Source organism: Balaenoptera borealis (assembly GCF_965194805.1).
Source record: "Balaenoptera borealis genome assembly, chromosome: 7".
Taxonomy (NCBI): domain Eukaryota; kingdom Metazoa; phylum Chordata; class Mammalia; order Artiodactyla; family Balaenopteridae; genus Balaenoptera; species Balaenoptera borealis.
The window spans coordinates 118589676-118733854 of NC_138864.1; the positions used below are offsets into that span (position 1 = coordinate 118589676).

A 144179-nucleotide genomic window follows, 5' to 3' on the forward strand; every position below is an offset into this window, starting at 1 on the left:
AAAAAATCAACATGGAAGTTGATCCAGGCAGTTCAAACTCGGGTTATTCATGGGTCAACTGTATAATCATTGATAGAGGCATATTTTTGACTTTAAAAAATTATTTATTTATTTATTTTTGGCTGCCTTGGGTCTTCGTTGCTGTGCACGGGCTTTCTCTAGTTGCGGCGAGCAGGGGCTACTCTTTGTTGTGGTGCGTGGGCTTCTCATTGCGGTGGCTTCTCTTGTCGCTGAGCACGGGCTGTAGGTGTGCGGGCTTCAGTAGTTGCAGCACACGGGCTCAGTAGTTGTGGCGCACGGGCGTAGCTGCTTTGCAGCATGTGGGATCTTCCCGGACCAGGGCTCAAACCCATGTCCCCTGCATTGGCAGGCAGATTCTTAACCACTGCGCCACCAAGGAAGTCCCATATTTTTGATTTTTAAAAGACATATCTCATTGTGGAAGTAGGTGTTCTGGAATGAATGTCTGCTCTTCTCCTCCCCCTCCCCCTGGGTTAAATGCTTTAGAGATAATTGTGATGAATCAATGTGCTATTGTAATTTAATAAATATACATTTGGTCTTTGTCCCTGTTTCTGACCAGCACCTAAAACTCTTGGAATTTCTTCTGATGAGAGTGATAAAAAGTGTCTTTTGTTATGTTAATGAGGCAACTTGTGGAAAGCCCCTCGGTAGCCTAAGGATAGGGGGCCTGGTTGCCAGAAGAACCTATCATGTGATTAGAGGGTTGGAACTTTCAGTCCCACCCCAATCTCTTGGGAGAAGAGAGGGGCTCCGTCAATCACTAATGGCCCGCAATTTAACCAATCATGACTCATAATGAAGTCTCCGTAAAAACCCAAAAGGACAGCATCTGGAGCGCTTATGGGTTGGTGAACACATGAAGATTCTGGGAGACTGGTGCCTGGAGAGGAAACTTCATCCTCTACCCCCTGCCTTACCTCGTGCATCTCTTCCATCTGGCAGTTCCTGAATTATATCCTTTTATAATAGAACAGTAATCTAATAAGTAAACTGTTTTCCTGAGTTCTGTGAGCCGCTCTAGCAAATTAATCCAACCCGAGGAGGGGGTCATGGGAGCCTCTGATCTATAGATTTGCTATTGGTGTTGGAAGTGGGGGCAGTCTGGTGGGAATGAGCCCTTAACCTGGGGTAGATAACGTCAGATTTCTGTTGAATTGTAGGACACTCAGCCAGTGTTGAGGAATTGTTTGGTGCTGTGGGAAAAAACGCATAGGAATTGGGAACAGGACCGTAGTTGGAATCAGAATCGTTAACGGGGATTTTGTTTGGTTGAGTGGGGCGTGCGTGCTGGGGAAACTGAGAAACGGGATTGGCGGTGGCGAGGGAGAGGCAGAGAACCAGAGAGGCCGTGGAAGAAGGTGGCTCGAGAGAGAACAAGAGAGTAGGCAGACATGCGGCAGGTGCCTTCTGTTACTGACCCTTTCGAGTCAGGCCCCAGCACGGGTCCTCCTGCCTGGTGTCGCTCGAGCCCATAGAATGAGACCAAGTTTGGTTCAGAAGCAATGGAAAGCTTTATTATCTGGTCAAAAACTGGAGAGATGCAAGCTCTGCTTTAGAGCACAGTGCTCGCCCCTAGGCCGTGGGTGGGGCTGCTTTATAGGGATCTCCTCAGCGGGGAGGGGAGGGGATGGGACAGACTTCTCCCCCTTCCAGCGCAGCAGTGCTGCTCGCGGCTCCAGATGTCAGCTCCAGTCGCAGCCTCTCTACACACTGCCCGTGATCGCCATCTTGGATGGCACCGTCACGTGCAGCCTCTCTGCACACGGCCCCGGTCGCCATCTTGGATTGCACCGGCACGTGCAGCCTCTCTGCACACGGCCCCCGACCGCCATCTTGGATGGCACCGTCACGTGCAGCCTCTCTGCACACGGCCCCCGGTCGCCATCTTGGGGGCACCGTCACGTGCAGCCTCTGCACACGGCCCCCGGTCGCCATCTTGGATGCACTGTCGTTCGCCTCACTTCTGCACACGCCCGCCTGAGGCGAGGTGCTGGCGGCAGCCATTCCGCACTAGGAACTCTGGTCGGAAGAGCCGGGTGCGAGGCCTCTGCATGGTGACCCCCTGTGAGCAAGTGAAACTGGACTAAGCACAAGGAAAAAAAAAAGGTTAGGCTTTATTTTATTACCCAGATTGTATTTTTATTGTTAGGAAATAGTTAATGGGCTTCCCTGGTGACACTTCTGGGGCAGAACATTGGTTGAAAACTGCCCGGATACTTCAAGGGGACATTTGTGAAGCTGTGCAGTGAGGTGTGATGGGGGATGTAGCCGCCTCGCTTCCTCTGTCTCCCCGGAGAGGCTCCGTCCCAACGAAGTCATGGTGTGGGGCTCTGCGTTCAGACCTCGGTTTTCTTGGGAGGAGCGGGTGCCGGGGACAATTACCCGTGAGCAGGCCAGTCTTTTGTTTGCCGTGTTGCTGGGCGCCTGGTAGAATGAAGCGAATGGAAATTCCAGCCACACAATGATATTTTCTCTAATGTGTCCTGTTCCTGCTTCTGCTCTGCGACGGAGGCTTTGCTTCTGTCTCCCCGCAGTCCAGCTGGATTGAACATGAAGGTCACTCTCTCCCGCCCCTTTGGTCTCCAGCTCGCTCCCTCGGGCCGGGTCTTCGGCTCCTCCCCGTGGGCCTGGCCTTCTGCCCAAAGCGGGGATTTGTCCCGAGAGGCACCGGAGCTTACTTTGTCCTTTACTTGTCTTTTTAAAAAATATGTTTTTATTTTTGGCTGTTTTGGGTCTTCATTGCTGTGCGTGGGCTTTCTCTAGCTGCAGCGAGCGGGGGCTACTCTTCGTTGCAGTGCGTGGGCTCCTCATTGTCGTGGCTTATCTTGTTGCGGAGCACAGGTTCTAGGCACGCAGGCTTCAGTAGTTGTGGCGCATGGGCCCAGTAGTTGTGGCTCGCGGGCTCTAGAGCGCAGGCTCAGTAGTTATGGCGCACGGGCTTAGTTGCTCCGCGGCATATGGGATCTTCCTGGACCAGGGCTTGAACCCGTGTCCCCTGCACTGGCAGGCAGATTCTTAACCACTGTGCCACCAGGGAAGCCCCTTTACTTGTCTTTTATTTCCTGGTGAGGATTTGTTTCTGTTCCCTCTTCCTTTGTCACTTGTCCAGCTTGAAATACATCCCTCGCTGTCATTTTGCAATTCTCAGAACTAGAAAGAAAACCAGTAGGAAAATAGAAAAATGGCATTAACCTGTTATTATCATAATTATTGTTCCTTTTATAGCTAAGTCTTGAGGAAGCATCTAATTGTAAGTGGCCTTTGGGGACAGCAGTGAACAAGCATAGTTTTTGTACAGAAATGCCCTTGGTTCTTAGGAAGTTGAGGGTTTGACACCAAGAGCCATGGACACTCACATACAATGGAAGTGACCAAATGTCCTAATTTTATTGGATTAATCCTAACTTCTTTCTGCCTTTGATCCCTCATCCTTTACTATGAGACCCTAGCCAGGTCTCTTGAGCTCTCTTGACTTCCACTGGGGCTAATAAGATCTTACCTGAAGTCAGGGGCAGGACCACACCATCTCTGAAGGCCCCTGGGTCCTAAGAGCTATAATCCTATGAATACTCTTTACTCAGAAGTCCCCCAAACAAAGTCACAATCCAGCATAATTTTAGAATTCCCATTCTCCACGGAAGCATTATGAGATAAGAAAACAGTGCTAAAGAAAGGAGACAGTATATACATCAGAATACAGGTCTCTAAAATGCGCACCTCTGCCTCGGGAAGTTGTGGTGGGGGTTTCCTCTGCACTCTTTCCAGGTGGCCCTGGGACAGAACACTGATGCTCTTCTGGAGTCTTGCGTGAACCAGGACCGTGCTGAGCACTGCACGCATGTTGCCATTTAACGTTTAGAGGAAACTTGTGTGGTGTGCTCGTTTATAGATGAGGAAGCTGAAAGCCAGGAAATTTAACTAGCTCAGGCTAAGTGATGGTCAAGGTGACCTTCAAACCCCGTGGGCCTGACACCAGAACTCACACTCTAAATCACATTTAATGCTTGTCTGTGTAGACACCAGGAATCTTATGTCTGTGAAGAGTTTGTTAGTGACGGCTAGGTTCTGGGGACTCGGGGGTAAAAAATAAAGAAGCAGTAAAGAATGTCACCTAACTGGACGCCTGGAAGGCAGGGAACTCCCGTCGGGGTTTGGAGAGAGTGAAGGTGTGTGACCTCTCACAGCACTGTGGTCTTGCCGTCCGGGAAGTGTTCTCAGGTGTTCTGGTCCTGACCTGTCTGTCTAAGGTGTGTCTAAGGTTGAAGGTTGAAGGGAAGAGCATGCTCCTCTGAGGCAGGAACATTCCTCTGGGAACCGCAGGGCGTGGTGGTGACGTGAGGACCTGGGCAGGCAGAGCAGCGGCCGGATGGGCAGCCACAGTGGGGAGCCTGACAGCTGTGGGAGCAGAGCCCTGCACAGCTGTGTGGGGACGTGGAGGCCCGGGGGGCTGGGCGTGGGGATCCACAGAGCAGGCTGGGGCACACACAGCCTAGTGCCATTGTGATGCGTCACCTGTCCTCCAGGCTGCTGGGACTTGGGGAAATGACTGTTCCATGCATGCAGATGGATCTGTTATGTTTAGAACATCTTCCTCCAAACTGGGTTGTCTAAATGTACTCTTCTACTGCTATAGCTGCCTTTCCAAAAGGTGATTCCAAGTTTTCTGTTGTATTTAATATGGACAGTAAGCCCAGCGAACTTCAGAGAGGGGGCCCTTTGTGCTGACCATAACCACAAATCATTATGACTTAGTCACATGGCACTGTGGGATCAGGTACCCACTTTCTTTCTCAGAGTACATTGAGCCCTTGATCCTATGGTGATAGCAGAAGGCCCAGGGGTTCCCTGTAACCCTTCTGTCATGCTCCTATCTCCTTCCTGTCATGGGGCTGGGGTCTCCTAATGCTTCACTGAGTCTTGGTCTGGAACAGAGGGAGGGAGCCCAGTTTGGCTCAGTCCCGTCTTGACGGCTGCATGAAATTGGCCCTACTCTCCTGTGTGTAAAGCCCAAAAGCAAGGAGGCTTACGTAAGGGCCGCCTTTATGGCTGATGGTGAAAATGCAGCGCTGTTCCCTGGAGTGGCAGACCTTTGAATTGGAAAGCCCATTTCCCACTGGTGTCACGCTCAGTGGAGGGCTCCACCTGGGCTAGGTGGGGACCCGGGTCAAAGTGTTTTCTATTCCAGTCTCCTGTGCAGGATGCAGGAATCCAGACGTGGCCGACTGTTGCGGAGGGACTGCAGGTGGGGCTCAGAGAGCCTTCAGATTGCCTGGCACGGGTGAAGTTCCTCCAGCAGGAGAGCTGGCTCCAGGGGCAGTGGCCTAGCTATGCTCGGGCTGCTCTTGCAGACGGCCTCCCTGAAGTTCAAGCCAAGAGCAAGGGAGTGACAACTGTGAGAACCCAAGCATAGCTTTTTTTTCCAGCAGTTATTTTCAAAATTTTAATTTTAGCAGTTTTTAATTATGTAATGAATACCTGCATATATTCTCTACACATTTAAGCATTACAAATAAAGTGGAAATCCACTTTGGCTACCATTCCTGATTCCATCCCCTTGCTATAAGTTTTACAGACTTTCAGATGTTTCCTCCATGCAGTTTTTCCTCTATATATATGTATATCATCATACATAGTGTGGTTTTGTATGCATGTATTTTTATTTAATTGGTATTAGCTGTACATACCATATAAATTTCTCTGAAACAGCTTTCTTCACCCAACTATCTGTCTTAACGATTTTTCCATATGAGTATATGCAGATTTAGCTAATTCTTCTAAGTGTTGCAGAGTTTTCCATAATATAATGTATCATATTTTATTATAGATACTCTGTCTGGACCAATGACTCCTTTTTATAAAAACATCGGAGAATACCCCCATACTGTCCTGAAATGAAATTCATAAATAATACAAGTTACTTAAAATATGATTAAAAATCAATATAATGTTCTAATTGTAATATAAGGATATAAAGAAAAAACATTTATAATAAATTAACATGTGCTTTGATATATAAATGACTTGTGCACACTGCAGCAGATGACATCATCAAGTAGACAGATGCTTGTACCAATATAGACTCAAGTGAGTGCTACATTCCCAAATGCAGACAGATCTGGGTGTGATTTGTTGCTGAATTAAATACCCTGGATGACATTGCCATGGACTTCATGATTTTTCTGAGATGATGAACAATTCGTGGTAAAGATTCAAACTAAACAAAGTTCCAATGTGCCTCAGTTTATTTGGTGGTTCCATTCTTAGAAATCAACATATATTAAAACTGTGCAAAATTTGCTTTGTGTTTATATATAGTGGAGTTAAGTTCTTGGCTTAGATGTTTTTCACCGACAGTACTGTGGCAGGACACCCAGAGTCCTTGCTGAATGGGGAAAATTCTTCCTTGTGTGAGATACATCATGGCCCCCAACCAGTAACCAGTGGTAACCCCAAAGATCATGACAATCAACACCTGCATAAATTTCCTAGATATCTCTTGGGGGGTGGCACTGAGAACTAATGATTTAATGAGGACATTTATGCTTTTATTTTTTTCTCTAGATTTTTTGCTATTATAAACAAAGTAGCAAAGAGTATCTTTATATTTGCCTTTTTACATACATGTCAGAACAGGTCTTGGGGGCAAGATAGATCCCCAAACGATTTCAACTGAGTTGTCCTCGCAGGTTGGCTGGGGTGTGAAGTATGACTTCTCTAGAGGATGGCTCTTTCTGTTCCACTTTTTTCTCCTTCCCAGTTAGCTCCCAGACCTGGATCAGAGCTGGTTCTGGTTCACTGGGAAAATTCAGAGCCATGGTCTCCCATCCATCTCCAGGCAGGCAGCTGTCCTCTGGGTCAGCTGCTCTTAACCTGTCCTTCTAATGGAGCTGGCACATTCATGATTTCCAAGAGCTCACCCCACTCTTCCCACATATCAGGTTCAGAATAGGGCAAAATAATTAGAATTGTTATTATTAGACTGATTTTTGGATTAATGAGGTATCTTAATTGTGCATAGTGAAAATTATGAGTAGCTTTAAGGCATTGGAGAGATGGTGAAGTTGGACTTTTTCCCAGAGAGACTGATGAAAAAGAAGGAGGTAAAAAGTTTTCCCACAGCGACTGGGAAAGAGAGAAGAGTCAGAAACAGGCACTCTCAGGCTGGCAGAGAACTTTGAGGACATTTAGTCTGAGTCTTTGATGCCCATTCTACAAGAGAGACCCCTTTAGAAAGCATCGGATGAAGCAGGTGCTGCTGAATGTTCTGAGAGAAAGAAGCAGAATTTCAGAACTTTACAAAGAAGCTGTTACAAGATTTGAGATTTATTCATTAGTAAGAAACATAAAAGGCATTTTGTTTTTTAAATGAGGAAAGGTATTGGAGCAGGAATGTTGTGGGAATAAGTTTCCCTTCAGAAAAGGAAAACAATAGACAGAAAACTTGAGCTTGCATTTTGTTTCTTTTGCTTTGTCGGTACCATCTTTTGTGGGTTGTGCCTGTTTTACTCTGTAACTGATATACAGGCCTCAGCAATGGACAAAATATTTATATATATATATTGCTTGGTGACAGTTCACAAACTTGCCAAGTTTTTATTGTTAAGTTGTACACACCGAGGTTGAAAAAGAGGAGATTTAATCCTAGGTTACATGTTGAGAAAATGACAAATAAAACCAAGTCCAAGTCTTCTGAAACTTAATTACGTACTCTTTACAACAAACTGGCTCTAAGTTAATTTAAACTTGTAGAATGTTAAGATGAGCATTTATTTTTGTAAATTTCTTTGGAATGTCATATTTTCTTAGATTCTCCCTAATGTTTGCCTGCTTGGGCATATTTATTCATTGCCACCTGGTGGTAAATAAGAAATATTATGGGGAAGAGGAGAAACAGGGAGATGGCAAAAACATTTGTTAGTTCTTCCAAACAGCAATCTTGGTTCAGAAATTTGAGATTCAGACACTGAAAAAATGCAGGTAGGTAGAGCTGGTTTCTTCTGGCCCCACCGGGCAATGGAAAACCCTGTCAAGCCACGTGGCTTCCTGATTTTCCATCAAGGGTAAAGGCAGAGTTGCAGGAGCTTCTTGATATTTTCCTGCAGAAAAAAAACAAAGGCATAGACAGTGTATCTAATAATAAAGAGCAAAATCTGGAGCACATATGGCATCCTTAAATAAGATTAAATGAGAAAATGCTATATGCAGACGTGCTTAGCCTAATGCCAGCCACAAATTAGATTTTCAATGAATGATGGTTCAATTTGAGATTATATTTATTTCCTAGAACTTTCTACTTAATAACTTGTGATTTTAAAAATTATTTCTTGCCTCTTATTTTTATTTTTTGCCCGCGTGGCTTGCAGGATCTTAGCTCCCAGACCAGGGATTGAACCCATGCCCTCGGCAATGAAAGCGCAGAGTCCTAATCACTGGACTGCCAGGGGATTCCTTTTCCTCTTACTTATATTGCCATGGTCTGATGGGCAAAAACTAACTACTCCGCCAGCCTACCTGCCTGGGAGGCCAGTGCTCATTCCCTACTGGTTCCACACTCACCCAGTGTTCCTGCCACCATTCTGCCATCCTTCCCTATGTTTACCCAGTTGGAAACTACCACTGCAGCCCACTGAAATCCCTCTATTTCCTTCATTTCTGGAGATGCAGACAAAATGATGGGAATTTTCTATGGGGATTGTCAGGAGGAGCTGGAAAGTTGGGAATGCTTTTTTTTTTTTTCTTCCAGGTTTATTGAGATACAATTGATGCACAGCACTATATAAGTTTAGGGTATATAGCATAACGATTAGACATACTTATGTCATGAAATGGTTATCACAGTAAGTTTAGTAAACATCCATCATTTCATATAGATACAAAATTAAAGAAATAGAAAAAATTTTTTTCCTTGTGATGAGAACTCTTAGGATTTGCTCTCAACTTTCCTATATAACATACCACAGTGTTAATTGTATTTATTATGTTGTACTTTATATCCCTAGCACTTGTTTATCTTATAAGCGGAACTTTGTACCTTTTGACTGCTTCTGGTAACTACAAATCCTATCTCTTTTTCTATGAGTTTGTTTTTGAAGTATAATTGACTTATAACACTGTGTTAGTTCCTGGTACACAACATAGTGATTCATTATTTCTATACATTTCACAATGATCACCATGATAAGTCTAGTTACCATGTGTCACCACACAAAGATAATATATAATTATTGACTATATTCCCCACACTGTACATTTCATACCTGTGACTCATTTATTTTGTAATCGGAAGTTTGTACCTCTTAATCTCCCTCACCTGTCCTCCCCACCCAGCCCCGCTTCCCCTGGCAACCACCTGTTTGTTCTCTGTATCTGTGACTTTGTTTCTGTTTTGTTATGTTTGTTCATTTGTTTTATTTTTTAGATTTTATATACAAGTGAAATCATACAATATTTATCTTTCTCTGACTGAGTTATTTCACTTAGCATAATGCCCTCTAGGCCCATCCATGTTGTTGCAAACGGCAACATTCTTTTTAATGGCGGAGTAATATCCCATTATATATATCACATCTTCTTTATCTATTCATCCTTTGATGGGCACCTTGGTTGCTCCCATATCTTGGCTATGTTCTTTTTTAACTCCTTCTCTTCTCCACTGAGTTTAAGAGGAAATCTGTGAACTTCCACATCATTGTGGCAGCACATTGGATGCTATGTTCTTCGTTTGCCTCTTTATTTTATCACCCAGTTCCCGCTAATAGTGGTATATAGGTCAGCACATTTTGGCCTCATCCCAAGAAGTGTTTCATAATCGGCTACCACCAACACTTCCTTCACCCCTTATGCCTCCAGGAAGCTGTATGATGCTGAGTGGCGGGGGTGACGGTGTTCAAGCGTCTGAGGAGGCACAAGATGGAGGGGTTGGAAGGAAAAAATAAGGAGAAAAATCACCATTTGAAAAATGGAAATCTTAGATTATGATTTTTTGAAGCAAAATGATTAAGCCATTTTAGAAACATGACTCATATTGACTTCTGCCCTTTCTTCCTCCAAATGATTATGAAAAACACATACTTGGAAGATTTTAATAAAATTATGAATAATATTAGATCATTATAATTCCTGTTTATGGAGGACAGCAGTCCAATACTTAATTGCAAGAGGAAAATGAATCTGTGCTTCTACGAGGCACTGCCACTTACAAAAACCAAGGAAGAATAACTTGGATATCTTAGTTTATAGCCCTCTACTTGTTGCCTTTTCTCATTTTTCCTTAAAATTTAATCAAAATTATATATGCATCTAGTTTAAAGAGCCAGATATTTCTACCAGTTTGTTTTGAAAAACAGTGGTTCTTGTTCCCATCTTCTTCCATTCCCCCTTTCCTAAGGCAACTACTTTCACTTCCTTTGATGTGTGTACGTGTTGTGTGTGTGTGTGTGTGTGTGTGTGTGTGTTTCTGTCTTTGTCTCTAAATTATATGCTTGTATTGCTACTTTTGATTTTTCAGTCTCAGGCATTCATTCCACTATGGAATGTGAAAACTTAGTTCTTCCTCACTTCATTTCCATGGCAGACACTTTCATCCCACTTTTCAATATAGTTTAATTGTGATGTTGGCTAGATCAATATTCAGTATTTGAAATATTAGGACTGTGATATGATAAGAAATATACATTTGGTCCCTGCCTTCAGTTCCTGACACGGAACTCCTAAACCCTTGTAATTTCCTGAGTGTTAGGGGTAACAGGAGCATCTTTTGTTCTACTATATGGTCTTTGATCCCAATTCCTGACAAAAGAGCTTCTAAGACTCTTGGCTTCTCTGGAGTGGTAGGAGTGCCTTTTTGTATGCTAATGAGATGATTGGGGGGCCCCAGCTTCAGGATGGGGCCAGGTCACCAGAAAGACCCAGGCTTGATTAGAAGGCTGGAACTTTCACCTCCACCACCAGCCTTGGGGAGATGAGGGGTCTGAAGATTGAGTTAATCACCAGTGGTCGATGATTTAATTAATCATACCTACATAATAGAGCCTCCATAAAAACCCTAAACAAGGGGATTCAGAGGCCATTGGTGAACACATCCACATGCTGTAAGGGTGGGGAACTGCACTCAGAAGCCTTCTGCACCTTGTCTTGTTAAGAAGAAACAGGCCCCAAGTGGAGTCACTTGTGTTAAGGCCCCATATCAGCAAACCAAGACTTAAATACCTAACCTAATTGCAGTTATAACCTCTCCCAGAAACGTAAACTTTTCCAGTCAACCTTGAATTACCTGATCAGCAATAATGAGATAGTCCACTGGATGGGCCCCTTCTGTTCCCCTTAGGAGGGCAACTTTGCCTAAAAGAATGCATTTTTTTGCTAATACAGTAATTTCCTTTTTCCTCCTCCTCTCCACCTTTAAAAACTTTTCCATTTCTGTAGCTGAGTGGAGCTCCTTTCTATTGCTGGGATAGATGGCATGCTGCCTGATTCCTTCATTGTTCAATAAAGTCAATTAGATGTTAAATTTTACTACGATGAATTTTGTTTTTTAACAGCCCTATGTAGTTTTCCATCTAGCTGTTCATCTGAATCCTTTATAATAAACCCAAAAACGTAAGTTAATTGTTCCCCTGAGTTCTGTGAGTTGTTATAGCAAATTATTAAACCTAAGGTGGTGGTGTGGGAACCCCCAATTTATAGCTGATTGGTCAGAAGTACAGGTGACAAGTGGAAAGCAGTCTTGTGGGACTGAGCCCTTAACCTGTGAGTCTGTACTAGCTTCAAGTAGTCAGTGCCAGAATTCAACTGTAGGCCATCCGGTTGATAACTGGAGACTGGAGAATTTGTTGGTGTGAGACCCTCTCGCCATTTGGTGTCAGAAGTGTTGTGAGTGGACAAACAAGTTTTCTTTTATTGAAAATGTAAATGTTATTCATGATGGAACCATTTATTAAACAATATTTTTTCCTTTCCTGTACGGATTTTTGCTTTCTGTTCAGTTAGTAATTGTTATGTTTGCTTTTGCTCTCAAACTTTTTTTTTTTTTTAATAAAACACTTCATTTCTTTTTTTTAATAACTTTTAAAAAATATTTATTTTATTTCTTTATTTGGCTCTGTCGGGTGTTACTTGTGGCACACAGGATCTTTGTTGGGGCATGCAGGATCTTTCATTGTGGTGCACAGGGTTATCTCTAGTTGTGGCGTGCGGGCTCTAGGGTGTGCAGGCTCAGTGCCGCATGTGGGATCCGCATTGACCAGGGATCGAACCCGCAACCTGCATCCCCTGCATTGGAAGGCGGATTCTTAACCATTGGACCACCAGGGAGGTCCCTCAAGCTCTTTATCAGTGGTTTAAATCTTTCTCAACAATTTTGGTCTCATCAGGTATTCAAAGATTTTGTCTGAGAAAGTCTCTCCTGGAGCCTCTTGTCCTGCTTCTAAATGGACGTGTCCCCATGCTTGGTGCACCTCCCTTCATTTAGAGATCTGCCTTTTCAATCATCCTAGTGATTTGTTTGCGTCTCTCTTATCTTGGATCTTGTATTGTCTGTACCCTATGTCTTCCTTTATCATGGTGTACTCTCTAGCTTTGGAGGAGTAGTTCCCAGAGAAAGTAGATAGAAAGTAAAGTATATAGAAGTATATAGAAAGTAAAGTATATAGAAAGTAAAGTATATAGAACGTCTTTTATTGAGACTTGGCTTGGCTTGTCTGAATATTCTTTATTTCCACCTTGCACTTGAGTATCCAGATAGAGGACCTAGGTTAGAAATAATTGTTAACATTGCCTTTTAGCTTCCAAAATTACTTTCAAGAAGACTAAAACCACTCAATTTCTAATATTTTGCATTTGGTATCCTCTCTCTTTTCCCTCTGTAGAAGCATTGTAGGATCTTCTCTTTATGCTCAGTATTCTGAAATTTTATGATGATGTGCCAGATACTTGGTGGATCCTTTTAATATGAAAATCCATATCCTTTAGTTCTGGGAATTTTTCTTCATTTATTTTGTTGATGCTTTTCTGCCCTCTATTTATTATATTTCTCTTTTTAGAATTTCTATTACTTGGGTATTGGATATTGTGGACTGGTGTTCTCTGTTTTTTCACTACATTTTTTTTGTTTTTGGCTGTATTTTCTGAGATACTTCATAAATTTTATCTTCCAACTTTTCTACTGAGTTTTAAATTTCAGATATGCTTTTATTTACAAAGAGCTCCCCTTTTGAAAATTTTGAGTGTTGCTTTTAAGCAACATTCTCTTATTTTATATAGTTTTGTCATTTTTTCTTAATTCTCTGGGAATATTGATATTGGAGGGTGGGGGGAAGATTTCTTTATCTTGCTTTGTTTTTTCCTCCAAGTAGCTGTTTTATTTCTTTGTTTTGGTCTTTTCTCAGATGTCCCAAACTCCTTGTTGTCTGCTGAGTGAGGGATGGAAAGGCTGGTTGGAAACCAAGCTCATGAATGGGACTTGTTGACCATAGGCTTCACTGTAGAGTGATTGACTGGGCCAATTATTTGAGGACTCTGATATCAGTGTCTTTAGAGGACTCTCTGATGTCTTCCTCTGGGAAAGTTCAAATTCTTGGGAAAAGGCTATTCTTACCTCCTGCCTGGAGGATGAAGGCCTGGGTGCCAATGTTCTGGACTCGAAGTGAGGGGAAAGCATTTGACCACCTAATTTCACAGTTTTCAATATACCTTTGCCTCAAATGTATTTAATATGCACCCAGCTCAAAGATCCTGTTTAAACCCTCTCCAGAGGATACACCTCCAGTCTTTTCCTGGGGTAGGCAGGAGTGGTTGCTCAGTTATGCAAAAGGGGAGAAGTGATCTGGGAATCTGAACCTTAAACTGACTTTTTGCTAATTTTTACCATTTTTTCTTTGATAGTACCTGGTACCACAAATCCTGAGTAAAAGTCAGGTTATTTTTTGATTTTTCCTTCTGCCTGCACAGAGTTCAGTTTCCTCACCTCTGCTCTGTTTTTACCACTCTTCCATCTACATACTTTCCAGCCTCCCAAATGTTTGTGCTGTCATTGTGAATTGGTGCCTTGAAGATAATTTTTTAAAAATTCCTTTACAGTCAATTTAGAAGAGGTTTGGAAGGGAGTGAAAGAAGATGCATTGACTCAATCTGTCTTTTTCCCTCTTGATAACTTTTGATCTAGGACAGTAGTTTCAAATTTGTTTTTTCAGTGGAGTTCTGTCTTTAACTTAGATCTTATGCAGAAGCTCAGTCTAGAAAGTAGATATAAACAGAGCTGCTTTGTGTGAAGAGAAGATGAGAAGCTGTGGTTCTACTTTGTCAGCTTTCCTTTGCCCCTTCACTACTAGCAGGAGCCCATGGAAGGCATGGCTTCTTAACCACAGATTTAGAAGTTGTTGAACATGATTTCTCTCTCCATTAGACATTAGAGTGAACTTTATGGCAGTATGGAAGGAACATTGATTTATTCTTTAAGAGATTAATTGTATTGCTTCCAATTTGTTTAAATGGTGCAAGACAGAGAAAGAACTATTCAAAAAATTTTTGATTTGAAATAAAATTGGACTCTGGACCTCCTTGCAGGCTAACCTTATCATCATAAAAATGCTATTTTTATTTGAAAGGAAACTGTATAAATTTACCTGAATATTAAAAAATGTTTAACTTGCTTATACAGTTTGATAATTGAGGATGTTGGAAATTCCCAATTTAATTTTAGAGAGCTAAAATGCTGTTTTATATTGGATTGCTGTCAGATCCAATGTTTTATCCAAAATTATTTACTTAAATAGAAGAGTGAGAGGAAGTCTGTAGGGCCAAAATATTATTTAGAACTCATTCTGTATGAGCATCATTGAAACTGTGCATGATTTAGCTTCATATTTATGTGCAGTCTCTCCATTAAAAACATTGTTATTTCCTTCCTTCTCCACCTTTCTATGGCACAGACCATCAGTTACCTGATGAAACCATGGAAGAATATGGAAGTATTTGCACACTGCAGGTCACTCAAAGGTCCAGTGGGGAATGGACACCAAGATTTACAAACCTTGCCAAATAAAATGTGTATTTTCACATGTCTTTAAGATGACTCAGTGAATTTTTGAACGTAATAAGAAAAAATAAAACAAAACGAAGAAGCAAACTAATGAACGGAAACCAAAAAACTCCTTTACAAGTGTCGAGCACCAAAATGAAGGAAGTACAAATAGATCTTTTTGGAATCATACACTTGGAGTCTGGCTTTCTGCTGTTATGTGTTTGACACTAGCATCATTTCATAGAAGACTCAGGCATCATCTTAAAAAAATATTGCCAGTTGTGCTACAGAAAAGGATTTATATGTTTCATTTGCAAGCATGAGACACCTTTAGAAAGGAGAAACACGACCCAAACTCTTGTGAGAATCACCTGGTATTTTTGATTGCTTTTGTGTATTGAAAGGGCTCTTAACAACAACTCAGAGTTGCTCTGCCTGTGGCCTCTTTTGGAGGCAGATGATGAATGGGATGTTGACTAAAAACTATTCACAACCTAAAGGTTGAGGGTTATGTTTTATTTGGAGGGAATTTTTAGGTCTTCAAGCCCAGGAAGCAGCATCTCAAGGAACCCTGAGAAGACTGCTCCAAGGAGGCAAGGGGGGAGCTAGGGGGAGCAAGCAAGGATATATAGGAGCTTTGCAACAAAGGGCAGGTAGTCTGAACGTCAAAAATTATTGTTAATGAAAGAAAACCAGATATCCCAAGTTAAGGAATTTAGCACTTTTCTATGTATGGGAAGATGCAGGTGTCTGGGCTCACTGAAATCATTCCTTTGAGATGCACTTCAGCTGTCTGGGGCCAGTATCCTGTGTTTTCATATCCTGAGTTTCCTCAGGGCTCACCATGGGGAATGGCTGCAGTCTGATGGCTGCTGGATGGCAGGTATGCTTTTCCTTCCTGAGTTTCCTTAGTCGGCTTGTGGCTGCAATCGCTGTTGACAGTGACATCCTTTGTTTACGGTTATGGCAGGCAATATTCCATTTATTAGGGACATGGGACCTCTCTAAGACATGTCTAGTGGAGCACTGAGAGATGGATGAACAGGTGCCTGAGGAACGGTACTCTTTCAACCTTCTTATAGAAGAGTATCAAAATGGGAGAAAACATTCACTTTGTAGAGCCGTTAACTGTAGAAAAGGAAAAGTCTTGGGAAAGACTGTTTCTGGCAAAGCATATGTTTTGACGACTGTGCAAGTCACATGAAAGTTGCCTGTGAACACACAGGGAACACTTGGTTACATGTGACTACAACAGGGCGTGTGTACCATGGCCTCAACTTACTTCTTGAGGACATCATGAAGCTGGCCTTTCACCAAAGGATTCTGAGAAGAGCCAAAATGTTGTGAAACCTGCAGAAACCACGCATTGCTGCTGTCTTTGAGAAGCCAGAGAAAACAGGCAAAGAACTAAATCATGTCACTGAAGCTGTGTTGCAGAACCATTGGTCAGATTGGATTATCTGCTCTTTGATAACCTTTTGAGAAAAATAAAGCAGCTCTTCAAGCTAGTGACATAACCTCTTTCTCCTGAGGTCTCCACTGTAAATAGTTAACCTTGGTTTTATTTATTTTAAATCTTTTACACATAGACTTCTCACCTTTGGAATCTTGAGTGAGACCATGTGAAGTGGGAAGCAAGGCTATTATCTGTGAATGGTCATGGGGGAGGACCCTGACTCCGGGATCTTCCTTGCTTCACCACCTTTACTTCTGTTTTCTTATACCCTCCTCTTTCTTTTCGTTTTCCCCCTTTTTGGTCTGTTTTCACGTTCACAGGCATTCCTGCCTTTTGCAACCCACTTTGGTTGGATCTTTCTTAATGGCTACCTGAGCCTGGGTTGGCTGATCTGAACCAGTGTCCCTTTGCATGGTCGGCAGTGGAGGCAAAATGTAACGTGTGAAATCACTTTATAAATGGCAAGGTGATGTTTTAACAGGTGGGTTGTTATTATCTTAAGCATTATTATAGGAAGTGGTTCATCCCACAGAAAATAGTCCCTCCCTGGGGGCTTGTTCTGAGCTTTATTCTTAGCTCTTCTTATTGTCCCACCAACTCTTGCTTCCCCTGGGTCTTATTGTGATGTCCACTCTGGATCTGATCTCCCTATTTCCATTCTCTGTCTTTCCCTTCTTCTCATTATGATGTATCTATTCTCTCTCATTTCCTCAGAGGCTTCTTGGGAAATGATTAATTTTGGTTTTCTAAGCACATTGAAGCTAAAGTGTTAATGGCTAACAGATTTGATGTTAACACATTAGGGAAACTCACTTTTTAAGTAGAGACTCCTTGAACTCCAATATGGAGCCTGCCAGTGACATTTTAGGCAGCATGAGCAGTCACTGGAAGGGAAAGGGAGCCTTTTCTTAGTGCTTCCAAGACTCGTGCATATGTATGACTTCTTATTCCACTCATATGTAATACATGCAGGATATGGAATAAAATATTAACTTGGGACATGAAGGGTCAGGGAAGGTTTGTGGTTATGGGAGGCAAACAGGGATAAGGACTTTTTCTAACTTTTAAGGAAAAGTTAGAAATAGTATAGTGAGAAATGTAGTGCGAAATATGAGTATTTTCAATCACCCTTGGAACCTCTATTCTGTTACCATTTTCCTACATCTGGCCCTAATGAAGAACAGGCAGATACAGGTTTGGCAAACAGAGGCAGGGTGTCATTGAGCTGGGAGGGATTTGCATGCCCGGGGAAATCACGGGGATCCTCTTTTCAAATCCTGGAGGACCGGCAGGGGTGGGGGTGGGGGTGGGGAGGTGGTGGTGTTTGCTTGTTGCTACGCTTTTGCCTGAATCCAAGGAAAGCCTCTGAATCTATAGTCTCAAGAGAGTGTGGCTTGTCTAGAGAGGCTGTGGATGTCCCCCAGCGCCCCGGAGGAGAAGCCGAGTCTGAGCAGAGCCTCCCTGGAGAAGATGCCCTCCTCACACATGTTGAACTCCATGGTCATCTTTTTCCTGGAGTTGTTGGCTGCCATGCTGCAGAATGGCTTCATAGTTACTGTGTTGATCAGGGAGTGGGTACGATGCCAGACACTGCTTGCAGGCGACATGATTGCAGCGTCCTCCTTGGCCGCCTCCTGGTTCTGTCTGCATGGGATGGCCCTCCAGAACAACCTCGTGGCCTTCTTTGATTTGGGTTCCAAAATTTACTATTTCAGCATCCCCTAGGACTTCATCAACTCTCTCACTTTCTGGCTTACTGCTTGGCTTGCTACATTCTACTGTGTGAAGATCTCATTCTTCTCTCACCCCATCTTCTTTGGGCTGAAGTGGAGGATTTCTCGGTCAGTGCCCAGGCTGCTGCTGGGCTCCCTGATCTTATCTGGTCTGGTAGTCATCCTATTAGACACTGGGAATACAATTCTTGTGCAGATGGTTGCTGCCCAGAGTTCCCATGGAAACAACACCCTGGCTGGTAGAATACAGACTGTCTCTTTGCACTTTTTTCTACCTCATGTAATTATTATGTGGTCAATTCCATTTCTCCCGTTCCTGGTGTCCACCCTCTCACTCGTGTTCTCGCTGTGCCAGCACTTGGGGCAGATGAGGGACCATAGACCTGGCCCCGAGTGATCCCAGCACCCTGGCTCACACCATGGCCCTGAAGTCACTTGCCTTCTCCCTCGTCTTCTACACGTCGTATTACCTGTGCCTGATTATTGTTGTTATAAACATCCTAACCCTCCGGAATCACTGGCGCTGGGCCTGGGAAGTGGTGACCTATGCAGGCACCTGTCTGCACTCCAGCATCTTGGTGCAAAGCAGCCCCGATCTGAGAAAGGCCCTGAAGAAGAGGCTTTGGAGAGGGGCAAGAGGGACAAGGAGCAGTTTTTCTCACCAGTGTCAGTAACAGCCATCACCGGACAAGCCCGTGAGTGGCAAGGACACACAAGGATTGGGTGCTGTCCTTCTCTCCTTTCATTTCCTCCTTTCTTCCGCACTCTTTCTGCACCCCATTAATTCTTTTTCCATCCCTCTCTGTTTCTACCCTCCCTTCCACTGCTCCTCGTCTCTCGTCTGGGTCCCAAACCACCTTGGACTAGAATGGTGGCCTCATTTCCTCACAGGCCTCTTTCACTCTCTACACAAGCAGCCCTAATAGTATATTCTCCAAGCATCATTTTGGTCTGTATTCCCTTTACAGAGACCTGTAATGGTTGTCAGTTGTTCTGTGGTCAACCTAAAGTTTTTTTTGAATGGTGACATACGTTGTCTCATACCATCCCACACCATCCCACACACGTCAATTGCCCTCCTCAACCTTGCTGTGCTCTCAGAGCTCAGCCTCTCTACTTCAGCCCAGGAAAGCTGCTTTCTGTCTCCCCGCATGCTCTTCCCTGCAGCCTGTGGTCTTTTGGCCCATCTGGAACTTCCTTCTTTCCTTGCTCTGCTGTTTTTTGCCATTCCCTTCTTTTGTGCCCTGCTTAAGACCAGTTCCACCCATGGAGCTTTTTCTTTTGAACAATTGATGTCTGAGGGCATGTATGAGTTTTGTGCCACTATAGGACCTGCCCATGGTTTTGTGTGTTTGGTATATGTTGAATTAAAAGGAATTTTCTGATGTGGAAATGCTTTGGCCAACAGAGGATAGAAAAGGAAAGCAAAGGAAATTTGCTATAGTTTTTAATTTTGAGAATCTTACTCTTCCTGTCCGCTCATCCAGGAGGTGGACCCTGGATGCCGATGTCTAGGATGGTAGTCTCTAAATTAGGGTGTTTGCATCCCGGAGTGTGTGCAAAATGATCCATTGGATGTAGAAAGGAGAGCGTGACAATTTCCATTGCCATTTATTTTTATCTCATCCTTTTAATCCCTATTTCTGATATGTGTTTTATGATGTACATAATGTGTTAGTAGAGTATTACAAGCATATAATTAAAGTAAATAAACATGCATATGGTGGAATTCATGTTCATAATTTTTTTTTAACTGATGGAGTTTACTATAAAAAAGTGTGGAGACCAAGAGACCAGAAGAGATTAGGAAAAACACCATACATGGTTAACAGATTTATATGTCTGAGCTAATCAAGATAGGAGTAATAAACAACAGAACAGAATCGAGTTTACAAAGGATTTTCAAATAAATAACTGCATTTATGATAAGTTGTCCAACAGTCTTGGGAGCTGAGACCCCAAAACATTATGTCATAATGCTAGCTGGAGGCTGAGCTACGGCAAGAAGAGCAAGAAAGAGGAACAGAGATGAGGTAACAGGGTGAGGAGTTTTCACTTGGAAGAAGAAGATTAGGGCTTTAAAAGAGGAGATTCCCAAATTGTAGGAGAGGAGCACAAGGGATTTCCCAAAGAGTAGAGAGAGGGTGAAGCTGGATAGAGGAAACTGTGGAAAGCTGGGACTATCATAAAGAAATTTTTTCTTTTTTCCTTTCTTTTTTTTTGTGGCAGCAATATGAGTGAGCTGGGAGGGCAATAATAAATTGTGGGGACTGAATTTTGGGGCTTAAGCCACAAGAGGGATGGGTGGAGGCAGCAAAGGCAGGAGCATCAGGGATGTCATCTGGAAGACTGGCTTTCCCTTGGACAGAGCTCCAGAACTTTACTGAATGTCTTGGGTGGGAGGGGAATGGTAGTGCGACTCTCATGTCCTGCAACATTTTCATAGCCTTTTGATTTATGCCAGGTCTAGTGGGCTTATCTCAGGAGTTTTTAATTGGTTGATGTTCTCAACCTCCCTTTCCTAGGCTCTAGCTCATAAGAGCCCATAAACATTTGGTGGCTCCATCTTCACCAAAGACACAGCCTAATATCTCATCCTGACTTTCAAAGCCTTCTGGGATCTCTTGCCAGCCTGCCTTTTCAGCCTGATATGCCACCATTCCCTTATGGAAATCCTCTGCTGTAGTCAAACTTATCTATTTCCTGGACATAATCACACTTCCATCTCCTTTACTGGTGTCATCTCTCTGTCCTTTCAACATACAAGACAGCACCTTTGCTGTCCCCCAATGAAGGGGCTGCTGATGTTACTGAATGCTTCTCAGAATTCTTGGGATGGAAGTAGGATGACACATACATTTAGAACCACAGCCTGGGAGTGCTCCGTTTTTATCCTCTGAGAGCGAGAACTGAGCTAAGTGTTTCCCACACAGATAACGTACTCAGGATTCCTACCTCTACCACCCTCATGATCATACATACAAAGACTACCTGTGAAAATTTCAAAATTCTCGGACTTGGCTTCCACCAAATAAGAAACTCTGAGAAAGCAAAACGTAACAAACAAAAAGCACAAACAACAAAAGAATCACCATAAAACATATTCCATATTAAAATACAAATGATTGTTCACACTTTTGGATTAACTTAATCTGCACATAGTGTATGTCCAGTAAATGTTTGTGGTTTATGATTAGTGCATGAAAGCACTTTGAGGGCAGACACCTAGTTCATTGTTACAGCCCCAGCGCCTTTCACAGGGTCATTATGATATACAGGAGATGCTTATTAATTGTTGTTGGTCAAATTGAGGGTTAACAGCATATTTTTCCCATTATATGAGCCATCAAATATGTAGGAAGTAGATGGGAAAAGATATGAATTTTCCATATTGAGAACTTTGTGGCTGGCCAGACGCCAGAGCTACGAGCTCAAAGTTTGCTTTGTTGCTCCATGTTCCAGGAGCAAACAGCCAAATGTCAGCCAGAGGAACAAGGGCAGGGTAGAGAGCAGCTGGGAACTCTATCCCCTGGAGATTTGCATCTTCTGAGAAAGGCAGAGTGAATTAGTTTCCTTAGTTCACCTCTCCTTTCCCCAAGATCACCATGTTCACTACAGCAAGGCTTCTGTGTTGGAAGGACAGTTCTACCTGGACCTTTGTCTCAGGTGAACTGGGAACTAGAAAGAGATGCTGAGAGTTCTGGATTCTATTCTGTCTTTGTGGGGTTCTATACATGGAAATAGTAGGCTATGGTGCTGGTCAGAAGATGAGTGTTCTATAAAATACTCCCTTGCTCTCATGTTACTTGATCCTGAGCCTTCACTATTGCCCTAGCTGACCCAGAACCATTTCTGCTTGCCTTACTCTCTGTGACACATTAACCTGCTCACACGCACCTGAGTAAGTAAGCACTCACCTGATTGCTTTTTTTTTTTGATTCTTTGAGCCTCATTCCTATTGAAAATGTGGCCTTTGCTTACTCCACCTTCCTCTAATTAAAGTAGATATCCAATATTTGGTGCCTTGGACCTCTGTTGCATCCCTGATGCTCTCCTGAATGTTCCTTGGACTACTTGTCCCTCCACAGGGTGGATATCATTATAATAACAATTGTCATCACCACCTTACTTATTTCTTATAGAGGTGTAGAGATTTCTAGTTTCCACATATACATCCATATATGTGTGTATATATACATTCACATATATTTGTGATCCATATTTTATAGATGAAGAAAGTGGGGTTCAGAGAGGTTAAACGACTAGTCCAAAGATCCATAGATAGTGACTGTGACAAAACTCAAAACCTGGTCTTCTGACTTCAGCTGGGGATGAAGAAGATAGGAGTACAAGATGTGCTGCTAACCATGCAAAGATTTCTGGTCTTGGAGTCAGTTTGGGTCTTGGTCTTTTCTCCATATAACTGTGACTTTAGGTGGGAGTCTTAATCTATAACTTGAGGCTTCATTTATTCATCTATAAAATTAGTTAATGCCTTTTTTTGATGTTTCTAATGTTTAAAAAAATTTTTTTTTATTGGGGTATAGTTGTTTTACAATGTTGTATTAGTTTCTACTGTACAGCAAAGTGGACTTCCATATGCTATACAGCAGGTTCTTATTGGTTATCTATTTTATACATACTAGTGTATATATGGTAATCCATTTAATGTCTTCTTTCACTCTGAAAACTGAGATTCTAGTCCTAGAATCTAGTCTTATCCTGTGAATTAGAACAGATGATACTTTTCACATCTTACAGATGGAGAAACTGAGGCACAGAGGGGCCTACTGACATACCCAGTAACTCACAGTGATGGTGGAACTAGGACTAACACTTGCCTTGATTCCTAGCCCAGAGTTCTTCCTGCCATAACCCATTAGTGCTATAGCTATCATAGTAGGGTTTCCTATATGAAATGCCCTTTAAAGCTCACTAATAAAATATGGTTAAAAAATTCACTTGCTTGATTATGTATAATTGTCTGCTATGTTCTATTTGATGATAACAGTCACCACGAGTAATAGTATTTGAATTAACCTCTCTCAGTAGAGGTTTTGTTCAGTTTTCTGCCTGTCAAAGGGGTTTTCTAAGGCACTTGCTTCATAGGGTCATTGTGAGAACTAAAGACAATGAAGATCACTTAGAACAATGCCCAGAATATACCAACCAACCAAGGATGTGAGCTCTGACTGTTAGTAGCAGGTGTGCTCACTGGATTTCCTCACAGAGCAGCCAGTAGGTGTGTGGTCATATCTTAGGTGTCAGTTTAGAGAGGTATAAGCTCCCATGTAAGGGATGCCAAATGCAAGGGCTTGATATAGTATCCACACCAGTGTTGATATGGGCAGACAGTAGGCAGAGGAAGGACAGGCAAATTCATGGGCAGGCAGGGGGACTTTTGAAACTGAGCCTTAATGATATTTGCATCTATTCTGAGAAGAAGAAACCTCTTCACCCTCCTCAGATAGCCCACATCCTCTACTTTATCCTCTGTATGTAGGGAAGCTGGAGAGACCAGCATCATACAGGACCTTCCAGAGCCACCCTACAGGAATAGACTTTGAAGTCTTGGGACCCATCTTGTCTGCAGGAGAGATGAGTGGAGAGGACATGGTTCCAGGACCTCAGTTGGCTGATAAGAGAGCCTTTACCTTTGCTATCATTTTATTCCTTTTGTGCTTGGTGGCAGTGGTGGGTAATGGCTTAATCACCGTGGCACTGGGCATGGAGTGGTTGCTGCAGAGAACTTTGTCACCCTGCAATAAGTTATTGGTCAGCCTGGGAGCCTCTAGCTTCTGTCTGTGATGGGTGGTGATGAGTAAGAACGTTTATATTTTCCTGAATCCAATAGCCTTCCCATACAACCCTGTATTCCAGTTCCTAGCCTTTCAGTGGGACTTCTTGAATGCTGTCACGTTATGGTTCTCCACCTGGCTCAGTGTCTTCTACTGTGTGAAAATCGCAACCTTCACCCCCCCGTCTTCCTCTGGCTAAAGCAGATGGTGTCCGCATTGGTTCCATGGATGCTGCTCAGCTCTGTGGGGCTCTCCAGCTTCAGCGCCGTTCTGTTTTTCATAGGCAACCAGAGAGTATAGCAGAACTATTTAAAGAGGGCTCTGCAATCATGGAATGCCACTGGGAATGCTATGAGAACATATGAGAGACTCTGCTTCTTCCCTTTGAAAATTGTTACCTGGACAGTCCCTACTGTTGTCTTCATCGCTGGCACGGCTTTGCTCATTACATCTCTGGGAAGACACACCATGAAGGTCTCCCTGTCCATCTCAGGCTCTCATGATCCCAGCACCCAGGCACACATCAAGGCTCTCCTGGCTCTCATCTCCTTTGCTGTCCTCTTCGTTTCCTGTTTTCTGTCACTGGTGCTCAGTGCCTCAGGTGTGTTTCCATCCCTGGAATTCAGGTACTGGGTGTGGCAGGCTGTGATTTATCTGTGCACAGTAGTCCGCCCCATTGTTCTTTTCTTGAGTGACCGCAGGCTGAGAGCTGTGCTAGAGAGGGGCTGCTCCTCAGGGCTTGGGGCATCTTGAGTTGGAATTGATGAAAAGCCTCAGAGACTCTACTGCAGAAGGCCTGGGTAGAACGGGACGTTGCTTCTTTAAATCTCTTTGCCACATTTAATGCTCTTTTCCTCTTTGATGCATTTCATGATTTCAGTGAAATAGGATTTCAAGGTGAGATGGAATGTACTGAACTAGTGGTCTAGTGTCACTGATTTGCACTCAGCAAGTGCACTGATTTGCACTCAGCACTCAGCTGATATAGTAAATGTTCCCTGTGGGACTTGATGTGGCCAAAGAAGCAGGAAACTTTTATTTCCCTGTGACTAAACTCTTGGTGTTTAAAATTATCCTTCTGGAAACTGGATGCAAGGATCCTGACACATGATTCACTTTTTTTAAAATAATTAATTTATTTTATTTTTATTTATTTTTGCCTGTGTTGGGTCTTTGTTGCTGCACGCAGGCTTTCTCTAGTTGCGGCGAGTGGGGGCTACTCTTCATTGCAGCACACGGGCTTCTCATTGCGGTGGTTTCTTTTGTTTTGGAGCACGGGCTCTAGAGCGCAGGCTCAGTAGTTGTGGCGCATGGGCTTAGTTGCTCCGCGGCCTGTGGGATTTTCCCGGACCAGGGCTCGAACCCATGTCCCCTGCACTGGCAGGCAGATTCTTAACCACTGCACCACAGGGAAGCCCACGATTCACTTTTTATCTGTTGAATCAGACTGGAGAAGATTTTTGGAAACTCAGTTTTCCTGTGGCTTCATCCTGTAAAACCATATTTCCTTTTTCATCCTTAACTCATTTCTAGCCATCTAGTGCAGTGAAGCTCTCTTTCCTTTCATGCAAGAGTTCCTGGTGTCTGAACTCTCTTTACAGAGCATGGTGTGATTTGTGCATGTGTGCAGCTGTGTGTGTTACCTGGGATTTGTATATTCGCAGATTACCTTTTGAGATCCCCCTGAATTCTAGGGGTTTATGATTTATATATGGTTTATGTCCTCTACAATAGCCCAGTCAGTTAGTCTGTTCTATAAATGTTAAGGTCCAGGAACCCAGATGTGACTTCTTTTATGTTGCTATTGGGACCTACTAAAATTTTTGACATGGAGAGGTTCATCTGTTTCTGATGCATAAGATTTAAGAAGAAGACTCCCGGCTTGGTTTGATGAAGCACGTAGACTGCTTTTCTGCCTTTCACAGATTTTCTCAAACTTTCCTTAAGCTCAGTGACCTCTTGAACCATTCAGACTGAGATCCCTCAATGTCCCTGTATTTGCTTTAAAATCTCTCAGCCTCATTTCCTGTTTTTCCTCCCCCTTCCCTCTGTATTAGAAGACAGGTCCCTGCTTTTGGTTTTTCAAGGCTAACATTCATGCTATCCTAGCGCCATGCTCTCCTGCCTCTTTTCTATCCCTTGCTGAGTTAAGAATTCCCACTTCTACACCAGTCTTCAACCTTTTCCTCTTTACTGTCCTTCCCTTCTTCAATGTGCCTCTTACCTTCTCTCCCCCCAAAAAAATCCCCTCCACTCTTTCACTCCCTCAAGTTATCATCCTACTAATTAGTCACTTGCTGAGAGTCTCCCCATGGGCACTTAAAATCTCCTGCTGCCCTTTCTGTTGAAATGTGTTTCTAAAGGACGCACATGAGTTCCTGATCCCTAAACGTGGTATTATCCTCAGCCCCCATTTTCATGTGTCTCTGTAATAGTTGCCTCTCTTAATAAAAAATGATTTCTTAAAAAAACGGATTAAAATATTTTACAAAAAGTAATACCTGATTTTGGTAGAAGATTTTAAAGCAGGAAAATAAACATCACCAGTAATTGCTTACCCACATGTCTTCCGAAAAGTCCTTCTCTTGGCCTCTCAGATGCTGCAGTAAGTTCTGTTCCCTGCTCTGCGGCTCCTTTCGTGTCTTCCTCACTATCTGTTCATCATCTTGACTCGGTTTTTTCCTTCACCAGCCCTCTTCCTTCCTTGACATGAATCTTCTCCTTTTTCCTTCATGTTTACATCTACTCACATAGTTTCAATTATGACCTTCATGTGAATAATCACCAACGCCTTGACCTTCCTCAAAACTCTAAGCCTATATTTTTTTCTGCTTGCTGAGCATTTCTATCTGATAGTACCATGAGCACTTCAAACTTAGCAAGTTTGTAACAGCTGTCCTTTTTTTCTTCCTCCTCTTTCTTTCCCTCCACCGCCCAATTGAATCTATTTTTTTCTATTATTGATATCTAATAAATCAGACTGACCAACTCTGAGTTAGTTTTCACTCCTCACTCTCCACTGAACCCTTCTATCTAATCAGCAACTTGTCTTCAATTGGTATCCTTGTAGTATCTCTATTATCTGTTCCTTTCTTCCTGTTCCTGTAGATCCTACCTTAGATTAGACTGTCCTCTTCTCCCACCTAGACTGCTTATATTTCTTTTTCACCACTTGCTTCATTGCAGTGCCTTCTCTCCCACACTCCCCCGACCCCCAGTCAAAAGTACCATTACCAGATTGATCTCTTGACAATTTCACCCACACCCTTATCACTGTTCAGTGCCTATCAATTAAAGCACGTGTCCCTAAATTGGCATTCATGGACCTACACAATGTGGAAATAGTTTTATCTTTCACTGCTTCCATTCTAGTAGAACCAACCCTATTTTGCAGCAAAATTTGGGTTATCATTGTTCTGGACATGCCTGGAACTTCCTCCATGACGTGCTGAAATGTGTTCTCTTATCCCACATCTACCTGTCAAAATCCTATTTAATTTTTTTTCCTGTTTAATTTTAAAGGTTAATTCAAATGGCTTCTCTTCAGGGAAGCTTTTCTGGGCGCCCCCACACCTCAAGCTTTGATCTCTCACTTCAGAGGACATACAAGTGGGGTGTTGCTCAGTTGTGACATGAATTCTGCCTTGTGGTGGTGTGATCTGTATACTCATTTTATTCTCCTTAGTAGATTTTAAAGTTCTGGAAAGTGTGGGCTGCCTCATAGTCTTCCATGTGTCTCCTGAAGCACTTATAAATACTTGAACAGAATGGTTCTCGCATCTGGAATCCAGCTGTAAGCACATGTACTTTTGTCTGTATATACATAATCTGGGCTACCCACTACTACCAATTATATTTTTATGGTTATATTTGAGCTGTATGCCATTCACTGTCTGGCCAGCTTATTTTTGGAGGTCAAACATATATTCTGTTTCTCTTGAGTTATGCACAATGTAGGAATAATAAATGGATGAGAGAGTAAAATTTGCCTAATTTTGTGATACCTTTACCTTCCTTCTTTCTTATGCATTTACATGTTGCTAAGCAACTGTGAAGCTCCTTCCTCTGGAAATATAAGGGAAGTGCCATTTCTCCCCTTGGTTACTGACCCAGTGGACCTTTCCTAAGCAAACTATCAACTACTCTTTGTTCCTTCCACTCTATATTATTAGGCTAGGAGATGGAACATCTACCAGAATCTGAATGATCTCCCCACACGGAGAAATTCCCTTGGAACTTGAACACACAGGGAAATATAAAAGAGAAGTAGGGTTTGTTGTATTTTTAAAATACCTAGTAATTATAAAGCAGAAACTAACACACCATTGTAAAGCAATTATACTCCAATAAAGATGTTAAAAAAAATCTAGTAATATTATTATCATTAATTTTTGCCTATAGTCTAATTTCATCATGCTTTATGATGGTATTAATAACAATCATTTGTGAATGCTTATTTTGTGTGAGGCATGGGGCCAGAAAATTTATTTACTTATATCCTTTATATACTTAATTCTCAAACAAACACTGCAAAGTAGAAACTGAGGTTTAGAGGAGTTTACTGAGGTCTCATGGTCAGTGTATGATAGAACTGTGATACTTTAGTGCTATAATATGTAAAACAGTGTGTTATTGGTGTAGGAATAGGTAAGTACATCAGCAGACAATCCAGATAATAGTTACATGGAAAATTATATTTGATAAGTAAAGCATTTCAAATCAGTGGGGGGAAAAGATAGTCATTTAATAGTGTTGCAGCAAATATAGAGCCAACATTTTATCCTAGATCCTACATAGATGATTTTTAATGTAAATGTTATTTAATTTTTTAAAAGCTCCCCTTTCTTGATAATTTAATTTTCTAATATTTTATTCCATAAAATACTGCCTTTATATTTTACAGAAATATTGACTCTTTTCTCCCCACCCTTTTGGGTGTCATCATAGAGTATGTATTACCTTTCAGCTCCTACAATCCTAAACCCCTGTTTTCTTAGGTCTTCTTAAGTCAGACTCAAAATATTGTCATAATGGAAATAATTGGTAAATTTGACTACAGAAAAATTTTAAACTTTTTAAATAACAAATTCTATAAATGTAGGGATCACTGAAGTCCTTTTCAATTTTAAAGGACAAGTAACAGAAAGGTAAATCTAATATCTCTAATATACAAAGAGCTTCTACAAATCAATAAGAAAAAGACAGACAAACTAATAGAATGTTGATTAATGATGAAAATATATAATAAAGATTGCCAAGTAAACGTGTGAAAATAAGCTTATCATCACTGTTGATCAAGGAAATGCAAACTAAAACAACAATAAGACTTCTGCTATAAACACAGCTGCATGAGTCAATGTTTTTCCCTCTTCTTTCTCTGGAAAACACGTAAAAGCAATAGAAAGTTGAAAAAGACTTTGAAAACTGCATTTTCAGTAAAGCTAAGAGACAAATAATCCAGAAATTTCAAATTATGTGATACCACTACCAGTCACAGATGAGATCAGTTAAAGTCAAGAAAGAAGGTAAAAATAAGTATGAAGAGAAGTGAGAGGGCCCAGTGGGGGCAGAGATAATATTCCAGCACAAATACACTTTCTGCAGAAAAGAGGCACCTTGAAATGCAAAAGCCCCTTAGTATGCATGTGTTAGTTACCTATTGATGATCTATCTAACAAATTGCCCTGACACTTAGTGGCTTAAAACAAACTTTACTACAAACTCATAACTCCTGTAGGTCAGGAATCCAGGCACATCATAATACAGTTGAGAATTTCAGCTGTATTCTCTGGCTCTGGGTCTCACAGGCTACAGTCATCTCCAGGCTGCACTGTGAAGGAGCCACTTCCCAAATCACTCACATAGCTGTTGGCAGGATTCAGTTTCTCCTGGGTTGTTGGACTGAGGCATCAGCTCCTTATGAGCTGTTGGCTGGAGGCCTCCTTAAGTTCCTGGCCACATAGCCTTTTCCATAGATCAGAGTGAATAAATGGGAAGGTGACACAGAAAGTGTCAGCAAGAGAGAGTGCCAGCAAGATGGAAGTCACAGACTATTGTAACATAGTTAATTATTTTTTTCATTATTGCTCATAGGTAGTAACCAACAGATTTGATCAAAAGAAGCAGAGGACTAAGAAAATTATATAAAACTATATTTATAAAGGTAAGCACTAGAACAAAAAAACATACTTTCCTTAGAAGTAATAGAACCACAAACAAAAATGAAGAAACATGCAACAAATATAAAAATCCTAAAGAAACCCTTTAAAAACAAAACACAAAACATAAAATAATATGCTAGAACTAAGACTAAGCATATTGGATATATAATTAAATAAAAATGGGCTTTACACCTAAAAGACAATGGTCTTCAGATTGTCTAAAAAACAAAAACAACTTTATATTTCTAAGACCCATAAAAAAGAGTTGAAAATAAAAGAATGAAAAATAACATGTCAAGTAAATGCAAACAAAAGAAATTTAAACCTAAATGATCAATGAGATAACAAGATAAGTTTGTTTTTTTTTTTAATTTTTTATTTTTATTATTATTTATTTATTATTTTTATTTTTGGCTGTGTTGGGTCTTCGTTTCTGTGCAAGGGCTTTCTCCAGTTGCGGCGAGCGGGGGCCACTCCTCATCGTGGTGCGCGGGCCTCTCACCATTGCGGCCCCTCCCGCTGCAGAGCACAGGCTCCAGACGCTCAGGCTCAGCAGCCGTGGCTCACTGGCCCAGCCGCTCTGCGGCACGTGGGATCCTCCCAGACCAGGGCTCGAACCCGTGTCCCCTGCACTGGCAGGCAGACTCTCAACCACTGCGCCACCAGGGAAGCCCACAAGATAAGTTTTTAATGTTAAGAGGTAAAATGCAAAATTAAGATAGAATTGGTATGAATATATGATAAATAACATAACCTTATTTATAAAGTACAAATTACAAGAAATATAAACAGAATCACTAAAAGATTTTACCTTTGTCAAATAGAGAAAAAAATAAATATAATCAAATAAATTAGCTTTTATTGATAGATGTCAAATTGTACACACTCAGAAAACACAACTTCTTTGCAAATACCAATGGAATAGTCATGAAAACGAGCCTAACAAACAAACAAAATTAGAAAGCAAAGTCCAGCAGTACGTTAAATTATTATCAAATAGAGTTTAATCTAGGAATTTAAGGATGATTCATTGTTAGCAAATCCATTAATATAAATTATCTTATAAATAAATCTAAATGAAAATTCATAAAATCACCTTCCAAAATGCTAAGTCATTTGAAAAAATTTAATATGAATTTTGATAAAACACTCAATAATATATGTATTCAATAACGATGCATATATCTATCTCAGCCCAAAACCTGCAGCATATTTAATGAATTTAGACATTCTTGCAAGACTCAAGATATTAAAAGAATGAGTACTATCACCACTATTTACATTTTAAAGTGATAATACCTAATGTAATCAAGAGAAAGAAATTAGTTATAGACATTGGAAATGGGAGGCAAAATATATGTTTGCATAGTTGAAAAATCCAAATAATCAACGTAAAAACTACTATAGAACAGTAAGAATTTTGTAAAATAGTGGGGAGAAAAATAAATGCACAGAAATCAAAATTTTCTAATATATACAAATAGTCACCAGTTAGAAGATAGAATGAAAGAAAAGATTCTATTTGCAATAAGAACAAAAAGACAAAATACTTTGAAATAAATTTTATGAGAAATATGTAAGACCTACATGAAGGAAGCTTTAAAGCACTCAGGAAAACATGGAAGAAGATATGAATCAATGGAATACAATACCATGTGCTTGGATGAGAAGGCTCAGTACTGTAAAGATGTCAGCTACTCTTAAGTTAATTTCTTAATTTAATGTAAGACCTATAAAAATGCCAACTTTACCCCTCTTTATAAACCTATTTTAAAAAGGGCTAACATTTAAGGCTATTATGGAAGCTGGAAGGAACATCCCCCCCCCAAAAAAAGGTAGATAAGCTCTATCATACATTAAAAACCATGGTTTGATTTGTGGTATGAACCTCAAAATTTTAAAAGAGTGTGTGACTACACAACAGTAGAATAGAGAGTCCAGAAAACAAATATTTATAATATGGGACTTTAGTGTAAATTCAGTAAATAAAAATAATATTTCAGATCAGAAGTAAATGGATTATTCAGTAATCGATACTGAGAAAACAGGATAGCCATCTGAAAAAAAGAATTAAGGTGCTTCCATACACTGGGATAAAGTCCAAATGGATCAAATATTTTAATGTTAAAAACAATAGAGTTGGGCTTCCCTGGTGGCGCAGTGGTTAGGAATCCACCTGCCAATGCAGGGGACACGGGTTTGAGCCCTGGTCTGGGAAGATCCCACATGCTGCGGAGCAACTAAGCCCGTGAGCCACAACTACTGAGCCTGCGTGTCTGGAGCCTGTGCTCCGCAACGGGAGAGGCCGCGACAGTGAGAGGCCCGTGCACCGTGATGAAGAGTGGCTCCTGCTCGCCGCAACTGGAGAAAGCCCTCGCACAGAAACGAAGACCCAACACAGCCATAAATTAATTAATTAATTAATTTTTTAAAAAAGGAATATTTAAAAAAAAACAACAAAAAAACAAATGGATCAAATATTTTAATGTTAAGAACAATAGAGTTGGGCTTCCCTGGTGGCGCAGTGGTTAGGAATCCACCTGCCAATGCAGGGGACACGGATTCGAGCCCTGGTCCGGGAATATCCCACATGCCACGGAGCAACTGGGCCTGTGTGCCGCAACTGCTGAGCCTGCATGCCACAACTAATGAGGCCCGCACGCCTAGAGTCTATGCTCTGCAACGAGAGAGGGCACCACGGTGAGAAGCCCACACACCGCAATGAAGAGTAGCCCCGCTTGCCGCAACTGGAGAAAGCCCGCGCACAGCAGTGAAGACCCAACGCAACCAAAAATAAATAAATAAATATATGAAAAAACCAAAAAAAACCCAATAGAGTTACTGGAAAAAAGTGAGAGGATGAAGATTCTTTTAAAACCTTGGTGTGTGGAAAATCTTTTAAGCTCATAAAAGAAAAGATTGATTAATTAAAATGAAAAAGTTCTGCATGGTAAAAATTCATAAGAAATTTACAAAAAAATATAACAAGCTGGGAAATTATCTGCGTTCTTAGCCAAAGCCTAATCTCTAATATATAAAGAGCTCTTAGAATCTTTAGGGAAAAGATCAACAACCCAAAAGAAAAAGAAAAGACAAATAATATGAATATGTAATTCACAGAGAAAGAAATACAAACGGTTCTTAAACACAGCAAAGATTGTCAAACTAATTTGTAACAAGAGACATGCAAATTAAAACTATACTGAGATACCCTTTTTTAACTATCCATTTGGCAAAATTCCTAAACTTTGGAAATACTTTTTTGTCAAGTTATTGGAGAAATATGTTTTCTTACACATTGCTGATGGGTGCATAAATTAGTTAATATGGAGGGCAATTTGTCAATATCTATCAAATTTACTAATGTGTACACCCTTTGATCAGCAATCACCCCCGCCCCACGCCAGGATTTTGGTGTGTATTACCTTCTTACTGGTCACATTTTGTGTCTTACACTCTTGGGCATGCTGGGACTTGAGTCTGGTTGTAGTTCTAGAAGCAATGAGGGGAGATAGAGTGGGTTACTAGTAGGATCAGTAATGCCTTGCAAGGAAACTACCACAGGGGCATCCATGATGGGCTCTGCAGGGAAGGAGTGACCAGTTTCCTCTGATAAGGGGGGAAGAGTTGCCTCTATTGATAAAGAAGATTTGACAGAATTTAAAGGTTCAAGTGTCTAGCAATCTATACTCCAGATCTCACTATAGTATCAAACCAAGACTAGATTAACGCTCAAACCACTTTTTTTTTTTTTTTTTTTGTCAAGCTTCTTCCCCTGCCCTATCTTTTTTTTCTTCTTAATATCTTTATGGAAATATAATTGCTTTAAAATGGTGTGTTAGTTTCTGGTTTATAACAAAGTGAATCAGCTATATGTATTCATATATCCCCATATCCCCTCCCTCTTGCGTCTCCCTCCCACCCTCCCTGTGCCAACCCTCTAGGTGGACACAAAGCACCGAGCTGATCTCCCTGTGCTATGTGGCTGCTTCCCACTAGCTATTTATTTTACATTTGGTAGTGTATATATGTCCGTGCCACTCACACTTCGTCCCAGCTTACCCTTCCCCCTCCCTGTGTCCTCAAGTCCATTCTCTACATCTGCGTCTTTATTCCTGTCCTGCTCCTAGGTTCTTCATAACCTTTTTTTTTTTTTTTTTAGATCTCATATATATGTGTTAGCATACGGTATTTGTTTTTCTAACTTACTTCACTCTGTATGACAGACTCTAGGTATATCCACTTCACTACAAATAACTCAATTTCGTTTCTTTTTATGGCTGAGTAATATTCCATTGTATATATGTACCACATCTTCTTTATCCATTCATCTGTCTGTCGATGGACACTTAGGTTGCTTCCATGTCCTGTCTATTGTAAATAGAGCTGCAATGAACATTGTGCTACATGACTCTTTTTGAATTATGGTTTTCTCAGGGTATATGCCCAGTAGTGGGATTGCTGGGTCATATGGTAGTTCTATTCTTAGTTTTTTAAGGAACCTCCATACTGTTCTCCATAGTGGCTGTATCAATTTACATTCCCACCAGCAGTCCCTGCCCTATCTTGTGTCTCTTAATTTTCTATAGGTTTCTCCTGAAAGCAATTCCTCAAAAAAATCACTTGCACAAGAACCTCCATTATAGGCTCTGATTCTAGAGAGCTTGATCTAAGTGGTCTGATCTTCAGATTGTATCTCTCTGATCTACATTTGTATAACTCTTCTTGAAAGTCTACATGGATGTATAACAGGCATTTCAAAGTTAACATATGCAAAACTGAACCCCTGATATCTTCTCACTTCAGTATGCTTCTGTTACTATTTTTCATGTTTCAGGATGCGGCCATTCTTCTAGTTGCTCTGGACAAAACATTTTACATTCCAATCATGCAGCAATTCTAATGCTAAGCCATATGACCTGTAGCTAAACCATTTTTATTTTTTTTTAAACTTTTTATTTTATATTGGAGTGTAGCTGATTGACAACGTTGTGATAGTTTCAGGTGCACAGCAAATTGACTCAGCCATACTATACACGTATCCATTCTCCCCCAAACTCCCCTCCCATCCAGGCTGCCACATAACATTGAGCAGCGTTCCCTGTGCTATACAGGAGGTCCTTGTTGGTTATCTATTTTAAATATAGCAGTGTATACATGTCAGTCCCAAACTTCCTAACTATCCCTTCCCCCCACCCTTCCCCCCTGGTAACCATAAGTTTGCTCTCTAGGTCTGTGAGTCTGTCTCTGTTTTGTAAATAAGTTCATTTGTATCATTTCTTTTTAGAGTCTGCATATAAATGATATTATTTGATATTTCTCTTTCTCTGTCTGACTGACTTCACTTAGTATGACAATCTCTAGGTCCATCCATGTTGCTGCAAATGGCATTATTTCATTCCTTTTAATGGTTGAGTAATATCCCATTGTATATATGTACCACATCTTTTTTTTTTTTTTTCACACACACACACTGTATTTTATTTTTACAAGAGATAAATAGACTGACACCAAGCATTGTACATGGATGACCACAACAAAAGCAACAATGATTGCAATTACCAAACATGAAACACACTCATACTATGTCATAATATTGACATTCAGTCCAGTAATCCTTCACTGTAACAGCTCCTTTACTTTGCAGTGAAAATTGATTTGTATATTCTTTGCCTCTGAGTCCTTGTGGGATTTTTTTTTTTTTTTTTAAATTCAGACAGAAAGTCACACAAATTATACTCATCCTCATCAGTTCACTCAGTCCCATGTAATTAATTTTTTTTTTCATCTTGATCTTTTGTTAGCACTTTTATGAGTTCATCAGTTTTTCATTAGAGTTCTGAAAATGCTTATTCATTCAGTTCAGCAGTACAGTCAGTTACCAGAAACCTGTACTTGTCAGAGTCTTTTCCATGAATTTCTTGAAGATGAAACCCTTTTATAGGAACATATTTGGAAAATCATCAGAGTACACCCAGAACTGTCTGTAAATGACAAAAGACTTACAAATGACCACGGTTAAAGATTTGATGAAAGTTCATAATAATGCAGTTGACAAGAAAATTAGTTATTTCTGAGATATACATTTTAAAGTAATAACTAGGATTATTACTTATAACATTATACCAGAACATATAAGATTTTTAGAAATTTCATGCAATGTCTGAAACATTTATATTAACATATTTCCATACAAATACAAATATAAGATTTTTAGAAATTTCATGTAATGTCTGAAACATTTATATTAACATATTTCCATACAAATACAAATATAAGATTTTTAGAAATTTCATGTAATGTCTGAAACATTTATATTAACATATTTCCATACAAATAACCCAATGAAAGTTTAGTATTAGTCGTTTTGTTTGTTTTTTTATACTGCAGGTTCTTATTAGGCATCAATTTTATACACATCAGTGTATACATGTCAATCCCAATCGCCCAGTTCAGCACACCACCATCCCCACCTCACTGCAGTTTTCCCCCCTTGGTGTCCATATGTCCATTCTCTACATCTGTGTCTCAACTTCTGCCCTGCAAACTGGCTCATCTGTACCATTTTTCTAGGTTCCACATACATGCATTAATATACGATATTTGTTTTTCTCTTTCTGACTTACTTCACTCTGTATGACAGTCTCTAGATCCATCCACGTCTCAACAAATGACTCAATTTCGTTCCTTTTTATGGCTGAGTAATATTCCATTGTATATATGTACCACATCTTCTTTATCCATTCTCTGTCAATGGACATTTAGGTTGCTTCCATGTCTGGCTATTGTAAACAGTGCTGCAGTGAACACTGGGGTGCATGTATCCTTTAGGACCATGTTTTTCTCTGGATATATGCCCAAGAGTGGGATTCCAGAATCATATGGTAGTTCTATTTTTAGTTTTGTAAGGAACCTCCATACTGTTCTCCATAGTGGCTGTACCAATTTACATTCCCACCAACAGTGTAGGAGGGTTCCCTTCTCTCCACACCCTCTCCAGCATTTATTATTTGTGGATTTTTTCATTAAACCATTTTTAGATAAACTGCTTTTGGGTTGGGGTTTCATATGCAACAAGCATCTCCTTCACTGCAATCTATTAAAAGTCAGCCCTTGACACAAGGGTTTGAAAAAATTAGGGTTAGAGTTGTTAACTCAGCTTTCCAAATGAACTTGTAATTCTACCACTTACCACCACCTTCATTGCTACCACTCAGTGCAAGCCACTATTACCTCTTTCTTGGTTTACTGCAATGGTGTCCTAATGGGTTTTGCAGCTTCTGCTTTTGTTTGCCTTTGGTCTGTTTTCAATACAGCAGCTAACAGGATCCTTTAAAAATATGTCACATCTCTTTCATGATTCTCCACCTGCTTTTCAACCTAGAGTAAAAAGCCCAAGTTTTCATGATGAACGAAAATGCCCTTTATGATTTTGTCCTCCACCTCATACCTCTGAAGCTGTCTCCTGCAATTCTGCCGTCCTCTCACACTGCCCTAGCCACTTTGGCTTCCTTGATGTTCCTTGACTGCTAGGCAGATGCTTCCCCAGAGCCTCTGCCTTTGGTGATCTCTGGTTGGAATGCTCTTCCCCAGATATGGGCATGGCTCACTCCCTCTCTTATCTCTGGCATTGTCATTGCCACTCCAATTGCAATCCTCCATAAGACTATTCCTTGCTCTGCTTTATCTCTTTAACGTTATTATTATTTTACTTATTTTTTTATCATTTGTTTCCCTCAATCTAATGTAAACTTCATAAGGAGAGGGATTTGTGTCTATTTTGTTCCCCACTGGCAAATGGTAAACAATAAATATTTGTTGAACACATGAATGCCTTATTTTATTATAATTACCTAGATTACTTTATTAATGCAAAGTTTCATTATTTCTATGCCTGTAGAAGTAACTATGGCTGCTAGAGAATGGATCATCAATGGACATTCTCTTATAAATTCAGACACTTTAGTGATTTTTGCTGGTTCACTAATATAATACTCAGTCTTCATATTTTCTGCAGTTGTTATAGGTAATTGCTGCCATGCTTCCTTTACATTTGAACAAGAATTTATTGACCATCTAGACACGGATGTCTAGGTATAGATCTCCTTGCTAAGTGCAATGGGGATATGAAAGCAGGATTTAAACGTTCAAGAAGTCTACCATGTAGCATACTAAACCAGTTAGAGGAATATAGAACAGTTAAGAGCTAGTGACCATTGTCAAGTACTAGTAGTTCATATAGTAAAGAGAGAGAGAGTGAGTTTTCAGTAGAGAGAATTCTAAAATGGAAATTAATCAGACACAGTTGTCTAACATTATCTAAAATGTTTTCACAGCAAATTTTATATGTCTCAAATACACGATATTGGGGAGTTTCCATCTATCTTTGATAATAGTCTGTTTGAGTTTTTTTAAAATAAATTTATTTATTTATTTATTTATTTTTGGCTGTGTTGGGTCTTCGTTTCTGTGCAAGGGCTTTCTCCAGTTGCGGCGAGCGGGGGCCTCTCACTGTCGTGGCCTCTCCCGTTGCGGAGCACAGGCTCCAGACGTGCAGCCTCAGTAGTTGTGGCTCACGGGCCCAGCCGCTCCGCGGCATGTGGGATCTTCCCGGACTGGGGCACGAACCCGTGTCCCCTGCATTGGCAGGCGGATTCCTAACCACTGCGCCACCAGGGAAGCCCAGTCTATTTGATTTTGACAGTTCTTAATATCACCAATGGCCTCCTTTTCTGAATTCCTGTAGAATTATAGCCTGTGTCATTGGCCACTCTTGTGTGATTCACTCAGGTGAAGGGCAATAATCTTGATATTTAAAACAGTCACAAGAAGAAGGGCCCACATGGGAGGAGAGTTGTGAGGGGAAATGAATCCTGAAATCAGATCAGAGTTGTGAAGCAGGAGTGAGCCAGGATGTGGCTTCTGGTGGCTGCTCATGGGGCTGGCCTCTGTCACAGGCTTATAATGAATCTAAGTTCCAATGGTTTGGATGGTTGGCCTTAGTAACAGATAAAAGCTTTTGAAGCTGGGCTTTAGCAGTGGGCAGCTGAATGCCTTTTGAACTTCAGTAGGCTAAGCTGACTGACACATCTTTTAACTATAAATAATACTTGTCCTGGACTACAGTGATGGAAACTCAAGGCCAGGGCGTGGGTGGTGGCAGTTTTTCTTTTTAAGGACTTTTATTTTTCTTTCAATAAAATTAAACTATTTTTAAGAAGAGGTTGAATTAACTATTTAAGATATACTATTTACATAATAGTATTCATTCTCTGTTTTTCTCAAGACGGTTTTTTTTTTTTAAATGACTCCTGTGTCATCAGATTGTTATATCACATCAGAACTAAAGTGCAACAATTTTTGAGAGCAACATGGAAATTCTGCCTTCAGGAAGAACTATAGTTTTCATAAGATAAGGGATTAATACTATGTTTTTGAGGTTGGTAGCTTTCTACCCTGCTGACAAACTCGTTGGGAGCCCTGAGGTTTGGGTCAGCACCAAAGGTAGGATCCATTCAATCCTGTAGGGATCAGATTCAAGGAGACTGTTGATCTTACTGTGGGAAAGTTTCAAATGGAGAAGGAAAAGATCTGGTTCAAAGATTTAGAATTGGAAAGCATTTACATTCAGACTCCTCTGTACTGAATAGAGAAATCCATGAGGAAGCTAGGGGGAAAGCTGCATTTCTCAAGTTAAAGCCAATGACTGTATTTATGTGAGTGAATAACATACTTTACCTTATCTGCGTTTGAAATTTTTTGTTACATGTATTACTGTGGTTGAGTTTTTACTCATCTGTTATTTTTGGGGAAAATCATCACCAACCTTTAGTAGCAAGACCAGACTTTCAGGGCTCTAACAAGTAATACTGAAAACATTTTTGTATGTACAGCATACATGTTTCTTCTCAGCATTTCCAAGCTAGATATAAGCATTACTGCTTCTATTATCACAGCATTTATATAAAGTCTTGCTAACTCAATTCTCCTCAAAGAACCAAATATTGAAAACATCTGTAACAAAATGTGTCAGTAATGCAATTTGTACAAGGGTGACACAAAGATTATTTTAAAAAGGAGAAGCAATCAAGCTCATTCAACAAATATTTCCTTAGTGGCCACTGTGTGGGAGGTGTGGGCGTTGGAGAAGACAGTCTTTGTTCTTTAAGGGAACAGCATACTTTCTAGTAGACTGAGAGCAATGTCTGACATTGAAGCACAAATTTAAAAGATTAAGACCTATGCTTCACTTTGTTATAAAGCAGAAACTAACACACCATTGTAAAGCAATTATACTCCAATAAAGATGTTTAAAAAAAAAAAAAAAAAAAGACCTATGCTGTGCCCAGAAAATATTCTTTGAGAAAATACTTTTTTTTTTATTATGGTAAAATATATATAACATAAAATTTGCCCTTTCAACCATTTTGAAGTATACAGTTCTGTGGCATTAAGTACATTCCCATTGTTATGCTGCCATTGTCACCATCCATTCCCAAGAACTTTTTCACCCTCTCCAACTGAAACTCTGTATCCATTAAACAATAACTCCCCATTTCCCTCTCCCTCCCAGCCCCTGGCAACCACCATTCTACTTTCTGTCTCTATGAATTTGATTACTTTAGGTACCTCCCATAAGTGGAATCATATAGTATTTGTCCTTTTGTGATTGGCTAATATCACTTAGCCAGATGTCGTCAAGGTTCCTCCATGTTGTAACATGTGTCAGAATTTTCTTCTTTATCAAGGTGGAACAATATTCCATTGCCTGTATATGCCACATTTTGTTTATCCATTCATTTGTTGATGGACACTGGGTTGCTTCCACCTTTTGGCCATTGTTCATAGGAGAATAATAATTCTATGAACAAAGCAATGGTAAGCCAGTCTTCAGAAGATTAATATACAATTCTGCATAATAATGAGACCTTGAATACTGCTACCAGTTCTATCCTACCTTACCTTCCCCTGCCCTATGCCAGATCAATCAATTCTTACTAGTTTCAAATCAAAGGGTCTTGTAGGCCAAGGTTAATGTTGAAGACAAAGTATAGTTATTTAGTCTCCCTTACTTAAATATATCACAAATGGTTTATTAGTTTTAAAACGTTAATATTCTTTTTTGATAATTTATGATTATTGTAGGAAACTTGGAAAATATAGACTATTGTAAAGAAGTTTCAAAATCACTCAAACTTTCATTATCTGAAGATAACCACCATTATCACTCATTATTTCTTCCAGACATTTTTTTCTCACATAAAATTGTATTTATATATATATATGCATCCACAGAAATAAATAATGCTAATATCTCAGACATTTAAATGATTTTTTATAAAATTAGGATAATAATTTATATTTTTATGTATTATGAATACATCCCTTTTCTGCAATTACAGACATAAGCCTTTAAATAAGTATTGAAAGAGGCTTTGAAACTTATAAGTGAAAAAGCATGCAAAATATAAAATGATGAATAATGAGCAAAATAATCATTAATTTCTCATAAGGAATCATCATTTCTTTTCATACATGGCAGTTTTCTAGGATACCCAAATATTTTGTGGAAAGTATGGCATGAAACATGAAAAAAAATAAAGCTTAGGAGTAAAAATATTTTGTTCAATAACTTAGCCAAATAAGCATGTTTTTATTATAAATCTTTTACAGTGATTTTAAATGGAACTAGGACACAATAAACTTGGTGATGTTGTTTCATAATTATTCCATCACAGTGGTGCTCTCACTTCCTAGAACACAGCAGAACAGTCTGAAAAGGCAAAGATTCTGAATATTTTATTGCAGGAAATATTATTATATCTTTTGTTCATTGTTTTGCAATCTACATTGTGATGAAATTTTAAATGTTCCATTTCCTTTCTTCAGAGAGGGAATCATGGGTCAGTTCTACCTAGAATCTCAGCCAGTGTTTTTTGGCATTATACTTTTATGCCCCAAGGAGCATGCTTTCATGTGTCTTGACTTCACATTTACTATTTTTAGCCACTATAGACAAATGTTATATTCTCTAAGACTGTCCTAGAGACCATATTTGCTGACTCTGCCACTTTGGGGATATTTATTCTGACTATTCTGTTTTGCATCAAAAGTATCATTGGTTCTCTCCCTCTCTTTCTTATAATTGCAAATTATGTGTTTATTTATCCTTGTTTCCATTCATCCTGTCATAGACATATATATTTGAATGGTAATATAATAGTTAAAAAACATCATATTGTGTTCTGCCCTTCTTAGTTAACATTCATAGTTATTTTTTGATTGACTCCAGTCTTTTTTTCAGCTTTATTGAGGTATAATTGAGAAATAAAATTATTTTATATATATATATATATATATATATATATATATATATATAGTGTACAACATGATGATTTGATATACATATACATTGTGAAAGGATTCCCATAATCAAGTTAATTAACACGTCTCGCACTTCATATTTACCTTTTTTTTATGAGAATACTTAAGTTCTACTCTCAGCAAATTTCAATTATACAATGCAGTATAATTGACTGTAATCACCGTGTTTTATGTTATAGAACTTATTAATTTTATACTGGAAAGTCTGTACTCTTATCAACCTCTACCCATTTAACCCACCCCCCAACCCCTGGCAACTACCATTCTACTCTGTGTTTCTACAAATTCAACCTTTTTTTTTAAGATGTGCAGTTGTTAAATGGTCACGCAAGCACTCCCCCAGCTCTCTCTGGGCTCAGGGCAGAGGGAGCCTTTTCAATAAGTGGTGTTGTGAAAACTGGATAGACAAATGCAAAAGAATTAAACTGGATCCCTATCTTACACCATCCACAAAAGTCAACCCACTGAGCCCACGTGCTGCAACTACTGAAGCCCACACGCCTCTGAGATCACACATATGAGATCACACAGTATTTGTCCCTTTCTGTCTGGCTTATTTCAGTTAGCAAAATGCCCTTCAGTTTCATCCATGTTGTTGCAAATAGCAGGATTTCTTTTTTTAAAAGGCTGAATAATATTCCATTGTGTATTTATGTATATATATACATGTATGTATATATATATCTTTATATCTATATCATATTTTCTTTATTCATTCATCCATCAACAGATGCTCAGGTTGTTTCTATACCTTGGCTATTGTGAATAGCCTGCAGTGAACATGAGAGTACGGGTATCTCTTCGAGTCAATGATTTAATTTACTTTGGATATATACCCAGAAGTGGGATTGCTGGATCATATGGTAGTCCTATTTTTAAATTCTTGAGGAATCTAAATACTGTTTTTCATAGTGGCTGTGTCAGTTTCCACCAACAATGTACGGGGGTTCCCTTTTCTCCACATCCTTGCCAGCATTTGTCATCTCTCTCTCTTTTTTTTTTTTTGGCTGCGTTGGGTCTTCGTTGCTGTGCGCGGGCTTTCTCTAGTTGTGGTGAGCAGGGGCTACTCTTCGCTGTGGTGCGCGGGCTTCTCATTGCGGTGGCTTCTCTTGTTGCGGAGCACGGGCTCTAAGTGCGAGGACTTAAGTAGCTGCAGCATGCGGGCTCAGTGTGTTGACTTTTGTGTGTGGTGTAAGATAGGGGTCCAGTTTAATTCTTTTGCATGTGTCTATCTAGTTTTCACAGCACCATTTATTTATTTATTTATTTTTTCCTTTATTTTTAAAAAATTTTATTTATTTATTTATTTATTTATGGCTGTGTTGGGTCTTCGTTTCTGTCCGAGGGCTTTCTCCAGTTGCGGCAAGCGGGGGCCACTCTTCATCGCGGTGCGCGGGCCTCTCACTGTCGCGGCCTCTCTTGTTGCGGACCACAGGCTCCAGATGCGCAGGCTCAGTAGTTGTGGCTCATGGGCCTAGTCGCTCCGCGGCATGTGGGATCTTCCCGGACCAGGGCTCAAACCCGTGTCCCCTGCATTGGCAGGCAGATTCTCAACCACTGCGCCACCACGGAAGCCCCAGCACCATTTATTGAAAAGGCTCCCTCTGCCCTGAGCCCAGAGAGAGCTGTGGGGAGTGCTTGTGTGACCATATAACAACTGCCTTGTTTGCTGCTGTCCTGTGGGACTTATGAATGCAAGTCACAGTAGCCCTCAGAACCAGGTGATTTGGGGAGGGGCTGTGCCTCAGATGGCAGCCTTAAAAGTTGGAGTACTAGATGTCTGTTCCAAACCCTTTGTTCCTTTGGGGGAAGCTGGTAGTTGGGGTCTCCCTCCTGATTACAAGGCACTATGCCAAGGGTAGGGTTTATGATGAGAGAGTGTCTCAGCCTTCTGAACCCATTTCGATATGGGTATTTTCTCAGTTGCCCAATGTGTAGGAGTCATTCAACTAGTTTCTGGATTTCTTTCAGAGGGAATCGGTCCATATGTAGCTGTATATTTGGTGTATCTATGGGAGGAAGGAAAGTCAGGAGCCTTCTATGTCATCATCTTGGTGATGTCACCTTGGTTTCTCTCTTTTACTCTCAAAGCCATACACACACAGTGGTGGTTGATTAGATGACAGCAGAGTGTAGAGAACAGGGCATAGAACTCAGAGTGAGAAAATCTAACTCATTAGAAAATCTTCCTCTAGTGACCTTGAAGCAGTCACTTAAATTCTTTTAAAAAATTTACTTACTTAGGGGCTTCCCTGGTGGCACAGTGGTTAAGAATCTGCCTGCCAATTCAGGGGACATGGTTCGATCTCTGGTCCGGGAAGATCCCACATGCCGCAGAGCAACTAAGCCTGTGCACCACAACTACTGAGCCTGCACTCTAAAGCCCTTGAGCCACAACTACTGAGCCCGCATGCCACAACTACTGAAGCCCGCACGCCTAGAGGCCATGCTCCGCAACAAGAGAAGCCAAGACAATGAGAAGCCCATGTACCGCAGCAAAGAGTAGCCCCTGCTCACCGCAACTAGAGAAAGCCCGTGTGCAGCAACGAAGACCCAACACAGCCCAAAAAAACCCCAAACAAATAAATAAATAAAATTTAAAAATTTACTTAAAAAATTTAATTTTGGTAAAATATACATAAATAAAATTTACCATTTTAACCATTTTTAAGTGTACAGTTCAGTAGTATTAAATATATTCACATTGTCATGTAGCTAATCTCCAAAACTCTTTCATCCTGCGAAATTGAAACTCTGTAACAATTAAACAACAAATCTTCATTTCACACCCCTCCACCCCTCAGCCCCTGGTAACCACCATACTATTGATACTTTCTGTTTTTATGAATTTAATTACTTTAGGTACCTAACATAAGTTAGTTACACATTATTTGTTTTCTTGTGACTTGCTTATTTCACTTAGGATGTTCTCAACGTTCATTCATGTTTGGCATGTGTCACAATTTTCTTCCTTTTAAAAGCTGAATAATATTCCATTGTACATATATGCAACATTTTGTTCATCCATTCATCTGTCCATTGATGCTTGGGTGTTCCTACTTTTGAGCTTTCGTGAATGATGCTGCTCTGAGCAGGGGAGAACAAAAATCTTTTGAGATCCTGCTTTCAATTCTTTTGGGTGTATGCTCAGAAGTGGAATTGCTGGATCATATGGTAATTCTATTTTTAATTTTTTAAGGAACAGTCATACAGTTTTCCACAGTGGCTGCACCATTTTATACTCCCCTCAGCAGAGCACATAGGTTCCAGTTTCTCCCCATTCTCATCAATATTTGTTATTTTCTGTTGTTTTTTTTTTTAACATCTTTATTGGAGTATAATTGCTTTACAATGGTGTGTTAGTTTCTGCTTTATAACAAAATGAATCAGTTATACGTATACATATGTCCCCATATCTCTTCCCTCTTGCATCTCCCTCCCTCCCACCCTCCCTATCCCACCCCTCTAGGTGGTCACAAAGCACCGAGCTGATCTCCCTGTGCTATGCGGCTGCTTCCCACTAGCTATCTATTTTACGTTTGGTAGTGTATATATGTCCATGCCACTCTCTCACTTTGTCACAGCTTACCCTTCCCCCTCCCCATATCCATCATCGGATGAATGGATAAAGAAGATGTGGCACATATATACAATGGAATATTACTCAGCCATAAAAAGAAATGAAATTGAGATATTTGTAGTGAGGTGGATGGACCTAGAGTCTGTCATACAGAGGGAAGTAAGTCAGAAAGAGAAAAACAAATATTTTCTGTTTTTTTGCTAATAGCCATTCTAGTGAGTGTGAGGTGGCATTTCATGGTGGTTTTGATTTGCATTTTCCTAATGATAAGTGACGTTGAGCATCTTTTCATGTGGTTGTTAGCCATATACCACTGTTAGTATATTATCTTTGGGAAAATACCTATTCAAGTCCTTGTCCATTTTTTCTTCCAGTTTTATTGAGATATAATCAATATACAGCATTGTATAAGTTTGAGGTGTACCGCATAATGATTTGACTTACATACATCATGAAATGATGACCATAATAAGTTTAGTAAACATCTATTATCTTATATAGATACAAAATTAAATAGAAAAAAAATATTTTCCTTGTGATGAGAACTCTTAGAGTTTTCTCTCTTAACAACTTTCATATATAATGTAACATTGTTAATCATATTTATCGTGTTGTATATTACGTCCCTAGTACTTATTTATCTTATAACTGGAAATTTGTACCTTTTGACTGCCTTCCTACAATTGCCCCTCCTGTCATCCCTTGCCTTTGGTAACCACCAATCTGATCTCCTTTTCTATGAGTTTAAGTTTTTGTTTGTTTGTTTTTGAAGTATAATTGACCTATAACGATGTTAGTACACAACCTAGTGATTTGAGATTTCTGTAAATTTCAAAATGATCATGAGAATTCAGGAGTTTTTAAAAATATATTCTGGATATTAACCCCTTATAAGATATATGATTTGCAAATATTTTTTCCCATTGTGTAGGTTACCTTTCACTTTGTTGATTGTGTCCTTTGATGGACAGAAGTTTTTAAATTTTGATATAGTACAGTTTATCTGTTTTTACTTTTGTTGCCTGTGCTTTTGGTGTCATGTCAAAGAAATCTTTGTTAAATCCAATATCATGAAATTTTTCATCATCATAAATTTTGAGCATAAATTTTATTATATATAAAGTGATTATGATAATTCCTATCTCATTATTTCTTATGAGAATAAAATGTGATAATCAAGATTAAATGCTTAGCATGGTGCTCAATGAACATAATAGGTGTTCTACAAATGTTACTAGAATTTAAATGAGGGTGAGATTTCAAAATTTATATACCTGTGCCAATATTATATTCAAGCATCCACATAACAAAAATATCTGTAATTTTTTAACCTAAATATTGGGGAATAACACAGAGACAACCATTCCTACAATTAATAGACCCATGATGCTTGGAATAGTCTGGGAAATTATAAGCAGAACTGGTAGGTCTAGCCTTGAGAAATATATGATTTTAAAATGAACTGTTGTTAATTGTTATTGCCGAAATTGGAATGGTGACTGCGCCACCACTGATTTCTGAGCCTCAGTCCCCCTGCCCTCTATTCTACTGCAGTGTGTTTCTCCAATTCTGGGTAGAGGGGTGAAATTTCCAGTGGTCAGTATCTCATGTTTCCATGCAACAAGTACTGCCTAGCATGCTTAACATGCTTCTCCTTTTCAGTTCTGCCTTTCTTTTTGGTACCCATGCCTGTGAAGCTGCCCAGGGAGCCTCTATGGCTCAGGCCCCTTGTGAGACCACCAACATCCATATCAAAGGGGCTGTCCCTCATTGCATCCAAGTCACCAATTTCCAGGGTACCAGAGCAATGCTGACTCTGTACAGAGCTGACAAAACACTTTCCACCTCTTAACTGGGCCCAAAGCGTCCCATCCATGACTTTGTGTAGGGAGTCACAGAGACAAAGAAGTGTGCTCCAAAGCAGAATTTTCTTCCTTTTACTGATCAAGTTTTCAAAAATGGTTTCCTGTAAACTTCAGTATAGAGTCCAAGAACCTGATAATGACATATCAGGAGCTTTGTGATCTCTGGCCCTTGCCTACCTTTCTGACATCACTTTTGACATCTGCTCCCTTCTTTCCCTATTTACATAACCTTTCTTCAAACTCCTGTCGTTCTGAACTGGCTTCAGCTAGCTCTCCCTGCCTGTACTTTTTCCTATCATGATCTTTTAGCCTTAGCCTACATCCTTCCTTTTTCCATCCTCAGCTGCCTTGCTGAATCCTATGTGAAATTCAAACTTCAAGTCAAGCCTTGTATCTTTTTGCAAGGCCTCCCCAAGATCCACCTGTTTTTCACCTTTCCCCTCCACATCCCACTAGATTTTATGCAGTTTTTAATGCTTTCAGAGCAGACACCAGGTTCTATAATGGTGAAATATACAAGCTGCATAGCTAGACTGCCTGAATTGAAATTCTAGCTCTGCCACTTACTATAGCTGTAACTAGGAGATGTTACTTCTCATGTACCTGTGCTTCCTTATCTGTAAAATGAGGGTAACTATAGTACCTCTCTCATTGGATTTCTTTTATCTGCATTATTTTTAATTTAAATGCTGAAATTTTCCCAATGGAACACTCTGGAGGCAGTCTTCTTGTGTCTTTTGGATATGTCCATCAATTTTTTAAAACAACTTTACTGAGATACTATACAATTCACCCATCAGTACTTCATTTCTTTTTATTACCAAATAATATTCTACTTAATGGATATATCCCATTGTGCTTCTCCATCAGTTGCTATACATTTGGGTTTTTTCTATTTTGGGGCTATTGTGAACAAAGCTGCTATGAATATTTATATACTAGTTTCTGTGTGAACATATATTTTAATTTTTCTTGGGTGTGTACCTAGGGATGGAATTTTTGGATCATATGGTAACTATGTTTTACATTTTAAGGAGCTGCACTCAAGCAGTTTTTCAAAGCAGCAGCCCCATTTTTGTAATCCTACTAGCAATGTTTGAGGGGTTCAATTTCTTCCTATTCTTGTCAACACTTGCTATGACAAATCAAAACCATGTGAAGTAGCATCATGGTTTTGATTTGCATTTCAATAATGACTTACAATATGGAACATCTTTTTGTGTGTTTCTTGGCCATTTGTCTATCATCTTTGGAGGAATGTCTATTCTAATCCTCTGGCCATTTTAAAATTTGGTTACTTGTCTTTTTATTGTTGAGCTGTTAAGTATTCTTTATATATTCTGGATGCAAACTCCTTATCAGATATATGATTTGCAAATATTTTTTCCCATTATGTGGTTTTCTTTTTACTGTGTAGATGGTATGCTTTGAAACACAAAAGTTTTGATTTTTATTTTTATGAAATCCAATTTATCTATTTTTTCTTTAGTCACTTATACTCTTTCAATGTCATGTCTAAGAAGGCTTTGTCTAACCAAAATCATGAAGATTTACTCTTGTGTTTTCCTCTAAGTGTTTTATAGTTTTACTCTTATATTTGAGTTAATTTTTTAGTATGGTATGAGGAAGGGGTCCAGTCTGTTCTTTTGTATGTGGAACCTAGATGTCCCAGCACCATTTTTGAAACTCATTGAGTTTTTATGAGTTTCAAAAAATTAATATCTGTAAAGCACTTAGAATAGTACCTGGGGATGCTAGCAGAACTGAGTGAACAGTAGTTGTTATTATCCTAACATTTACTGTGCTAAATCATCATCATATGTCTACTTGTCTTTCTCTCTCAAGACCACCTTAATCTTTGTACCTACGTGCTTGGCCTAGCACCTGACAGACAGTACATGCTACATGCTGAATAGATTTTGTTGAATGCATGAATGATAAATAGGGCTTCTCTGCTGATGCAATCAGTGGGTAAAGCACAGGACAGATACCAATTTCAACACTGACATTCTGTGCTAACCTTGGGTCCGAACCAAAGGGCCTCTCAAACTTAGAACATGTCTGCCCTAGGGCATCTCCCCAGAGAGCATAGCACAAAACCCCTGGGTTCAGATCACCCTTGACACTAGAATCTCTTCAGCATGTTTATCATTCCCACGTTGCCCTCCCCACTTGTTTGTTTCCTTCTCCCCTTGTCCCTGAACATGAACTCAGGGAATGGAATCCCTCCCTAATATTTGTTTCAGCGAAATCTCCTCTGCTAGATCCTTTGGCTTTCAACCCCTAAAAGTTGAAGAGTGCAAGGCTTACTCCCAGCACCTTAACTATTTCCGTCTACATTCCTTCCCCACATGATCTCATCTGGTTTAATGACTTTAAATACCATGTAAGTGCTGATGACTCCCAAACCTGTTATTCCAGCCGTAAATCTTCACTGAGATCCAGACTTATATTTCAATTGTCTCCTTCACGTCTCTTCTCAGATCTCTAACAGGCATCTCAAACTTAACATAAACATAACAGAGTTTCCCCACATCTCTCAGTCTTCCTCATCTGAGGAAGTAAATGGCTCCATAAAATTCTCCTGGTTGCTGATATAAAAAACTTAGGATTTGTCCTTGATTTCTTTCTCTCATCTTCATATCAAGCAAATTCTATTGGATCTGCCTTCAAAATATGCCAGCATCGTATGCCCATTCACCACCTCCCGCGCTTCCACTTGAGGACAAGCCCTCTGCTTGTACTCAGTTTAATGAAGTAGCCTCTGACTGCTCTCTTCCACTCCTGTCTCTTTCAATTCCATTCTTTACATAATAGCCAGAGGATCTGTTTGAAAACATAAATTAGATTATCCTACTCCTCTCTTTAAACCCCTCTAATGATTTCAGTTACATTGGAATAATGTCCAAATTTCTTACCATGACCAGCAAGACTTTCTTTCTTTCTTTTTTTTTTTTGATGTGGACCATTTTTAAAGTCTTTACTGAATTTGTTACAATATTGCTTTTGTTTTACGTTTTTTGGCCTCGAGGCATGTGGGATCTTAGCTCCCTGACCAGGGATCAAACCCGTAACCCACTGTGTTGGAAGACAAAGTCTTAACCACTGGACCGCCAGGGAAATCCTCAACAAGACTTTCTTGATCTTGTCCTTTAAGTAACAGGATGTTAAAGGTTGAAACTTCTACCAGGTGCAAAGATTTAATAATATGAGATTTCAAACTGAGTTGCCAGTTCACAATATGCAGGTGTTCAAAGGAAATGGACATAAACTTTTCATAACTCTTGAAACCCTTTGATAAAATAAGAGTTGAAACAGTAGAAGAGAGAGGATTTTGTGAGAAATAAATACTTAGAAAAAGCTACATTATGAGTCCCAGTCCATATTCTACCAAGGAGGACTAGGAATGCCTCCCCCCTCACCTCAAACCTGGTGGTGGTCAAGAGCCTCCACTGGGCCACTTGCAAAGCTTATAGGGTTATTTCTTCTGTTGGGAGGCACAGTGGACTAAGGTCTTTCTTCTGCCTGAGGGATTAAGAGAATGAGAGACAGACTGACTGGGTCATTTTGGGGTCAGAATCAGGAGAATGTGGCTACATTAGGATTGTGGAGGCAGGGTTAGGGGCCAGCTGTGGGCCCCAAGGGAGAGAGCATGTGTGTGAGGGTGTCTTGAGATCTGACTGACAGGGCTGTCCAGCGGAGTGTGGAAACTCCAGCAGCAACTATTTGGTGGTGAATGCCTAGGGACTGAGGAAGGAGTCCTGAGGGAGCACTCAAAATAGAAGTGCTTTTGTCCCATCACAGGGAACTGCAGAGAGAGGGCTCATTAGGGAACCTCCAGAGCCCTGAAAGTTCCCATGAGGAGGAGAGTCAGCATTAAACGTCTGCCAGGCCTGGGAAGTGCAAAGCCAGGTTACTTTGGTTGTAGCCCAAATAAGACCCTTCCTGCTCCTTTTCCAGTCTCCCTGTGTGTCAGCCAATCTCAGAAGGGTTGAAGCTGCAGTTATCTAGCTTTCATGTACTGAACTGAAATGTCCAATTTCTGGTTTGAGGCTGTTTTGTGACTTGAAGTGATCTTGGAACAACCTGTTTGACAAGAGTGAAAAGTGAGGTCATATGACATGCTGGAGTTCTTTATCTCTGGCTGGAGAAGTTTCCCTTGCTACATAAATTTGGAAGAAAAAGTAGAAAGGAATGAATAAAATTATGGTTTAATAGTATCATAAGTACAGCCAGTTACACATGGCGAAGGCTCTACTTGCTCAGCCCCTTAAGCCACGTTATCCCCTGAGAAAGCCTTCCCCAGCCTGCAAGTCTAAAGCAGCAACATTTTTTTCTCCACCTGTTCCTCAGCAATTTTACTCTTGTTTTTTCTTCAAAGCACTGAGGACAGTATGAAAGTATCTTGTTCAAGTGTTTGCTTATTGTCAGTTACGTTCCCCTGGATTATAAATTCCACAGAAGCAAGAATCCTTCCTCTTTGGCTCACTGCTATATCCCCACTGACTACAACAGGTGCCCTGTGTATATAAGTGCTCAATAAGTATTTTTTGAGTGAATGAATGAATGAATGAGTAAAAACTGTATAAGGAACATAGATCTAAGAGTGAGAAAAATGCATATTTGCCCAACTTTAATGGGGTTTTTCTTTTTATTGCGGATTTTTATTTTCATACAATTATACATTCATGTGTGGTGGTAACAACTGTCACGTTATTTGTATGACTAATTTTTTTAGTTGACTCTTTCATGACAAAGTCACATTATGAAAGGATACACACACATTAAAAAAGTTTTAAACAAACATGGAGGAAGGACAAATTTGAAGTATTAAACTGAAAACATTTGACTGTGGATGAACTTGAATATATTTTTATTCAAGAATATATTTTTACTTTTCAACATGGTCTCACAGGTATCTCTCATTAATGTTGCTGTTGGAGAACAGGACTCACATATTCCTAGTAAAGCTAAGGTATCTCAGTGTGGTGGACAGACTCTAAGTTGGCCCCCCAGGACCCTCACCCCTGGTAAGTGCACCTTTGTGGAACCCCCTTCCTTTGAGTGTCCATGGGGACTGCAACTTGCTTCTATCCAGTAGAATATGGTAAAGGTGATAGGATGTCACTCCTTTGATTATGTTATGATAGCTAACCCGCATCTTTCTAGTCGACTCTCTCTTAGGGACTCTCTTTGCTGGCTTGAGCTGCCATGTTGAAACAGTCCACTTGGTAAAGACTCAGGGCGGCCACTAGGACCTGAGAGCAGCCTCCAACTGACACCCAGCAAGAAGCAGATACCCTCAGTTGCACAACCACAAAGAAATGAATTCTCTCATTGGAAACATAAACTCCATTTAAACCATTATCAATCATTAACACCTCGAGGTCCATGAAGGATTTAATAAGAGGTTTGGTAGAAAGGTGGACCAAAGTATCTGACCTTGAAAGGGACGACTGCTCATAGGTGCGGATGGATGCGTAACAGGAAAACTCAGCTGGAGATAGATTCCTCTAGCATCACTACTTTGCCTAGGTCTTGGCCATATGCATGTCTCCCTACACTTATTGCCTATATATTTAATGTCTCGAGAATGATCTGATGGGGAGAAGTGTGTTTGTAGGGCCCAAAGGTGGAATAATAAGGATGGAATTGTCAACAGAAATAATCAATAAACAGTCTATCATAGGAGTTGAAAAGAATTTTATTTGAGCCAAACTGAGGACTATAGCCCAGGAGACACAGATTCAAGAAGCACTTAAATTATGTTCCTCTGGACTAAAAAATGGGGGAGGCTTTTATACAGGTAAAAGGAAAGTTACATAAATTGTTTGTCAAGAATTAGGATTGGAGCTGGCAAGTAAGTGTGACTGTTAAACAAAAATGGGTTGGGGTCTGAAATGGTTGCATAGTTGCAAGGGGAAACCTTGAGACCATAAGATTGCAGATGGCAGTTGTTGGCAGATATTGTTTTGAAAACAGCTGTTGATGTCCTTTGAGTTTGATATAGTTCAGAAAATTCAAGTTCTCAGCAACACAGGAACATTTTTTTTAACATCTTTATTGGAGTATAATTGCTTTGCAATGTTGTGTTAGTTTCTGCTGTATAACAAAGTGAATCAGCTGTACGTACACATATATCCCCATATGTCCTCCCTCTTGTGTCTCCCTCCCACCCTCCCTATCCCACCCCTCTAGGTGGTCAGAAAGCACAGAGCTGATCTCCCTGTGTTATGCGGCTGCTTCCCACTAGCTAGCTATTTTACATTTGGTAGTGTATATATATCAATGCTACTCTCTCACTTCGTTCCAGCTTACGCTTCCCCCTCCCTGTGTCCTCAAGTCCATTCTCTACATCTGCGTCTTTATTCCTGTCCTGCCCCTAGGTTCTTCAGAACCATTTTTTAAATATTTTTTAATTTTTTTAGATTCCATATATATGCGTTAGCATATGGTATTTGTTTTTCTCTTTCTGACTTACTTCACTCTGTATGACAGACTCTAGGTCCATCCACTTCACTACAGGAACATGTTTGAAACCACATCCACGGTGGCCACCCAGCTCCATTTTGGATGCCTGAATCACAGTTTTATATCTCGTCAGAACAAAGAACGAACATCAGACATGACGGGGGTACATTCCTTCAAGCTTTCAGAAGAGGAAGATTAGCACGTACACAGTGAGGCAGCGTGACCTTGGTACCTCAGAAGGGAACCTCATCTTTGAAGGAGTACTAGCATTGGCATCATCGGAGGGGGCAGGGCATTTATTCCTATCTTCAAAGTGGACATTCTAAACAATCTGGTAAATGCATTCTTTTTTTTTTATAAATTTATTTATTTATTTATTTTTTATTTTTGGCTGTGTTGGATCTTTATTGCTGTGTGCGGGCTTTCTCTAGTTGCGGCGAGCGGGGGCTACTCCTTGTTGTGGTGCGCGGGCTTCTCATTGCGGTGGCTTCTCTTGTTGAGGAGCACGGGCTCTAGGCGCATGGGCTTCAGTAGTTGTGGCGTGCGGGCTTCAGTAGTTGTGGCTCGCAGGCTCTAGAGCGCAGGCTCAGTAGTTGTGGTGCACGGGCTTAGTTGCTCCGCAGCATGTGGGGTCTTCATGGACCAGGGCTCGAACCCATGTCCCCTGCATTGGCAGGCGGATTCTTAACCACTGAGCCACCAAGGAAGCCCACATTCTTTTAAAAAAATGGTTAAAGCAGATGTACCACACATGTCTGACAGGTCCACGATTCTTAACCACTGCGCCACCAAGGAAGCCCACATTCTTTTAAAAAAATGGTTAAAGCAGATGTACCACACGTGTCTGACAGGTCCTGAGACAGGTTGTTCTCGTTAGTATAAATTTCAAGCCAAATCATGTATAAGCCGGAATGACTTCCCCATAGCTCAATACATGAAAATTTCCTCTGGCAGAACTCAGTCACAGACACCCTGAACAGCCCTCTTCACTGACACTAACCATGGTAGTGTACAGGCAAAACCCGAGAAGGCAAATCAGGGGTAGTCGGTAAGCCTAATGGTAAGTGAGCCCGTGGGAAATTTGCACCCTCACTGAGCTGAGCTCGCCTTCCTCTGTAGCCTGAGCGTCCTCCTGCTAAGTGAGCTCTGGCTCAGATGCAGAGCCTGAGCGTCCTTCTCATATCCCCAGGAGAGACTGAAGAGGGACTGTGGACGGGGGTAGGCAGGAGGCCAGGCACCAAGGCACAGGGTGGTGACCGGAGGAGGGACCAGCCTGCACCCAGCATTCGCAGTCCTCTTCGTGCTGCTCTTTGTTCTGCTCTGTGTGCTGGGACTCCTGGCCAGTGGCTTCATTGTCCTGGTGCTGAGCAGAGAATGGGTGTGACCAGGGAGGCTGCTCCCCTCCAGCGTGATCCTCTTTAGCTTGGGTGTCTCCTGCTTCTGCCTGCAGTGGGTTGGAATGGCGAACAACTTCTACTACTTCCTCCATCTGGTCGAGTACCGCGGGGGTCCTGCCTGGCAGTTCTTTGGTCTACGCTGAGACTTCCTGAACTCGTTCACCTTCTGGTTTGGCTCCTGGCTCAGCGACCTCTTCTTCATGAAGACTGCTAACTTCACCCACCCCACCTTCCTCTGGCTGAAGTACAGGTTCCCAGGGTTAGTGCCCTGGCTTCTGCTGGGCTCTCTCCTCATCTCCCTCATCATCACCCTGTTGTTCTTTTGGGGGAACCACGATTTGTATAAAGGTTTCCTTATTAGAAAATTTTCTGGTAACCTGACCTACAATCAGCGGAGCAGGAGGCTGGAAATTCACCATTTTCTACCCCTGAAACTGGTCACCCTTTCAATTCCTTGCTCTCTTTTTCTGGTCTCGATGGCTGTGTTGATGAACTCTCTGAGGAGACACATGTGGAGGATGCGGCACAGTGCCCACAGCCTGCAGGAGCCCAGCGCCCAGGCTCACACCAGAGCTCCGAAGTCACTCATCTCCTTCCTCGTTCTTTATGCTCTGTCCTTCATGTCCCTGATCATCGATGCTGCAGGGTTCTACTCCTCAGAAAGTGACTGGTACTGGCCATGGCAGATTTTAACCTACTCGTGCACATCCATCCATCCCTTTATCCTCATCCTCAGCAACCTCAGGCTTCGAGGGGTGTTCAGGCAGCTAATTTTGTTGGCCAGGGGCTTCTGGGTGGCCTAAGTGGCATGATCCCCTTACCCAAACCATGAGAAGAGACTCAAGTGAGGGTGACAAAGCTACAGTCCACTTACATGGAAACATCTTCACAGGCAGAAATCTACTGGATCGTGTCGTGGGGTTTCTCCTTTGGGAAGGAGAGGAGGGGAGTAAAATCTGGGAACTCTCTGGCACATGATTTCTTCCTGAGACACTATTAAAATGTGGCCCCAGGGGTCCCAGAGAGCCAGTATTGTCCAGAAGTTCGGATTATAAAATTCTGTGCTACACTCTCTGTATCCACTCTGCTATGTGGAAGCCTTCGGTTAAAAAGTCTTGATTAACTGTACTGTCTTATCTCAACTGCCTACTGGGAAATTAAGAAAAACTGTGTCTATTACTGAACTAGGGTGTGGATGGGGAAGCAGAGACCTTCCTAAGGAGAATGTAATAGTCACTACGTGAGCCCCAAGGGGCAGTAGTTGTGGTGGACAGTGGCCTGGGCTGTGAGGTTTAATAGTCCTTCTTTCTATGGAGATTCTTTTTCTCTCACCAAACTTAGATAATTTGATTTTAATTTGATTAAAACTACTAGAAGGTTTCTTTACACCACCCCATTTATTTTCTCTTTAATATTTCTGTTGTTGTGGTCTTGATTTTCTCTAAGTGGCAGCCAGACTTTTTCCATGTTTATTCTTCCTTTAGAATCACACGTTGTGATTTTTCTCCTTTTTCAGATTGTTTCAAACTTTTTCCTAATGTGAATGTCTCAGTCACATGTGAATTAAATAAACATGTACTTTTTGTTCTTAAAAAAAAAAAGCAAGAATTTCACTTAGTTTGTGTTCAAAACTGTTTAACCTCTAATTTAAAAAAAAGAATAAGAATTAAATCTTATGTTTAAATATTGTTTTAAAACAGTTTTTTCCAATTACTATGCAAAAGTTTTTAGAAATAATTTTGGAGAAAATTTTAATTAGAGTGGGGTGCCTCTAAGGCAGGCTTAAAAGTTTTTGCTAAAAGGTATCAATGTGCAAATTTCAGAGACTAACTTTCAACTGGATTCCTGATATTTTAATCTTCTCTGAGAGTAAAAATAATTTCCCTTCTGATTAGGGTATATGCTGCTGAGTGGATGTACACTCATGAACTAAAATCTTTGGGCAAATTATTCTACATTTTTACTTTAAATATTTTTTTAATAGGTAATACGTTTGCATGGTTAAAAATTCAAAATATACTAAAGAGTTTATATAAAAAAATCTCTCTCCTACCTTCCCCTTCTGAGGCATTCTTATCATTTCATGTCTGTCCTTCTAGACATATTTTATTCTATGATAAAAAGCCACTAATACCTAACTAACAAACCAGTCAACTAACTTACTTTATGTACTGCTATATTCCATATCAGTAGCTAACTAACCAACGGCCTTATTATCTATCTTTTCCCTGTGGCCTTCACACAAATGATTGTACAATATTCATGCTGCTCTACACCTTGCTGTTTCTGCTTAACAATACGTGTATCTTGGAGATCTACGCATGTGGACGCACATAGCTTTTCCTCACTTTTTTTAGGTGTACCACAGTTTTTAAACTTGTCACCTGTTTGTGGTCAGTTAAGTTGCTTCTTGTCTTTTGCTATTACAATAATAATGGTGCAATGTTGACTGTCTCTTCTACATATGTAATCTTGCACCTGTGCAAATTAACTATAGAATAAATTCCATGAAATGGAGTTACTGGGTCAAATGGCATGTGCATTTCTAATTTTGATAAGTGTTGCCCTCTATAGGTTTGGATTAATTTACTTTCCCACTAGCAATTTATGAGTATGCTGGTTTTCACACTTTTCATTTTTTGGCCAATCCGGTAAAAAGTGGCATATTAGTGTAGTTGTAATTTGCATGACTCTTATTTTGAGTAAGGTTTATCATTATTTTATATGTTTAGAGCCATTCGTGTTTATTTTCTGTGAACAGTCTATATCTCTGCTTAATTTTGGATTTGGATTTTGGCTTTTTTCTTATTGGTTTGTAAGAACTCTTTATATCTTAGAGAAATTAGCGCTTTATTTTTGATATGAGTGGCAAAACATTCCCCCACCCCCACCTTAAAAATTTTAATTTTTCTTGATTCTAATATTAAATTTTTAAAACTTCTTTATTTTGGAATAATTATAGACTCACAGGAAGTTGCAAAAATAGTACAGAGTCCTATGTACTGTTCAGCCAGTTTCCGCCAATGACGGCATCTTACATAGCTATAGTACAATATCGAAAATGTTAATGGTTCAGTTTTCACTAATTTTTTTAACCTGCATTCATGTGTGTATGTGATTCAATGCATTTTAACCCCATGTATAGGTTTGTGTAACCACAGTTAAGACACAAACCATTCCATCATCACAAAAGAACTCCTTCGTGCCGTGACTATGCATCTGTACCTGCCCCTCACCATATCCTTTGTGGTTTTTTTGTTTTGTTTTGTTTTTGTTTATGCTTCTTACTTTTATAATAGTGGCTTGTGCCACGCAGAGTTTTTTTATCCAAAACAATTTTAGTAAATGTTGAGATTTTTGTCTCAGAAGGCATTCCTCACATTGATATCATAAAAAAACTGCCTTTTGGTTTCTTCTAGCACTTTATGCTTTCATTTTTATATTTAAATATTTGACCGCTATGGAATTTATTCTTATATAAATTATCACGTATAGATAAATTTTACTTTTTTTCCAGATTATTAGCTTGTTTCCCTAACACTATTTATTGCTCTTTTTCTTCACTAATTTAAAATGCTACCTTTTATCATTACTAAATTCCTGTATATATTGGTTTATTTCCAGACTTTCTATTATGTTTCACTGCCTTGGTGTAATCATGTGCCACCACCATGGCATTTTGACTATTTTAGGTTTATGATGTTTGAATAACTAGTACACTAGTCTTTCTTCATTAATCTTCTTTTTCAGAAATTTCTTGGCTATTATTTTTAAAATAATAGTGTCTGGTCTCAAACAAAAATTTCTTTTCTATTATATGAAGTTGATCCTGTTAAACATATAATTTACCATAAGGAGACATACACATCCACAATATTGAGTCTTCTATTCAAGAATATGGTATGCATTTCCATTTGTTCAAGATTTCTTTTATTACTTTCAGTAGTGTTTTAACTTTTTAAAATATAGATCTTCTGCATTTTTTGTGATGTGAATTCCTAGGTATAGTTAACCCTTTATGCCTTAGTTTCCTGGTATATTAAATTTGGTAATAGTAACTGTCTTAGAATAATTGCGAAGATTGAAATGTGTAATATATGTGCATGACATATAAGTAGTACTCACCATAACTTGTTAATAGTATGATAGTAATGCATAGTTAATATTATTTTTTCAAATTATTTTCTGTGTCTGAGTCAGATGAAGAGAGTAGGGGAACCAGGGTGTGGCAAGGACTTTTCTAGCCACAAGGAAAGACCAGTTTTTCTTTTTCTTTCTCTGACTCTTGTTTTTTTCAATGTTTTGAATTGCCAAACAGGGCAAATATGCTAAGTGTGACTGAGATAAAGAAAAACCACTTGTGGTGGATAAGAAATCACTGAGAAGGAAGTCTGATGCTAAAGAAGGATATTGGAAGTTCACTAGAGGGTGTGACTGAGAGAATAATTTACTTAAGTAGCATTTTGACATCAGCTGAGGGAAGTGAAAAAAGCTAGGAGTTGTTTTTTGTTTTGTTTTTTCCTTTGAAGAAATAAAGGGGAAAAGATGAAATTATGATAGGAATAATAAGAGTGTTACTAAACATTATGTAGCTATTATCTTTAAACTAAATTCTATATTGTATTTTGTAAGGTTGCTATGTTATGCTGTTATATTGAAGAAAGAAATGAAAACACTAAGAAAATGTATTAGAAATCAGATTAGATCAACGGGAAATCAGGTTGACTGTGGACACTGGACCACATGCTCTCTTTGGGCAGTATTTTTTAATGGTAAGTCCAATTCTATACCATCAGGGAAGCTTATCTAAAACCCCCATCTTATCAATCAGTGGCAAATATCACAGCTCTCTAGTAAAGGTTTTATAAAACACATTTTCTAAAATTTAAAAACACGTTAATACAAACCAATACATAAATCGGGACGTGTTAACCTTTTGTGGGGGCCACAGATTGTTTGAGAATGTATTCAGTTAGCAAATATTTTTTGAGTGCTTCCATGTAGACAACGCCCTGAGCTGGGGATAAAGTAGTATCACAGAAAAAGCTTCTACCGCTGTGGAATTTACCGCCTTGTGGGGAGTCAGGAATAAAGTGTCTAGTCATACAAGTGAGCATGTCGTTACAAACTGGGACAGGTGTGAGGACGGGAAAGCATGGAGGCCTGTGAGTTTGTGTAACAGGAGGACGAGGCAGAGAGCTGGGGTGGGGGAGGGCCACTAGCAGAAGGACTTCCTCAGGAAGTGATAAAAATTGGCTGAGATACCACTTTAGCACACAATTCCAGACGGGTCATAGACCCAAACCTGTCAGTGAGCTCCAGGCTAATAACCCCTGCTCTCCAGTGGTGTTCCTGGTCTCGATTGTGTGAAGTAGAGAATGCTGTAGGGGAGATTTTGTTCTGGATGGAAGAGATTGGATTTGTGCCTGAAGAGCAGGGACGTTCTGCAGTCAGGGAACCTCTGTCATGGGAATTCCCAGGTGTGCTCAGATCCATGTTGCGTCACACCTATTTGCTCCCTCCCTTGTCTCTAAGTGATTGTAAAATGCTCTCCTAATCTAGTTCCCATCTTGGACCCTGAGTTTTGTCTCCTGTGCTTCGTGCACTGATTTATTCTCCATTAAAAAAATAAATTTGAAGGCTTTCCCAGGCTAGTGCCTTGGTGAGACTCAGACTCATTTTGTGAACCTGTATTAGAAAAGCAAACTCCAAATCCCTCCCGACAGGGGTGGGACCTATCTAACCAGGGCGTTGCTGCTTGAGATATGACATAAGACAGAAAAACAGGGTCATTATCAGAGCTAACACTTAAAGAAAACACCAAGTAAGCTCTGCTTATTTTTTTTTTTTTAAACATCTTTATTGGAGTATAATTGCTTTACAATGGCGTGTTAGTTTCTGCTTTATAACAAAGTGAATCAGTTATACATATACATATGTTCCCATATCTCTTCCCTCTTGCGTCTCCCTTCCTTCTGCTTATTTTTGTTTGGTCTTCAGATGTTACTCAGATGGCATGGTTATCTTCTCAATTAAAAAAAAAGGAAAATAGAAGGTGCTTTATCTATAGTTATACCCTCTGTTCAATTCTCAATTTCAAGATCTGATCATTCATTTTTACTTCTAACATTTCCCTGTATTCTAAATAACTTCTGGTCTATATCCACTAGCTTCCCAATTCTTGGTCTTTCAACCTTACCTTAAACTCTGCCTGGTCTATGAAGTTTGCCCTGATTAGAGGAAGTTGAATTATAAATAGTTGATTCACTTACTCCCACTAGTGAAGCATGAAATAGAGAGTTTTTTGGACTAAAAGAAGAAAAAAGTTTGTCCTATTTATTTTTGTCTCAATTAGTCTAACAGTCCTGGTGGAGAAGAAGAGGATAACTTCTAGAACATCATATATTAGATGTGCTATTTCCCACATCAAAAACTGTGCTATCTTGCTATTGCCTCTAATGCAAATTCCATGGCCTTGTTTTCAAAGCCCTACTATGCACACCATCCCCACTTTCCAGCCTTACCTCCTCCGCAGGACTCCTCAAAATGAAATCTTTGCTGTAACCAAACTGGTTTGCCCACTCTTTCCCAGACAGACCTTGGTGTTTTTTATCTCCTCACCTGGCTTACGTCATTCCCCCATGAGCCAAGAATAAACCTCTCTCTCTCTACTCCCTCATCTATCCAAGTTCTACCATTTTCTATGGCCATTTTAATTTTTCCTTCCCCTTCAATTCCTTTGCAAACCACCCAGTTTTTTCCCCTTCATGGGGGAATTTTGTGAATCCCATGGGCTTTTAATTTCTATCTCATATTTGGCAATTAACCAAATGTTGCCTAATTGTACTTTTCCATTGCTGGATTATGTTGCAATTTCTTTTTTGGTATTTATCTCTTATCTTTCCAAGTAATCCCCGGGTTATGGGGAAGGACCTCATATTAGACTCGGTGTGTCTCTTGCAGCACCTGGCATGGTATATTGAACACAGTGGAGCTTGATACAAATGTGTTTACTGATTGATATTTCTTTCCAAGTCCTGCATTTTGTCCAGGGCACCATGATGCTGTCAACACTAGGAGGGAGTTATGATGATAGCTGTGGTGATGCAAGGAGTCAAGGTGAGCACAGAAGAGAGGTTCATTAAATGTGCTATCTGACTGACTGACTAGATGGTGAAGTTGACATTTAGGACAATGATGAAAGTGGTTGTGGGAATTATTCTGATGTTCACTCAGTCAACAAATATTTAACATTTCTGATTGGTGTAAACTGCTTTTGAATTTCGGTGAAAAAAAGCAGAGTTACAAAGAAGATTCCAGAGCTTAAGTCATTATTTGTCGACACCTTCAAAAACAAAGAGTACATCTTTCACACACACATGTACTTGTGTGTATACAGTTGCACAAACACTTTATCCCTTAGTACAAGCTTCTCTGTTCTCAGGGGAAGCCCTGCTATTTCTGTTTCTGAGTTCTTCTGTATTTCTCTGTTTCTACAACTGAATTCCTACCCAGCATTCAGCTCAAGGCACCAGCAACACAACTACACTAGAGTCCACCAGGACACCCTAGTGTGTGTGACATCCACACAGGCAACATGATTCAGCACATGGTGCCCACAGCTGGGCAGGTGCATGTTGATTGCCATCTCCACTACAAAATTAGCCATGCCCACAAGCCAAGAGACCACTATCAGCCTCGGGCTGACTGCTGCCATGTAGTGCAGGGGGTCACCCACCATATAATGGTCATAGGCCATTGCTATCAGCAGCGGGAACTCAGTCCCCTCCAGAGCCAGGGAGAAGAAGAGCTGGGCCCCACATTGAGTAAATGGTCTTCTTCTCCAGGAGGAGGTGCACCAGCAGCTGGGTGACCCCACTGGAGGTGTAGCAGATGTCCACTATGGAGAGGTTGCCGAGGAAGAAGAACATGGGCGGGTGGAGGCGGGCGTCCAGCCTGATCAGGAGGATGATGAGCCCTTTGCCCAGCGGGGTCAGCAGATAGGCGGCCCCAAACAGGACGGAGTTCAGCCTGATTCTGCCTGTCCCTGGGGAGGCCCGTTAGGACACACTCACTCACCCAGGTCAGGGTATCCCTCCCATGGAGCAGGTGGGCCAGGCTGCAGGAGGAGGTGCTGGGTTAGGGAGGCCAGAATCAGAATCAGAATCCACAGTCTGGGTTTGAACAAAGGACTTTAAGTAGGACTGCAAGTACTTGTATTTTTCCTCCATTAGACTCTGAGCTTCTTGAAGTCAGGGACCTTTTCTGATTTTTCTTTTCATACAAAGATTCCTAACAAATGTTTCACAATAAAAAAATTTTGTTGGATAAATGAATAGAAGGAGTTTAAAGTAGTAGTCTTGAGGATTATTATCTGATCCCAAAAGGTAGGACTTGTATTCTGAAACTCCCCCTTGTCCTTGTTACTCATGCTGGAGCGGGTGGTTTTCCTGCTTCTCCCATTATCCAGGCTGGGTCAGTGACAGAGAAAAAAATCCCTCATTTGGTTCTCAGTTTACTGATTAATCAGGCTTAATCCTAGGATGATAAGATCAAGGCATCATTGTAGAACATTATACCAACTATAATTATGTCCCAGCTTCTTGTGATTTTGCTATTTCCTTGGTGAAATGCTGGCATTTATTTGAATGCTAAACTAAGTGATTAATATAAGATGAATGCACACATCACCTACTTGCAATGACAACGTTTGGAAACTGATGGTGCCCACTGATGAAGTCAGTAAGGGAGTGCCTCTAAAACCCTTGGAGCTTTGTTATGTGTAAATCCTTCTGTCATAGCAAAGACATGTTTGCCCTTGGAACACCGCCCTATTTACTTTGCTTGTCGTTAGCCTCTATCAAAGGAAAAAGATGTCTTTTTTTTTTTTCTTAGTAAAAAGGTGTAGTAATAAGCAATTTTATAGTCTTTATTTCTCTATTAATAACAAGACCCTCTAGTCCCATTTCAATGTTCACCTTATGTGTCTTTACAACACGTCGGGAGAAGGTAGTGCTATTGGCTAGTATGAGAATAAGTAGAGACCACAGAGACACATAGAAGAGTCTGACTGCTGGGAAAGCCCTTTTGGATGTCCATTAGGGAAAGTTTGAGAGGGAAGGAAAAAACTCCAGGTTAAAGGGTTTGCCTGTGAAAATCCCACAGGACCCAAGGTGGAAACCAGAGCAGTGCTTTCCACATTGGCTACACATTAGAATCACCTAGAGTACTTTGAAAACTCCAGAAGCCCAGACCACACTCCAGAGTAATTAAATCAGAACCTCAGGAGGGTGAAACCCAGACATTAGTATGTTAGTAACTTTTAATATTTCCTGGTAACTAAAATGTAAAAGAATCACTGCTTTAGAGGGAACTTTTAACCTTATTTTTGAAAACTTAAGACGTAGAATTTTTGAGAGAGGAATATGTTTAGAGACAAAACCAGTAGAGTTTTTGAGGAGGAAAAATCTTTGACCTAAACTTCTCATTCTTTGTTTGAAGAAGTTGAGGCCAAATCCCACTGAATAGTGAAAAAGTGATCCTGGATTTCTTGCCGTTTGTGTGCTGGGTCTCCCCTTAGCTTTAGCCTTCTGAGGTCTGGTCCAAAACAAATGTTTTAGAATATCTTAGATCCAGGGAAGAACTAGTATCAAATGAGACAATGTGTGAGAAAGCCCTTCATAACTTCAGAGCATTATCTAAATAAAAAGGGTTTGTATTAAAGATATGAGAGATGGGTCACAGAATCCAATGAAATGGAAATGAAAACAATTCAACCCAAGTCTTTCTAACAGGGTTTGAAGATAGGGCTGTGGTTGGATGGGGGTGAAGAGGGCAGAGCAGCTGGATGCTATCCTCTGTCTTTCCTAGCTAGTTGGAACTTACCAACTTTCTTCTTTCAGTCCTTTTGTGGCCGGAAGGTGTCACTGTAGAAAATGCCCAAAATAGAAACTGGCTTTGGCACAATACCCAGCTGAGTTTCTGAACCCTGCACCTGGGATGGGAGCCCCTGGCTTTCCACAGAGCCTATTTCTTGTGTCAGTGCAATAGGTAACCAAGCTATAGTCCCCGAATGTGGCTTATGAGTGCCAAGAACAGCAACTGAAATTCTCACCATTGAAGAGACTAAAATGCAAAGTGAGAGTCACAGAGAAGAATGTAGGCTGGAAGGAAATTCTAGGATCACCATTTCAACCTCATCGTTTTACAAATGAGGAAACTGAGACTCAGAAAGCAGAAGTGGTTTGCTCAAGATCATTCTGACAGTTGGAAGCAAAGCTGGAACTGAATCTGAAATCTGAGGACCACAATCCCCATGTTCTTCTTGCTACATCACATTATGTTACCACTTGGAGCATGAAGAGTGTATCACAGCGGCTAGTAGGGAGCAGCATCCCCACAGAATGAAATGCAGCACAGGTTTGATTTATGGGGGGGGGGGGAGTGTCAGAAAAGGGGTGGTGTTTGGATGCCGCTCCTGGGGAGCCAGGTGGAAACTTTGAACTGCCACAATGTAACGCAGGAAAACAGGCTGAAGAGTAGTTTGGACAGATCAGTGGACGGGTGGTCCAGTTCGTCAAGTACCAGCTGACCTCTTTCCATTTTATCTGTAAAAGGGAAACATCCACCCCATAGTGTAATGGGGGGTTAGAGCCCACATACCTTGACTCTTAACTTATTCTGAAGCCAGGAGGTGGAACTGGAAAACCCCCTCCACTAAGCCCAGCTCTTTCACTCCCCTTTTCTGACTTCTAACAAGCAAGTTGCTTGAAGGGTAGAGAGGGTATTTTTTCTTTTTATTGTGCCCTTTCTAGTTCTAACAGAGACTGGCATATAGAGCCGGTGGACTGAATGAATGAGTGAACATCATATCGAGGAGTGGTTTCTTTAAAATTCATCCTCTTATCTAGGAGCTCAGTGTAGAAGCTTATCACTGATGTTTTCAGAGTCCGCTCTGTGATACCGGCTCAAGAATGACTCTAATAGGAAGGGTCTTTTGAGGGACCAAACAGTTGTTTCCTCCTGATTAGTAAGTACCCTTTAAATACATTGAGTCTCTCTTTAAAGAGGCAAGGACCAAGAAAAATTTCTAAATTCTAAAACTCAAACAATGGGATAAGTAGGAAAATATTTTGGACATTTCCCCCCTCTTTTCTAACCTACAACCTAATGAGCTGATGTCTTCTTTGGATAAACTAGATGTATGCACTACTGCTGCAGACAATACAATCTAAATTTTATTTTATATATAAATTAGGATTAGAAGGTGTCAATAGATTATTGTCCCAACTACGTCATAATTTAATGAAGGATTATAGCTCAACAAGTATAGAACCAACATCAGTTGACCCCTTCCAACTTTTAACTGGTTTTATCAAACCTCATACACAAAGTTTGTTCATTCAACTACTTGATGAGCATTTCTGTAGCCAGGTTATGTTAGAAGGTGTACTAGGATACCACACTCCTCAAAGCTGGATGTTCCATAGACATGTGATGAGGGTAAAGGAAAATACATCAAGGTATAAGCCCTGTTGGTTTGTTCTCTCTCACTAAGGAGGAAGAACTCCTGAGGTTTCTTTGCTGTAGAAATCACAGACACTGGGTAAAGGGCGGGCAAATGCCTAAGTGTGGAGGCTTTGGTTTGGGGGAGAGAACTTTGAGAAGGAATAGAGAAAGGAAAAGGTAATCTGTTGATCTGAGGGAAGAAATTAACAGTCTAAAAATGAGAAGTCTAAAAATGAGAGTTAAAATATGTTTCTCAGGGGATGGAGCTGAGTGCCTCAGATGGGAGTGGGAGCAGTAGGGGAAAGGACCAGGGAGGGGATTAAGAGGAGGATGGAGGCTGGTGGTCATGGTCCTAGGGGGAGAGGGAGGCAGGAAGGGGCTGACGGAGTGAGTGAAAGGGAGGGAAGGGAAGGGGAGGTCTTCAATAAAATTAAAAACAAAAGTTTTGCTGGACATTTCTCCAAAGAAGATATACAAATGGCCAACACACACATGAAAAGATGCTCAACATCATTAGTCATTAGGGACGTGCAAATTAAAAACACAATAACATATCACTTCATACCCACTGGGATGGCTACAATCAAAGAATCAGAACTTAAGTGTTGTCGAGGAAGTAGAGAAATTGGAACCCTCATTCATTGCTAGTGAGAATGTAGAACAGTTCAGCTATGGTGGAGAACAATTTGACATTTCCTTAAAAAGTTAAACATAGAGTTACCGTATGACTCAGCAGTTCCACTCCAGGGTATGTACCCAAAAGAATTAAAGACAGTTTTTCAAACAAAAACTTGTACATGAAAGTTTATAGCAGTACTATTCACAATAGCCCAAAGTTGGAAACAACCCAGATATCCATCACCTGATGAATGGATCAACAAAATGTGGTTATTTCCCTACAAGGGAACATTATTCAGCCATAAAAAGGAATGAAGCCCTGCTACATGCAACAATATGGATAGACCTCAAAAACATTATGCTAAATGAAAGAAGCCAGACACAAAAGATCACATATCGTACGATTCCATTTATATGAAGTATACAGAACAGGCAAATCCATAAAGACAGAATGCAGACTAGTGGCTGTAAGGGCCTGGGAGGGGGGATGAATGGGGAGTGAGTGCTTAAAGGATATGAGGTGCGCTTCGGGGGTGATGAAAATGTTATGGAACTAGATAGGCATGAGGTTCCGCAACATTGTGAATATACTAAGTGCCACTGAATTGCGCATTGTAAATGTTTAAAATCGTGAATTGTTATGTGATGTGATGTGAATTTTACCTCAATTTAAAAAAAGTTTTGCTAGGAGTTTTCAAAGATACTTCATTTTCTCCTCCTCAATCTTTTGACATTTTCTCAACAGACTGATTAAGTTTGAATTGTTCTCAGTTTATATTTTGTATATTTGCTTGTGGGTAAAACAAACCAGAAATCTGTAATATTTAGCTAGGAGATGCTTCATTCTGATTTTTTTTTTTTAATTTTTATTTATTTATTTATTTATTTTTGGCTGTGTTGGGTCTTCGTTTCTGTGCAAGGGCTTTCTCCAGTTGTGGCAAGCGGGGGCCACTCTTCATCGCGGTGCGCGGGCCTCTCACTATCGCGGCCTCTCTTGTTGCGGAGCACAGGCTCCAGTCGCGCAGTCTCAGTAGTTGTGGCTCACGGGCCCAGCCGCTCCGCGGCATGTGGGATCCTCCCAGACCAGGGCTCGAACCCGTGTCCTCTGCATTGGCAGGCAGATTCTCAACCACTGCGCCACCAGGGAAGCCCCATTCTGATTTTTAAAAGTTGTTTTAAACATTTTTCTGGATAAAATATCATTGCCTCACTTTATTCTCACTTTACATTCTAGAATGTTTAGAGTTCAATCATTAACTGGGGGTTAGAAGAGTAGAGTGAAATTCTCACTAACAGGGAGTTGTAATTCTTTCTTTTTTAAGTAGCTTGGCTTATCTCTAATGGTACGTGGCACAATTCTTAGTCAAGCATGTGTTCTGAATACATCCTTCAGTTTTCATAAGAGCATATCCTTAGACCTGATTATGTAGAAAGATATTTGTTTGAGGTTATGAATATTTCACTTTTTGGCCAGCCACCTGCCACCCACTGCAAGTCTGAAAGGGAAGTGAGCAGAGTGATATCCACGTGATTCACACTGTGTCCAGTCCTGCTCATCAAGGGTGTGGGGATTATTACTATGACTTTGGCTCCAAGTCCCCATGTGAATACCCCACCCTACTGAGCTGAGCTGGACCACGTGTGATCACATGATGACCTTTGTACCTCTGGCCTAAGACCTGTTTGATCCCATGGGCACGGTGAATCTTGTAACTTACAGCTTGTCCCCTCTTTTTTCCCGATTTCAGAAAAGCTTAGACATATGGTTGTAGAATTTAGGAAATAGACTTTCTTGGCATAAATTTTGTGTACTGCTCGAGCTTCTGATTTAGTCTTCCTTTCTAATTCATATGTGCCAGTATATCTTTTTTTTTTCCATTTAATTTTCTGTAGGCTGTATGTATTTCTAAGTTGTTGTAATTCACATTTTTTAGACTAAGTCAGGAACCAAAAATAGTGCCCAGAGATAAAATTCCATTTCTCTATTATTTCAAAAGATAGTATGGATTGTGGCCTCTCTCACCTGCTCCCTTACAGACACGTGCACACACATGCCCACACATGCACATGCACACAGTATGCGGAGGGTACGCTCCAGTGCCCACCGTCTTCAGAGTGAGGCCCTCTTATGACAAGGTCACATTCTAATGTTTCGATTCAGAGCGCCTCATCAGAGCCTGACTCAGAGCAGCCTTCATCTCCTTGCTCCTCAGACTGTAGATGAGCGGATTCAACATGGGGGTCACCACAGCGTAAAAGAGCACCACCACCTTGTCCTGCTTGCCTGAGGCCGTGGAGCCAGGCTGCATGTAGGTAACCGGGGCCGGCCCGTAAGACATGGAGACCACAGTGAAGTGGGAGGCGCAGGTCCCGAAGGCTTTGTGGTGGCCCCCGGATCTGGAGCGGATCTGCAGGATGGTGGCCACAATGTGGGTGCTGGACAATGCGACCAGGCAGCCGGGCGCCAGCAGCACCACCATGCTGGAGGCCACTGTGACCGCCTGGTTGAGGGTGATGTCCACGCACGCCAACCTGATGAGTGCCAGTGTCTCACAGGCCACATGGTTCAGCACGTGGTGCCCACAGGTGGGCAGACGCACTGTGACCGCAGTCTCCACTGAAGCATTAGCCAGACCCACGAGCCAGGAGACCACTGCCAGCCCTGCACAGAGCCTTGGCCGCATCACTGCCACGTAGAGCAGGGGGTCGCAGACGGCCACGTAGCGATCACAGGCCACTGCTGCCAGCAGCAGGAACTCAGGGCCAGGGAGAAGAAGAGCTGGGTTCCATGTTGGGTGAAGGAGATGGTCTTCTCCAGGAGGAAGTGCACCAGCATCTGGGGGACCCCACTGGAGGTGTAGCAGATGTCCACAATGGAGAGGTTGCCGAGGAAGAAGTACGTGGGAAGGTGGAGGCGGGCGTCCAGCCCGATCAGGAGGGTGATGAGTCCGTGGCCCAGCAGGGTCAGCAGATGGGCGGCCCCAAACAGGACAGAGGGCCCAGCCTGCGTCTGCCTGTCCCTGGAGAGGCCCATGAGGACACACTCACTCCCCCAGGTCGGGTTGTCCCTCCTCGTGGAGCAGGTGGGCCAGGCTGAAGGGGAGGAGCAGAGGCAGGGAGGGGCAAGTGAAGGTCTCACTTCAGGAGTCAGGGAGTAAGTCGTGGGCCAGGACTGGAGCACCTCCCCTCAGGTTCCTTAACCTAGGTGCTTAGGAGAGAATGCAGTGAAGGTGGTGGGGAAAAGGACATTTGAGTTCTCACACTAGACTCAAGGATGAAGACCCTGTTCTGGTCATCCTTTTATATCTAGGATCCAGCAGTTACAATTATATAGGATATAAGCTATTGGTATAGAAGGAAAGATAGAGGGAAAAAGTGGTGGAGAAAGAATTATAGGAAAGAAAAAAGGAAGGTAAAAGAGAAAGGAAAACTAAGGAAGGAAGGTAGGAAAACAAAAAGGAGGGAAGTGAAGTAGAAGATAGGGAAGAAAAGAAGGAGTCTCCACTGTGCGGTGGCTGTGGGAAAAGCATTACAAGCAGATACTTGAGACCAAGAGGAGTGCCTAGGGGTCCATCCCTAAAAGACTGAATTCATTTGCTTAGTATGTTTCTTCTGGGGTCCAGATCTGGGTCACTGCCTAGAAAGGAGTCCTCTCACATCATTCTCGTGCCCATCAGTCTGGATGAAGTTTAAATACTTGAAATCAGTATAGGTTAAGCCCCTGCTGTGTGCCAGGGACTGTGCTAGACATCAGACACATGGCAGTGGACCAGAAACACAGAAGCACGAGTCTTGCTCCTTGGTTCTTATAATTTAATTGGGGACATAGAGATTAAATTAATGATTACAAAAATTAATTAAGTATAATTGTGCTAAGTGCTATGAAGGAGAAGAACAAGGTTACTAGTTGGTTAATTAAATTTGCAGCTGTAATTAAATTATGACTGCGCTTATGCCTTATTTCTCAATAATATGCAATTTATATAGTAAGTTGCAGGCATTTATTTAGATGTTTAAATAAATGATAAAAAAATATAATGAGAGCATCTGGAAACCAATGATACTTACATGTTACTACTGAGTATGAAATGACTGAGATCCACTGATTCTTTTCAAGGGGAGTGAATTCTTTCTTAGCTAAGTTTGCACTGGGTCATTTTCCTTCCAACATGTTCACCAGTCTTCTATAAACATAGAATTAAATGCCATCAGTTTTTCTTAATAGAAATGTAATATCAAGGTATATTTCCTGCTCTTAAAATATGAATAATTAGTACATTAATTAACTCAATTATTTAAGAATATTTACTGAGCATATGAGGCACTATGCTTTCAACCAACCTCTAGGAAATACTGCCTTTCAATGTTAGGAATTTGTTTTAGAAAATCAGCAGTGCCACAGAATCAAATAAGAAATTTAAAAATATTGGGTCTTGGTAAAATCTATGAGAATCAAATGAGACAGCGTAACAAAGGACAAAAGCAATATATCAGTGTTAAGAAAACCAGAGTGGAGCCACATAATCAAATACAACAGAATTGAATAGCATAATCCAATTCAGATTCTCTCTAGCTGGGAAGGGGGTCTGGGCGCTGATTGGTGGAGGGAGAGAGCCGAGAACCTGGATGGATCAGGCATCTCTTGCCTTCCACTCAGTCCTGGTCCTGCAGTGGCCAGCAGGTGTCAGTGTAGAAACTGCTAAGAATAGAAACTGGCTTTAGATTCTCAGGATTGGAGACCAGGTTCTGGGGCCTGAGTGCAGTAGTTGGTGGTTGGGATTCTAAGCGCTGCCCCAGGGAGCCTGTGGCTACCCACAGAACCTCGCCCTTGTAACAGCAGAGAAAGCAACTCAGCTCTGATCTACTACAATCCGGAGGCTGTGACAGCATCCAGAATCCTCACCTTTAGAGTTGCTGTCATGAATCCAGATTCCCTTCAGAAGGGCTCTGTTACTATATAAGAAAATTTTTAAAAATGTTAGACATGAAAAGAATCATAGAGATCATGTATTTTATCCATTTAATTCTACACACAAGAAAACCAAGGAACAGGGGTAAGGTGATTGACCCAGGTGTCAGATCTACCTGGGAACCAACCTGGAACCAGGTTTAAGACTGTGGTGCACATTCTCAGTTCTCACTGAACCTGTTAGTGAGGGACGGGAAGGGGTTCTAAAAGGATATGGTCTAGGAAGGGAGGCACCTAAAGAATCTTAGATTGGAGGCCCAGGACAGCTATCTTGCCATGCAGAGAAATGCTGTGTGGTGAGTGGGAAAATCTTTGAATGAGAAGTCAAGGGACCTAAGTTCTTGTCTGCCTCTTCCATTAGCCTGCTATGTGCCCTGGGCAAGTTACTTGTCCTCTCTGAGCCTCAGTTTCTCCATTTGAAATGTGGGAATAATAATAATGCCTAGCTCACAGTATTTTGAGTAAGATCAGATGAAGAAATGAATATGGATGGGCTTTGTAAAGTACTAAGTAAACACAAGTGGCTATTGTTATTATACTCAACAGGTGAGGTCAATTTGCGTGGTGATAGGGGGACAAGAAACAATATGAATTTGTGCTATAAAGGCCAGAAATTTAACAGAATGTGGGCCATAAAGCCCCTCTGCAATTCATCTTATTGCCTAAATCACTTAATTAAGAAGACCCTGTTACTCAGTACTATATAATAACCTATATGGGAAAAGAATCTGAAAAAGAATAGGTATATGTCTGTGTATAAGTAAATCACTTTGCTGTACGCCTGAAACTAACACAATGTTGTAAATCAACTATACTCCAATATAAAATAAAAATTAAAAAATAAAGAAAGAAATAAAAAGACCCTGCTTAAATAAAGTGAAGAATAAGGTAGAGTCTGTTTATACCAGGTGGGTAGTACCATGCTCTACACACAGTATAAGTGCAATATATTTTTTTCCAATAAAAATTTGATGCTGTTTTTAGATGATGATAAAAACATTGATTTTTATTAATAGATGGCCTTGTTCTCAGTTTTGGGGGATAGTTAGAGAATTTCTTTCCATTTAGCTTGACTTAGTAAACATTTACTGAGCACTGAGTAGAACCTGGTCCAGTGGCAAGTGCTGGGGTGAGAAGGATCAATACAGTCTGGTCTCCATCTCTAGCAACTCGGCCTGGCAGGAGGATGGAGAGGATGAGTTATCATGATCTTATCAGAGTTTTCAGAGGAAGCTTGAGTATCAAGTCTGGTAACAGGAGACATAGAGTCGGACTGTGTAAATAGCCGGAAAGATATGTAGAAATACTAAAGTAGAAGCAAAGAAACAAGTGCATTTGCGTCTTGAAAAAGTAGATGTGGTTTACAGCGTATGTAGATTGGTGGTAAGGAGACATGGTTTTCAACCTGTATCAATAAAGCATCTAGGTATGGTTGTAGGTCACTACCTTTCTGAGCCATAGTTTCTTCATCTGCAGAATGAATAAGTTAGATAAACACCAAGATTTCTACCAGCTGTAAAGATCTGCAGTAAGTGAATATACATAAGCTGTAGTTTAAAGCAGTATAAAAAGAGGGGAAAAAATCTTTGATCTTTGATTACTCTAAGTATGCATAGCTAGTGGGACTGTAGGAAATAAGATATGAGTTTCTGGGGTTGGGGATCAAAGCATTCATATCACACATAACTGTTTGGGGAAGTGCCAATGAGTGAGACCAGGTTGGCTTGAAAACCAGAGGCTAAGGAAATAGGGACGGCACCATACAAATAGAAATGGGTCAAGGCTGAAAGACCTGTAGGCTTTTGACACATGAACTTCTTTCCAAAATTGGACCCAGATATTTCTTACATAGTGGGGTAATCCATAACAACACTAGATTAGGGACCAAACCTGAGAAAAGGAGGGGTCCATGTCTATCTTCCGTTCTTATACCAATCCCACCTTCTCCATTCCTCTTTTTATCTCCAGTATAATGCAAATGCCTCAAAGCTAAGAAAAGAGCCTTATCTCTCTTTATCGACACTCTTCAGCTCTTTGAATGTATGTCTGTATATACTAAGCACTTCAGTTTATACTGTTGATTGGATGACTGACCAAGACCGAGGACTTTATTGAGTGGGAAGAATCAAAGCGCCTCCAACTGCAACCAGCGAGAAAAACCAAGCAGAGGATCCTAGGACAGTCCTGGCTGCTTCCAGGGGTTTGGGCTCTATTGTCTCACCCTCCTCCTATTGTTCCCTGTGGAGGACGCACCGAGGCTGAGTCCTCACCTTATGCACAGAACTCACTTTGGATGGGGAGGCAGCACATCTTTCAGGAAGTCCTTGAAGCAGTGGTCCATCCTCTTCTTGGGGATGGAGGTTTACTTTGTCAGTCTTAGCTGATAGCTTTCCAGAACCTAAGAATCCCCAGAGGGCAATTACTTGCTCTTGCTGTGTTTCTTTTTTTTAAATCATCACCTTTTTTGACCAGGATTCTTTGTTTATGGCTGTGTTGGGTCTTCGTTTCTGTGAGAGGGCTTTCTCTAGTTGCGGCAAGTGGGGGCCACTCTTCATCGCGGTGCGCGGGCCTCTCATTATCGCGGCCTCTCTTGTTGCGGAGCACAGGCTCCAGAAGTGCAGGCTCAGTAATTGTGGCTCACAGGCCTAGCTGCTCCGCGGCATGTGGGATCTTCCCAAACCAGGGCTCGAACCCGTGTCCCCTGCACCGACAGGCAGATCCTAAACCACTGCACCACCAGGGACGCCCTTGCTGTGTTTCTTTACTCATTCTCTCCCCAAGCTTCTTCTCAGCAACCACAGCTCCCTACTCTTCTAAGTTCCCAATGGGATAAACATTTTGAAAATGTTTTATCTCAACTTTTAATTGTCTTTCTAGTTCTCAGAGTAATGAGCCCTTCCCTGACTTTTTTTGAGTCTTTCACTGCTTTTCAAGGCTATGGCATTATTGGAGACTTTGACAGGAGTCAGGAGACAAGAATATTTACACCTCTGACCTGATGGGAAGGGACTGAGATTAATTGGGAAGGGACTGAGATTAACTGGGGAGGAGAAGTGGAACTAAAATCCAAGTTTGACCTCCTTTCTAAGAGAAGATGAATGCGTCTTCTCCCCTCCCTCCACATATCTAGTTTTAGCGACCAGGGAGTGGGGAGTAAAGTAGAAATTGCCAAGTAGAACCATCATGTTCATGTCCTGGAAGTCATCGAGAAGTCCCAAGTTCACAGTCATTAAAATATTCCCACAGGCTCCTTGGTGGTCTCCAATATCACATAGCTGTTGAGTTGTGTATTCTCACACTATCAGAAGTTTTTCGGGCTTTCCCTAAGCTTGATCTCCCAGTTCTTGATCATCTTCCATGAAAGTTTTAATCTGTTCACTGGAATTACTAGAAGGAGCAGAGAAAACGGTGGGTTGGGATTCGATTTTGTTCCTATTTACTTATCCATTTCTGTAATAATAGAACACGGTCTTTGGTAAGATGGAAACAGATACATTGTTAGCAAGTAACCCATTAGAGTTTTTCTATAATAATTGGTCAAGATTAGCAAGATAAAATTTAATTATCTTGAAGATTTGCCAGTTTAATGACAATGGACTGGGGAACGGTAGTTTCACTTCATGCTCTTCCCTTTGTGCAGGACCTGTAATCTCAGGTTCACCTCTGTTCCTTCTACCATCCAGCTATGCCCAGGACCCAAAGGACCTGAAGCTCTCCCAACCTCAAGCATTGAAAACTGATGGGGCCTTTTGACAGAGTTGGAGCCAAAAGTTGAGGGGAGGGCAGAAGTAAAAAGAAGTCTGAGGGTACCATGAGGGAGAAGAGGGAGAGAGATTGACACCTGAGAGGTAGGACTCTGGAAGTACATCAAAGATAGACTTAGTATAAATTAATATAGGTGACTCAAGTGTAAAATAACTGCTGGGTGCCATCTTCCAGACAACATAGTGTATGGTCTTCTAATAAAAATATTTCATTGCTGTTAAAACAAAAATGCAACTTTCCTACTTTTCCAGACACTAAGGTTACAGATAATATGTAACTGGGTGAAGACAATAGGTTAGAAAATAGTAGGTTCAGTACAATCGTAAATTGAAAAGAAAATATACACACAGTTAGATATGCATAAAGACAGAAACACAAAGAAAGAACTGAAAGGATAATCATAAAATGTCAATAGATTATCTCTGGTAATAAGTTTATAGGTATTTTTATTTTCTTCTTTTTGAAAAATGTCTATAATAAACATTTTTCTAATATGATCCCAAATTAAAATTTAAAAATTATTATTGATATAGATATGTCACATTGAGATAGGGATGCTGGGAAATCAACTTGCTGGCTTAATGTCCCACACTACTGAATGGTCTTTGGAAAACATGGGTGAGTGTTATGGGGTGGAGGGAAGGTATAATTAAAATCCTGCCTCAGCAAAGTAGGTATGACTACAGGTTTTAAATCATTTATACCATGAAAGGTGAATCTGTAAATATTCTATGGTGGCAAACACTCTGCACTAGGGACAAGATAACTGGTGTTTGCTCGGGCTTTGGTGTAAATAGCTCTTTGCCTTTGGGCATGCCGTTTAATCTCCTTGGGTCTCAGTTTCCACACTTGTGAAACAGAGATTCAGTGAGACTCTAAGGATCCTGCAGCTCTGGAAGTCTATGTTTTCCAGTGTGGACATTGCTATATTTTCCTAGGTACTGACACCTGAGACTGGAGTTAGACCATCATGGGATCCAAAGAGTGATCTTGAGGACATAGGGGTAATTATCTCCTTTGAGCCTGATTCACATGAGGAGTTTCATTGACAGAACCAATATTTTATGTTCTATTTGGATCCCTAGCCCTTGGAGATAATTCACTTCCTGCAGTGTCTGTGCAGCCCCAGGCCTGCTGCTTCCCTGGGTCTTTCCCTTCATTCCTTTGGAATATTCCCACGACTACTGCTTCCCCACCCCTTACTTCTCCCCACTGATATCTCCTTGCCACAAGACTTTCCTGTTACTAGGAATAGTTTAGTTCACTCCCAGTGAACTACTTTATCGGGTTCTCAGTTATGCACCTACCTCCCCTTTTAGTTCTTTCTTCTTTTTTTCTCTTAACCAGGGATAGCTTTCCCACATGAAATGTCAAGAGGCAACTTCTAGGAAAGCAGGTTACCTGGGCTGATGATCTCTACACTTGACAGCCGATTCAATAGCTTTGGCTACAACTCATCACTAATTATCTCTGTCATGAGAGGGTCTGAATACTCCTCTTATTCCTACCTCTAACACACTAGGAAAATGTAAAATGATTTCTGTGATTTGGTCTTCTCTTTGTGCATAAGCAACTATGTGACTTGAGGGAAACCACTTAGGTGGTGCTGGTGGGAATGAGAAAGAAAGACTTGGCAACTAATATTTAACGAGTACTAAATGCTTTATAAGAATCATCTCCTTGAAATTTTATGTAATTTCCTTATTTTATATTAACATTGGACAGGTTCAGTACAGCTCATTTCTAGAAAAGAAGTCTTTCCTTAATAGATTACTAGCACACACAAGGAGCTCAGAGCAACCTTTACTTCCAGATCAACTTGCCTAGGTGATGGTGAAACAACTTTAAATACTCTTCATGGATGTTATATGAAAATGTAGCTTATTTGTTTTCTATAGTGATCTTATCATCCCGAGTTTACATTCTGATGCTTAGTATGGAAAGAGGAAAGAAAGCAAACAATATAATACTGCCAATTAAAAATATCTTAGTTTCCTACAGTATAAACAGTATCTTTTGACTAAAAATAATCCTTCCAAGTAAATAGTTAATTAATTCAAAGTTCAACCTTTGATCAGAATGGTTTATTTCTTTCTTTTCTCACTGGTGGATTCTGGGTATAAGAGAAAACTGCTACTATGGGATAACGTGGAACTTGGGATGAGGGTGTAGAATCACTCTTGTTTCATGCTGGTCCTGGTGCTGGTCTCTGCAGTTGGGCAATCACTCTTATCTGCGTGTGTACACATGGCAGGTTTCTGCTGAGACATGGTCAGTCTGGATCTAGCCCATGGCATCCAGTATTGAAGTCTGTGGCTGAGGGACACATGGGCAGTTTGTTGTCTTGGCCTTGTCAGGGTTCAATGGCAATCCTTTTGTTGAAATGGTTCCACTTAGGGGTTTCTGATGTGATTCTGCCCCCCGTTTTCCACACACACACCACCTCCAAGAACTGACCATGATTCCTTTTGGGGCCATGGCTTAGGAAGTCCACCTTGTAGTCCTTTTTCCCCACCAAGTTGATCCTACCCTGGCAGGTTCTCTGGTAGAACTTTCAGGTGCCTTCTATACCTCGCATTTGAAACGTGCAGGAGCTTGAGGCATCCATCCCATGTTCTAGGAGCGAGGAACCTGTCTCAGACCTATTTGGCGCCCTCTTCCACTGCTGTGCTGTGGCCTCCCGAGCTACAGTCTCCCGTGAGGTCTCCAGATGGGGATCAGGTAAACATTTCTACCTTTGACGCTCTCCTCCCCCTATCGCTTCTCTATCCTTTAATCTCTGTGCTCCATATATATCCCAACTCTGATCTAGCAATCAGCAGTCACTCTGTTCCATTCCATTCTTCCATGGATGCCATTGCCTGGTGGGGCTGTGGAACCATGTGGGTAGAGGAGGAATTGAAGGACTATACCAGGGCAACTCTGACTACGGGATCAAGCAGCTACACGACAATCAGATTGTCATCACTAAGCATAAGACGTGAAATATTTTGCTAAAAGAGCCTGTTTGGTTCTTTGTGAGAGTCCCTTCCAGGTTCCCCTAGCTTGGTATGGGCTCGACCCTAAAGGGGGACTTGGGTATGTGCCATGTCCTGGGGAGTGAGGAGAGGATAACAGTGTTCTGTCGAATTCGTAACAACTCTGTGAGGCAGGCACGGACTTGGCCGGAGCTAGATGATTGGTAAAGAACCAGCTGAGATGAAAATCATTATATGACTGATTTCAAATCTTAGACTCTTGGTGAAAAAAAATTTTTTCTTTTAGGCCGCGCCACATGGCACGCGGGATCTTAGTTCCCCAACCAGGGATCGAACCTGTGCCCCATGCAGTGGAAGTGCGGAATCCTAACCATTGGACCTCCAGGGAATTCCATTAAATTTTAGACTCTTTTCACTAGACCATGCTGCCGCCACCATTCTTTTCTTTCTGAAATAAAAGGGTTGCAAATGGAAGAATGTAGAAGTCTCTTCATGCCTTGATGTTCTGAACTTCACTACATAGAGGTCAGCAGAAGGAGAAGCAGTTGGGATCTTTTCCATGCCCCAGTTAAGCAAAACCATGCCTCTCACCCAAAAGGAGGAGAGAAAAGTTCTGGCTGGGTGTTTCCTGCTACTCTTAGATAAAACTGTCTTCCTGGCCTTTAGATGAGGAAGCTGACTTGCTTTTTTCTCTGGAGTCTTCCTACTCACCTCCAGGTCTCTACATTTGCCTCAAGCTTGCCCTAATAAAATTGGCTATTTTTAGTACTGAAATGGTACTGTTTGGGGAACTGAAAGTGACTGTAAACCTTTATATTTTCTAAGGGAACCGAGACATTATGCTACATGCTATGGATTTAGTCCAAGGATACCCCACAGTTCGTTTTTTTTTTAAAATTAATTAATTAATTAATTAATTAATCTTTGGCTGCGTTGGGTCTTCGTTGCTGCGTGTGGGCTTTCTCTAGTTGCAGCGAGTGGGGGCTACTCTTCGTTGCAGTGCACGGGCTTCTTATTGCGGTGGCTTCTCTTGTTGCAGAGCACGGGCTCTAGGCGCACAGGCTTCAGTACTTGTGGCACGCGGGCTCAGTAGTTGTGGCTCACCGGCTCCAGAGCGCAGGCTCAGTAGTTGTGGCACATGGGCCTAGTTGCTCCGCAGCATGTGGGATCTTCCCGGACCAGGGCTCGAACCCATGTCCCCTGCATTGGCAGGCGGATTCTTAACCACTGCGCCACCAGGGAAGCCCCACAGTTCGGTTTTGAGGGTGTGGGGGTGAGAAGGAATAAAGTTATTTTCTGCTTATACTCTGAGAATTCAGGATGTTCAATGAGCCAGTTCCTCTTAGTTCCCAGAACACAATAGATCTGAGATCTGGTGGTCTGGAGCCTGGGAATCTCACCCTGGATCTGACCTTTTCCCAAGACTTTCAAGCCTTTTAAAAGTCTCAGATGGATTCTATGTAGCAGAGGTGGTTTTATCTACTTAGCAGATCGTGATGTTGCTGGAAGAAGCAAAGCCTGCTGGTTAAGAGTGTAGGCACCTAACCCTGATTGCCAGCGTCAGAATCTTGGCTCCCTACCCTGTGCATTTATGACATTGGACAAGTTAAAGTCTCTTTTGCCTCAGTTTCTTCAAATGTAAAATGGAGAGAATGATAATATCTGTCTCATGTGGCTCTTGTGAGGATTAAATGAGGGAATCCATGCAAAGCCCTTAGCACAGTGTCTACTCTATGATGAACCCTCAACCAGTGTTAGATATATTTATGTTTAAAATACTTTCAACACTTTAGAAGAAAGGTGCTAGTCAAACCTATGCTACAAATAGAAACTATTCCCACCCCCCACCATACGTTTACTTCCATCCTGTTGAGGCTTGTAAACTCAAAATTTTCTTTTCTCTTTTGCAAAATACAAGCTGTTCCAACAGTTCTCTGCATCGGATCCAGAGTGCTTTATGCCGTCCTTGGGATTTTGTGAGAGATGTTTTGGAAGTACCTTTTAAGAAACTACACTGATTGGAACTGATGCTCAAGCTTTGCTATAAGTGTAGAAAACTTCTGAGCTCCTGTCCTGTGGAGCTGGAGAGGGCAGCTGGAGGCGATCCAAAGGAGAGGATAGATTCCAGCCCGAGAAGCCTTCTTCTGACCAAGAGGGGTGGGCATGGGGAAAATGAAGCCTGAAGGGAGGTCAAAGAGGAAGGTGAGTGTAGGGGCTGGGAATGATTATCCAAGAGCAGATATGGGTCCAGAAGCTATTCACAGAGGCGACAAGAGCCCTTTCCATCTTGCCTCTGTTCAGGTTAGTAGTGAACTTACTGCCAATGTCCTGAAGAAAGGGTGAGAGAGTGAGGAGTGCTGCCCCAGAAACTGCCTTACAGACTTCCATCCTCTCCTATCTCCAAGCTCAGTGCAAAAAAGATTCAAAGAAATTCCTTTGGCTCCCAGACGAAAAACAACTCTCCAACTCTGATCTTGCTAGATGGGAGTTCCTCTTCTCCTTATCCTGAAAAAGGAAAAAAAACCTTACATTTATATCATGCTTAATTACTTTCAAGCAGTTTCACAGACACGATCTCATCTGAGGAAGGAGAAAATTGAGGCCATTAGGCTACACAAAGTTTGTCCATTATCAAGTATTTCCTAAGTCTGACTCCAAGGCTTATATTAGTTTGGCTCTTTTAAGAATTCTAGTGGGAGAATACTGTAATCATGATTAATATCACCACCATCAAACATACATTTAAAATCCTACTCTACTAGTCTGAATAGCATTAAAATCAGTGGAATGGCTTTAAAGGCATTTTTTCATGTGCCTGTTAAGTGGGCCTTAATTTAGATGTGGGCAACTATCTCATATGTAGGGAAATTTCATTAAAGGTTTAATAAGCATCTTCCATTCTCACTTCACCTCTCTTCATCTCTTCTGGATGACCGTATTCTAGTTCCCTCCCTCCGCCCTCTTCTAACCAGCTTGTACCTTGACCTACCTCAGGTGGGGGAGTATTCACTGACTGGGAACTGCTAACTTAGTAATCTAGCCATCACCTTCCCAGTTGGAACTTGCCACTTCAAGGAAAAGGACCTTGTAATCAGAGTAATTGGAATTTTCGTATTAGAAAGATGTTTATATGCTCGAGTTCGAGGCATTGGAGATGCAGCAGTAAGTAATCTATGAGCTCTCCGAGGAGGTGGGTAAAGATGGAATCTGGAGCCCAAGAAGAAGGATTATATTTATTCCACACACACTGTCTCAGGTATCATTTGTAGAGTTTGTGTTTGTATTAATCATGTTTTTATATTTTTCATACTTTATGATGTTTTGACATCTTAGGGGCCTTGCTGGTAGGGGATAGGCTACCCCTCTCAGAGCTGGCTAATTTCTAGACATTGCAAACCATCTTCCTTTTGAGTACAGTTTTCGTTTGCAGACCAACCAATCCAAAGCCCACATCCCAATCACCTTTATTTAACTCTCAGGCACCAAGCCACCATCTTCCCTGCTGTATCACCTCAGGGCCAAGTCAACTAGACTGGACAGCTAGAGACCGGTCCTATGGCCCAGAGCCTGCCAAAATTATTCAAACTATCCAAGCCTAAGTTTCCTCCAGCTTTCCTACACTGCCTCATCCATTCCTTCCTGAGAGACCACAGTAGTGGTTGAGGGTCATGCTCTCTCCTCTCTCCTGCCTCCTGACTGATCTGGTGCTTCCCCATGGGCCCTGTGTGGTGTGGCCTGCCCCCTTCCCTTGCTATAAACTCTTCTTTCAAAGGCAGTTGTCTCTGTGTCTGCCACCTTACCATACCAGAGTAAAACAAATCCCAAGTACAGATCTTAAAATGGTGTTAATGATTTCAGCGTTTAAAATGAAAGCCAATGTTACTTTCTACTCCGGCAGGTGATTAAACACAATTTGAGTTGGTTCTACATGTTTCTTCAGTATTGGCTGGAGTCAGGCAGTCCTTGCATGATCTCTGGCTAGACAGCCTTTCTGGAAGTGGGCTGTGTAGTTTGGCTGCCAGACCTTTACACATGCTTTGCTGAGGTTTGTACGAGTGACCTTGGTGCTCTTTGGGCCAGATTAGACATCTCTAAAGTCATCTCTGGCTCCAGCATCATATTATTTAGAAATAGGAGTATCATTTGGCACTGTTGATCACTCCATCCTTGAAATTGTCTTTCCTTGGTTTCCATGACATCATGCTCTCTTGGATTTTCTTCTACTTTTTTGATTGCCCTTTTTAAAAAACTCCTCTGTGCGTTCCTTTTCCTCTGCCTAGGCTTTATTTTCTTTTTGAAAACATTTATTGAATATATAATGCATATATATGTTTAAGGAAAGTATTAAAAAAAGTAAAAGTTTGCTCCACCTCTGTCACCCAGTTCCCCAGACTCTTAATTTGATTACAAATGTGTGTGTGTGTGTGTGTGTGTGAGGGTGTAAAACTATAGGACATACACAAGCACACACATATGCTCATACACACATGATATTCTGTGTTTTTATATGTAAATGCTATCATACTGTAACATTTATTTATTCACTCATTCTTTAACAATTTACTGCTATTTACTAATGAGCAGCTACTACATGCCAGACACTGTTTAGGCCCCGGGAAGACCATGTGAGTAAAGTAGACAGTTTTCATAGAGTTTATATTCTGTTGGGAGGAAGAGACAATTTAAAAGAAAGTCAGAGAATTTTCCGTAATGAGAGATGATTAGAATTTAAAGCATGCTAATGTGAGAGAGGACAGACAGGTGACATTATGTAGGGTGACCAACGAGGGCCTCTATGAGAAGCCAATATTTGAGCCAAGACAGCATCTGAATGATGAAGAGCAGCATTTCAGGAGTAGAAATAATAAGGAAAAGGCTAGAATCAAAGATGTGCCAGAATCAAGGATGACTCCTTAGTACATACTTCCATGCACCTTGCTTTTTCATTTAATAGCATGTATGAGAGATGGTTCCAGGTCTATAACAGATAGAACTGCTTCGTTCTCTTTAGCAGTTGCATAAGATTCCATTATAGGGATAAAACCATAATTTATTTCATCAGTCACATACTGCTGTTCAAAAAATCTTTAATCTTTTGCTGATGCAAGTAATGCTGAGATAAATAATTTTGAATATACATGTTTGTCCACAAGGCAAATACATTGGCAAGGTCAAACTCTCAAAGTAGAGTTATTGGAACAAATGATATGTTCTTTAATTCTGATTTTAATTGATGTACACAATTGGCCTCCATAGACTTGAACAAATATATTTTACCACCAACTATGTATGAGGGAGTCTGTTGTAAATATCCTTCAAACTCTGTGTTCACATTTTTGAGCAGGAAGTGCTCCAAATAGCATTTTCTAATTTTATTTTGCATTTCTCTTATGAGTGAGGTTGAAACTCTTTTCCTATGTTTAAAAGCCATTTGCATTTCCTTTTCTGTGAACTGTCTATTCATATCCTTTGCCCATTTTTCTTTGTGATTATTAGTCTTTTTCTCATTGATTGGCAAAAGTTTCTTATGTATTAATGAAATGAACCTCTTTCATACATTAGATATGATCTTCCCAGTTTGTCTTTTCTCTTTTCATTTTGTTTAGGGTAGTGTCCCAGGAACGAAGTTTTTACTTTATTAATATAGTTAATAAATTATGCATTTTGTGTCATACTTAGACAGTCATCCATCCTTCATTGTTGGTCTTCCTCAGAGTCCTCTCTTGGAACTGCTCTGTTCTTCCTCTGCTCACTCTCCCTGGATCATCTCAGCCATGTCAATTGCCATTGATGTGTTGATGATTTCTAAATATGTTTCTCCTGACACATACCCAACTGCCAACTGTACATCTCCACAGCCCAAGTCAGCATAATCAATACTCAACTCATCATTTCAACTTTGTCCTGTCTTCAAACTGGTTACTCTTCCTATGTACTCCATCTCAGTGAGCCCAATGTGTCATCTTTTCCAGATCAGATAATCTATATCATCAATGAATCCTTTTTTCCTTTTATCCCTAAGCATTCAATCTGCACTAAATTCTATTATATCTACCTTCTAAATATTTCTCTAATCTGTCCATTTCTCTCTGTTTCCATTACCACTTACCTAAAATGGGCCAACATCATCTCTAACCTGTGTTTCTACACTAGCTTCCTAATAAATATACTTTCTGTCATGTCCTTCTTCAATTCTTTCTCTACACAGTAGTCAGAATGTTCAAACTGGATCATATCACTCTTCTGCTTAAATATCTTCAATGGCTTCTCTTTTTTCTTTTTCTCCTTCTCCTTCTCTTCCTCCTGCTTTTTTCTCCTTTCCCTCCTCTTTCTTCTCATTCTTCTTTAGGGTAAAATCCAAACTCTTTAACATGGCATACAAGGCTTACATGATCTGGCCCGCATTTGTACCTCTAGCATAACCTCTTAATACTATCAACACACAGCACCCCACTTCCCAACATCACCATCAAAAAGAATCAGTCCTCTTGACAAGTCCTTGGAATGTATCATGGCCTCTTACCTTGGGGCATTTGCACGTGCTGTTCCCTTTGCCTGGACTCTCCTTTCTCAGCTATCTTTGTCTGGCTCTAGCTACCCCTACTTGCCCTTAGATCTTACACATTACTTCTTCCATAACCTTCTCCTGATGCTCCCACCACCCCAAGTCCAGGCAAAATGCTTCCAACAGGATCTTGTCACACGGTAGTACTCATCACTTAGTAATGCAATGCCTATTTATTTGCCTGAATCCCCTAGCAGATTTCAAACTCCACATGGGCCTCACCTTCATCGCTCCAATAATTTGGAGTGCCGTGTTAGGTATATAGTGGCATTTGATCAGAGTTGAATCCTTAACTCTCTAGTCGCTGGCATGGAACCATCACTCAATAAACATTTATTTGTTGCACATATGGATGAAGGAATAAATTTTAGAATTTTCCTAATGTAGCCTAAGTTTTGTGCCAATTTGTTCACTTTACTATAGGATATACTGATGTAGTAACATTGTATAGAAATAGTCACATCAAGGGAATTTCTCTAGTCAGTTTTACAAGGCAAAGTGGATTAGTAATTCTTCCTTTTAATGTCTCTTCACTTTATCTTTGATGGTAATATTTCCACCAAGCTACCAAGGTGGATGAAAGCACCTCAGTGCACTCCTACTCTTCTACTACATGGTAGAATTCCCTTCCACTTCACTCCAGAGCTTTCAGGAGACATCTTTCAGGTATTTATCCTGGGGATAGAGGGGAAGAAGAAGTCTCTCTGATTCACTGAGGCAGTCCAATATTATTTGTCTTAAATAGTAATTTTTATATAAGTAATATCCACTGAAAATGATTATGAGAAATTTGGAAAATATATAATCAATAAAATATAAATCACCTATAATCTTACCACATAGAGAGCAATTATTAACTTTCTGGTGGGTGATATCACTTCCTGGTCTCAGTAGCTATCTGTAATCTCAAATCTGTCCTTCCTCTTGAACCTCTCCTCTGAGCTCTAGACTGGTGTATTGGCTTCCTCAGTCACTATCTTCACTGGCTTGTCCTGGTAGCATCTCAACTCCACACGTTCTAAGCAGGAGCCCCCATCCTCCTCCTCTCCTCACTTGCACCTGCTCCTGGGTCCTTTTCAGCGAATTGTACCACCATCCACCTGGTGACCTAGGTTAGAAATGATCCTTAGCTTCTCTTTCTTCCTCGCCCTCATATCTAATCAAGATTCTGTAGTTTCCTCCTCCTGCATATCTCTTTACTCTTTCCATGTCCCTTAATCAGCTGTGTCAATACTCTGGTCCAGACTCCATCACCTCTCTTCCTGAAATATGGCAACAGCTTCCATGGGTCTCCATGTCTACAGTCCATTCGCCACACTGTGGCCAGAGTGACCACACAAGGAGGGGCAAGCTATCGTATCATTCCATGAACTCAAATCCTTCAGCCTTTTACAAGGACCTTCCCGAAATGCCCCAGCCCCTGTTTAACCAGTTCCATTTAGAGCATTCTTCACTCTCCTCTTCACTTGGCTGACCTCTACCCATCCTACAGTTCTCCACTGAGCCATCTTTGCCCCGCAAGAAGTTTTCCTTGACTCCCCTCTCCCCTGGAAAAGTCTAGCATGAGCCACTCCATCCATCTCCTGTTTTCTCCTCACATCTGTCCTCTCTTGCTGTGAGCTCCCTGGGGCATGAGTTGTGCCTTCTTTGTCACTACAAGCCCACTACCTTGCCAAAGCCCAGCACGTGGGAAGAACTCTACAGGTACTGATGGATCCACTCAAATCAGGTCTAGGGTTCTATTCCACACAGAACTGGCGGAGGATGGGGAAACTGCTGGGAGACTCTCCTTAGGGGGACACTTTTCCAGATTCTCTTTTCTGAGTACGGTTCTTGAGCTCTCCCGGTGGCGTCCTCAACGCAGACACCTGCTGATAGGGGAAGCTTTAGGGAGCAGAGCTGCCCCCTCTGGCCTGGTCCCTGCCGGCTATCATGGCTCACACAGACCCTGCCCTGGGGCTCAGCACCCTGCGGATGGTGGCGGTGATTTTGCGGTTGCGCAGGCTGTAGATGAGCGGGTAGAGCAGTGGCGTGACGTTGGTGTAGACCAGCGCCAGCGTGCGATCCTGCCGTGGGGAGTAGCTGGCCTTGGGCCGCACGTACGTGAAGGTGGGACAGCCATGGTGGAGGAAGGTGACGGCCAGGTGCGAGGCGCAGGTGGAGGCGGCCTTGCGCTTGCCGCGTGGGGAGCGCAGGCGGCTCAGGGCGGCGGCGATGGCGCCATGGGAGGCCAGGATGAGCACCGAGGGCCGCAGCAGCAGCACCAGGCCGGCGCCCAGCGGACGCAGCTCCTCCACGTAGCTCTGCGTGCAGGCCAGGTGCAGCAGCGCTGTGATGTCGCCGAAGAAATGCACTAGCAAGCGGGAGCCGCAGAAAGGCAGGTTGAAGACGGCTACTGTGAACCCCACGGACACCGCCAGTTCCCCGAGGCAGCAGGCCAGGGCCAGCCGCGTGCACAGCCCAGGTGTCACCACAGCCGCGTAGCGCAGCGGGTGGCAGATGTCCACGTAGCGGTCACAGGCCATAGCGGCCAGCAGGAAGCACTGGGCCCCGCCCAGAGCCACGAACATGTGCATCTGAACAGCGCAGCCCAGGAAGGAGATGGGGCTGTCTCGGCCGTGGCCTGGCGAGGCCAGTTGGGCCAGGGAGCAGGGCACCACCGCCAGCATGTAGCAGAGCTTGATGGCTGACAGCTGGCACAGGAAGAGTAGCATGGGCGGCCGTCTGGGCACTGAGGCCACGGCCACCAGGATGAGCAGGTTCCCGCTCAGGGTAGCCAGGTGCACGGCCAGCAGCAGCAGGAAGAGCACGGGCCTCAGGTGGGGAGACTCAGCGAAGCCCTGCAGGAGGAGGCCGCAGGGCGTGGTGGCGTTGCTGCGGCTGTCCATGCGCTGGCTGCGCAGAGGGACCTGTGGGAGAGCAGTGCGGGAAGGGAGAGCTTGTGGGCTGCGCTCCTCGGGCCCTGCTGGTGAAGAACGGGCTGGGTGGAATTCAGAGGGTAGGAGGGACTAGGGCTGCAGAGAGGGAGGTGGGTTCATGGGTCCATTCCCATCCCCCCTCCCCACGAGGGACGTCTTATTAACTTGTTCTAAAAAATGGTCCAGTTTTTCCTGCCTCTGGGCTAGAATCCTTACAGGTGCTTTCTCAACATGCTGCTTCCAAAGAAACCTTGATTTTAGGCCCTTCCTTTACAGTGCACCTCTCCTGACCTCCGCCTATGAAGAATCCCCTCTCTTCAGACTCCACGTATGTTGTGGGTCTATACAGCCACCGGTATTAGTCCACCTCAGCCTCAGCTCCCCGAGGCAGAAACTGTGTCTTTAGGCTCTATTTCCTTCTCCCTGCTCTGCTCTGCCACTTCTGAGTTGCTTGTCTAGTGTCTCAGAATCACAGAGACGTAATGCAGATGAGGATCTTAGCCATCATCTCATTCAACCTCATAATTTTAAAGAGAGAAAAAAAAAAAAAAGCTGGGGAGGAGCAGGATGAAGGGCTTAACTACTCACAGAAAGTTAGGAACAGAATCTGCATTCCTGAGGCTGAATCCAGAACTTCCCATGACCCCATCTGAGGTTGTTAAAAAAGGTCACTGGCATCAGTCAGTCAGTCCATATTGATTCAGCCTTAAATAGAGACCCAAGTCTGTGCCTGGCACTGAGGCAGACACTTAGGCAGCAGGGGATGGTTAGAGAAAGGCCTAACCGGGCACATCAGAAACAATATGTCCTAACAGTCTTATTAATACTCTGTCAGCATGAGAAAAAGTGATGTGTATCTGTTTTAACTCGCCCTTCAGAGGGAGCAGTACATTCCAGATATGCTGTCGGAACACAGTCTCTTTCTAAGCATTATCCGGTGACTCATGCAGGCAACATTTGGAGAACATTTGATAGCATGTAGGTTGGCTGCAATTGTTATAAATCTCTGGAGTCAGGGAACATGAGGTGGTAAGAAATTCAAGGCCATGCCAACTAGAGGAGGATGTTTGACTTTTCCAGTAGTTATTAATGATATCTCTTTTTAATTTTAATTGTAAGTTCAACCATTATTTCTGCTTAGTGACTCTGAGTCACTGTCTATAATCAGTGTTGGAAGTGGAGTTTGTGCCTGTTGTTACACTACAGAGTGCAACAGCAATAAAGCTGGGTCACGGGCGACAGGTAAATTGGATGCAAGAACCAGAAAGAATGCAAAGAGCTTTGTTTTTGCTATTAATGCTCCTTTCTGAGGATAGTTCTGGGGATTTCTATTTATCAATGTCAGCCTGTGCTCTTTTTTTTGTCATCCGAGGGGAATGCCTTCAAACAGATGTTTGCATTGCAATGGAGGAGGAATAGGGTGGGGTTGTGGGTGGGTCTGAGGGATGTGGAATCACTTCCCATCATTTTCCCCCCAATATTCAGTCATCTGGACAAATTTAACAAACCTGCGTTGAGTGCCTCTTCCTTGCCAGGTGTCATAGCTGTGGGTGTGACCAAGAGAGAGAAAGCTGACTGTCCTGGAGGTTCAGACAGGATGAAGCTGTTGAAGTAACCAGCTCTCTTCACTCTGCCTCTGCTTACCCCTTGGTCTTTTACTTCTTCCTTTTCATCTCCTTAGAGAAGCAGGGTGTTGGGAGTAGAGAAACACAAACAGTCCACTTCTTTCACCTTTATGCTCATACTTCACAGAAATGGAGCTGACGTGAAAGGCCGGGCAGTGGCTCCAGTAACTCTAAGCTCAAGGTATATCACGTTTACAAACAAGGCCATGGAATGCAAGCCAGACAGTTTAGTTCAATCAAAAGGAGACTGAGGAGTGTTTCTACTTTGTCTAGAGTTTTTAGGAGGATTTGTCACAAACTCTAGAAATGTACGTTAGAAATGTCTTTTCCCTGGGAGGGAGAAGGGAAACAGACACTTTCACAACTTCAACAATTTGGTCTATTCAAAACCAGGCTCCAGCCTAGTAGGAGAAGCTACAGAGGGAAAAGAAAACACCCCCTTCCTCCTCCAGGGCCAGAAGGGCTATATTCTCACTCTTCAACAATAATAGCTAAGAGAGTGTCAGGCAAATGCTCATATGGACTTTATACATTTAACTCACTTAATCCTAGCAACAATCTGATGAGGTATGTGAACTCTTATTGTACCTATCTTACCGGTGAGGAAATTGAGGCCTAGAAGAATTAAATGTCATGAAGCCGGTTAGCGGTAAAGCCAGGTTTTCACTCAAGCAGTGTAGTCCCTGCTAGTCCATGGTCTCATCCACTATACTGTCTTCCTTACTTACCACTCTCCTAAAAATTCTTCTCACATAAGACACAACCTCTTCCCACAGCTCCTACCTTCCCCTGTCCAGAAATTACCTGTTCTCTCCTAGGCATTTCTGTTCTCAGATTTCCCTTTGCTGACATTTCTTCTGAGGACATGTGGATGTGAGCAGTAATACAGATCATCTAAGATAGCAAATCTAAAAATAATTTCCCCTTAGCCTTGACATTCTTCATTCCCATTGTTATTGTTCTGACAGATCTGCTTTCCTAATTGTGTAAGGCTCCATGGAGCTCCCACAGATTAATGGCTGGCTGGTGGCCCGGGACATCTGGATGTGGCTGGAAGCCTTGCTGGGCTGGGGCCGTAGATCTGGGATTTGATTTTCACTGTGTAGGATAATTAAAATTATCTGTAATAATGATGTTTTTTAATCGGTCATTTAATAGCCAATTGAAACACTTCTAAGGAGAGGTTGTGGGGAGATTTGAAAGGCAGACAGGTCAGGCTCCTCTGGGTCTGGAAGATTCCATAAAATGCTGAACTAGCTTGAAGGTCAAATGGTCCAGATCCTCATGTTATAGCAAGGGATGCCCCATAGAGGTCATATAACCAGCCTGGGACCTCACCACTATCTGTTGGCAGCAGAACTGGACTCACAACTCCTGTCTGATGGTTCTGTTTCTGACAGAATTGTCTTCCAGAGTAGACCTGAGTCCATTGATCTAGTATTATTGTTTACAAAAACACCAGAAGAGAGGTCACAGGAAAATCAGATCATTGTCCCATAGGAGGTTAAATTTAAAATTGTACATATGCCTGAATTTCCATAATTTGAGTTAATAACCTGTCATGAGCATCTGGTCTATGAGTTTATACAAATTGTTCTGAAATCTATTTTTGTCCAGTGCTTTTTTTTTAAGGAAAAACACACACTATGCATTCAAAAGATTTTTCTTTTTTCTTTTCCTTAATCCTCAGTGAAGTAGAAAGGCTCCCCACAGTCTAAATTTTTGCTTTGTTATTTGATGGATGCTTGATTTGGGTTGGGGACAAGTTAATTAACACTTCTGAAACCTTGCCTCCTCACTGTTGAATGGGGGTTATAACAAAGGAGGGACCTGTGAGTATTCCAGGAGACAGCATGCAAAAACTAGCATAAAACCCCACACAGAGTAGGCGCACAACAAGACTAAAAAGCATTCTCATCTCTGTCCTTCATGCCTTGACAGGCTTAGATTGTATTTCCTCTGAATATTCATCTTTCCACCATGAAAATCTCCTCACCCCTTGATGGTGTCTCTTCAGGTGCCTTTTCCGTCTTTCTGGGATCCAAGAAACAAAGGTATACATAGTACTCTGGATGTAGGGAAGAATACTTTTCTCATGGGGAGAAAAGTAGGGATAGACATAAATAAGTCTGTCTCTATCTATGATCATTATCATTACCATCATCTTTCTCCCCCCACCTCTCTTTCTATCTGTCAACTTTTTTTTTCCCTTTGGTTTCCTATCATCTTTCTAAGACTGTACAGACTATGGAAGAAGACATCTATGAATTCAAATCCTGGCTCAACCACTTACTAGCCGCATTACCTGTGGGTGATGTACTCAGTTTCCCTGATCCTCAGTCTCTTTACATCTAAATGGAGATAACAGTATCTAATTCATAGGCACTCTACCAAGGAAGCTCACAGCACAGTGCTGGGCACAAAGCAGACATGAAGAGATGGTTATTAATCACATCATGTTATAACCCAACTTCTACAGTATGATGTCAGCCTTTGGGCTCTACCTGCAGAGCAGCTGACAACTGTAATTACTATAATGACTCCTTTTCCTATGTCATGAGCCTTTTCCTTGGTTTATGACAGATAACTTAACTCGATTAACATATATTTGCATTATTATATATTTCAAATTTAGATTTGTGTTCTGAAATAAAATCCCTTGAATTAAACTTATCTACCTTTTTCTTGCTTTGTCACGCAAAATTACATCTTTCAGTGTTTTTTTTTTCTCATCAGTTTGGTAATTTCTTTACTCCAAGGAGCTAAATATCATCTTTGGTTGTAAAGATTTCACTGTGCTCCCTCTTCCAACCGTTTATAATCTCAACCTCAACCCCTGGGACATGAGCCTCTTTTCTGGCATGATGTTTCTGTCTTGTGAACCAGTTTCTCTTACATGATAAAGCAGTCTACTGAGTCCCCATGACTAAATTTGGTAAGATAGCTTGTCAAGGCTTTTGAAAGTCCAAATAAAAGAAGTCCTTGCTAGTTTCTTGTTGGCATCTTTATCCCCTAAAAGCATTTAAGTAGATTTAATAGGGAATGTTTTCCTTACACAAACATTCTTGCTTTTCTCCTTTTACAGCATTTTCTGAAGTATTTGTTGATCCTACATGTTGTAAAAATGAGATACCCTTGATATTTCTGTGTCTGCTCTGGAGCCCTTCTTAAAATGATGGTTACAATTCTGAATCTTTCAGTTCTCTAGCTCTGGGTCGATATGTTACCTTGAGTTTTGCATTTTGGCCAACATTTTCTCCTCAGTTTCCTGACGATTCAGAGTTATGACAATATGTGCACTTGTGTTAAGAGATCCCTGAATAGTTGCCACTGTTAGTTCTCTTTTCTCCAGAAATCAATTGTGGGATTAGAACTTTGAGTGAGGTGTCATTTCAGGTGCCCGGTCTCTTTTATTTTCATCTGGAGAGGACATTTGAACCATACAAATCTAGGAGTCCTGCTGATTTTAGAGCTGGCTCTCTGCCTTTAATGCTTTTAAAGAAACTCTCTGCTTGAACAAAGCAGCACCCATTTAAACTAATATCTCTGACCCAGGCTTCCGCCAGAGGAAGAAGGATATGCTTCAAACATGAGCACTTTAATCTTCAACATCAAAATTGTCTGGCAAAGAGACTGTCCCAATTCTGGAATTGTGAAGGTCAACTTTCTCACAGATAAATGCATGATCATTGTGCTGTTACATTTTTTAAAAGAATTCTAGGCCTGAGGCTCAGTTACTTTGTCTACTTGAATAAATATTTGCATTTTTGCTCTATAAAAAATCTAATTTGGGACTTCCCTGGTGGTGCAGAGGTTAAGAGTCCGCCTGCTGGTGCAGGGGACTGGGTTCGATCCCTGGTCCAGGAAGATCCCACATGCAATGGGGCAGCTAGGCCCGTGCACAACTACTGAGCCTGTGCTCTAGAGCCTGTGTGCCACATCTACTGAGCCCTCGTGCTGCAACTACTGAAGCCCACGCATCTAGAACCCATGTTCCGCAACAAGAGAAGCCACCGCAGTGAGAAGGCTGCACACCCCAAGAGTAGCCCCCGCTCGCTGCAACTAGAGAAAGCCGGCACACAGCAGCGAAGACCCAAGGCAGACAAAAAAAAAAAAAATCTAATTTGTTTTCAAAATTTATTTTAAAAATCGGCTATCATTTTCCATGAAGTTGGTTTTAGTAAGTTTGAGAATACTTTTAATTTCTAACTTCATCTTGTGCTACAAAATAGAGAGTTCCCTCAAAAACCCAGAAGCCTCTGTTTCTTATTGGCCACAGACTGAGAGTTGGAACTAAGTAATGGGGCAAAGCAGCTGCATGGATGAGGAAATCAAGGCTACCTCAGTTCTGTCAGGGTATTTTCATGATTCATTAAAATGGGAAAAAAAAAAAAACGGTTAAGGAAAAAATGTTGATTTCCTCGGCCAGCCACCTTCCAGGAGAGAGAGCTTCTGATATCTTTGGAATATTGTCTCAGAAAGCCATGGGCGCCTCAGAAAACCTATCATCTGCAAGAGTCGTGTGCATAATTTTGGCTTCAGGACCTTTTCCAATAGGACACTCCCCCGACCATCCTACTGCTTATCCCTGAGTTTCTAGAAGAGACACCTGTGGTTGCTGAGAAAGAGGAACAAATTACAAGATGAAATAAGATAGAATGCACAGGATTCAGCCTGCCCAAGTGTGGGCTCTGATGGGGGCCTGGGTCTTCTTCAAGGGGAAGCCCTGTGGCTGGTGCCTGGGGCATAGGGATTTAGTTCTTTATCCAGGATGGGAGGCATACATGGAGCTTTTCCTGTCATGGTATCACCAGTGGTCACATTTTTGTGTCCCATGAGGTAGGATGATAATCATAGGTAACACCTTTTTGAATACTTTCTTTTCTGCCTCTGAGAGTTGAAGAATTCATATTTTCTTCAATTCTATTCTTACATATTATTCTAGAGAAACAAGATATCATTGGATGCCTCTCGCCATGAAAACTTCTGTTCATTTGAGAAGACAGAACTCTCTCATTTTTAGATGAGAACACTGAGGCAGAAGAGATGCATTGGGGCAAAGTCATTCAATAAAAATAGAAGCAGAACCTAACAGTCCTGGCATTTGTAGCTGCCTCATGTTTCTCAAGCCCAACCCTACCTGAGTGCACCCAAGATTGAAGGGTTCCACAGGTTCCAGCACCTTGAACACCGGGTGCTCCATGGTTTATTGCTGTGAGGCACCAGATCTGATCTAAGGAGGGTGGTCTTTCTCTCACAAGCAGTTATCTCTTTTGGGTAAACCTACTCGGGAAGTATTTTTATTTCCTTATTTCCATACTCTGCTCTCGGTGTTTCCCTCTCTTCCTCTGCCCTCCTACCCCACAGTCTTCTCCTTACCTGGGCTCAGAGAGAAGGGTGACTTGGAGACGGGTGGAGAGGAGGTTCAGATCATGGTGACTGGAGATTAGAGAGATCACAGGCAAAATGAAAAACAGCAGACTCTAGAGCTGCAGTGGGCAGGTGTAGAGGAGAAGGGCTTGAAAGGAGAAGCATGAGGGATGGAGACGCTGGAGAGGGGCGAGCACCTGGAGGGGATTTCCACAGCAGTTTCTGATTAGCTGTGTCTGGTCGGTACTATGACCTTAGCCTGCTTTATATCCCTGGAGACTTGGGGGGATGGGGAGGAGAAGGTTATACTAGTCCCTTCCAGAGGGAGGGCAAGAGAAAAAGCATCCTGTGATTAATTCTCTCGTCATAAAATCCCTCCTCAAGGTTGGAGACCTAAGAGGGCTTGGCACACATACAATGACTTTGCAGCTGTCCAGAGAGAAACAACTCCCTATGTCATACTGACCACCTGCCCAGAGTGCTCTCTGCCCCACTGGTGCCACAATCTTTCCCTAGAGTGTTCCATACTCCTCTGTCATCACAGCAATTCTCATTTGTGCATGTGGTAGTTCTAGAACCTGTGGAGAAGGATCAGGTACCCGATAGGTCTAAGATGTGTTAGTTTGTCCCATGTCTAGAGCAGGAAGCTAGCTGGATGTTGAGATGCATGAGTGAATTGTCTTTAACTCTCACATGTATCCAAGGACCCGAGAAACTGCACTAGGAAGCTTCCACCACGGGATACTCCTGACCCTGGAGTATGAACTTGACAACTCTGGCAGGTCCCTCTAAGTCTGAGAGCTGAAGACTTGCTCTTGATTGTTTTGTTATTATCCTCCTGTCTGTCCACCTGTGTATATGCACCAGAATCACAGGACTGTAGAGGTCATTTGCTCCAGTTCATTTACTCGTTCACTTATACTTTGATTTAACAATTCAACACATGATGCTTATTGAGTACCTACTATGTGCCAGGCTTTGATCTAAGTACTGGGGTGTAGATGAAGGAGCAAAACAGACAAAAATGTCTTTCTTCATGAAGCTTACATTCCAGGGAGAAGAGATAGACAGTAGCCAAATTAGGTAAATTATATGGTGTATTTGAAAGTAAGTCCAATGGAGAAAAATAAACGAGGATAGGAAATGTGACGGGATGACATGCAATTTTAAATAGGATGTTTGAGGAAGGCTTTAGTGGGAAGGAGACATTTGATGCAAAATTTGAAGGAGGTAAAGAAGTGAATCATGCGGATATCCGGGGGAAGAACATTCCAGGCAGAATTAGTCAGTCAGAGATCCTGAATGGAGAGCGGGTCAGGTGTGCCTGAGGCACAGTGAGGAGCCCAGTGTGGCTGGGGTGAAGTGAGGACAGAATAGTGGCAGATGAGGTCAAAAAAGTTGTGGACAGCCAGTAGGAGGTGCCTTGCAGGGGATTGTGAGAGATTGGCTGAAAGACTGAAATGATATTAAAAAGGTCAGTCTGGTTGCTGTGTTGAGAATAGACTTTAGCGGGCCAGGGTAGAAGCAGAAATCAACAATGCACTAATCCAGGTGAGGGGATATACGATTTAGATGAGAATAGCAATAGAAGTGGGAAGACATGGTTGGGTTTTGAATGCATTTATTATTTATTTTAAATAAATACATTTTAAATGTAGAGCCAGCAGAATTTCCTGATGGGTTGGATATGGGATGTGAAAGAAAGAGAGAGGCCAGAATGATTTTTTACCTGAGCAACAGGAAGAATAGAGGTATCATTACCTGAGATGAGGAAGGCCTCAGATGGAGCGAGTTTGGGAAGAAAGAGTGGTCAGAAGTTCAATGTGGGGCATATTAAGTTTGAGATGTCTGTTGGATGTCCAAGTGGGTCTGTTTAATTGACATACAATCTGCAGTTCACAGGAGAAGTTCAAGTTAGAGGTGTAAATTTGAAGTCATTAATTATAGGTGATACTTTAAGTTATGAAACTGGGTGAGATCATTATAGTAATGAGTATAGTTAGAGAAAAGAAAGGGTCCCAAAACTGATCGCAGGGGTTCTCCAAAATTAGGGCTTTAGGAAGATGAAAAGAAACCAGAAAGGGAGAACATGCGGGGAGTCTATAGTCTCCATTTTTCAGCTAGGTAAACCATATAATTGTGTCTGCCTATCACCAAATTTGCACATCTCCATCATGGAATATTTACATGGAGAATGATTCCATGACATAGTAGGATGACTTCCCCCATTGATAACAAACAATTATTTCAATCCCTACATAATTCTTCTGTTAAAGGTAATGTGGAGGGTTGAATGGTGACCTTACAGGGAGCAGTGGACCTTCTTCTTCCCTTTTCCCCTTCTTCATAAAGTGTAAGGAGTTATACCAGAGGCTGGAAGTGAGGGCAGAACCCAAACCCCATGGTAAAGGAAAGAGTTAGAAACAAAAACTTCTGGGTTCTAAAATTCTAGATTTCTTTCCCCAATTTTTTTTTCTCTGTATACTTTAGGAAGTAATTTACTTTGTCTGAGCCTTAGTTCACATGACTCAAATATAAGAATGATAATACAACCTGTGTCTAATTAGCAGATTTTGTTTTGACATTTTATCTTTAACAGTTTTATTGAGGTATAATTGAAATACAAAGAACTGTACACATTTAATTGTTCAATGTGATGTGTTTGGATATATGCAAACACCCATGATACCATCACCATAATTAAGGGAATAGACATAACACAACAGCTCCCAGAAGTTTCTTTGGGTCTCTCTTGCTCTCTTTCTCTTTCTCCCTCTTTTTTTTTTTTTTTTTGGTGGCAAGAACATTTAACATGAGATCTACCTTCTTAACAGATTTTGAATACAGTGTTGTTATCTATAGGCATGATGTTGTACAACAGATCTCTAGTATTTACTCACCAAGCATAACTGAAATTTTTACCCTTTGAATAACAACTCCCCATTTTCCCCATCCCCCCAGCCCGTGGCAACCACTATTGTATTCCCTTCTTCTATGAGTTAGACTACTTCAGATTTCTCATATATGTGGAATTAAACAAACGGATATTTCTCCCATCTTATAGAAAATCTTTCTTGGTCCCATTTTTTCATCTAGTTACCATTTTTGTGCACTTGGAGAAAATCCTTAGGAGAGTTGTGTGCACTTGCTCTCTATACTTCCTCTCCTCTTATTCTTTCTTTTTAAAAATAACACTTCATTGAAAAAGCAACAAAAACAACAAAATAGTTTATTGAGGTATGATTGACATGTAAAATGCTGTTTGGAGATTTTAAATGAGATCTTACTTATGAAAACGTTTTATAAATCCTAAAGTACTCCATAAATGTCACTTATAATTATTATTATGTTGAAGAGCCTTGATCAACATATTTTCCAAACAGAACTCCTTCCTGCCTCTCCCTGGCACTGAGTTTCAGCATGTAGAGTACCCTCCCATTCTCATTCTTTTTATGCACATAGTTTCCCTGTAAAGTGAGAAGCAACTGGGAAGGGACTCAGTCTGGACAGGCCTCCTTAGTGGTCAGGACTCACGGATGTGATGATACCATTCACAAGCAGCAGTGTATCATGGTTCAGAATTTTGGAAATGGTGCCAAGAGGATCTTGGACATAATTTACAGGATGTATAATCCCTGACCTAAAGCGAAATTTACCAGTGACAGGAGTTTAGAGTTTTATACATAACATTTTCTTTGGCTGGAGTCTGGCTTTATTTAAAGAGTTGTGTCAACACAGGGATCGTCTGCTTGGGCCCAGGGATTCCTCAGAGTGTTGGTGCCTCTGTCGCCTCTTGGAAGGTCGGGATGAGTTTTCTCAGACTCGGAATTATGTGGGATCTGTGTTTGAACAAAGACTGGAAATACTTACATCATCTCTACATTCCTCAGCCATTTGTCACCAGATTGCAAATCCCTGTTTCTAGGGAGAAAAGATACTGCTGCTCTCTGACTTCAGCAGAGAAGAGGTCAGTCAAGTTATTGAGTTTGATGAATATCTATGGCCCTAAGGAGGAAAAGTTAATTTCTTTGTGGGTTTTGCATCTTTTTTTTGGTAAATTTATAGAAATATAGGTGATAGGAAAAGAGCAATAAACTTAAAATATCAAAAATAAATGAAATTATAATGCTACATAAAGAAATCAAGAGCACAGGAAAGAAACAAAACAGATCATAAACAAAACCTTAAGTTGATTCTCTGACGATTCTAGGAAGACAGACAAATTTCTGGAATTTTCACCATGGAAAAGTGAGAAAAGATACAAATGAATTAAAAAATGAAAAGGTAGAAGTTAAAATAGATACAGTAAAGATTAAAAATAATAAAATAATATTATTAAATAGTATTTATGGATGCAGTTGACACATATCTGAAAATAAAAGCCTAGTTGGCCCAAGAAGAAATAGAAAATTTATATAGAATTATGATCATTAATGACATAGAGCTGCTACTAAAAATATAACCCCTCTGCCCTTCTCGCTACTCCGATGGAAAATACTTTTACTGATGGACTTTACCAAAGTTTCAAGATGAATATAAATATAATAATAAATATAAATAAAATAGAATATAATTATACTGTAAAGTATATAATCCACATATATTTTGTTTTTCCAGAAAATGAAAAAAAGAAAGAAAAATTGCCCAACTCATTTTATGACATTTGCATAACCTAGATTAAAATAATTCTCATTAGTATATTATGTAAAACATATACACTAATTTTACAGATGAAAACATTTAAAAATATTATCCAAGGAAATTTAACATTTTTTTAAAAAAACAACATATTTTTACCAAGGGACAATTTTCCCAGGAATACACAGATGATTCAACTTCAGAAAAATCTATAAATTCACTCTCATGTTGGTTGACTAAGGGAAAACAGAGTTATCTCAATATACATGAAAAAAACGATGAGAATTCTTAGAAAGCTAGAACTAGAGAGGAACTTTATAACCTAATAAAAACTACATATAAAAATTCTACAACAAATGTGGTATTTAATGGAATCTGAGGCACTTCTTCTAAAGTCAGGAGCAAGATACATACGATAAGTATAAATGATACTTAACAGCACAGTACTTATAATTCTAGCCAATACAAAAGGAATGAAAATAATAATTGATATGGAGGAGAATATATTATAATTATTTGCTGACGATATGATCAGTTACATTTAAAATCCGAGAAAATTAATAGGCAAATGAGTCACACCAATAAGAAAGTTGAGCAAGATTTCCTAATATAAGATTTACATATAAAAATAAAGTTTTTCTAAACCAGCAGTAATCAATTAGAAAACATCATAAAAAATGATACCATTACAATAGCAACACAAGTCATAAAATATATAAGAATTAATTTAACAAAATGCACAAGAGCTTTGTAAAGAAAAATATATAAGACTCTAGTAAAGGACAAGAAAGGAAATCTAAATAAAGGTAGAAGCCATATTCATGAGTGGGTAAAAATGCCTTTTTTCCTTGTAAAAATGCCACCTTTTCCAAGTTAGAGATATATTAAATGCATTTCCAATAATAATTATGATAGGAATCATGAGGCAAATTAGTATATTGGTTTAAATATACATATAGAAAAATAAAGACCCTAAAATAACTAATAAAAATGTAAAATTTTAAACATTTTTTCAAAGAGGAAAGAGTAAAGAGGAAAGAGGATGAGTAACCCTCCAGATATTGACATACTGCAAAGCATCAATTAGTAAAACACATTGATATACATTTGTATAAGAAAAAAAATGGGCATTTGGTAAAGGATTGACACCTCAGAAAAAGACCCATAAATTCAGGTGAACTGGGTAAAAAAAATGGATGGATTTTACTACATTAAATATAACTATTTTGGTTAACAAAGGACAACCAACATAAGTAGAAATAATAGTCCAGGAAGTGATACTTGTATCATCAATAATAAAAAATGTCTTGAGTTATATAAGGAAATATCACTAATTAATTTTTAAAAAGAAAGAAGAAAAATGGACAAAGGATGTGATTAAGCTGTTCAAGAGGAGGAATTTGAATGAATAAGAAGTCATTGAAGACATTGTCAGCATTGTTTTTAGCCAGAGAGAATAACATTTAAATAGCCATGCAATCCCTCTTTTTCCTTTCTCCGTCATCACTGCTATGACTTGGATACTTGGCCTTCATTTTTTTTTGTTTCTTTAACATTTTTATTGGAGTATAATTGCTTTACAATGGTGCATTAGTTTCTGCTTTATAACAAAGTGAATTAGTTATTCATATACATATATCCCCATATCTCATCCCTTTTGCGTTTCCCTCCCTCCCACCCTCCCTATCCCACCCTTCTAGCTGGTCACAAAGCACCAAACTGATCTTCCTGTGCTACGTGACTGCTTCCCACTAGCTATCTATTTTATATTTGGTAGTGTATATATGACCATATATACACTACCACTCTCTCACTTTGTCCCAGCTTACCTTTCCCCCTCCCCGTGTCTGCAAGTCCATTCTCTAGTAGGTCTGCGTCTTTATTCCCGTCTTGCCCCTAGGTTTTTCATGATCTTTTTTTTTTTTTTTTTTTTTAAGATTCCATATATATGTGTTAGCATACGGTATTTGTTTTTCTCTTTCTGACTTACTTCACTCTGTATGACAGACTCTAGGTCTATCCACCTCACTACAAATAACTCAATTTCGTTTCTTTTTATGGCTGAGTAATATTCCATTGTATATATGTGCCGCTTCTTCTTTATCCATTCATCTGATGATGGACACTTAGGTTGCTTCCATGTCCTGGCTATTGTAAATAGAGCTGCAGTGAACATTGTGGTACATGACTCTTTTTGAATTATGGTTTTCTCAGGGTATATGCCCAGTAGTGGGATTGCTGGGCCATATGGTAGTTCTATCTTTAGCTTTTTAAGGAATGTCCATACTGTTCTCCATAGTGGCTGTATCAATTTACATTCCCACCAACAGTGCAAGAGTGTTCCCTTTTCTCCACACCCTCTCCAGCATTTATTGTTTCTAGATTTTTTGATGACGGCCATTCTGACCGGTGTGAGATGATATCGCATTGTACTTTTGATTTGCATTTCTCTAATGATTAATGATGTTGAGCATTCTTTCATGTGTTTGTTGACAATCTGTATATCTTCTTTGGAGAAATGTCTATTTAGGTCTTCTGCCCATTTTTGGATTGGACTATTTGTTTTTTTGATATTGAGCTGCATGAGCTGCTTGTAAATTTTGGAGATTAATCCTTTGTCAGTTACTTCATTTGCAAATATTTTCTCCCATTCTGAGGGTTGTCTTTTTGTCTTGTTTGTGGTTTCCTTTGCTGTGCAAAAGCTTTTAAGTTTCATTAGGTCCCCTTTGTTTATTTTTCTTTTTATTTCCATTTCTCTAGGAGGTGGGTCAAAAAGGATCTTGCTGTGATTTATGTCATAGAGTGTTCTGCCTATGTTTTCCTCTCAGAGTTTGATAGTGACTGGCATTACATTTAGGTCGTTAATCAATTTTGAGTTGATTTTTGTGTATGGTGTTAGGGAGTGTTCTAATTTCATTCTTTTACATGTAGCTGTCCAGTTTTCCCAGCACCACTTATTGAAGAGGCTATCTTTTCTCCATTGTGTATTCTTGCCTCCTTTATCAAAGATAAGGTGACCATATGTGCGTGGGTTTATCTCTGGGCTTTCTATCCTGTTCCGTTGATCTATATTTCTTTTTTTTGTACCAGTACCATACTGTCTTGATTACTATAACTTTGTAGTATAGTCTGAAGTCCAGGAGCCTGATTCCTCCAGCTCCGTTTCTCTTTCTCAAGATTGCTTTGGCTCTTCGGGGTCTTTTGTGTTTCCATACAAATTGTGAAATTTTTTGTTCTAGTTCTGTGAAAAATGCCATTGGTAGTTTGATAGGGATTGCATTGACTCTGTAGATTGCTTTGGGTAGTATAGTCATTTTCACAATGTTGATTCTTCCAATCCAAGAACATGGGATATCTCTCCATCTATTTGTATCATCTTTAATTTCTTTCATCAGTGTCTTATAATTTTCTGCACACAGGTCTTTTGTCTCCTTAGGTAGGTTTATTCATAGGTATTTTATTCTTTTTGTTGCAATGGTAAATGGGAGTGTTTTCCTAATTTCACTTTCAGATTTTTCATCATTAGTGGATAGGAATGCAAGAGATTTCTGTGCATTAATTTTGTATCCTGCTACTTTACCAAATTCATTGATTAGCTCTAGTAGTTTTCTGGTAGCATCTTTAGGATTCTCTATGTATGGTATCATGTCATCTGCAAACAGTGACAGCTTTACTTCTTCTTTTCCAATTTGGATTCCTTTTATTTCTTTTTCTGCTCTGATTGCTGTGGCTAAAACTTCCAAAACTATGTTGAATAATAGTGGTGAGAGTGGGCAACCTTGTCTTGTTCCTGATCTTAGTGGAAATGGTTTCAGTTTTTCACCACTGAGGACGATGTTGGCTGTGGGTTTGTCATATATGGCCTTTATTATGTTGAGCTAAGTTCCCTCTATGCCTACTTTCTGGAGAGTTTTTATCATAAATGCGTGTTGAATTTTGTCAAAAGCTTTCTCTGCATCTATTGAGATGATCATATGGTTTTTCTCCTTCAATTTGTTAATATGGTGTATCACATTGATTGATTTGTGCATATTGTAGAATCCTTGCATTCCTGGGATAAACCCCACTTGATCATAGTGTATGATCCTTTTAATGTGCTGTTGGATACAGTTTGCTAGTATTTTGTTGAGGATTTTTCATCTATGTTCATCAGTGATATTGGTCTGTAGTTTTCTTTTTTTGGGACATCTTTGTCTGGTTTTGGTATCAGGGTGATGGTGGTCTCATAGAACGAGCTTGGGAGTGTTCCTCCCTCTGCTATATTTTGGAAGAGTTTCAGAAGGATAGGTGGTAGCTCTTCTCTAAATGTTTGATAGAATTCACCTGTGAAGCCATCTGGTCCTGGGCTTTTGTTTGTTGGGAGATTTTTAATCACAGTTTCAATTTCAGTGCTTGTGATTGGTCTGTTCATATCTTCTATTTCTTCCTGGTTCAGTCTCGGCAGGTTGTGCATTTCTAAGAATGTGTCCATTTCTTCCAGGCTGTCCATTTTATTGGTATAGAGTTGCTTGTAGTAACCTCTCATGATCCTTTGTATTTCTGCAGTGTCAGTTGTTACTTTTCCTTTTTCGTTTCTAATTCTATTGATTTGAGTCTTCTCCCTTTTTATCTTGATGAGTCTGGCTAATGGTTTATCAATTTTGTTTATCTTCTCAAAGAACCAGCTTTTAGTTTTATTGATCTTTGCTATCGTTTCCTTCATTTCATTTTCATTTATTTCTGATCTGATTTTTGTGGTGATTTCTTTCCTTCTGCTAACTTTGGGGTTTTTTTGTTCTTCTTTCTCTAATTGCTTTAGGTGTAAGGTTAGGTTGTTTATTTGAGATGTTTCTTGTTTCTTAAGGTAAGATTGTATTGCTATAAACTTCCCTCTTAGAACTGCTATTGCTGCATCCCATAGGTTTTGGGTCATCGTGTTTTCATTGTCATTTGTTTCTAGGTATTTTTTGATTTCCTCTTTGATTTCTTCAGTGATCTCTTGGTTATTAAGTAGTGTATTGTTTAGCCTCCATGTGTTTGTATGTTTTACAGATTTTTTCCTGTAATTGATATAAAGTCTCATAACGTTGTGGTCAGAAAAGATACTTGATACAATTTCAATTTTCTCAAATTTACCAAGGCTTGATTTGTGACCCAAGATATGATCTATCCTGTAGAATGTTCCATGAGCACTTGAGAAGAATGTGTATTCTGTTGTTTTTGGATGGAATGTCCTATAAATGTCAATTAAGTCCATCTTGTTTAATGTATCATTTAAAGCTTGTGTTTCCTTATTTATTTTCATTTTGGTTGATCTGTCCATTGGTGAAAGTGGGGTGTTAATGTCCCCTACTATGATTGTGTTACTGTCGATTTCCGCTTTTATGGCTGTTAGTATTTGCCTTATGTATTGAGGTGCTCCTATGTTGGGTGCATAAATATTTACAATTGTTATATCTTCCTCTTGGATCGATCCCTTGATCATTTTGTAGTGTCCTTCTTTGTCTCTTGTAATAGTCTTTGTTTTAAAGTCTATTTTGTCTGATATGAGAATTGCTACTCCAGCTTTCTTTTGATTTCCATTTGCATGGAATATCTTTTTCCATCCCCTCACTTTCAGTCTGTATGTGTCCCTAGGTCTGAAGTGGGTCTCTTGTGGACAGCATATATACAGTTCTTGTTTTTGTATCCATTCAGCCAGTCTGTGTCTTTTGGTGGGAGCATTTAATCCATTTACATTTAAGGTAATTATCGTTGTTTATGTTCCTATTACCATTTTCTTAATTGTTTTGGGTTTGTTATAGTAGGTCTTTTCCTTCTCTTGTGTTTCCTGCCTAGAGAAGTTCCTTTAGCATTTGTTGTAAAGCTCGTTTGGTTGTGCTGAATTATCTTAGCTTTTGCTTTTCTGTAAAGGTTTTAATTTCTCCGTGAAATCTGAATGAGATCCTTGCTGAGTAATCTTGTTTGTAGGTTTTTCCCTTTCATCACTTTAAATATGCCTTGCCACTCCCTTCTGGCTTGCAGAGTTTCTGCTGAAAGGTCAGCTGTTAACCTTATGGGGATTCCCTTGTATGTTATTTGTTGTTTTTCCCTTACTGCTTTTAATATTTGTTCTCTGTATTTAATTTTTGATAGATTGATTAATATGTGTCTTGGCGTGTTTCTCCTTGGATTTATCCTGTATGGGACTCTCTGTGCTTCCTGGACTTGATTAACTATTTCCTTTCCCATATTAGGGAAGTTTTCAACTATAATCTCTTCAAATATTTTCTCAGTCCCTTTCTTTTTCTCTTCTTCTTCTGGGACCCCTATAATTCGAATGTTGATGCATTTAATATTGTCCCAGAGGTCTCTGAGACTGTCCTCAATTCTTTTCATTCTTTTTTCTTTATTGTGCTCTGCAGTAGTTATTTCCACTATTTTATCTTCCAGGTCACTTATCCACTCTTCTGCCTCAGTTATTCTGCTATTGATCCCTTCTAGAGAATTTTAAATTTCATTTATTGTGTTGTTCATCATTGTTTGTTTGCTCTTTAGTTCTTCTAGGTCCTTGTCAAACGTTTCTTGTATTTTCTCCATTCTATTTCCAAGATTTTAGATCATCTCTACTATCATTATTCTGAATTCTTTTTCAGGTAGACTGCCTATTTCCTCTTCATTTGTTAGGTCTGGTGGGTTTATACCTTGCTCCTTCATCTGCTGTGTGTTTCTTTGTCTTCTCGTTTTGCTTAACTTACTGTGTTTGGGATCTCCTTTTCGCAGGCTGCAGGTTCGTAGTTCCCTTTGTTTTTGGTGTCTGCCCCCAGTGGCTAAGGTTGGTTCAGTGGGTTGTGTAGGCTTCCTGGTGGAGGGGACTAGTTCCTGTGTTCTGGTGGATGAGGCTGGATCTTGTCTTTCTGGTGGGCAGGTCCACACCTGGTGGTGTGTTTTGGGGTGTCTGTAGCCTTATTATGATTTTAGGCAGCCTCTCTGCTAATGGGTGGGGTTGTGTTCCTGTCTTGCTAGTTGTTTTGGCATAGGGTGTCCTGCACTGTAGCTTGCTGGTTGTTGAGTGGAGCTGGGTCTTGGCGTTGAGGTGGAGATCTCTGGGAGATTTTTGCCATTTGATATTACATGGAGCTGGGAGGTCTGTGGTGGACCAATGTACTGAACTCAGCTCTCCCACCTCAGAGGCACAGCTCTGACAGCTGGCTGGATCACCAAGAGCCTGTCATCCACATGGCTCAGAATATAAGGGAGAAAACAAGAAAGAAAGAAAGAAAAAGATAAAATAAAACAAAATAAATGTTATTAAAATAAAAAACAAAAAGTAATTATTAAAAAAATTTTTTAAAGTAATTAAAAAAAAAAGAAAGAAAGAAGAAAACAACCAAACCAAAAAACAAATCCACCAATGAAAACAAGCGCTGAAAACTATACTAAAAAAACAAAAACCAAAAAAAAAACGGACAGACAGAACCCTAGGACAAATGGTAAAAGCAAAGCTTTACAGACAAAATCACACAAAGAAGCATACACATACACACTCGCAAAAAGAGAAAAAGGGGGAAAAAAATATATATATAATTGTTCCCAAAGTCTACCTCCTCAATTTTGGATGGTTTGTAATTTATTCAGGTGTTCCACAGATGCAGGGTATATCAAGTTGATTGTGGAGATGTAATCTGCTGCTCCTGAGGCTGCTGGGAGAGATTTCCCTTTCTCTTCTTTGTTCGCACAGCTCCCGAGGTTGAGCTTTGGATTTGGACCCGCCTCTGCGTGTAGGTCACCTGAGGGCGTCTGTTCCTGCTCAGAAAGGACGGGGTTAAAGGAGCAGCTGTTTCGGGGGCTCTGGCTCACTCAGGCCGGGGGGAGGGAGGGGTAGGATGCGGGGCTAGCCTGCGGCGGCAGAGGCCGGCGTGACGTTGCAGCAGCCTGAGGTGTGCCGTGCGTTCTCCCGGGGAAGTTGTCCCTGGATCCCAGGACCCTGGCAGTGGCGGGCTGCACTGGCTCCCGGGAGGGGCGGTGTGGAGAGTGACCTGTGCTCGCACACAGGCTTCTTGGTGGCGGCAGCAGCAGCCTTAGCCTCTCATGCCCGTCTCTGGGGTCCGCGCTGATAGCCACGGCTTGCGCCCGTCTCTGGAGCTCCTTTAAGCGGCGCTCTTAATCCCTCTCCTCGCACACTAGGAAACAGAGAGGCAAGAAAAAGTCTCTTGCCTTGTCGGCAGGTTCAGACCTTTTCCCAGACTCCCTCCCGGGTAGCTGTGGCGCACTAACCCCTTCAGGCTGTGTTCACGCCGCCAACCCCAGTCCTCTCCCTGCGATCCGACTGCAGCCTGAGCCTCAGCTCCCAGCCCCCACCCGCCCCGGCGGGGGAGCAGACAAGCCTCTCGGGCTGGTGAGTGCTGGTCGGCGCCGAGCCTCTGTGCGGGAATCTCTCCGCTTTGCCCGCCGCACCCCTGTGGCTGCGCTCTCCTCCGTGGCTCCGAAGCTTTCCCCCTCCGCCACCCGCAGTCTCCGCCCGCGAAGGGGCTTCCTAGTGTGTGGAAACCTTTCCTCCTTCACTGCTCCCTCCCAGTGGTGCAGGTCCCGTCCCTATTCTTTTGTCTCTGTTATTTCTTTTTTCTTTTGCCCTACCCAGGTACATGGGGAGTTTCTTGCCTTTTGGGAGGTCTGAGGTCTTCTGCCAGCGTTCAGTAGGTGTTCTGTAGGAGTTGTTCCACATGTAGATGTATTTCTGATGTATTTGTGGGGAGGAAGGTGATCTCCGCGTCTTACTCTTCCGCCATCTTGAAGCTCCTCTCCTTGGCCTTCATTTTATGTCTTCACGTTAGCTTCTCAGCGTCCAGATATCTTTTGTCAAGAAACAAAAGCAAAATTGTCCTATTTCTCAAGGGATTTGTATAAAAATTAGTAATCAGAGCAGGTATGATGCCGACATTAGACATGGAGAATAAGGAAGCTGGGTTTACATGGGGACAGCAGCTCACATGTTTATCTTCATTGCTTCCACATTCTTACCAGACAGCTCTGAGCCAAGGACCTTTCATGGTAACTAGTTGCAACTTGGTGGAAAACATAACTCGTTGAAGTTTTTTTCCCTGAAGTTAAGTAATAAATATATGTGATAACTTTTGAACTGTCTTTTATCCCTTAGTTTGTGAAATAACATATTTACCACATGTGAGTTTGAGACTACACCCCAACCTCAGCCAGATGGTTTAATACATTGAATATCACACCTGACACTTACAAGATGCTAAACAAACTATTAAATGAAACAAGCAAGCCAAAACAAAAATCAACCAAGAAGAATTGAGAAGCCCATTTTATAATCATTAAATTGGGAAAAATTAGAATGCCAGATAATATAAGTTGCTGGTGAGGTTGTGGAGAAATAGGAACCCTGCTTCACTGTGAGTGGAGGTATAATTACTGCAGTTTTTATGGAGAACAACTTAATATTAGTGAAATTGCATCATGTTAATAGTCTATGTCTGTGCAGTTTCACTCCTGAGAATATATCCCACACTTACTCTTCTAGAGAGACAGGAAAGATAAATTCTCAGAAGTTTACTGCAGCATAGTTTGAACCAGCAAAGAGCCGGAAATAATATGAGTGCCCAATAGTAGAGAAATAGGTAGGAAAATGTGCTATATGCAAATAATGGAATACCATGCAGGGGATTAGAAGTAATGAACTAGAATTAAGTAAGTCTACATTAATATATCTCAAAATATAATGAGTAAAAACAGTAAGAAAAAGAAATGTAGCATAATGCCAGGTATCTTAATTAAACACATGAGTGAGTACCTGAATAGAATAAGAAAAGAAGAACCTTGCATGACTGATAATGTTATTGTGCCGCAAAGTGATTACAGCCAAGTTAGCATTTTGCCTCACTCCCTGAGGCTTAGTTTTTCCCTTTATCCCCTGAAATGAGTGGGAGTGGGAAATGATATAATTGTTATAGCCAATTAATATCAAATAATGATTGATCCTTCCCTTATTACCCAGTCTTCTCATTTCAGGTCTATGGTGTCACCAGTTCATATCAGAAATTATTGTCACCATTGTTTACAAATTTCTAAGATTACTTTTACCATCTTTGATGATTTGTCATAATAACAACTTCGAAATGTGCGGATGAGGGCAATGTTTTCAACCTCCTTGTAGTCACATAATTCGTTCGTTAATGAAGCAATACTGTCGAACCTTGTCCCTGATTTTCCTGTCCATTCATCTTCTGCTGCATTTTCAGTGACTTCAGCACTTAAGTTGTAATATACTAACCATACTTCCCATCCTTGACTATTTCCACCTTTTTGCTTAACTAGTAGTGAGGAGATGATTTAAACTGCATGACTATCACCAACACTCCTCTAAGATAACATCTACTAAACCTTTTAACTAGTTGCACCCTTGTGTAGTATGACTGCCTCCTTACTGAAATTTCACCCATTATACTAGCCTACTTTCTTTTTTTTTTTTTTAATAAATTTATTTATTCATTTTTGGCTGTGTTGGGTCTTCGTTTCCGTGCGAGGGCTTTCTCTAGTTGCGGCAAGCGGGGGCCACTCCTCATTGCGGTGCGCGGGCCTCTCACCGTCGCGGCCTCTCCTGTTGCAGAGCACAGGCTCCAGACGCGCAGGCTCAGCAGCCGTGGCTCACGGGCCCAGTTGCTCCGCGGCACACGGGATCTTCCCAGACCAGGGCTCGAACCCATGTCCCCTGCACTGGCAGGCAGACTCTCAACCACTGCGCCACCAGGGAAGCCCAGCCTACTTTCTGATCAGACACCTACCAACCTTTCCCAATACCAATGCCTGGCTAAACTTCAAGTGGGTTCTTACAGATGCTTAATAATAGTTTGCTCATTTGCTGATGAAATCTCCAGTTTCCCTGTCCACCAACCTTCTTCTATTTTTCTTAAGCTTACTTCTGCACACTTTATTCTGAAACAGATATTTCTTATTGATATTGCCACTGTTGCTCTAATTCCACCATCCCCACTATATAATAGCTTAGAAAAGTTCCTGGAATACAGTAAATGCTCAGTAAATGTGTGCTGCTGTTCTTACTACCACCACTCCTACCATCCACTGCTATTCAGTCTCCTAGGACCACCATATGTCAAACGATTACTGTACATTAAGCCTGGTGCCAAGTATTTTACGTATGTTACCTCACTTAATTTAATACATTTTTACTGAGAACACTGAAACCGTTCAAGAAAAATCTTTAGGCTGTTCAAAATTGACCTCCTTAAAATTTGAGCCCTCCACTTATCCTTTTTATCTCAGAAAAAGAGGTGTGTTCCTCCTCTCCAAGGCCAACACTTCAATGTGTATTTCATTCTCAATCCTTGTCTATCACTCCCAAGACCATGTGTTCTTGTTTTCTGACTCTAGATTCTTTAGTCCTCTCTTTCCACTGGCTCCTTTCTCAGACTTCAAATATGCTCAGGTCTGCCTAACTCGTCTTGAAAATCCCCAAGTTTGAACTGATTGCTGTATAAGATTCTATTATATTTTTCTCCTTCAGTTTTCACTATCTTACACCTCTTCTTGCCTGAATTCTATGTTCCTAGAACCCACCTCTATTATTTCTGAACTAATCATAGTTGGTAATGATTTCCTAGTTACCAAACCCTCTTCTAAATTCTTAGTCTCATAGATTTTTCTAGTGCATTTGCCCCTTTGACCACCATATCCTTAAAACTCTTCTTTGGTTTGTATTACAGGACAGATTCTTGATTCTCGCATACCTTTCTGTGCACATTCCCTGGCTCTCCTTGCCTCTTTAAGGCCAGATGGTGAGCATCATATGAGGGTACCACCTGAGGGATGTTGGAAACAGAGCATGCACAGAAGGTCAGGGTTGAGGCAGCAGCAGAGTCATTATTCACATTGTTGCAGAGAAACCAAGAGGACACAAGAAGGTAGAGAAAGCCAGAAGGTTCATATTCCTGGCACCAATTGATAGCTGAGATAGCTGCAGTTGTAGGTGAAATATTATGAATGTCTGGGCATAGTTTGTCAAAGGGTTTACAAAAACTGATGGAGCTGGAGGAACGAAGGACAGAAGGTGTGGAGGGGGCAGTTGGTTGCAGGTGTTCAGGGTGGCAGGGAAGTAGGTTGGTTGGTGGGCAGAAGAACAGATGGAAAGCAAAAAAAAAAAGGATAAAGAGAATGAGTTTTGGCACCATTTACTTACCTCCTCCTAGTGAAGTTAATCTTGGCTTGGCCTTGCTCAGAGGCCTGGGGGTAATTATAGCATGAAGCAGCAGACTGGGTGATCGTGAGAGCGAGGTGAAGACCTGGGTTGGTCTGATTATTGGCAGTGGAAAGAGTAGAACCTGGCAGAGGTACAGATACAATAAGCAAGGCACTTGGACCATCATCATCCTTCCTCTTTAGTAAACACCAGCAATCCACACATTTTATAGCTTTTTATTGTAGAAAGTTTCATATATACATAAAAATAGAGAGAATAGTACAATAAGCCTTCATGTATTTATTATCCAGTTCAGCAATTATCAACATTTTGCCAATCCTGTTTAATCTATCTTTGTCCCACACCCTTTGGATATTTGTTTTTGCTGCAATGTTTTAAAGCAAATCCAGAACATCCTGTTATTTCACACACAAATAATTTAGTGCACTCATTTGTTTTGTACCTAAGCACCTGCACCCACTGGTGCATTTTCTGCTCTGGAACAATTATTCATGTAGCCCTTCAGTTATGATATTTGAGTACCAAGTGAGTCTTAAGAAGGAGTAGTAGCCTAAAAGCCCAGCGGGTTCTGCAAATGGATGTAATAAGGACTCTGGAACTAGTATCTTCTGTCTCCTTTAAATTTTGTGGCTTTAAGAGGCCCCACTAAGGACTAGACCTTATTCCTTAAATTAAAGCAGGTTATTCCTTTCTTAAGCAGTCTTTAAAGTTGAAATTTGTATTTTGGGTAAAAAGGATTTTGTTATTTGAAAGTCTCTGAGCTAGTCTGATAAGCAACATTAGAATCATCATTATAATCAACCTAAGTTATAGGGCAACTAACTCTGGGAGATAAATAAGTACTAGAGATAAATGAGCCAAACTATCAGAGGAGAGATATGAAGGAATATAAAGCATAATTAACAACACAGTACTGCATACAGTGCCTCTAATAAGCAGTACAAAAATAGGTGTGCTCAATAATCATAGTGAACCAACTATAAATCAGCAATCAGAATATGTAATTTAATAAAGGATTTTTTTTTCTAACGTGAATTTACTTACCTTAGAGATCGCTTCAAAAAAATCACATTTCATGCTATGTTTGAATCATCTTCATTAAGAAGAATAAATCATATAAGCCCAGATTCAGAGATCAGTCCCAGAGTAAGTGGGCAGTGAGTAAAGACCATTATAGTTCATGTCTACACAAGTGCCAGGGGCTTCCCTGGTGGCGCAGTGGTTAAGAATCCGCCTGCCAGTGCAGGGGACACGGATTCGAATCCTGGTCAGGGAAGATCCCACATGCCACGGAGCAAATAAGCCCGTGCGCCACAACTACTAAAGCCCGCGTGCCTAGAGCCCATGCTCTGCAACAAGAGAAGCCACCGCAATGAGAAGCCCACGCACCGAAACGAAGAGTAGCCCCCGCTCGCCACAACTAGAGAAAGCCCGCGCGCAGCAACGAAGACCCAACACAGCCAAAAATAAATTAAAAAAAAAAAAAAAGTGCCAGGATCTGAGGAACTGAACTGGTATGGAGGAGGTAACGTAGGGTAAGAGTGGGCAAATAGTTTGTAACAAGGAATTCTGTTAGCAATTATTAGAGATCTACTCATTGGGAATCTGGGGCAGGTGGAGGCCAGCCCCTGGGTGCGCTATATGAGGGAAGAAGCCTAAGCAGCAGGCCTGGGGTGGAAGATAAGGACACCCACTCCCTTGGAATGCCAAGAGCACAGCATGAGCAAGAGCAAGGCTGGCAACAGTCAGAATTGGTCTCAGAGTTTGGAGCAGAGAATACTTAAGGGTGTCCTTCAATAATAAAAATACAACAATAATAATGAACTCTCCAGCACTTACTGTGTGCCAGGCTCTATTATAAGCTCTCCTCATACTGACTGAATCATTTGGTCCTTAGAGACAACCCTAGGCTTATCAGTCTTTTGCAGATGAGGAAACTGAAGCCCAGAGCGGTGAAGTGACTTGCCCAGGTTCACACTGCTGGTTAGTAGCAGGGTCAGGATTCGCAGGCAGCGGGCTGGCTTCAGAGTCTGCCTTTTACCTTGGGCCACAGTTCTAGTGTTAGAAGGGAGAGGAGGTTTCCTAAAGGGTGGATAATCCATTCAACAACCCACATTCCCAGGGTCTGGAGGTTTTTACTACTAATCCCTGTTCGTTATACCTCTGTACTCTCCATCTCCTCTCCACCATTAATTAGTGTATTCACAATCACTGTATTAGTCCTGTGACAAAGGGTGGTGGCTTTTCTTAGTCTACTGGATTCTCTATTATGGAGGCAGAGCAATGTGGGGTGGGCCGAGAGCTCTGAGAAGGCTGGGTTTGAGGCTGACCCCACTCTGTGTGGCTATGTGCCCTTGGCTGTTACTTAAATTCTCCAAGCCCCAGTTTTTTCATCTGTTGCTTTAGACTAGTATTGTGTGTGAGGATTCCATGTACAGGCTTTGGAATCACACACTTTGAATCCTGACTTGGCCTCTTGTTAGCTGTGTGCTGTTGGGAAAATGATGGACTTTTCTGTTTCTCTGTTTCCCCATCTATAATATTGGGATAATAGCAATCATACCTGTGCCAGAGAGCTGTTCTGAGGATTTAATAGAATATTAGCCCGATACCTGAGGCTCAGTCAGTGTTCTCTATATGCCAATTTATAGGGTTATGGAGAGGGTGCAAAGTGCTCATTCTGTGCAGTGGTGAGTACAGTACATGGCACAGAGTGAGTCCTCACTAGACCGCATATGTTATTATCTCCTTGTTTATGCTAATGCTTTTACCACAGAACAACAGCAGTGCACGGTCCTCATTCTTTTCCTTGAGGACTGACCCTCTGCGTGTTCTCAGGGGATGTATCTCTTGAATGTAGACGGCCTCTAGGTAGGATTGAATCTAAAATTCAGTCTTGTTACTGATTCCAAAATACAGAGAGAAATTTTTGTCTTCGACTACTGGCCGCAGGGCAGCATCTTCCCAGCTCCTTTCTGTGGTCTCAACTGGAGCGCTCTCCTGCCCTTTGTAGCTCTGTGAAGGCTTCGCAGCAGGGGCCTTAGCCCTCCAGAAGAGCCGTCACAAGGCATGGCTCTGTGGCTTCAGGAGTGATGGCTGGCAAGTCTGCTACCTCTGCTTGCTTTTGGCTAGATTACTCCTTGTGAGCTTGCTTCATGGATCTTGCCACATACCCTACCTCATCCTTCAAGCTCCTGGCAGAAAAAGCACTTCTGTTTTAGTTGGAGTTTTATTTTTATCAAAGTTAAAAAATAATTATGTAAGACTGAAGAAAGTATTTCCCCTACTCTGCCCCTGTCTACCTCTGACTTCTGCTCCTCAGTATCTTAATCTATTATTGGTTGATTTTTTTTTTTTTTTTTTTTTTTTTAGTTTTACATATTTCTCAACTTTCTATTGTGGAAGATGGGAATTTGGCTTTCTTACACTCCTCCCCAACACAAACACACACAAGACAAACACACACACTTCCTTTCCCCATAGAATAATTACATCATTATCTTGGTATAGAACAATATTCACTGTATCCATTATTGTAATTATGTTAAGAGTATTCATGGATGAGCCGTAGATTACACTATTATCACCAATTATTAAATTTCCTTTCTTGTAAAACTTTCATTTCCCCTAGAGTTAATAATTACCTCATTTTTGTTTGTTTGCTTAGCTTTCTATGTAGCTATTACTACTTCACCCCCGAGCACTGAGCCAGTAGTGTAAAGCTCAGTACATTTAAACATATCAGCAATATGTCAGTTTCACCATGGTCATGGAGATGTGCCCCCTGGAGTGCAAAACTACTGCTCCAGCGTGGCTGGTTGGTCTTTGCTCACTGTACATCTGTCTTCCTGGCATTGATCGCCCTTTATGCACATCCTGGAGATTACCTTCACTTTCTCTGGGGTCCTTGTTTCTTGGATGCCCGATTTTTCTCTCTCTCATTTATTCCCTTATTTGTTGGAAAATATCCCCCTAGAAACTTCCTTAATAAAAGGAATATGGGAAAATAAAGTTGTTGTTGTCTTTAACATCTGTTAATGTCTATCTGTCCACACAATGGATTCTTACTTTGGATGGGTATAACATTTTGTGCTGAAAATCATTATTCCTCAGAATTGTGAAGGATCATTCTATTGTTTCTGGCCTCCAGTGTTGCTTTTGAGAAGTCCAATCCCATTCTGAATCTCAACCCTTTTCATATAACCTAGTTCCCTTTTTCTCTCTGAAAACATTTTGTGTCCTCTCTTCGTCCAGAATAACCTGACATATCATGGCACTGTGCCTTTGGGTGGGTCATTTTAAAAATGAATCATGAGTACTTTAGTGGGTTCATTCAGTCTTGAAACTCAAGGCTTTCGTTTCTAGGAATACTCATTTATTATGTTTTAGATAATATTCTTCACTTTCTTTGTTCTTTCTTTTTGGAACTTCTTTTCAGGAACCTTCTGGACCACTCCTCTTTTCTTTTAAGTATGATTTTTCTCTAGTTTTTCCTCTATGTCTTTTTCCTTACTTATATAAGGGAGATTTTCTTGAATATCTTCCTAAACTTTCACTGAATTTTTCATTTATACTGTCAAAGTTCTGATTTTAAAGAGCATTTTATTCTCTGATGTTTCTTTTTTCTTGTGTGATATGATGTTCTATTTGTTTTCACTTGATAGATGGAATATCTTTTGTAATTTCTCTGGGGAGATGCATTATATATATTTTGTAATAATTTTCTTTCTCCTGAGATTTTTTTGTGTGCATATTTTCTCTAATATTAGAAGTTTTTAAAATGACTGGTGCTTCCTAGCTTTCTGTCATATTTATGAGTCAATAAAACTGTTTAGAAGCACAATATATACAGACAATTCTTGCTGATCGGTAGGCTTCAGCAATTGAGTGGTGCCTCCGCTACTTCGACGGGGGACCTCTCAATGTCACGATCATAAATTTCTTCTACTGACTTGTCAGTATACTCAGAAAGAAATTGACTAATCTCTAGATGGTAGGGTATAAGTCTGGCTGCCAACATCTCAGGTGAAAGGGGTTTGAGGGTGAAATGGGGAAGAAGCCTCACTCAGTGTCTCTAAACTACCCCTGTTCTCGGATGTGTACGGAGTCCCTGAGTACAGAGTTCCTCTAGTTCAACCTCTTCATCTTCACCTGGGGTAGAGTAGGGGCAGCTCATTGACTGTATGGATCTAACTGCTTTTGTGCAGACTTTTTAACCAGACCTTATTTCTTCAGCTTTCAAATCTTGACTCTTCCCCAATTCCAGAGACTTTCTAGTAATCTGCAGCATAAATCTAGTTTTTAAGAGCTACTATATTTCCAGCTTTAGTTTCTGTTTCCCTTGGTCTGCTAAGTTGGTTACCCATCCATTTGTTTTGCAAAGACTAAAATTGTGTTGCTCTCATCTCCACTCCTATTTTCTTGATCCCCTTGAAGATTTACACCTTTTATAATTCCTAAATTGTCATTTTAGTGAGGTATGAGAGGAAGAAGAGGTAAATCTCATGCATAAATGGAAGTTTCTTGAGAAGCACTTTCACCATCTTCTGCAGGGCATGTGTGGTTACCAAGTATGGAAGATAGTTTTGTTTTTGTTTTTGTTTTTTTCATTTATTTTCCTTCCTGACAGCAGCCAGATTTGGTTTTAGGATTTAACTCCTTCATAGTCAGATGAAACAATAACCACTGGTCCTGCTCTCTCCTAGTCAGGGGCTGGGCATGTGGCCCATGCTGAGCCAGACTGATTCTTTCCCTTAAGATTTCAATCTTCAGAAGATGTAAGACAAGTCTGAAGATATTTGCCATTCATCCATTCCATCCATGGCATCCTAACTAGATTTCTTCTTCTATTAGACAATTTCTGGTTTTCTTGCCTTCTAGATTTCAGAAATGACTGCTGACTTTAAAAAATGCACAATGTGAGAGTTTCTAGTTAAGTTTTATTTGGGGCAAAATGAGTAGTATAGCCTGGGAGACAGCATTTCAGATAGCTCTGAAAAACTGCTCCAAAGAGGTAGGGGGGAAGGTCAGTATATATATGTGATTTTGGTGAAGGGGGAGTACACGCAATCAAGCACATATTTTTTGCAAAGGTGTTTGCTAGTCACGAGGAGCAGTCATCACCATGAAAGATTTTAGCGCTTTTCTAGATATGAGGAGATGCAAGAATTGGGCTCATAAAATGGACTCCTGAAATTATCTAACTATCTGAAGACCTGTTCTGCCAGTTTTTCCCAGAGCACACAGTGCCTCATTTCTGCTCTCCACCCTGAACTCCTTTCAGGGGTGTTGAAAATCAGTAGCTGCAGCAGCACATGATTTAATCCTTGTAGAGGTAGATGGCAAGTGCCAATTTGTAGTTGACACGACTTTTATTACTATTGGTTTCAAATCTGATTCTATGGGCTTCCAGTCAATTTTATTAGCCTCTGATAATGTTTCAGTAATTTCACACCTGATTTTGTCATTACTCTAAGGCTGTGTAAAAGTTGCCATAACTTTGGTTTGGTGAGAAGCTGCTTCATTACCCAACCCTGCACATTTCCAACTCACGAAATTTTCTCTAAATTCTTGCAAACTAACCAGTTGTTTCCTCAGTTCAGCTCTTTTAGGTAGCACCTTAATAATGTAGCTAGTAGCAGTCAGCTCATCTTTCAACATTCTTCTACAAAACATCTTTGCTTAATGCTATTATTTTCTTAGTGACAGTTTCTGTCTTACAAGTTATCACAGTCACAATTTATGCCAAATGTCTTGCCTCTATGTAGTACACACCAGCATTTTTTCCAGCTTCCACCAGCAGTCTCCTTATAGCCTAAAATAATGCCACATATTCCAGGTTTTTGTTATGGCAGTACCCCACATCTGTGTTTCTTTTTTTCTTTTTTTTCTTTTTTAACATCTTTATTGGAGTATAATTGCTTTACAATGGTGTGTTAGTTTCTGCTTTATAAAAAAGTGAATCAGTTATACATATACATATGTTCCCATATCTCTTCCTTCTTGCATCTCCCTCCCTCCCACCCTCCCTATCCCACCCCTCTAACTGGTCACAAAGCACCGAGCTAATCTCTCTGTGCTATGCGGCTGCTTCCCACTAGCTATCTGTTTTACGTTTGGTAGTGTATATATGTCCATGCCACTCTCTCACTTTGTCACAGTTTACCCTTCCCCCTCCCCATATCCTCAAGTCCATTCTCTAGTAGGTCTGTGTCTTTATTCCCGTCTTACCACTAGGTTTTCATGACCTTTTTCTTTTTTTTTTCTTAGATTCCATATATATGTGTTAGCATACTGTATTTGTTTTTCTCTTTCTGACTTACTTCACTCTGTATGACAGACTCTAACTCCATTCACCTCACTACAAATAACTCCATTTCGTTTCTTTTTATGGCTGAGTAATATTCCATTGTATATATGTGCCGCTTCTTCTTTATCCATTCATCTGATGATGGACACTTAGGTTGCTTCCATGTCCTGGCTATTGTAAATAGAGCTGCAATGAACATTTTGGTACATGACTCTTTTTGAATTATGGTTTTCTCAGGGTATATGCCCAGTAGTGGGATTGCTGGGTCGTATGGTAGTTCTATTTGTAGTTTTTTAAGGAACCTCCATACTGTTCTCCATAGTGGCCGTATCAATTTACATTCCCACCAACAGTGCAAGAGTGTTCCCTTTTCTCCACACCCTCTCCAGCATTTATTGTTTCTAGATTTTTTGATGATGGCCATTCTGACCGGTGTGAAATGATATCTCATTGTAGTTTTGATTTGCATTTCTCTAATGATTAATGATGTTGAGCATTCTTTCATGTGTTTGTTGACAATCTGTATATCTTCTTTGGAGAAATATGTATATAGGTCTTCTGCCCATTTTTGGATTGGGTTGTTTGTTTTTTTGTTATTGAGCTGCATGAGCTGCTTGTAAATTTTGGAGATTAATCCTTTGTCAGTTGCTTCATTTGCAAATATTTTCTCCCATTCTGAGGGTTGTCTTTCCATCTTGTTTATGGTTTCCTTTGCTGTGCAAAAGCTTTTAAGTTTCATTAGGTCCCATTTGTTTATTTTTATTTTTATTTCCATTTCTCTAGGAGGTGGGTCAAAAAGGATCTTGCTGTGATTTATGTCATAGAGGGTTCTGCCTATGTTTTCCTCTAAGAGTTTTATAGTGTCTGGCCTTACATTTAAGTCTTTAATCCATTTTGAGTTTATTTTTGTGTATGGTGTCAGGGAGTGTTCTAATTTCCTTCTTTTCCATGTGGCTGTCCAGTTTTCCCAGCACCACTTATTGAAGAGGCTGTCTTTTCTCCACTGTATATGCTTGCCTCCTTTATCAAAGATAAGGTGACCATTTGTGCATGGGCTTATCTCTGGGCTTTCTATCCTGTTCCATTGATCTATATTTCTGTTTTTGTGCCAGTACCACACTGTCTTGATGACTGTAGCTTTGTAGTATAGTCTGAAGTCAGGGAGCCTGATTCCTCCAGCTCCATTTTTGTTCTCAAGATTGCTCTGACTATTCGGGGTCTTTTGTGTTTCCATACAAATTGTGAAATTTTTTGTTCTAGTTCTGTGAAAAATGCCAGTGGTAGTTTGATAGGGATTGCATTGACTCTGTAGATTGCTTTGGGTAGTATAGTCATTTTCACAATGTTGATTCTTCCAATCCAAGAACATGGTATATCTCTCCATCTATTTGTATCATCTTTATTTTCTTTCATCAGTGTCTTATAATTTTCTGCACACAGGTCTTTTGTCTCCTTAGGTAGGTTTATTCCTAGATATTTTATTCTTTTTGTTGCAATGGTAAATGGGAGTGTTTTCTTAATTTCACTTTCAGATTTTTCATCATTAGTGGATAGGAATGCAAGAGATTTCTGTGCATTAATTTTGTATCCTGCTACTTTACCAAATTCATTGATTAGCTCTAGTAGTTTTCTGGTAGCATCTTTAGGATTCTCTATGTATAGTATCATGTCATCTGCAAACAGTGACAGCTTTACTTCTTCTTTTCCAATTTGGATTCCTTTTATTTCTTTTTCTGCTCTGATTGCTGTGGCTAACACTTCCAAAACTATGTTGAATAATAGTGGTGAGAGTGGGCAACCTTGTCTTGTTCCTGATCTTAGTAGAAATGGTTTCAGTTTTTCACCATTGAGGACAATGTTGGCTGTGGGTTTGTCATATATGGCCTTTATTATGTTGAGCTAAGTTCCCTCTATGCCTACTTTCTGCAGGGCTTTTATCATAAATGGGTGTTGAATTTTGTCAAAAGCTTTCTCTGCATCTATTGAGATGATCATATGGTTTTTCTCCTTCAATTTGTTAATATGGTGTATCACGTTGACTGATTTATGTATATTGAAGAATCCTTGCATTCCTGGAATAAACCCCACTTGATCATGGTGTATGATCCTTTTAATGTGCTGTTGGATTTAGTTTGCTCGTATTTTGTTGAGGATTTTTGCATCTATGTTCATCTGTGATATTGGCCTGTAGTTTTCTTTTTTTGTGACATCTTTGTCTGGTTTTGGTATCAGGGTGATGGTGGCCTTGTAGAATGAGTTTGGGAGTGTTCCTCCCTCTGCTATATTTTGGAAGAGTTTGAGAAGGATAGGTGTTAGCTCTTCTCTAAATGTTTGATAGAATTCGCCTGTGAAAGCATCTGGTCCTGGGCTTTTGTTTGTTGGAAGATTTTTAATCACAGTTTCGATTTCAGTGCTTGTGATTGGTCTGTTCATATTTTCTATTTCTTCCTGGTTCAGTCTCGGCAGGTTGTGCATTTCTAAGAATGTGTCCATTTCTTCCAGGTTGTCCATTTTATTGGCATAGACTTGCTTGTAATAATCTCTCATGATCCTTTGTATTTCTGCTGTGTCAGTTGTTACTTCTTTTTCATTTCTAATTCTATTGATTTGAGTCTTCTCCCTTTTTTTCTTGATGAGTCTGGCTAATGGTTTATCAATTTTGTTTATCTTCTCAGAGAAGCAGCTTTTAGTTTATTGATCTTTGCTATCATTTCCTTCATTTCTTTTTCATTTATTTCTGATCTGATCTTTATGATTTCTTTCCTTCTGCTAACTTTGGGTTTTTTTTGTTCTTCTTTCTCTAATTGCTTTAGGTGCAAGGTTAGGTTGTTTATTTCAGATGTTTCTTGTTTGTTACGGTAGGATTGTATTGCTATAAACTTCCCTCTTAGAACTGGTTTTGCTGCATCCCTTAGGTTTTGGGTCTTCGTGTCTCCATTGTCATTTGTTTCTAGGTATTTTTTGATTTCCTCTTTGATTTCTTCAGTGATCACTTGGTTATTAAGTAGTGTGTTGTTTAGCCTCCATGTGTTTGTATTTTTTACAGATCTTTTCCTGTAATTGTTATCTAGTCTCATAGCGTTGTGGTTGGAAAAGATACTTGATACAATTTCAATTTTCTCAAATTTACCAAGGCTTGATTTGTGGCCCACGATATGATCTATCCTGGAGAATGTTCCATGAGCACTTGAGAAAAATGTGTATTCTTTTGTTTTTGGATGGAATGTCCTATAAATATCAATTAAGTCCATCTTGTTTAATGTATCATTTAAAGCTTGTGTTTCCTTATTTATTTTCATTTTGGATGATCTGTCCATTGGTGAAAGTGGGGTGTTAAAGTCCCCTACTATGATTGTGTTACTGTCGATTTCTGCTTTTATGGCTGTTAGTATTTGCCTTATGTATTGAGGTGCTCCTATGTTGGGTGCATAAATATTTACAATTGTTATATCTTCTTCTTGGATCGATCCCTTGAGCATTATGTAGTGTCCTTCTTTGTCTCTTGTAATAGTCTTTATTTTAAAGTCCATTTTGTCTCGTATGGGAATTGCTACTCCAGCTTTCTTTTGATTTCCATTTGCATGGAATATCTTTTTCCATCCCCTCACTTTCAGTCTGTATGTGTCCCTAGGTCTGAAGTGGGTCTCTTGTAGACAGCATATATATGGGTCTTGTGTTTGTATCCATTCAGCCAGTCTGTGTCTTTTGGTTGGAGCATTTAATCCATTTACATTTAAGATAATTATCGATATGATTGTTCCTATTTCCATTTTCTTAATTGTCTTGGGTTTGTTATTGTAGGTCTTTTCCTTCTCTTGTGTTTCTTGCCTAGAGAAGTTCCTTTAGCATTTGTTGTAAAGCTGGTTTGGTGGTGCTGAACTCTCTCAGCTTTTGCTTGTCTGTAAAGGTTTTAATTTATCCATCAAATCTGAATGAGATCCTTGCTGGGTAGAGTAATCTTGGTTGTAGGTTTTTCTCCTTCATCACTTTAAATATATCCTGCCACTCCCTTCTGGCTTGCAGAGTTTCTGCTGAAAGATCAGCTGTTAACCTTATGGGGATTCCCTTGTGTGTTATTTGTTGTTTTTCCCTTGTTGCTTTTAATATTTGTTTTTTGTATTTAATTTTTGATAGTTTGATTAATATGTGTCTTGGCGTGTTTCTCCTTGGATTTATCCTGTATGGGACTCTCTGTGCTTCCTGGACTTGATTAACTATTTCCTTTCCCATACTAGGGAAGTTTTCAACTATAATCTCTTCTAATATTTTCTCAGTCCCTTTCTTTTTCTTTTCTTCTTCTGGGACCCCTATAATTTGAATGTTGGTGCATTTAATGTTGTCCCAGAGGTCTCTGACACTGTTCTCAGTTTTTTTCATTCTTTTTTCTTTATTCTGCTCTGCAGTAGCTATTTCCACTATTTTATCTTCCAGGTCACTCATCTGTTCTTCTGCCTCAGTTATTCTGCTATTGATCCCTTGTAGAGTATTTTCAATTTCATTTATTGTGTTGTTCATCGTTGCTAGTTTCCTCTTTAGTTCTTCTAGGTCCTTGTTAAATGTTTGTTGCATTTTGTCTATTCTACTTCCGAGATTTTGGATCATCTTTACTATCATTATTCTGAATTCTTTTTCAGGTAGACTGCCTATTTCCTCTTCATTTGTTAGGTCTGGTGTGTTTTTACCTTGCTCCTTCATCTGCTGTGTGTTTTTCTGTCTTCTCATTTTGCTTAAGTTACTGTGTTTGGAGTCTCCTTTTTGCAGGCTGCAGGTTTGTAGTTCCCGTTGTTTTTGGTATCTGTCCCCAGTGGCTAAGGTTGGTTCAGTGGGTTGTGTAGGCTTCCTGGTGGAGGGGACTAGTGCCTGTGTTCTGGTGGATGAGGCTGGATCTTGTCTTTCTTGTGGGCAGGTCCACGTCTGGTGGTGTGTTTTGGGATGTCTGTGGCCTTATTATGATTTTAGGCAGTCTCTCTGCTAATGGATGAGGCTGTGTTCCTGTCTTGCTAGTTGTTTGGCATAGGGTGTCCAACACTGTAGCTTGCTGGTCATTGAGTGAAGCTGGCTCTTGGTGTTGAGATGGAGATCTCTGGGAGATTTTCACCGTTTGGTATTACGTGGAGCTGGGAGGTCTCTTGTTGGACCCGTGTCCTGAAGTTGGTTCTCCCACCTCAGAGGCACAGCCCTGATGCCTGGCTGGAGCAGCAAGAGTCTTTCATCCACATGGCTCAGAATAAAAGGGAGAAAAAATAGAAAGAAAGAAAGAGGATAAAATAAAATAAAATAAAATAAAGTAAGATAAAATAAAATAAAGTTATTAATAAAAGATAAAAAGTAATTATGAAGAAAAAAGAATTTTTTAAGTAAAAAACCCAAAAATAAACAAACAAAAAAAACAGACGGACAGAACCCTAGGACAAATGGTGAAAGCAAAGCTATACAGACAAAGTCACACACAGAAGCATACACATACACAGTCTCAAAAAGAGGAAAAGGGGAAAAAATAATATATCTTGCTCCCAAAGTCCACCTCCTCAATTTGGGATGATTCGTTGTGTATTCAGGTATTCCACAGATGCAGGGTACATCAAGTTGATTGTGGAGATTTAATCCGCTGCTTCTGAGGCTGCTGGGAGAAATTTCCCTTTCTCTTCTTTGTTCGCACAGCTCCCGGGGTTCAGCTTTGGATTTAGACCCGCCTCTGTGTGTAGGTCACCTGAGGGTGTCTGATCTTCGCTCAGACAGGACGGGGTTAAAGGAGCAGCTGATTCGGGGGCTCTGGCTCACTCAGGACTGAGGGAGGGAGGGGTACGGATGTGGGGCGAGCCTGCGGCGGCAGAGGCCAGTGTGACGTTGCACCAGCCTTAGGCGCGCCGTGCGTTCTCCCGGGGAAGTTGTCCCTGGATCAGGGGACCCCAGCAGTGGCGAGCTGCACAGGCTCCCGGGAGGGGCAGTGTGGCTAGTGACCTGTGCTTGCACATAGGCTTCTTGGTGGTGGCAGCAGCAGCCTTAGCGTCTCATGCCCGTCTCTGGGGTCCATGCTGATAGCCACGGCTCTCGCCCATCTCTGGAGCTCCTTTAAGCAGTGCTCTTAATCCCCTCTCCTAGCCCCTCTCCTAGCGCACCAGGAAACAAAGAGGGAAGAAAAAGCCTCTTGCCTCTTAGGCAGGTCCAGACTTTTTCCCAGACTCCCTCCAGGCTAGCTGTGGTGCACTAACCCCTTCAGGCTGTGTTCACGCCACCAACCCCAGTCCTCTCCCTGGGATCTGAACTCCAAAGCCCGAGCCTCAGCTCCCAGCCCCCGCCCGCCCCGGCGGGTGAGCAGACAAGCCTCTTGGGCTGGTGAGTGCTGCTCGGCACCGCTCCTCTGTGAGGGAATCTCTCCGCTTTACCCTCCGCACCCCTGTGGCTGCGCTCTCCTCCTTGGCTCCGAAGCCTCCCCCCTCCGCCACCCGCAGTCTCCGCCCGCGAAGGGCCTTCCTAGTGCGTGGAAACCTTTCCTCCTTTACAGCTCCCTCCCACTGGTGCAGGTCCCATGCCTGTTCTTTTGTCTCTGTGTTTTCTTTTTTCTTTTGCCCTACCCAGGTGCGTGGGGAGTTTCTTGCCTTTTGGGAGGTCTGAGGTCTTCTGCCAGTGTTCAGTATGTGTTCTATAGGAGCAGTTCCACGTGTAGATGTATTTCTGATGTATCTGTGGGGAGGAAGGTGATCTCCGCGTCTTACTTTTCCGCCATCTTCTCCTCTCTCCCCACATCTGTGTTTCAATTTGTGTTTCAGTCAGCTATTGTTATGTAACAAGCACAAATCTAATGTTATATGACAAGATTATGCAGTCTTCATCAAGTTCCCTTTACATCCTTGTGAAAAATAAGTTGATCATTTATGTGTGAGTCTATATCTGAATTCTATTACATTGATTTATGTGTCCTTCCACCAGCACTACACTGTCTTGATTAATGCAGTTTTATAGTAAGCCTTGATATGAGGTAGTCCTCCAAGTTTGTCTTTTTCAAAATTGTTTCAGCTCTTGCAGTTCTTTTGATTTTTTTCCATGTAAATTTTAGAACCAGCTTCTCAATTTGTACAAAAAATATCCCACTGTAACATTAGGGTTGCATAGAATCTATAAAACAGTTGATGGGGAATTGACATCATAGCAACATCAAGACTTTCAACTCATGAACAAGGTAAATCTCCTATTTGTTTAGGTCTTTGATTTCTTTCACCACGTTTTTGGCGTTTTCAGTACAGAGATCATAAACATATTTTGCTAAAATTTTTGTGTTACAATGCACCAAATTATTTTGTATTTTTTGGTTTTATTACAATGTTACTGTTTGCAATTTTCCAGTTTCCATGGGTAATATATAGAATATATACAGAAACATGATTGATTTTATACTATAAGTAAATATAACTTATATTGGCCTAATATCCATTGACCTTGCTAAACTTATCTTCTAGCTCTATTAGCTTCCTTGTAAATTCTTTGGGGTTTTCTCAATATATAGCCACGTCATCTGTGAAGAGAAACATTTTTATTTCTTCCATTCCAAACTGTATGTCTTCATGTCTTCAAGTCTCTTATTTATCTCTACTTATTGCAATGAGTAGAACTTCCAGTATGATGTCAAATAAGAGTGGTGAGAGTGCACCTCCTAGCCATGTTCCTGATCTTAGGGGTAAAACATTCAATCTTTCACCATTAACTATGATGTTAGCAGGCCATTTTGTGGATGTTCTTCCTTAGTTTTAAGAATTTCCATTCTGTTATTAACTCCCTGAGAGGTTTTTTTTTGTGAATAGATGCTGAATTCTGTCAAATGCTTTTCTGCATCTCTTGGAATGAGCATATGATTCTTTCCTTCTTTTGCGTACTGATGTGATGAATTAATTCAATTAACTTTGGAATGTTCAGCTATCCTTGCATGCTGAGATAAACCTCACTTCATCATGATGTCTTTTTTTTCATATTGTTGGTTTACAATTGCTAGTATTTTATTGAAGAGTTTTGGATCTATTGTTGTGAGGGATATTTGGTCTGTAGTTTTCTAGTAATATCTGTTTTTAATATCAAGTAATGCCAGCCTCATAAAATGAGTTGGATAGCATTCCCTCCTTTTTTATTTTCTGGAAAAAAATTGTGTAGAATTGGTATTATTTTTTGAAATGTTTGAGAAATCTTGATGGTACAGCAATCTGGCCTGAAGAGCTCTTCTTGGAAGGTTTTTTAACCACATATTCTATTTTTAAAATACATATTAGATTATTGAATCTATATATTTCTTCTTCATATCCATTTCATCTTTATAGTTATAAATGTCTGTAGGATCTGCAATGATGTCCCCTCTTTTGTTCCTCTAATTGGTAATTTATATCTTTTCTCTTTTTTTATCTTTGTCGATATAGCTAGTCATTTAATAATTTTTAATTTTTTTCCAAAGGACCAGCTCTTTGGTTCATTGATTCTTTCTCTCTGTCTCTCTTTTAATGTTTTTCCATTTTTTATCTGTTGCTATTTATATTATTTCCTGGGAATTCTGGAACAATTTCCAGGAATCAACACTGTAGGTCACTGTGTTTAAAACTTAAAATAAATTGTGACTTATAAGAAATACTCTTTACATCATATCTTGATATGTGTACAGAAAGCCTACATACGTATAATTAAAACAAACTTTCTTGTATTACGTGTGATAAATTTCATTTTTCCCTAATTTAATTCCATTCGGTTCCAACCTGGCTATATTCTCTTTTGTTAAGAAAAATCTGTTCACAACCTGCTAACTATATTCACTGACCACTAATGGTTAGTGATCTACAATATGAGAAACTTTGCTGAAGATTATTCTGATAACAGGTCATATATACCACACTTTGTGAAAGTGGTTACTATTTCTTGATCCATGTCATTGATAAAAATAAAAAACAAGATAGGATACATTATCTAGTCTAACAGCATATCCCTAGAAATCTATTGACAGGTTGAAACAGAGCCATTAATGAATATATTGATACTTTGCATGTGGTGGTTTATATATCCATTGGACAAACACTGAATTTAGGTAATGTGAATACAGCAGTGAATAAAGCAGTCCTTCACCTATGATATTTCTATCTTAGTGGGTAAAGTAGTTAATAAACAGAATGTATAAATAAGTATGTCAAATGATAATAAATGCAATGACGAAAAGTAAAGCAGGATAAAGGAGAAAGACATGGGATGCCATGCTATTTTATTTGGCAGAGTTAGTGACTATTTCTCTTAAAAGAGAAATGAAGAAATGAGAAATAGCTGGGGAATGAGTATTCCAAACAGGGGAAAGAGCAAGTGCAAAGGCCCTGGGGAAGGATCAAGGAGCTAGAGAGGAGAACATCGGGGGAGGAGAGTGGTAGAGATGGGAGCAGAGAGGTCGTAGAGTCCAGGCCATGGACTGCTTTACAGGCCTTGGCAATGACTGGGTTTTACTCAGAGAAAGGGAAAACTACTGAAGTGCTTTTGCAGCTGAGTTACATGATCTTATAGACTTACATGCTAAAAGACTCAAACTGCTGTGGGGAGAGTAGAACACAGGGAAGTAAGATGGGGCAAAGGAAGGTATTGCAAAGGTCCAGGCAGAAGTGGGTGGTGACTTGCGTTAGGGAGATAACAACAAAGGTGGTGAGAAGTGATGAATTCTGCTTCTATCTAGTAGGTAAGGCTGACCATACCTGCTGATAAATTGTATGGGGGTTCAAAAGAAAGGAAAAAGCCAACCCCCAGTCCCTATCATTCCATTTTATGTATTTTTATAACATTAGTTACCATTTATAATTACACTATGTATTTTTTATTTCTTGTTTATTGTCTTCCTTAACCCATAGATTAAGTATTGCATGAGATTAGAAGCCTTGTCTCTCTGTTCACAGTCATATTCCAGCACCTAGAAGAGTGCCTGGCGCTAAAGATGCTCATTACATATTTGCTTCTATGAACGAGTGAAAGGAAGGGAATTTGACATCCATATTGAGTCCTAAATATATTTTGGCTTTTTCACCTCTAATTTCACTTCTAGGAATCTATTTTGAGGAGATCTTCACAAATACAAAGACTTATCCCCATAGACACTCATCAGAGCAACTGATGCTAATAGTGGAAAATCAAATACATCCTAATTGTTCAACAAGAAGAAAATCTGGGGCACTTCCCAAAGGTTTAAGGAAGACTTTGACCACTTTCAGAGCAGGACAGTGGATGGCAGGAAACAGCTCTCTCTGCCAGGGCTTTAGCACCAGAGCCCAGCAGACCCATGGGCAGAGGACCATGCCAGCTGGATGGCAGGGTGATGTTAGTTCACTTCAAATCATGCATTCTAATCACAACTCTTAAAATCTTGAGGGTTTAATTTAAAAAGTTTTACAGCGGACTTTGAGCCAGTTCCTGGGGCCTCATTATTGTCAGCTCTCTTCACCATGGGCCTGTGTGGAGGGACTTAGGGGGAAGGAGAGAAGTAACTAAGGGAGGAAAAGGGAGGAGAAGTGTACATATAGAAAAACACGAGGGAAAGTGAGTGCAGAGCTTCAATTAAAACCCAGCTGGGCAATTTACATCAGTGAGTCTAACTCTGAGAAGGAAAAGGTAGTCTTAGGAAATGCTGTGGGAATATGGGTTTGCTTGGCCCCTCGGAGGTAACACTTCCCATAGACGTTGCAGTATAGCTCATGGCAGGAACCCGGCATCTTCTTGTGGGAACTCATACTGCTGTGCTCAAACTTGACACACTGGCATGTACAATTTTACTAATTAATGAAACCTACACTTATTCTGAGTGCTGAGTGCTGGGGAAAATAAATGAGATATAACCCCATTTTATCCTCACCAAAGAAAGAATCCTTTTTAAAAAACCTTGCACACAACAGAGTCCTAGTATCCAATCTTCAGTATATTTATTCCCAAATCAAAGAATTTCTGAGCTGAAAGGTAATCTGAGCTATTTTGCTTCTTTATTTTACAAATAAGGAAAATGATGTCCATAGAGTACCTCAAGGTAGTAGAGAAAAGAAGAGAATGCTTTGTTTTCTGATCCTTATTTCAGCTCTCTCTCCATGATTCTGTACTGTTTTCTCATTTTTTAATGGATTTACTTATTCAATAAATATTTACTGAACATTTATGTGCAATGCACTGGTTAGCCATTGGGGAAAGATAAAAAGGATATGAATTATATTTTCCAGGGATGTATACTCTGCATGTACATGTTCTTGTACTCATTCTTTCTCTCTCTTCCCTCTGCCTAACTCTAAAACCAACTTTAGGTGCCCAAGATTTTGATCATCGGGAGCCAAATGCAGGACCTAATGCAAAGGAGAAAATATAATTACCATTTGGGTTTCCAAAGATTCTAAGATTTGGGTGGAATTCTTGGAGGAAGAGGCTGTCAGGTTGGCCTGGGGATCCTACAGTTGTGGGTATATCTAGTGTAGCACTCAGGCATCTTGGCTGGATAGCAACAGAAAAGGAAGCCTTGGCTAAATTTTGCAGGAAGGAAACTTACTAGAAGAAATTTGGGTAATTCTCATAATTAATGTTATGTATGGAGAACTGGGCCTGAATACCCTAGGCACCAAGATCTAGATGTTTGGAAGTGCAGCAAAAATTATGCCACAAGAAGAGTTTGGTTGACATGTGGCTGCTGTGGTCACTGGTCACTGGATGCCACCAACAGAATTAATTCCATACTTTACACTCCCCATGTGTCATCTGTTTGGTATTCAATGTCCCAGTGGACATGACTGACTACTCTAGCTACAGGGTTGAGGGGAAATATATACGTATCTGGCATTTTTAGCACGTGTGTTGTGAAGAAGAACCTTGTCTTACACGGTGACTTGGACTATTTGAGAAGACCCCAAACAAAATGAGGGTCCAAATGCTGAGCAGCCAAAAAAGAAAAAAACCCAAAACTCTAAAAAGTCTGTTTAAAATTGAATATAATTGAGTTGAAACCAAATAGGCAATCTGTATAAATTTAGTCAAATTTCTACTTTTTCATCCATAGAAGGTTTCTAGGTATGAATTAATAAATCGTTTGTCAATATAGGTTTATCCTAGATATCCAAAGATATATTGGGAAGTAAGGTGCTATGATTAGGGGGAAAGCTACCAGATGTTTTACTATAATGAAAATAATCTCTGAGCTAATTAGATATCTGTAAAAGAAAAAATATCTTTTACACATTAGCCTCTTAAACGTCAAGCATATAACAAAATTCAAATCCAATTGAATTAATAGAAAATCACTTTGGCTGACTTATGGATCATGTTCTATCTAATCTCTTTCCTTTTACTTGAGAACTACTTTATAATTTCCTATAAAACTAAATTTAATTTACTTCCCCCCCTTTCAAGCACGTGTCAAAATTTCTCGCTCCATACTGGATTATGCACATTTTCATTGTAGAAATATTCTCTAGTATTTCATTATCTTCAAAAACAAACTTTTCTCTTAGTTCTTTATCCCTCTAGTTATCACCCTTTTTCTTTGCTTCCTTACCAAGAAAAATGTGTCAAAAGTGTTTCGAATATGGTTTGTCTCAAATCCCTCACCTCCCATTCTCCTCGACCTGTTTTCTGACTCAGCCACCACCCACCTTGACAAGATTGCCAGCAGCCTCCACAAGGACCGACCCCAAAATTGTGTCTCCACACTCGTTTTACGTGACTTTTTCACGAGCATTCAACAACATGAACTGTTGACATCTCCCCCCTTCTTTGCTATAAAAAAATATTTTCTTCTCCACAGTTCTGTGATACTGTAATAAATTTGGGCTTTCTTCTTATCTCACCAAGCTAGTCTTTCCCAATCTCATTTGCTTTCATTAAAATAGTGGCTTGCAGCATACTAGTGTTCTTCTTCTTAAGGAATTCAATGTGGCCTAAAGCTTTGAATACCGTCTATATTCTAATGAGTTCTAAATTTATATCTTCAGACTGGACCACTGCTCTGAAGTCTAGACTCATCTATCAAACTGCCTATCTAATAACTCCTCTTAATTTTGTACTCCAAACCTCTAAAGTCTAGACTCATATATCAAACTATTTCATGTTTTCTCTTAATCCCATACTCTCATTTCCCATTATCTCAGTTAAAGGTATGAAAAACACTGAGGGCTCATTTGCAGCAACATGGATGGACCTAGAGATTTCCATACTAAGTGAAGTAAGCCAGACAGAGAAAGACAAATATATGATATCACTTTTATGTGGAATCTTAAAAAAAAAGATACAAATGAACTTCTTTCCAAAACAGACGTAAAAAAACAAACTTATGGTTACCAAAGCAGAAAGGGGGGTGGGGGGAGGGTTAAATTAGGAGGTTGGGATTAATATATATATACACACTACTATATATAAAATAGATAACCAACAAGGACCTACTCTATTGCACAGGGAACTATACTCAATATTTTGTAATGACCTACAAGGGAAAAGGACCTGCAAAAGAACCTATCTATCTATCTATCTATCTATCTATCTATCTATCTATCTATCATCTACCTATCTACCTACGTATCTATCATCTATCTATCTCTAAATTGCTGTGCAGTAAACTTGAAACTAACACGATATTGTAAATCAACTATATTTCAACAAAAAACTAAAACCAAAAAAACCCACTGAGGGCTCAAGCCAAGAGCCTAGGTGTCATCCTCGACCTCTCTTTACCTGTCCCCATCACGTCCACTTCATCAGCTGTCTATCAGATACAATCCCAAAATATAGAGGGTCATATTTTCTGAAAATAATGATTTTTTTCCCCTTCCTTTCCAGTCTGTTTTTCTTGTCCAAATGCATTAATAAAGACCTCCAAGGATATGCTGAAGGTAACACTAAGAGTGAACATTCTTTTCATATTCTTGAGTGTAATGTGAGTGCTTCTACTTTTTACTACTGAGTATAATGCTTGCCAAAGGTTTCTGGTACATACACTACTTGTTATAGGAAGTTTCTACTTCACTGTCTTACAAAATGTTTAATCATGACTGTGTCTTGAATTTTTCTAACTATTTTTTGTCATGATGGTAAAGTTTTTCTCTTATAATCTGTAAATTCAGCAAATGTATTAGATATACTATAAATGCATCATCCTTGCATTCTTGAGATTTATCTGTTCCCCCAAGCTACCTTCTCTGGATTTGGAGAACTCCTGTGGTCACTTCTGCTCTGTAAAGCACTTTGCACTGAGCAGGTTCTTGGTTTTCTTTTACCATGTAATACCATCTCCCTGGATCTTTTAGGGGGAGGCTGCCTTCTGGCTTTCCAATGCTGTGTTAGAATTTTAGAAAAGATCTGGTCTTTCTAGTAATCTAGGGCCAGGGGTTGAAAGAGGCTGGAGCCTGTGCTTAGTGTGCCATCTTGAGGACAGACAGGAAAGGACTGGATTACTTTGGTTGATGATATAAAAAGATTTGGGGATCATCCTGACTTAGAGGAATGCCCTTGATCCAGAATTTAATGACATATAGCAGGACTAGGGGGAGTGATAATGCAGAGAAAAGAAAAACCTCTCCAAAATTAATGTTGGCTGAAGTTCAAGTGAAGAGAGAAAAGAAACAGGTATGTGAAGAAGTGAAGACAAAGACCATAAAATGTCAAGACCTAAGGAATTTATTTAAAAAATGATTATATCCCTTGAAAGTTTCCATCATTCCCCACAAAAATTTTGCTGAAAACAAACATTCTCATAAGTACTGAATCTTGAATATATGAGTGGTTGGGAGGAGACCAATGGAAAGTTCCCACTCATCCAGTCTGACCACAAATATGACCAAAATTTTTGTAGCCGGGTATGAGGTGTAAAAAAATAGAGGAAAGGCTAAAGTCATATTACTGCTTCCTTCTAGAATAATGGAAGAATTTCTTTGAATTTCAGTAAATATCATAGGGCTCTATAAGATACTCAATGTGGACAGACGTTGGGAGTCCTTAATCAGTCTTGTCAGCCAACAAATACCTATCCATAAAAAACTTTCGATGCGTCAGGAGCTGTGCTATTTATTGGGGATAAAGTCTGAGAATACAGATGTCAGCCTTGCCTTCATGAAATGTGCAGTCTGGTGAGGGAAGAGAACATTAAGCACACATTAAATGTGAATGTGATGAGAAGTATTGAATGAAGCACGGTGGTGTGGCTGCCGGTAAGCAGCGTGCATGGTCAGCACACAGCTGGGCATGGCGTTTCCTCTAAAAAATGACTTTTAAATTGAGACCCAAAAGAGAAGACCAAGAACCATTGTTCAGCCTTTCCGACCAGACTCCTGTCTTTCCAAAGCTGGGGAAAAAAACAAATTCTTTGTCTAGCCTCTCTGTCCAAAGGTACCTTTAAAAACAAGAGTGTATGGTTTCAGAATCATGGAATTCTGGAGGCGAAGGCTTTGGTGACTGTTGGTTATCTTTACCATCAGTGGAAAACTGGCTTGTGTTACCACTGTCTCAACTCATGTTATACTGCGGCTGCCCACTGTGAGTAGAGGAGAGAGATGTGAAAGCAGGAGGGTCTATTCCAGGTAAATCCTTCCTGAGAAAAGGCAGGCGTCACAATGCTCCAATAGCAAACTGGAGAGGACTTAAAAAGGGGAAAAATTTTATTTGGACATTTCCGATGACAGGTAACAGGAACTCAGCTCAAACTGGTAGAAGCAAAAGGAAGCAATTTATTGATTCAAGAAACAGAAGAGTCTGGGTGTTGCCATGGAGCTTGCAGCACTACTAGGTCTAGATTCTTGAACAATGTTCTTAAGGATATAGGTCTTTGTCTTTGATTGTCACTGTTTTTCTTTGTGTGGGTTTCATTGTCCATCAGTCTCTCTTTATGCAAAGATGATATTGCAAGGCAGCTCCTGGCTTAAATGGCTCATGGAACCCGTGATCTCAGAAAAAAAATTGTTCTTCCTCCACCAATGACTTTATTACTTATCAAAAAAGGACACTGCCTGGTTCTACTTAAGTCATGCGAACATCCACAGTCCAGTCACTAGGTCCAGAGGATGGAGTACTCTGGTTGTCCATGGTCTTGTGCCAGCTCTTATGATGGGAATGCTGTGGTCCCTTGATTGACAACCCCATTCCCATCATGGAGAAGGTAGAGGCAGCTCTCAAGAGGAAGCTTCATAGAACAGATGAAAAAGTGAGCAAGTCCACTAAAGAAAGGCGCATTTATGTATTTTTCCTCTTTGAGCTTACATTTGGCTCCTGTAACTAGAGGAAGAGTAGCTATGATCATATGTTCTTACAGTTAATCCAATGATTGGTTTCAAATTCTTGCTCTGCCACTTGTTAGTTTGTCACTTTGAAATTTAAGCATCCTTGTGTGCCAGTGAAGATTATATATGCATACATGGCTTAGCAGTACTCCATTCAGCATGGATTTGCAACAGCATTAATCCTCCAGCACAGAAGATACTGACCAAAATGCAGCCACGTGCCTTACAAAGATTTCACTGATATGCATGGAACAAGCCAATATTTCTTTTTTTTTTTTTAACATCTTTATTGGTGTATAATTGCTTTACAATGGTGTGTTAGTTTCTGCTGTATGACAAAGTGAATCAGCTTTATGTATACATATATCCCCATATCCCCTCCCTCTTGCGTCTCCCTATCCCACCCCTCTAGGTGGACACAAAGCACCGAGCTGATCTCCCTGTGCTATTCGGCTGCTTCCCACTAGCTAGCTATTTTACATTTGGTAGTGTATATATGTCCATGCCACTCTCACTTCGTCCCAGCTTACCCTTCCCCCTCCCCATGTCCTCAAGTCCATTCTCTACATCTGCGCCTTTATTCCTGTCCTGGCCCTAGGTTCATCAGAACTATTTTTCTTTCTTTTTTTTTTGGATTCCATATATATGTGTTAGCATACGGTATTTGTTTTTCTCTTTCTGACTTACTTCACTCTGTATGACAGACTCTAGGTCCATCCACCTCACTACAAATAACTCAGTTTCGTTTCTTTTTATCAAGCCAATATTTCTTTCATTTGCTTGCCTTGGTCTATCTTTCTGACACTGACATCAAATTTTCTCAGATAACAGGCTTTGAATTGTCAGCAAATTGTTTGATCATTTCCCAAAGGAACCACATGGGGTGTTTGGTAGGCTGTGTGGCAGCTCCCATCTGTAGAGGTGAAATGGATGGTCCTCTATGCTACAGGAATAATTCTAAAGAATTTTGTGAAGTAGTAAATCAATACCCCCTCCCCTATGCATATGGAATATATCCTCATGAAGTTTAACCTATTATAACGTTAGAGCTTTAATTTCCAGGAACACATTTTCCTACTTGGAACAGGACCTGTAATAGTTCCTAACTCAGGGTCGCTGCAATCAGGAAATGACTTGGTCCAGTTAAAGCACTTACTGGCTGGCACACAGTGAGTTCTCTATCATGTAGTTGTTATTATTCATTTTCTTTTTATTATTATTATTTATTTATTTTTAAAATTTAGTTATTTATTTTTGGCTGCATTGGGTCTTCGTTGCTGTGCGCGGGCTTTCTCTAGTTGCAGTGCGCAGGCTTCTCACTGCGGTGGCCTCTCTCATTGCGGAGCACGGGCTCCAGGCGCGCGGGCTTCAGTAGTTGTGGCTCGAGTGCTCTAGAGCGCAGGCTCAGTAGTTGTGGTGCACGGGCTTAGTTGCTCCACGGCATGTGGGATCCTCCTGGACCAGGGCTCGAACCCATGTCCCCTGCATTGGCAGGCGGACTCTTAACCACTGCGCCACTGGGAAAGCCCCTATTATTCATTTTCAACAAGTATCTGTTGACCAACTACTGTGTTCAAACCATGCAGACAAAAGATATTTGTGAAACATATGAAATAATTTTAGGATAAAGAGAAATGTGCTCTAAAGGGATCCAAGGAAAGACATTCCTGGGGTTAAGTCTTTGGGTCTGAGCAGTTCCTGTCACCCAATAAAGCAAATGTAAAACACTAATCAAATCAAGAAAGAAATCTCTTAGGATTAAAAAATAAAACTAGAGAAAACATGGATTAGTTATGCAAATTACTAATTTTGAAAATCACTGTCTAATTTAATCTCTATGTTGCAAATGAATTAGGATATTCTGAACAAGATTGAGAAAAAAAATAAAGCTGAAATTTGGGTTGATTATGTGAGGATTAGATCTGTTATATCCAATGGTCTTTTTTTTTTTTTTCTTTAAAGGAATTCCTTTATTTTTATTATTTATTTATTTATTTTTGGCTGTATTGGGTCTTCGTTTCTGTGTGAGGGCTTTCTCTAGTTGCGGTGAGCGGGGGCCACTCTTCATTGCGGTGCGCGGGCCTCTCACTATCGTGGCCTCTCTTGTTGCGGAGCACAAGCTCCAGATGCACAGGCTCAGTAGTTGTGGCTCACGGGCCTAGTTGCTCCGCGGCATGTGGGATCTTCGCAGACCAGGGCTCGAACCCGTGTCCCCTGCATTGGCAGGCAGATTCTCAACCACTGCGCCACCAGGGAAGCCCCAATGATCTGTTTTAAAGTGAACATTTCTACAATTCTTCACTCCTTTCTGTAGTGTTCATATGATTTCATGGGATTTTCTTGCCACTCAGGCAGACAGGCCAGGCTGGCAGCCACTTCCTTCTGGACAGGCCAGCCCCAGGCCTCAAAGGAAGGAGCCAGATTCTTCTGCACCTTTTCAGAGAACTTCTTCACCACAGATTCATCTTGCCAGGGTTGTCTTTGGGGATGTCAGAGAGGGTCTGGTACTCAGGAAAGAGCTGGACAAATGGCTCCCACCCAAAGGCCTCCTGGAGCTGGGAAGAGAAGGAAGGGGCAGAATGAGGTGTCTGGTCTACAAAAGCCATGCCCCCCCGGCACATACACACATAAAATTACATGGTAATGCTTAGTTATAAGCTATCTTTTAACACTGATTTAATTCTCATCAGTGGCTCTCTCCTTCTCCATTCTCTCATATGCTCATTCCAGTGACTGGTGTCATACCTTATTCTCCCTCACTCCAGTCTCAGAGACGGAGTCTGTGCTTGCACTTTACTTGGTCTAGAATAAATGATAGTTACTTTTAGTGTTATTATTTTTCTCACTCCTAAGCTTAGTGGTAGATAAAGATTTTAATCTGACATAGGTGAGGATCATCTTGTGTAGCTGAAAAGTGGAATCCTTCCATTTGAAAACACAGACACCACCCAGATGTAATGATATTTTTATTCTTTGTTGAAGACTCGACTCTTAGTAAGTCTGCCACATTGTCTTATGGAGACAGGCAGATGTGTAAAAAGAATGCATTTTTTGTGGGTAGAGCTAGGATGAACTCAGACATAGGGAGAGATGTGTACTCAGAGTCCATTCCTGGAAGGCCCTCTGAAATGGATAGTTGGGATTATAGAACTTTAGAGCTAGAAAACACACAATCCTGGTCCATCATTTAGGAATCTATGACCCTAGAGAAGCACTGCCTTGAAGACAAGTTAAAGTAGAATGTTTCAGCCAACACTACTATCATTCTTTCATTATTGCTCAGCTGCGATCACAGACTGAGCCATTAGGAGATATCTAATACTAATTATAATCAACTTATTAAATTAAATTTTTATTTTAATTAATTAAATTGAATTAAGCAAATAACTGACAATCTGGGGTCATTTCAACACAACTGTAACATGGGGGAGCAAGTAAATAATATCTCAAAGAAACATATTCAGGGAAGGCTTCTTGGAGAAGGTGACAATGGTCTGATTTTGAAAGACGAACAGTTTTCTTGGTGTATAAAGAAGGCAAAACTATTTCAGTGAGAAAGAGCAATATTTGCAAATGTACAGAAACATGAACCATGGTAATGTGTTCTGAAAACTGTAAACAGTTTGGATTTGCTGGCGTATGAGTAAGAAGGCAAGAATCTGGATCTCGAGGCAGGAGGAGAAGGCAGAGCCAGTTACTAAAAGTGTGGCATTCTACCTGAAGGCACCAGGGAGTTATTGAAGTTTTATTAGCTGAAATGTGTGGTTTTTTTGTCAGCACCTTTGGAAGACAGGTCAGTTGGGATCATGGATAGAAGTAGGGAGACTAGTGAAGAGGCTATTGGAATAGTTTGGATGACAGATGCCCGGGACTTGAATCTTGACCATGTGGTGGGAATGGAAGGTGAGGGGTCAGGGAGGTGGCCACCTGGCCTGAATCCAACCCCAGAGCTATGGAAGTCCAGGTTAGAGAGCAGTGAAGGGGGTCTGCCCCCAAGGGCTTTGAATTGAACTTGTAGGTCAAGCTTCTGGGACACTATGACTCTTTCATGCATATGCTCAGACAGATTAGTTATTGCTAAGGAAAATGGAGCAGTCCAAATTTATTTTGCTGCCTGAAGTAATCTTGGAATCTTTGGAATCGTGAACATCCAGAGACGGTGTGCGGTAGTGCCAAAGGCACGGGGGTCTGGAGTCAGAACACCAAACCTGAGTTCTAGGTCTTCCCCTTTCTCTCAATTTTAAGGTCGATGACAGACTGCTTATGCCCTTTAACCTTCAGCTTCTGCACTTGCCAAATGAGGATTGTGATAATACGTCCTTAATGTGTTTCATGAGGCTGGCAAGGATTAGATGGGGGAAATGGAAGGGGAGGTTTTGAAAAGCTGAAAAACACTACACATGTTACTTATTTTATAATGGAACTAGGACTTGTCCACACTTGGGGTTTGAGTAGGAAGATACCATTTTGAGAAACTTGCTACCAGGTCACTTTCCCCAGCCTGTGTCCTCGTAATGCATTGTTATAGTGAGGTGATGTTCTTGTCTTCTGAACTATAAAGATAACTCAGGAGAAACCACTCAATTTTGTATTTGACAAAGCTGCGAGTCTACCTCAAGGTTTCATGGCCAGAACTGTGTTATCATGGTATACTTTTCACAATGATTCCACCCACTTTCATTTATTTCCACAAAGTTCTGAGGTGGAGGGGAGGAGTAGGACATGTATCATTATCCATTGTAGGCATGTAAAACCTGAGCCACAGAGAGACACCACCACGCAGCCATCTCCCATGTCCAGGGGAGGCGGTGCACCCATGGCTGGTGGCGGTGTTGAAGGAGTTGTAGTGTGGTCCCCGTTTCCCTCCATTTCTGCTCTGTACCTGAAGATACGTTTCCAGAGCCGTCCACATGTTCCGGTCACTCAGGGGGGTTCCCTTGTCCATGTGCACTTTGATCCTCTGCTCCCGACTCTGAGGACTCAGACGAGAGTGCGCCTGATTCCCGGGGATGTCCAGCACTGTCTCACTCACATAGACTGACCAGAGGTTGCACATGGCCTCACTGGTATGAGGATGGATAATCCATCCAGAATGCTGCAAGTTGTGGCCCATCTCGTGGAAGAGACCCCAGATGCCTTTGGATCTTATGATCTTCTCATCAAGGAACACAGGCACTGACTGCACGTGGCACATGATGGGGTATCCCGAATGCATCCAACCTGAAGGAAGCAATAGGGAAGAAGAACTGAGGTGATGAACCATGTTCTTTGTAGATTATATCTCTCCCACCATCCCAGGGAGCCCAGAACATTTTAAGTAGTCCCAGATTAATCAGAAAAGCATCCAATTTTACCCTCCTATCCAAGCTTATTTGTAATCTAGCCGGTCTCCTTCCCAGTTTCTTGGACTTTTTCAGTTTCATCCCTACTTGACCCCAGGGGTATACGTACATGGAATGTGACTATTAGTGTCATCATTCTTTTTTTTTTTTTCCATTTTTGCATGGGTGACTTTTCCCATGAATTGCTATGTGGGTGATGATGCCCTGTGTCTGCATTTGGGACTCTGAGGGAAAACAGTATAATTTCTCCCTTCTCTAATTTAGTCTTAATCCATTTTATGGAGTCATTTTGAGAGCCTGAGGATGGCAATCAGGCTTCCTCATTTTTCTCTAAATACCTACATTTACTCCAGGTTTTCTTTTTGTTTTTTTGTTTTTAACATATTTATTGGAGTATAATTGTTTTACAGTGGTGTGTTAGTTTCTGCTTTATAACCGTGAATCAGTTATACATATACATATGTCCCCATATCTCTTCCCTCTTGCATCTCCCTCCCTCCCACCCTCCCTATCACACCCCTCTAGGTGGTCACAAAGCACCGAGCTGATCTCCCTGTGCTATGCGGCTGCTTCCCACTAGCTATCTATTTTATGTTTGGTAGTGTATATATGTCCATGCCACTCTCTCACTTTGTCCCAGCTTACACTTCCCACTCCCCATATCCTCAAGTCCATTCTCTAGTAGGTCTGCATCTTTATTCCTGTCTTGCCCCTAGGTTCTTCTGACCATTTTCTTTTTCTTTTTTCTTTTTCTGGATTCCATATATATGTGTTAGCATACGGTATTTGTTTTTCTTTTTCTCACTTGCTTCACTCTGTATGACAGTCTCTAGGTCCATCCACCTCACTACAAATAACTCAGTTTCATTCCTTTTTATGGCTGAGTAATATTCCATTGTATATATGTGCCACATCTTTTTTATCCATTCATCCGATGATGGACACTTAGGTTGCTTCCATGTCCTGGCTATTGTAAATAGAGCTGCAATGAACATTTTGGTACATGACTCTTTTTGAATTATGGTTTTCTCAGGATATATGCCCAGTAGTGGGATTGCTGAGTCGTAAGGTAGTTCTATTTTTAGTTTTTTAAGGAACCTCCATAATGTTCTCCACAGTGGCTGTATCAATTTACATTCCCACCAACAGTGCAAGAGGGTTCCCTTTTCTCCACACACTCTCCAGCATTTATTATTTGTAGATTTGTTGATGATGGCCATTCTGACCGATGTGAGATGATATCTCATTGTAGTTTTGATTTGCATTTCTCTAATGATTAATGATGTTGAGCATTCTTTCATGTGTTTGTTGACAATCTGTATATCTTCTTTGGAGAAATGTCTATTTAGGTCTTCTGCCCATTTTTGGATTGGACTATTTGTTTTTTTGATATTGAGCTGCATGAGTTGCTTGTATGTTTTGGAGATTAATACTTTGTCAGTTGCTTCATTTGCAAATATTTTCTCCCATTCTGAGGGTTGTCTTTCCGTCTTGTTTATGGTTTCCTTTGCTGTGCAAAAGCTTTTAAGTTTCATTAGGTCTCATTTGTTTATTTTTGTTTTTATTTCCATTTCTCTAGGAGGTGGGTCAAAAAGGATCTTGCTGTGATTTATGTCATAGAGGGTTCTGCCTATGTTTTCCTCTAAGAGTTTGATGGTGTCTGGCCTTACATTTAGGTTTTTAATCTATTTTGAGTTTAGTTTTCTGTATGGTGTTAGGGAGTGTTCTAATTTCATTCTTTTACATGTAGCTGTCCAGTTTTCCCAGCACCACTTATTGAAGAGGCTGTCCTTTCTCCACTGTATATTCTTGCCTCCTTTATCAAAGATAAGGTGACCATATGTGGGTGGGTTTACCTCTGGGCATTCTATCCTGTTCCATTGATCTATATTTCTGTTTTTGTGCCAGTACCATGCTGTCTTGATTACTGTAGCTTTGTAGTATAGTCTGAAGTCAGGGAGCCTGATTCCTCCAGCTCCGTTTTTCTTTCTCAAGATTGCGTTGGCTATTCGGGATCTTTTGTGTTTCCATACAAATTGTGAAATTTTTTGTTCTAGTTCTGTGAAAAATGCCAGTGGTAGTTTGATAGGGATTGCATTGACTGTGTACATTGCTTTGGGTAGTAGAGTCATTTTCACAATGTTGATTCTTCCAATCCAAGAACATGGTGTATCTCTCCATCTATTTGTATCATCTTTAATTTCTTTCATCAGTGTCTTATAATTTTCTGCATACAGGTCTTTTGTCTCCTTAGG

General features: G+C 40.7%; 5 protein-coding genes and 1 pseudogene across 6 annotated transcripts; 3 read left to right on the forward strand and 3 right to left on the reverse strand.

The window, feature by feature from the left end:
* Positions 1–17912: 17912 nt before the first annotated feature.
* On the forward strand, positions 17913–18906 carry LOC309632700 (taste receptor type 2 member 134-like; the record flags this gene model as incomplete). The annotated part of the gene is given in 3 exon segments (XM_082400490.1): positions 17913–18221; positions 18225–18626; positions 18628–18906. Coding segments are annotated over 3 exon segments (990 nt in total).
* A 4924-nt stretch (positions 18907–23830) lies between these two features.
* Positions 23831–30542, forward strand: TAS2R60 (taste 2 receptor member 60; the record flags this gene model as incomplete). The annotated part of the gene is given in 4 exon segments (XM_082400492.1): positions 23831–24037; positions 24041–24206; positions 24209–24327; positions 24331–30542. Coding segments are annotated over 4 exon segments (945 nt in total). The 3' UTR covers positions 24784–30542.
* A 24103-nt stretch (positions 30543–54645) lies between these two features.
* Positions 54646–61736, forward strand: LOC309631875 (taste receptor type 2 member 41-like; the record flags this gene model as incomplete). Its single annotated transcript, XM_082398754.1, is given in 4 exon segments — positions 54646–54654; positions 55714–55872; positions 55876–56028; positions 56032–61736. Coding segments are annotated over 4 exon segments (981 nt in total). The 3' UTR covers positions 56692–61736.
* Positions 61737–67146: 5410 nt separating this feature from the next.
* On the reverse strand, positions 67147–80632 carry LOC309632711 (olfactory receptor 2F1-like; annotated as a pseudogene). The gene has a single exon. The product of its transcript is annotated as an olfactory receptor 2F1-like (transcript).
* A 6191-nt stretch (positions 80633–86823) lies between these two features.
* LOC309632704 (olfactory receptor 10AC1-like) lies at positions 86824–105304 on the reverse strand. The gene is made up of 2 exons (XM_082400493.1): positions 96214–105304; positions 86824–90885 (listed from the first exon to the last, which is right to left on the reverse strand). Exon 2 carries the CDS (start codon positions 89177–89179, stop codon positions 88229–88231), a length of 951 nt encoding a protein of 316 aa, XP_082256619.1. The 5' UTR covers positions 89180–90885; positions 96214–105304; the 3' UTR covers positions 86824–88228.
* Positions 105305–138555: 33251 nt separating this feature from the next.
* Positions 138556–142450, reverse strand: LOC309632715 (TRPM8 channel-associated factor 2-like). Its single transcript, XM_082400502.1, has 2 exons — positions 141465–142450; positions 138556–139137 (listed from the first exon to the last, which is right to left on the reverse strand). The coding sequence occupies exons 1-2, from the start codon at positions 141843–141845 to the stop codon at positions 139033–139035; spliced, it is 486 nt and encodes a 161-aa protein (XP_082256628.1). The 5' UTR covers positions 141846–142450; the 3' UTR covers positions 138556–139032.
* Between the last annotated feature and the right edge of the window lie 1729 nt (positions 142451–144179).

Excerpts from the sequence above, each read along its gene's own strand:
- LOC309632715 (XM_082400502.1), bottom strand. The coding sequence starts at position 141,845 with ATGGTTCATCACCTCAGTTCTTCTTCCCTATTGCTTCCTTCAGGTTGG. Across the intron at positions 139,138-141,464 it reads CTCTGGAAACGTATCTTCAG|CTCCAGGAGGCCTTTGGGTG; the intron begins GTACAGAGCAGA and ends TTCTCTTCCCAG.
- LOC309632704 (XM_082400493.1), bottom strand. The coding sequence starts at position 89,179 with ATGGACAGCCGCAGCAACGCCACCACGCCCTGCGGCCTCCTCCTGCAG.